The 144,179-nt window shown below is 43.0% G+C and overlaps 3 protein-coding genes across 9 annotated transcripts; 1 reads left to right on the forward strand and 2 right to left on the reverse strand.

The window, feature by feature from the left end:
- Positions 1–11,907: 11,907 nt before the first annotated feature.
- Positions 11,908–15,301, reverse strand: LOC147887949 (uncharacterized). The gene is made up of 5 exons (XM_087393757.1): positions 14,340–15,301; positions 13,476–13,946; positions 12,984–13,361; positions 12,824–12,891; positions 11,908–12,711 (listed from the first exon to the last, which is right to left on the reverse strand). The coding sequence occupies exons 1-5, from the start codon at positions 15,231–15,233 to the stop codon at positions 12,501–12,503; spliced, it is 2,022 nt and encodes a 673-aa protein (XP_087249883.1). The 5' UTR covers positions 15,234–15,301; the 3' UTR covers positions 11,908–12,500.
- Positions 15,302–33,438: 18,137 nt separating this feature from the next.
- On the reverse strand, positions 33,439–95,971 carry LOC147887950 (phosphoenolpyruvate carboxylase 2-like). Of its 2 annotated transcripts, XM_087393110.1 has the most exons (11): positions 95,749–95,971; positions 95,400–95,647; positions 87,143–87,543; positions 51,298–51,382; positions 36,913–37,135; positions 36,665–36,768; positions 36,428–36,515; positions 35,967–36,121; positions 34,685–35,683; positions 34,162–34,548; positions 33,439–34,051 (listed from the first exon to the last, which is right to left on the reverse strand). In XM_087393110.1, exons 2-11 carry the CDS (start codon positions 95,598–95,600, stop codon positions 33,767–33,769), a joined length of 2,928 nt encoding a protein of 975 aa, XP_087249236.1. In that variant the 5' UTR covers positions 95,601–95,647; positions 95,749–95,971; the 3' UTR covers positions 33,439–33,766. The 2 variants fall into 2 exon arrangements, with proteins under 2 accessions (XP_087249236.1, XP_087249235.1); XM_087393109.1 differs by having other exon boundaries at positions 95,400–95,971.
- A 29,061-nt stretch (positions 95,972–125,032) lies between these two features.
- On the forward strand, positions 125,033–127,376 carry LOC147887951 (uncharacterized). Of its 6 annotated transcripts, none has more exons than XR_015543161.1 (3): positions 125,033–125,148; positions 125,244–126,211; positions 126,424–127,376. XR_015543161.1 is itself a non-coding variant. In XM_087393915.1 (3 exons), the coding sequence occupies exons 1-3, from the start codon at positions 125,121–125,123 to the stop codon at positions 125,760–125,762; spliced, it is 390 nt and encodes a 129-aa protein (XP_087250041.1). In that variant the 5' UTR covers positions 125,033–125,120; the 3' UTR covers positions 125,763–125,871. The 6 variants fall into 6 exon arrangements, 5 of the variants coding, with proteins under 5 accessions (XP_087250041.1, XP_087250042.1, XP_087250038.1 ...); XM_087393915.1 differs by lacking the exon at positions 126,424–127,376 and having other exon boundaries at positions 125,244–125,584; positions 125,742–125,871; XM_087393916.1 differs by lacking the exon at positions 126,424–127,376 and having other exon boundaries at positions 125,244–125,506; positions 125,625–125,720.
- Positions 127,377–144,179: the final 16,803 nt, after the last annotated feature.

A 144,179-nucleotide genomic window follows, 5' to 3' on the forward strand; every position in this document is an offset into this window, starting at 1 on the left:
CCTTAATTTTCTTTTTCATTCATTTATATATGTGTTTGAGTATTGTACATAACCGGGGTAAAATACATAACCGGGGTAAAGGCACAGTGACCTTTAACCCCCACAACCTCCCACTTAAAGGACAATATGCCTTTAAGGGAGAACAACCAGTGGGCATACTATCCAATGCCCATCAATACACGACAATACTCAAACCGCTGACTAGGTAGACTCTTCGTCAGCATATCTGCAGGGTTATCATTTATATGAACCTTGACAAGCTCTATGCACTTGTCCTCAAGTACCTCCCTGATGAAATGGTACCTGACCTCAATGTGTTTGGTCTTTGCATGAAAGATCGGATTCCGTGCTAGCTGAATAGCACTCATGGAATCACTATGCAATGTCGGTACACCTGTATGAATCCCCAAATCTCCCACTAGCCGATCAAGCCATATAGCCTCCTTGCAACCCTTTGTGGCTGCAACATACTCAGCCGCTATGGTAGACAAAGCAATGCACTTCTGTGCGCGAGACATCCACGACACTGCACCACCTGCAAAGGTGAACACATAATCAGAAGTGGATCTCCTACTATCCACATGCCCTGCATAGTCTGAATCTGTGTACCCAAGTACACACGTCTCCTCTACCAAAGCAGATGCACATCTCCTTGGTATGATGATACTACACATCCTATTGTGCAGATTGGTAAAATTCCTTTGTCTATGCAGGATGGGAAAAAGAAATACATGTATGATGTATTTCATGTCCCAAACATCACCAAGAACCTAGTTTCTGTTGGTCAAATGGTTGAGCAGGGCTTGCATGTTAGATTTAATCCTCATGGATGCTTGTTGAGGATATGAAAAATAAAGGTCGCTTGATAGCAAAATGGAAGAAGAAGGGCAGGATGTTTACGTTAGATGCAGACATGCCTCAATTGAGTGCAGCAATGTTTGCACATGGGACTGGTGTAGTTGCAGATATTGATATTTGGCCTAAACGCATTGGTCATGTTAATGTACAGCGATTTAAATTAATGCAGGCCCAAAATATTATTGCAGGATTGCCTAAGTTCAAGGTTGCAGAAATGCATAAGGTATGTGAAGCCTATCAATTTGGAAAATAGGCAAGGAAACCATTTCCTAGACATGTTCAAGAGAGTAAGAGGCCATTGGAATTAATCCACTCTGATGTGTGGACTACTAAAGTTGCATCTATTGGAGGCTGTCATTATTTTGTCACTTTTATTGATGACTACATTAGAAAAGTTTGGGTGTATTTTATGAAAAAGAAAAGTGAAGTGCTTGGGCATTTCAAAGCTTTCAAAGCTATGGTTCAAAAGAAACACGCTTGCAAATAAAATGCCTAAGATCAGATGGAGGGGGAGAGTACCTCTCAAATGAGTTTGCAAGGTTCCTGTAGGAGCATGGCATAAAGCAGCAATATTCATGCAATTATACCCCACAGCAAAATGGACTTGCAAAAACAAAAAACAGGCATATTGGAGAGGTAGCTCATGCCATGCTCAACGAAAAAGACCTGCCAGATTTTTATTGGGCTGAAGCAGTTGCTACAGCAGTCTACATAATGAATAGGACTCCCACTGCAGCAATACATGGCATAACGCTAGAGGAGAGGTATACTGGTAGGAAACCAAATATTTCTCATTTGAAAGTTTTTGGTTGCATTGCCTATGTACATGTGCCAGATGAGTTGAGATCCAAGTTGGATCCAAAAGTTGAGAAGTGCATCTTTATTGGATATTCTCTGCAACAGAAAGGGTATAGATGCTATAATCCTTCTACTCGTAAGTTTATAGTGAGCAGAGATGTTGTTTTTTATGAGATGAGTAGCTGGTATAAACCAGTAAATGTGATTGATGATGTAGATGCACAAAATGGTAATGCTGCATAGAATTCATAGCAGCAATCACAAAATATTAGTGGACCTATAGTGTCCTCTAGCAGTGGTTCACATACTTTGCCATGGACAGGCAGATTGAGATTAGGAGAATCTCCTCAAAGTAATGCAGATAGTGGTATGCAAGTATCACGAAAAGGAAAAGAGAAAGTAGATCAGCCCATGGTTGATGTGAATGCAGGTCATTCTTATGTGGATGGTGAATCGAGTGGCTTAGAACAGAGCCTTGATGATGAGTTGGGTATTCCATCTATTGTTACACCTAGAGTAAGGAAGACAAGGGATGTTTTGAGAGCACTTGGTAGTGATCCTATTTTGCGCAGGTCTACCAGAGTCAAGTATCCTGTGGATAGGTTGAAATATGATGGATTTATAGCCATTCACTATGCCTATATGGTCAAAGTGATACGAGAACCAGAACCCACTTCTTTTGAGCAAGCCATGGGAAAAGAAAAAATGGGAGAAAGCAATGGATGAAGAAATGGATGCCTTAGAAGCAAATGCTACATGGGAATTGGTGCCTTTGCCTAAAGACAAGAATGCAATTGGCTGTAAGTGGGTTTATAAGGTGAAGCACAATGCAGATGGTTCTGTGAGCAGATACAAGGCAAGATTAGTTGTCAAGGGGTATGCACAAACATATGGCATTGATTATGAAGAAAAAATTGGTCCGATTGCAAGGATCGCAACTGTAAGAGCAGTCATTGCTATGGCTGCATCAAAGGGATGGTCTTTACATCAAATGGATGTAAAGAATGCCTTCTTGCATGGTGATTTGCAAGAAGAGGTCTATATGGAGCAGCCACTAGGTTATGTGCATGCTGTTCATCCTGAGTTTGTTTGCAAGTTGAAGAAAGCCTTGTATGGCTTGAAGCAAGAACCCAAAGCATGGTCTGACAAGATAGGACAGTATCTTATCACTATTGGCTTTCAGATTTCCCAGGCATATTGGCCAATAGATGGGCAATGTAGCTTTTGCCATTATGTGTAGTGGATACATAATTGGTTAGCAGCAAGGATATGTGTTGAGCCCAGTCTTGTAGTTTTCCCCTACCAAGGAGTGTTAGAGTTTTTATTGACATGTAGTTTTTTCTCACTCCTGTATGATTGAAAATGTCAAGAAAATTAGCTGCCTCTTTGCATATGGGATCCATAATCATATCATGACACATCCCCCTCCCCTTTGTGACTTTGTGTTAGGTGGGTATAAATCTTGAATCTCAGAGAATCTTACATCCAATTGTTTCTTTGGATATTCTTCTTGTGCCTCTATGAATGAGAAATCTTCCTACATAGTGGATCTACTGAGGTAGATTTGTAAGGGCTTTCATTATACATTACTATGCCATACTTATCCTTCTCCAACTCTCTACTTTTATATAATGTTATGAATTGACAAATGTATTCAGTCATAGCAAGTGTTGGTAAGAAGGATTATAGCTTCTCAAAAAGATTTCCTAGACCCTTTGACTGCAAGAAGTTGTATGCATCGCCTCTGTTGACATGGCATATGTTGAGACTCATGGCCATAGAAGTTGTATTGTTTCATCTATTGCTAGCCCTTTGTTGGTTTGGGCATCAAGCTATTCTACACTTGCATCCCGCATAGTCAATTGCTCTGCCTCAATTTCTCTTTACTCTAGGGTCCTTAGGTTCTATGGCATATCTCCTTGGCATGTTGCATTTATTTGCTCATCACTATCATTGTCCAGAACTACTACTCGTGGTCATTTTGGTGCTGACCTCTGGGTTGGAGATTCTAGACCTTGTCCTTCTTCAGGTTGGTGATTGAGAAGGGCTATTGAGGTTGAGGTTTGGGCTGTTTGGCATGGTATCTCTTTGCTGATGGCATTGTAGGCCTTTTTCCCATCTTATTGGACTGTCTTTACCTTGGCATTTCACACATGAATCAGGTTCCAATTCGACATTGCCAATACAGTGCCATGTGCTAAGAGTGCCTATTTCTTTTATGAGTGGCTGATTCATTTTACTCTTTTTGTGATGAGGGTGCCATGTGTGTGGTATCTCTTGGGGGTTTTATTCGTGTAATTTATTCATAGTGCTCAAACCATGTGGGTGTGCTATGCATGACTAGTGAGGTGGGCATTCCTCTTATATGCTTAATTTTCTAAGGAAATCATAGGGCAGCTAGGACTCAGTCATCACCTCTGAGCCCTAGGTTGAAATCGATTGAAACTACCTATATGTGTGAAGATGTACATATGCTAGTGAGTGCTCGTGATACAATCTAGGCCTAATTATGGAAGACTTGGGGCCTCCAAATCTTCATTATTGTTGGGGATGGCTTGCATGTTGATATAGTAGCGCTTCAATCGGCTCCCGTTTATTATTATTGTGAACTTGACTCCATCCAGTGTTTCTAGCAGCACAGCTATGATGGGATTCATTTTTTTGACTCTATAAGGTCCTTGACCCATATATTTGAGTTTGCCCTTTTGGACTTTGGCATTGTATAGCAAAACTAGGTCACCTTCCTTAATGTCTTTCTCTTTAAGGTTTCTACCAAACTGTGCCTTCCTTCTTTGTTTTTATGTTGTCATGGCATGGTAGGCAACTAATCCGGTCTCTGTATGCTTCTCTAATTGGTATATTCTTTCTCTCATGATGCATGATCTCCCATACGTTCTTGTGTTGCTATGCGTAGGTTGGGTATTACAAATTCTAGTGGGACCACAAATTTAAGGCCGTACACCAATTGAAAATGTGTATTCCCTATACTAACCTTGTGGTTTGGTATGCCCATAAGGCTGCATTTAGTTTCTCTGCCCAATCGGAAGGCTTTGGTTCTATTACCTTGGTGAGGACAATGCATAATATTTTGTTGGTGGATTCACGGCTTGTCCATTCCCTTGGGGGAAGTACGGTGTGCTCTTTCTATGGATCACCATAAAGCTAGACAAGAGTTCATAGATAACCTCATTGACAAAAAGTGTGCCTTTATCTGACACAATTTAACGGGATATCCGAATTGGGTGATCACATTCTCATACAAGAACCTTGCTAAGCTTATGGCATCTACCTTTCTGACTACTTTAGCTTCAACCCATTTGGTAAAGTAATCAATGGTCACGATGATGTATCATGCCTGTGTTCCCTTTGTTGCTGGATGTATGGGACCCACAAAATCAATCACCCATTTTTCAAATGGTTTTTGTGCAACAACTATTGTGAGGGGATTGAAGTCCTTGTGTTGTGGTTTAATAGTTCGTTGGCATACATCATAGCTTTTGACATATTCATAGGCATCTACCCAAAGTGTTGGCCACCAATATCCTGCAAGGATGACTTCTCTTGTTGTTGCTTCCCTTTGGAAATGTCCACCTACAATGCCTTCATGGGCTTCGTTGAGGATTGACATTACACATCTCATTAAAACCTGGTCCTTGCCCATCTTGTATAGTTTCCCTGCAATGAGTTGATAAGGTGCAACTTTTAGAGGTAGTTTTCTGGCATCCACTGCTTTTATTTTAGGAGGTGGTCTTCTTGCCATTAAGTACCCAATGATGTATGTACACCAGTCAGGCACAACATCAATTTAAAATAATGCAGCATCTGGTAGGTCATCTTCTATTCCTTCTGGCTCTTCTCCTTTCCTCAATCGTGACATGCGATCAGCAATAAAAATGTTGAGCTCCTTTTCTCACTATATTAATGGTTTGATTACCAATTATTACTCATGGGTGTGACCATTGGACCAGTCATGGAGGCTCGAGTTGCAATATCATGATTCACTACCTACTAAAAGTTCTACCTGCCTACTTGCCGCACCCTTTGCCACTTTCTTGTCATTCAAAAATGACCATGGGTGCCCTTTCGATTTAAGATTCTATATTTTCACCTCTACAACTTTCCCTTCCCTCCAACAGCAACACCAATGGGTTGCTTCCTCACCTTGGCCTTTGATTATGACAAGTGGTACCTCAATGATGGCTCTATGCAACATCTTATCCCCCCACATCTATGTGAGCATTTATAAGTTGCTCCTCACTAGATCAATCTATTATAGAGCTAGCACCCTCGTCACTCAAGATAGAATCATGTTTCTTAGGTTCATTCTCTTCCATCTCAACATCTTTATTCAAGTCTCCCACTACTCTTTTCTATTAGTATATCTTCATCTTTGATATTGTTCATGCAACTGAGATATCTGTTGGCATAGTCAATCTGATAGTTAGTATCAATCTTTGTTTGCAGTGCCAAAGAATCGTGTATGAAAAATTATAAAAGGTCAACAATCCTTGACACTTTTATGTCCTATAATTCATCAAAGAAAAACACACATGGATTCTCCCAACCATCATTGCTCATTATCATGAAGTGCTCTATATCAACGCCGCTGACAAACACCAATTTTGTAACATCCTTTAACAACTTAATATCATAGGAGAAGCTAGAATTATTATTATCCTTCATAGTTCTCTCCATGGTATTCTTTTTTATCTTTGCATACATCATTGCTATATCTTTTTGGCAGTGATGTGGCTATGCTTGTCCTCTTCCCAAAAAGCATTCATAGCTTATGATTTTGTATCATATCATCTTCATAATGTTATCCACAATAAATTTTCTTGATTCATTTGCTATGCATAAATCCAATATACATTGAAAGATAGAATCCTCATGAGACACAATGCAGGTATAATCTTTGTATTTCACAATGGCTTCTTCATATCCTATGGGCTTGGTAGGTCACGATTTACTAGACCATGAAATCTCTCATGCTTTGGCAAAAATCCATTGTAGGTCTCTTGCCCTTTGTTGCTTGTGCTTCTCCCACCTTAACCACTACTACCTTGCCTTGATGAGAACTTTTGAAAGAGTTGTCTTTTTCTTCATATTGTATGGTAGAATTGTTTAATCTTTTATATTCTAGAAAATACGAGTCATCTTGACATATGAAGATAATGGTGATGACCCTTGCAACCTTCACTAAGTATTCCTCAAAATAGAAATTTCCCCTTTTATAATTCCTTAGCCGTGTTTCATAGAAATGTTGGCCATCAATGGGCTCAAACCTTATATCTATTGTCATATATTGTTGATACATGAACCATGTCACTCTGCTTGAATTCTTCAAAAGCCTTGAAGAACCCTGCCTGCTTTTGAAAGGGGATATAAGTTACTAGAGGATCATTACTTTGAGATCTCCTAAATAGCATAGTAAATAAAATGATGTTGGTTGTTGTAGATGGAATTTTCATTTTCCTTTGATCCTTGTAAGGTCTCCACAAAAACAAATCTAGCTTCCTTTGAATGGTGGAAAACCATTCAAACAACCTCAATCCATTTGCATTGTTGGCATAGAAAATTGTTAGGGTCTAAATCTAGCACCTTCGTCATCTATATCCTCTTCATTCTTCAAATTCTTGCCTTCTCTTAATTGACTTGCACTTTATTCTACTCATAGATGTGGAGGTATTTTGGCTCATTTTTAGGGTATAGTTGTGGTTATCACACCACTAACTATCTCAAAATGTTTCCTCCATTCCATATATTATAAAGAAGATATGCCACAAGATACTTAATGGTGTATGCTACTGTAGAAAGAAGAGCAAGCATATCCACATCAAAAAAGGTCACCCAACTGGTCAAAGATGAAGTTGCTTATTCCACAATACTATTTTTACTGACTTCAAATGAGGAGCTAGCAAATAGAGTAGTTGATGTGGATAAGACAAAGCACTTTCCCTTGGTCAAATGGTTGACAACTGTTGGGCTATAAGGTCAGTGCAATCATGGAGTGTTGATGCTACACCAATGGGGGATGTGAGAGCAAAAGTGCCAAAGGTTTTGGAGATGCAGTACGTGGAGAACAAGAAGAAAAACTTGGAGAGCACCATGCAAGGTACAACCGAACATACTTTTAGCTTCTCCTTTGATAGCTTGTTGTCAAACGATGCGACAAAATTGGTACTCAACAATAGCATTGATGCAAAGCACTTCATGAAGATGAGCATTGATGGCCATGTCTACTTTTCTTTGATGAATTATAGGACCTTGGAGTCTTAGGGATTGTTGAGATTGTATAATTTCTCATATAAGGTCCTTTAGCACTCCAACAAAGATCAATGTTGATCCTTTTTATCACAAAAGCACAAATAGATCCAGTGTATGCTAGTCTAACATCTGCACATGGGGATCTACTTATAAAAGTATATCATGGTATATTCGCATGTTATGACTTAATCTTCCAAGGAGGCATCAGCATTAGGTCTTACAACCTTTGACGGTTAGTTTACATAGGGGAAGTGTTCCTCCAATTAATATTCCTCAGAGGCTTTTGGAGCTCTCATTTGAAGAGCAAGAAGAGGCTAAATTGAATGCGGCATGTGTGGATTATTGAAAGCTAAGGCGTCCCTCCCTGATAGAAGATCTTTGATGAATGGTAGCATTATATCAAATGGGTTTCATTGCTAAAAGCATTGCTACATAATGGTATTAATGTAACATCATCATACTAAATATTAGGTGGACTTCTTCAACACATATTTTGATTTTGTTGCATTTTTTAAAGATGAAATTATAGAAGAGGAAGAAAAGAAGCAACATAGGCTGAATATATAGGATGTAAAAAATTGATCCATATAATGCTGGCTCTAGCTCAAGTGATGAGGATGGTAGCTATTCATCCAATGGATCTATTGAGGAGCAACTGAAAGATAAAATGCACACAAAAATGTGGGGGAATCAAGTATCAGTAAGAGTCAAGGAGACTCCACTGATCATATAGGAATGCCAAAGGCAATGATATTTCCATCAAAGGAAAAGGGAAGGTTGCAGAAGTGGGAAGAAGAGAGAAATAAAACCCATAAGACCACCCAAAGTCTCTTTTGAAGGATAGGGAAGTGGAGAAGGTGGGGCAAGCAAGGAAGCATTACCTATTGGAGGCAATGATGAGCCCGCACCTCAATTTCTTGAAGTCTGGTCCAAAGGAGCCTAATAAGGAAGAGTTGCATGGGGGCAGCAATGCCACAATTCAAACCTCATAGACTAGTCCAACAGAGCCTATTAGTGGAGAATGTGGGACAAGCAAGGAAGAAAACCCTATAGCATGTAGTGATGAGATTACAACTCAAATCTCCCAAACTTGTCCAGAGCAACCTATTAGTCATGACCTTGATAGTCAAGAGCTTGTTTAATAGGATTTGGTGGGCAAGAGCCTGGTATTTAGGATCTTGGTAGTTGAGGACTCAATCCAGAATAGACTATTAGTCAAGATCCTTGTAGTCAAGAGCCTACTAGTCAAGAGCTTGGTAGTCAAGGAAATATACACTACAAATGAAGAATTACCATAGTAACTTTGTGTTCAAGTTCATCATATGAACAATATGATGATGCAAGGAAAGGCAACGTGATTTTTTAAAAATAGTTATAACCACTTGAGAAACATGTATTAACCAAGGTTTTTTTTCAATCTTGAGAAGTTAGATGCAATTTGCATTACAAAAGCTTAATATTTCTTTTAAATATATAGTAATGTATGTAGCTCTTTTTGTTCTTTGGAATAAGAAAGAGTCTTCCAAGTTTTTTCTCTATCATTTGAATTTATATACCATTGAGCATAATTTTTAATGTTCAAGTTTAAATGCTACATGGGTTATAGTAAACCCTCCATAAGGGGGGCTCCCATTATACACCAATATTTTTATTTTCAATTAAAAAAACTGCATGGCCACAAAAAACACAGAACGAATTAATAGGAGGATTCTTTAAAGCAAGCCTACTACAACGTGTAAAATATAGAGAGATTCTTTAAAGCAAGCCAAAATCATAGTGTCTCAAAATTAACTTTTCATTTGGAAGGATTTTGTGGCTCTATCCATAAACAAAGAAAAAGTCCAAATTTAGTGAAATAGGGAAAATCAAACATATTGCTTTGATGGTATGGGTTATCATTGGCTCGATTCATAACTTTGCAATCTCCTTTGTTGATATCCACTAAAATGTCCTCAAGATAATAAAAAAATGCAATTATGTAAATGGAAGAAAATGATTACTCAAGATCATGATTTTGAGTTGCATAATTCTCTTCCACTCCCATTTTTCACCCATCCTTTCAGTGATCCGCTTTATTTCACCCACTTTCCCCCTGTTCAGAATACAATTTTACAAAAAGACACACGTCAAACGCATCCACCTCCCTTCAAGTGTGTGTACTTGGTAAATGACACACTTATATATATCACCTCCACGTCCCTCCATTCTCTCTCGTTTATGTTAACTCTTGTACTTAGTAAATGAGACACGTATATATATTACCTCCACCTTACTCCATTCTCTCTCGTCCATGTGAACTCTCCTTCAACTTCAATCTCTTCTCCATGAACCTCTCTGTAAAACCAATTGGCTATCTTTCCATTCACAACATCGACAATATATAAAATGATTTTATTTATTTGCTTTTCAATTTTGGCCAAAAAGTGAGAAATCTTGGCAAACTTTAAAATTTAGTTGGAGACTTTTATGGTTTAGACTTTCAATACCTAAAAGAAACACAAAAGTCTCATCCATGCTTCCATTTTTTCAAGGCCAATGTCATGCCTAGGCCTTACCTATCCTCTAATTTGATAATTCCAATCCCCTTTTCAGAATTCCTTCAAGAAGATCCATCTAGATTGTCTCAACCAATAGACAAAGCCAATAGAGAACCCCTAGGAATCATTAGACCCCTCTTGGAAGCATGCACACCTTCAAAATCCTTCCATGTTCCTCCTTTACTAATAAGCCTCCTCACCCCTTGTTAAGGATTGAAGCAAAACCAAGTAATAGGGATCAATCAACAAAGTCAGGCCCGTTGCATAGCAAAATTTGAGCACATGCCTTTTACTTTGGGTGTTATTAGCCCCCCAAGTTTCTGAGAAAACACCAGATACGCTGGGAGTCCACCAAAGATAGAGCTGCATCAATTAGTTTCAAATGGGTACTTTCATGCCCTTCTGACACACTTAGGCATGCTTGCTCAAGAGTGCAATGGGGTTAAAACAAAGTGGTGCCAAGCTGACTTAAATTACTCTTGAGATACAAATGTTGTTTGTTGTTGACCAGTGACAACGTCCCTATTCAAGCAAGAAATGTATGCGTGTTTAAAGTATGATTACCCATGAGAGCAAGGCCAATAAATCAAAAAGGGCACTTAACTAGGAGAATAGCATTGCCATTTTCTCAATCACATTTTGACAGCACCCAAAAATGCTCTACTTGGGTTAAAACAGAAACCAAATTTATGAGCTCTCTCGTCACAATTTTATAAACAATCCATAAATATTACTCTCCTCTGACCATACCACAAGCATCAGCTAAATGGGCATAAGTGATAAGCATCACTAGGTGATGTTTATCTATTTTCCAACAATCAACCTCTTGTTACCCATATAGCAACAGTTTTCATTTAATCAGCCTAACAATGCATTGGAATCTAGCTGAATAAGTGAACCGATTTACAGTTAGCTTCCCTGCATGCTCGCTCACATATCTTTCAACTCCTCAGCAAGTGGTAAAACGCAATATATAAATACTCAAAATTAGCAGAGGGACATACCCCCCTTAAACATCAGTCTATGTAACAATCCATGAACACCTATAGAAGGAAAGACAAAGGTGAGCTCTTACTGCATACTGAGGTACAATACAAACATAGGATGCTGAACAAATATTACTGGAGTTGCAATATCATCAAAAGAAGCAGTGAATGTTTCTTAGATTTTTTGATACTGCACACTTATTTTGAGCAGTATTATATGGAACAATCAATTGAGCAGACTTATTAATGTTAAGAGAAACAACGAAATAAAAAATATGCACATTTCACCAATACAGTATCTCGAACTACAATCAAATTGAGCAGACATATTAGTGTTCAGAGAAAACAACAAAATAAAAAACATGCACATTTCACCAATATAATATCTCGAACTACAAAGCACCTACCATAGTTTCTCAACCTATCCAATCTCTAGCCACAGATATAACTCCTAAAATACGTACTACAGTCATGCTGTTGGTAACAGCCTTGAACCACCTGCATGTAGTCCTAACAGCCTAAGTGCATGATTTGAGTAGGGTAGCATGATAGTATTCCCGTTACATCATTTTAAATCATTCGAAAATGCAACCCTTAGGACAATTGCAAGTGTAAATCAAGACTTCTCAGCAAACTGTACATGTTACTTGCAATAGGAGAGGGCCAGCTTGAACACCTTCCCATTGCATCAAGTTCAATAATCCAAGCACTCTTCTGAAAAAACTGCAGATGCAACCATCTACCTTCATGGTTTCATGGAGTCCTTAAGTTCATCTTTCAAGTAGACATGAAGCGGAAGCATGCTAGCAAACAAAATAGAAGTTACATTTTCAGATGGAAAGTTAAAAATCTCTTGGCCATTATCTTCCAACCATTAAAAACAAAACGCTTGACTTATACATATTGTACATTGCCGAATTAGAGCTCCAACGCTTCAGAAATCCCTTCACAGCTGCCTCAAAATTGGGATTCTATTAAGTCTTTTTAACAAAAAATGCAGCCGGAGTGCACCCAGTCTTAGTTCCGATGATGTTCCTGCTGACACTAGACAGATTCATCTCATTAATGCTGAAGAATGCCTTGTAAAATCGAACGCATTTAACGCCTGACCATGCAATATTGAGCTACCATCTGGTCCTAATAGACCTGTATGACTATGGGGAAGTATAAGTGGATTGAGAGTGCCACTGTGGTCTTTGCTTTTCATTCCAAAGTCTTTGTTACTCTGGATATACTCATAAAACTCAGCAACCTGCTGGGCATACCTGCAGAAAAAGAAAATACATACCATTGTCAATCTTCCAATGTAGTGCTGCAATTATGTGTACACCAAAATAAAATGTACACGTGGCCTTATTTCAAAGCCAAGATCCTTACTCTGCCCTTGCTTCACAATCCCTGTTAAAATCGATTGTTGCTTCACAGTCCAACACAAGAGCAGGTACCTGTGGGTCAAACTATGTTTAAAAGAGCCCCAACAACATCTTCACAACTAATTTTCCAGTAAAAACATAGGTCCACAAGGTTGCTGAATTACTCTTCGAATAGAGGAGTGCAGATGGTCTCCCTCGAGGTAAAACATGCGATCCCTAATGCGAGGAGGGGGAGGTACATTACAGGGTCCAGCAGGCCACTGGCTGACAGACAAAACACCTCCACTGCTCTCAGCTGGAAAGAAGCATTGCTCATGTTTCTCATGCAGCCCTCTCAAATATTCGAGTGTAACACCATGCTCCTCTGGCCTGTTTCTCATGTGAAGCCTCTGAAGGCATGTATCAGGACTGGCCCTTAGATAAATGAATCCATCAGGAACAAGCCCTGGTAAGGCAGAGATGAATGGGTCGAACCAAGATTCATATATGCGCAACTCCAATTCGCTCATCCACTTAGCTTCATGAATAGCTCGCACGAACACCTGCAAATACAATTAAGAAGACTTAAATCCCTACAAACTAAGCAAAGCCATAACAGAAGTGCATCGAAGTCAAGTGTCTGAAATCTTCTAGACCCTTATCTTCTCAAAGCTTACCAAGCGATCGCTAAAAATACTCCTTTCCATCAGTCTCAAAGGTTTCAAGCCCTTTCCTGTCTCCTGCTCTTGCATGAGCCGTGTGGCAAATACATAATTCTGGAAAGTGTAGGCATATCGTTCAGGTTCATTGTAGAACGCATTTAGCAAGTTGAAATGATCAGGCCCAACATCTTTCCACTTATCTACAGGTTCCGGGACAATCTCCACGAGATCCCTTAATTCAATTATTTCATTTGCTATTTTCTGTAAGAAAGTTGTCTTGCCAACGCTGATATTTCCTTCGACGCAGATTGTGACTTTCTTATTTTGTCTCGTAATGCTTTCCTTGTCAGAATCCATTTGCGCTTTCACCTCCTCATCTACGCTGTGCTTTACGTATGAGGTGATACTCTCAGCGTGGTTTTTGTGGACGATGCCCACAGAGCTTTGCAAGTACTCCACCATCTTTGCACTTTCATCATTGAGAAACTGAACATCACGTCCCAAGATTTAGTGCGCTCTCTCTCTCTCTCTCTCTCTCTCTCTCTCTCAATAGTCAAAAGCGGTGAGGCCTTTTATCAGAACAAAAAAATGGATGTTACAGGAATCATCCCACAAAAAGAGCAAGCTGCAACGCAGGGTTCATTTCCAGTCACTTACTTTCCAGGCGATGGAAACAATACTGGTCACCAGATTCAGCGAAAGAAATACAGGAAAGAGTTGCAAGAATGCGCAGCCCGCTTCAAATGAGAACACGATTGATTTGTACATCCATACAGCCGTCATGTTACTAGTTCTCTTTCTACATCGTTAAACGATAAAACCCCTAGCACAAGCTTAAACCCTAAACCCTGTGAACAGGCTCCCGCGAATTAGTGTTACCTTGTTACGATACAACTGCTTCAGTTCTTCGACTTTCCCTATCCCCTTGGCCACCAGTTTCTCCATATTTCGAGGGCCAATCCCTGGCACCGTAAGAAGGTCGGGAAGGTCACCTTGCACGTTACGCGCAAACAAACCCCCCTTTCGCCTCCTTTCAGAACGATTCCTTGCTCTACCGGCAAGGCCCTCCGAGTTACTCTTACTAACGGAGCAGTCTTCCAGAGACTCCACATCGTTGTCGCTGTTTAACGGTTCAACAACGAGAGACGCTACATTTGTAGTATCATCACTACCTGTGGAAGAGCGGACGGTCTCAGAAACGTTCTCCTCTAGCAGCAAAGGAGCTTGCTCCTGCCTCGGCAAGACTTTCGAGGATTGCACCTCGGTTCCGGTGACGGACGCGGAGCTGCTGCTGGTGCATTCTAGAACACCACCTCTTTCTTCCAAATTCTGCTCACAATGAACAAGGGAGGACGACTCCTTCTGCTCTTCCGCGGAACTTGATGATTGGATTCCGGATGAGAACCCACATTCTCGAGGTGCAAAAGCCTGGACGCACGCCCTTTTTCCCGCGCTCCTGCGCGACAGTAAAGCCTCGGTTCTACAACGGTTCACGGACCGGAGGGGCTCCCTGGAAGTGCCAGCACAAGCAACGGATTGTCTTTTCGAAGGAGCGTGCCAGCATCCAGAGCTAGGGAGGTTGTGGAGAGCTCGAAGGGGCTCGGGCTGAGGGATGGAAGAGTGATGCATGGTGAAGAAGAGGGAGGGAGGGGAAGGGGAAGCGATGAGGGAGGGAGGGGAAGGGGAAGCGATGAGGCTACGGAAAAGGGAAGCATGCAAGGAAGGGGGGAGGGAGGAGAGAAGCAAAGCTCGGAGGAGGGAGAAACTGAGCATAACGGGGGAGGAAGGAGCATCAAGAGAAAGGCGGGGGCATGGCTATGGAGCTTGAGCTTGAGCTTGAGCTTGGCTATGCTCTTGCTCATGAAGAAGATGACATGGTTTTTTTTTTTTTTTTGGAGTTAGAGAGGTTTTTTTTTTTTTTGGGGGTTTTGAATTTAGAGGGTCTCGAAACCTGCATTCGAAGAGCACCACTCGAGGAGTGTCCCCCATGTTTTTTGGCCTGCCGCCACCATCCGGGAAGCCTATCGTCGAGACTTTGACGCTTCAAAGCGAAAAATTATGGTTTTTCTCGACGGTTTCATGAATTTTGATTTTCCCTTTGCGTGACTGGTGCTTGCACACAGGTGCACCTGTCGCCGTCATCGGTGCGTGCTAACATGCACCCGTCTCGTCGTCGTCGTCGTCATCGTCTGGTGGTCGCAGCGCGTGCCACTTGCCGCCAACCTTTGCCAATCACCTGCCGCCGCATATGTTGGCCGCCCTTCTCCATCTCTTCTGCTTGCCAACGCCTGCGTGGGCATTGCGTTTGCATGGCGCTCGCCCATGCTTACACGGTGTTCCTTTCTTTTCATGTGGTTCGTTCTCTTTCAGTGTGGATTGCTTGAAGGACAATCAAGTCATTCATGAACGCAGGGCAGTGCGGATTGTGGAAACAGATATGGCCAACTCTCAAGCATGGTTGCAGCACGTTCATTGCCATGCTTTCTCTAAAATGGGTGGTTTACCTCCTCTCTCCATAACCCTTTGTACTTTTGTGCCTTCTTCTGGCAATTCCTCTTCGTTGTGACATTTGCCTACTGTATACCGTGCAAACACTTGCTCCCATATGGCAAACGTATCTGCTTCAAATCGTGAAGATGAGCCGCAAGCTTCCGAAGACTCCATGGATACCACTAGCGAGAACTTCTAGAGAGGTCAAGACGTTCGTGTTTAGCCTGCTGAGGGTTATTTTTCTATTTTTAGTTTTTGATATCCTTCTCTATTTCAAATGACTGTTGTTTGCTTCTGATTGCAAGCCTTATGAGCATGGCCAAGCCTAAGGCAACGTACGTAAAATTGCGTTTGACCACTTCCCAATTTGTTTTGGTAGGTGATTGATGAATCAAAAAATGAGGAGCACCATGCCCTACGTATGTGAGAGCAAGGGCTGAAGATGGTGGACCCGACTCCTATTTCATGTTTGCGAAAGCTAAAGCTACCTTTAGTCTCTGCATTCTTCGTCTTTGCTATTTGTGTTTCTGCTCGGCCCTTCTACCTCATGTTTTTGTGTTACCAAGATACGCAAGAGGAGATGGCCGCTTATGTCCTTGTCAGTATATGACCACATAGTTTTCATTGTGGTATTACATACCGGTCGGCGAGCTCTGTCTGCTGGCGAATCGATGTAATCTTCTGTTTCACATGTACTTCTGCATAGCGCCTCTCCTCACGGATTATCGTCGATCAGGATCTGGACCAAATCGTGTGTGATTAAAAACACTCACAATTGTTATATATCGATATGTGAAGTTCTTTTCTGTGCTTGTCAGTATAGGTGGCTTCCCCTCCGATAGAAGCCCCCAACCAATATTATCAGTCTTTTTCTTGGCTTCCCTCAGTCTCTGCTCAGTCAGACGATTCTCCTTTTTCGTGTCTTCTATTCATCACTTCTCTAAAAGAACTCTTCTTGCCTATCATGATGGTGCCGCACTATCCAGCCAAAATCAATGTAGCCGAGGGAGATCCAAACATTATGCTTTGCAAAGAAAGGTCTAAGCATATCGAAGGTATGGCAGTGCCCCTATTAAGCCACTCCATGATCATGTATTGGTGTTTATCCTGCCAGTAAATTTAGTTAATGAGTTGTTGTAGACCTAGGCACACCAATGACCAACGTAGTACGAGCACTTGCACATCAAGATGTTGTGTCTGCCTCTGGTATGTGCTTGATAAAAAACATGTTCGCCTGCTCCAACATCAACTTTGAGTTTGCCCTTGGTATTGGCACCGACAAAGGGACCTAGTAAGGAGACGAGCATTCTAAAGAATTTTGGCATAAAGAAGAACACAAAGAAAACTTTGAAAACTGCTTTCTATGCAAGCTGCAAAACAGGCTTGTGACGAAGGTAAAACCCTAAATTTTTTAAAATGTTGCGCTGATTACATTGTGCTTTCGGAACTCATTTTGATTTACATTGTTTCATTAGTTCGAAATGTGCTACTTCAAAAGGGCTGCAACATTAAACTAAAGTGTAGGATAAATATAGATATAAAACTGCCCATTGTAGAAGAAGAGAGCAGATCTGAAATTATAGGTGCTTAGAAGAACTTGCCAAATATGTCTAGTCGAGATTGAGGATGAAAAACTTATTTTATTTGGTTTTTGTAAGATTTGGTTGGTTGCTACATATAGTTGACAATGTCACGGTCGCACTTTAATAACCAGACAACTTTTGAGAAATTAGATCTAGCCATTTTTGAAACTGTTTGGATATTTATTGTTTCACAAACCATACAGTGTTAATAAATTGTGTTTTGTTTTAAATGCAAACTGAAATACACACATAGCAAAAACAAAACAATGAAAGCAACTCAAGCAATACTCTCTCATCCATCATAGCTCCTCAAAAACATGATGCCATCCTAGCCAATTGCCAATGAAAGTCCAAACAGAACAGATACGGAGGCAACTCCAAAAAAGGTGAAAGTGAGATTCCATAGAAACACATCATAGTGGACACAAGGACATGCCATTTTTGCCATTTGGATAGTCTATCACACACGGGTAACTTGCAGACAAGTAGTCGCCACAGAGAGACATTAAGAATGTTTGAAGTAGTAGAGCCCCATACTAACAAAGGTGCATGTCCCAAATAGCAACTAAATCCCTTGGAGCAAATGCCAACCACGAGAGTTAAACCTCTCGAGCAATATTGGGAAGGTCTGAAGAAGATTGAAAACCCTGAAGCTAAAAATGACTAACAGCTTTCCCATGTTCATCCAGCCATAGAGACAAGTAAAACTAGTGGGCTAATCCTCACGCATAGAAGAAAGGAAAGCACACGTGAAATCAGACTCCCTAGTTGAGAGGTTGTAATGTCAAATGAGAGTGTTGAGTGCAACCCATGAATGTCAACCAGCATCCCAAATGTCAGACCAAGTATCCAAGCCACACAAATAAAGTCTTTTAGAGATCCTCGGGCTCACTGTGATATGCGGGATATAGGTGTAATGGAAAGCGATGGAACCATAGGCTGAGGGAAAGAGAAGTGTCACCCGTAACCTTAGTGGCACCCTACCAAGAGCATCGCCTGAGAGCACATGTCCAAATCACAATCAAACTTGATAGAAGACTGGAAGCTGAAATTTTAACTAGAAAGGGGCAGAAGAGCAACTCTTGCCAATGTCCATGAAAGCCCAACATACCACTTGTTTGAATGAGGTGTTGAGCGATGACAGCCCATGGCTATTCAGAGTGTAGCCGAAGCTCCCACTTAGCACACAAACAATGACATTGCGATGTCATGGTAGGAAGGCCAAGACCACTTTGATCCTTAGGCGCAGTAGTGAACGACCAGGAGAAGGAGTGCCATTTGTTGTACCAGAGAAGGTCTCGAGAGAGCCAATCAAATCGTGCCAAGGAAGCCTGACTAAAGGGTAGCATCGCTGAGCAGACAAAAACTAGTGCTTAAGCATTATTCCAAAACCAATTGGATACCCAAATACCTGACTACAGGGATGGTATCCACAATGTAAAAATGATGCTAAGATGAAGCCTCAACACCTTTCCTTGAGGTCAACATCATGAAGTAGGCCTTCCCTCAAAGTGATGATTCTAGAGAAACAAAGGACTGAATAATACATTCCATACCACCCCCTTAATGGGAGTGTCCTCCTTTGAGCCAAAATCTTGTCAGTGTTTCTCAAGAAGTGCTATCCCAAGTGTTTTGGTAAAGACGTATGTAACCTTACAATGTTGCAATCTGATGTCACCAAGTAATTCTCATTCTCTAATGAAGTGCTCTCTAACATCAATGTGCTTTGTCCTCCTTGAATGATACAATGGATTCTTGGTCAAGGCTTTAGTAGATTGATTATCACAGTATATGATTGTTGTCTCTGTGACATTAAAATAATATGTTACAATAATCTTCTCAGGCTCACATGCATAATACTTGTGAGTGGGTGGGACTATATATGAACCGACTAATAGTGAAGGCATTACCTAATGCAACCTAAATGTTAAGGTATTACTCGAGATTATGAGCATTGTCTAATCACCAATTAGTACAAAAAACACCTATATCTTAATCAATAGTGGGCATGAGTCATCATATGTGGATTGGTTGGATAGTCCCACTATGCTGCCATTGCATTGTTGCCAGTATGAATCTCCTTCACATGTAAGCATATCAACAAAGGCATTGTAAGTGCCTTTCTTCCATTCAAAAGTGAAGTCATAGCAAGTAAAAAATTAATGTTGCCAGTAGGCAAGAGGGCCTCCGTAAATTCTGTAGGTGTAAAAGCTTTTGAGATTTTGGCTATCTGTAAGGATGATGAAGGCACTATTAAGGATGAATAATTGCAGCTTTTGGATAGCTCATTAACCACAAAATTTTACTTTTTGATTGAGTGGAAATTCTTTTCAGCACCCTAAAAAATGCCAGAACAATAGGCACGGACTGCTTCATTAGAGGGGGAGATGTGTTCAAGGAGAATAGCACCTTAAAACTAGTTAGAGACATAAGTCTCAATGATAAGGGTAGCATTTTTGGAGGGGATTTGGAGAGTAGGCAGTTGCTGGTCTTTTTTGATATGTTGGACCTCTTGAGTTTGGGAAGGGCCCCATGGTTCACCATTCTGTTACTTGACCATAATCACAAGAGTCTATGGCTTGGTTATGGCAAAGCAGGAAACTAGAGGGCTCGAGCTTGTATGATAGGGGCCTCGAGGGCTTGGGTCTAGGGGTCACCCTAGGCCTAGAAATTTTCAAAGAGGTGAAAAGGATAGCCCACAAGAGGGGCTAAATGAAAGGAGTCCATTAGAGGACACATGGCACCAAGAGGGGAGGCCAATTGGCAGGCACAGGGCTAGGGGAGACTTATAGAGAGAACTCTAGGGTGCAAGAGTGGGAGATCTCTCCCACAACACAAAGTTATAAAGAGAACTCTAGGGTGCAAGAGAGAGATCTCTCCCATGGAAACATGAACTCACAGGAGGTTTGGAGATTCCCTTGGGAGCTTGTGGCAGCGAGGATAGTTGATTCTATAGCCCTCTATGTTGGCAAGTCTTACATTGATATCAGAGCCAGTACGAAGCAAAGCTCCTTGATTGAGATTCTGACAACATAAGCAATAGCGTCTTTGCCCTATTTGTCCTTGGGATCTTGTGGTAGCGAGGATAGATGATTCTATAGCCCTCTATGTTGGCAAGTCTTACATTGATATCAGAGCCAGTACGAGCAAAGCTCCTTGATTGAGATTCTGGCAACATAAGCAATAGCATCTTTGCCCTTTTGTTTATGAAAGCTTTGAAATCTTCAAGATTGTCACAGATTATTCTCTGTGCCTCTCAAAGTTTGCATTGGAGATATTAGCGAACCTCTTGCAGCTCGACCTCACAGGCCAAGAAGACAAAGGATTTCAAAGGAAAGCAAAGAAGAGACTACGGACAATGGCTTTGTCAACCTATTCACAGCATACAAGAGACCACCGACAATCGCTTTGCAATTGTGCTCATAGCACACATCTGAGAGGGCTTATGAGTTGGCTACCTAGAAAAGATAATTTTCCCAGCACACCCAGACCAAAGCAAAGGGCAATGAGATGAACCAAGATGCCAACAAGAAAAACCATTATTCGAGGCTAGAATTTTGGTGATCCTACTAGGGAGAGAGGTGGTTTGCATTATGAAAGCTAGTTGTGGAGATAGTGTAAACTGACCTGTAGAACCAATAAAAGCAAATAGTGGATCACTAGAATTGAATCTAAAGAAAGAGGACACTGTATGGGAACCAACAAAGAGACCTTGATTGAATCAAGTGATAGGCAAGAAGAAGGGGATGAGCAAGGTAGTCAAGAATACCAACCTCGAGCAAAATCAAGTGACTTTTGGGAAGAACCAAGAAGCGACTATCATAAGGAAAAGATTGAATCCAATAGTAGAAGCCGCAATGGACATCTTTGGAGGCACTCCACCACCTAGCCCACCAAGTTTTGCCGAGACACCATGAGAACCAAAAATATGATAAAATTTATAAAAATACATGGAATGAGGGGGAGAGAATTCTCAATCTTATTTATAGAATTTTTGCAAATGGCAACAGTTTTACAAACCAACATTGAGGAAGAGTGCCTAATATACTTCCCCACCACGTTCATAAACAAAGCATAAAGTGGTATGACTAGTATAGCCCAATGAGCACATTGCTACATGGGATGAGTTGAAAGCTGCATTCCTAAAAGGTTCCAACGTGGTGTTAGCAAAGAGGAGTGCTTTATTGAGGCTCAACTGACTTAATAGATAGGTGGGAAAATTTGTCTACAAGTCTATGGAATGAATGAGGGTTTTGCTCAATAACGATGTTGTAATCTTGGTTGATGAGTGGCCTCACTAATAGCTCAAAGTTTCACAACATGAAGAAAAGCTATCCAATGAAGATGAAATTGCTCCACATAGCTATTATAGGCGAGAAAGGAGACATGAAACCACAAAAAAGGAAAGTGCTATTCTAAGAGGTGATTGTGATGAAGAGGGAGAAGATGAGTTGGTGATCCAAAAAGGCACCAAATTTAAAAGAAAGGAACTAAAAAGACTCTAATAGAGATGGGAGTTAGAGGCACTCTAGGGAAGGGTGGAGTGTGGTGCCATAAGTCTAAGGTGGATGGACATATAGCAAATGAGTGTCAATTCAAGAGTTCTAGTTTAACAAGCACAAATGAATAGCTAATGTCTAGCAAAGGAGACCAAAAGAACCAACCAAGGGGATAGCCTAGGATGTGTAGATACCGATGGGCGAAAGCATGACCTAGAAGCAATGGAAGTCCAAATGTCTAGAGATGGAAGAGGTATACACGTAAGACATGAGGACCCTCAATATTGTGCCCATTGTAACAATGGACACAATATGCAGGTAGCAACCGAAAGGCTAGTGGAAAACAAAGAGTCCACATGGCCTTCCCAAAACATAACAACTGAGTAGAGTAGTCCAAGAGGAGCTAGCAAACTGATCCCACCAACTTACTGGAAGTGGTCAAATCATGAAAGGCCAAGCAAACCAACATGGATTCACAAGAAGCATTAAAGTTGATCCAAATTAATGAAGAAAGACTCAAAATTTTCCTTAAGAAAACTAAAGGACTCTTCATGGAGTAGAAGGACGTGTTTGCCTAGTAATTTGAAGGGAGTGCCACCAAGCTTGATTCGACTCAAAGTGCCTTGCATTTTGGATACAAAACCCATTTGGAAATAGAGGTACCAAATGAAGCCCAACTATGCCAAGTTGTTGAGGCCAAATGACCCTAGCAAGTTGAATGAAGAGATTTTTTGTTACCAATCATGATCATGCCTAATAAGAATGGCAAGCTACAAGTTTATGTTAACTACAAAAAGTTCAACAAGTGGACAATCAATGACCGATTGATGTTATTGATTGCAGACACCATCCTGGACAAAGTAGCGGGACATGAGATGTATTCATTCATGGATGGGTACAATGGGAATAAGCAAATAACATTGGTCGAGGAAAAACAAGAAAAGGAAACATTCATCACCAAATGGATTGAATATTCAAGAAAAGTGATGCATGGACCAACCATGTTTGAGTGTTTCTCCAATGGGAAATGCTCGTGAAACCTGCAAATCCTTGAAAAACATAGCAACACTCTTCAAAAATACACACAAACTCACAAACGAAAGAGACAGAATAAGCGTGCTGGGTACAATCTTCCCCCATAGGAGTGGTGCTCTCCTTCCACCTCCTATGTATTTATGTATATTTCCGAAAAAGCCTCCGAGCAAAAATTATACAAAAGCCCCTGTGCTTTCCTCCATGCACCCTTTTACAAAAAGTCCATCCACCTTCTAGAATAGCTGGCTTTTTCTAAAAATAAAGCTTTTTCTAACTTTAGTTTATACACTTAGCCAAGCCATTAATATTCCAAGATTCAAATATGTACATAAGCTTTTGTAATATCAAAAATTGGGCATAAGCCTTATTCATCCCCGCATCACTGGAGTTGCACCTATACGCGCAAAATATGGTGGAACATGCTTGCCAGATGCCATCGCCCGATCAATTACTCTTCCCCTGGATTCACATAATCAATCGTAATGAAATATTTCAAGCATAAGATAACCTTGGAATTAATCACCACAATCAATCAACCTTTCAGTATTATAGCAACGCGAAATCAATAAATCACAGATGAATGGTGCACACATGCGACACATACCATCTCATGGTGTACCTGATGCTATGCATGAATAAAATCGTATGGATGGTGCACACATGCTACACATACCGTCATCGCGTAAGTGGTGCACACAATGCTACACACTCATACAGCCGCATCTGTATATCTAGCCATGTAGGAGCACACATGCACACATACAGCCGCAGCCGTATATCCAGCCATGTAGGAGCATGCTCTGCTGATCCGTTTTGCGTTGTTCACTTTTGCTGCTTTGAACTTCGTTGCGCTCTTATACACGGTGTCTGTAATCTGATGCATGTTGCAGTTTCTTGTTCGAGGACGTGAGGTGCGTGTGCTTCCTATAGCATGGACGACGAAACCTTGGCTTTGATACCACTGCGATGGGAAACGCTTGCGAAACCTGTAAATCCTTGAAAAACACAACACTCTTCGAAAATACGCACAAACTCTCAAAACTCACAAACAGAACAGACAGAACAAGCATGCTAGGTACAATCTCCCCCCATAGGAGTAGTGCTCTCCTTCCACCTCCTATGTATTTATGTATATTTACCAAAAAGCTTCCGAGCAAAAATCATACAAAAGCCCCTGTGCTTTCCTCCATGCACCCTTTTACAAAAAGCCCATCTACCTTCTAGAATAGCTAGCTTTTTCTAACTTTAGTTTATACACTTAGCCAAGCCACTAATATTCCAAGATTCAAATATGTACATAACCTTTTGTAATATCAAAAATTAGGCATCAGCCTTATTCATCCCCGCATCACTGGAGTTGCGCCTACGCGCCCAAAATATGGCGATCATGCTTGCCAGATGCCATCGTCCGATCAATTACTCTTCCCTTTGATTCACACAATCAATAGTAATGAAATATTTCAAGCATAAGATAACCTTGGAATTAATCACCACAATCAATCAAACTTTCAGTATTATAGCAACGCGAAATCAATAAATCACATATGAATGGTGCACACATGTGACACATACCATCTCATGGTGCACCTGATGCTACACATGAATAAAATTGTACCGATGGTGCACACATGCTACACATACCGTCATTGCGTAAGTGGTGCACACAATGCTACACACTCGTACAGCCGCAGCCGTATATCTAGCCATGTAGGAGCACACATGCACACATACACTCGCAACCATATATCCAGCCATGTAGGAGCACACTCTGATTCATTCTACGTTGTTCGCTTCTGCTGCTTCAAACTTTGTTGCACTCTTGTACACGGTGTTTGCAATCTGATGCATGCTGCGGTTTCTTGTTCGAGGACGCGGGGGACGTGTGCTTCCCGTGTTATGGACGATGAAACCTTGGCTCTGATACCACTACGACAGGAAACGCTCGCAGAATCTGCAAATCCTTGAAAAACACAGCAACACTCTTCGAAAATACACACAAACTCTGAAAACTCACAAACGGAAGAGACAGAACAAGCAAGCTAGGTATAATCTCCCCCCATAGGAGTGGTACTCTCCTTCCACCTCCTATGTATTTATGTATATTTCCCAAAAAGCCTCTGAGCAAAAATCATACAAAAGCCCCCGTGCTTTCCTCCATGCACCTTTTTACAAAAAGCCCTTCCACATTCTAAAATAGCTAGCTTTTTCTAAAAATAAAGCTTTTTCTAACTTTAGTTGATACACTTAGCCAAGCCATTAATATTCCAAGATTCAAATATGTACATAAGCTTTTGTAATATCAAAAATTAGGCATAAGCCTTATTCATCCCCGCATCATTGGAGTGCGCCTACGTGCCCAAAATATGGCGGATCATGCTTGCCAAATGCCATCGCCTAATCAATTACTCTTCCCTTGGATTCACATAATCAATAGTAATGAAATATTCCAAGCATAAGATAACCTTGGAATTAATCACCACAATCAATCAACCTTTCAGGATTATAGCAACGCGAAATCAATAAATCACAGATGAATGGTGCACACATGCAACACATTCCATCTCATGGTGCACCTGATGCTACACATGAATAAAATCGTACGGATGGTGCACACATGCTACACATATCGTCATCGCGTAAGTGGTGCACACAATGCTACACACTCATACAGCCACAGCCGTATATCTAGCCATGTAGGAGCACACATGCACACATACAACCGCAGCCGTGTATCCAACCATGTACGAGCACACTCTAATCCGTTCTACATTGTTCACTTCTACTACTTCAAACTTCGTTGGACTCGTGTACGTGGTGTCCGCAATCTGATGGGTGATGTGGTTTCTTGTTAAAGGAGATAGGGTCTGTGTGCTTCCTGTGCTTTGGACGACAAAACCTTGGCTCTGATACCACTACGACGGGAAACGCTCGCGAAACCTGCAAATCCTTGAAAAACACATCAACACTCTTAGAACATACGCACAAACTCTCAAAACTCGCAAACGGAAGAGATAGAACAAGCGTGCTAGGCACAATCTCCCCCCATAGAAGTGGTGCTCTCCTTCTACCTCCTATGTATTTATGTATATTTCCCAAAAAGCTTCCGAGCAAAAATCATACAAAAGCCCTTGTGCTTTCCTCCATGCACCCTTTTACAAAAAGCCCATCCACCTTCTAGAATAGTTGGCTTTTTCTAAAAATAAAGCTTTTTCTAACTTTAGCTTATACACTTAGCAAAGCCACTAATATTCCAAGATTCAAATATGTACATAAGCTTTTGTAATATCAAAAATTAGGCATAAGCCTTATTCATCCCCGCATCACTACAGTTGCACCTATGCGCCCAAAATATGGCGAATCATGCTTGCCAGATGCCATCGCCCCATCAATTACTCTTCCCCTGGATTCACACAATCAATAGTAATGAAATATTTCAAGCATAAGATAACCTTGGAATTAATCACCACAATCAATAAACCTTTCAGTATTATAGCAACGCGAAATCAATAAATCACAAATGAATGGTGCACACATGCAACACATACCATCTCATGGTGCACCTGATGCTATACATGAATAAAATCGTATGGATGGTACACACATGCTACACATACCATCATCGCGTAGGTGGTGCACACAATGCTACACACTCATACAACCACAGCCGTATATCTAGCCATGTAGGAGCACACATGCACACATACAGCCATAGCTGTATATCTAGCCATGTAGGAGCACACTCTAATCCATTCTGCGTTGTTCACTTCTGCTGCTTCGAACTTTGTTGTGCTCTTATACACGGTGTCTGCAATTTGATGCGTGCTGCAGTTTCTTGTTCAAGGAAGTGGGGTGTGTGTGCTTCCCGTGCTATGGACGACAAAACCTTGGCTCTGATACCACTACGACGAGAAACGCTTGCAGAACCTGTAAATCCTTGAAAAACACAGCAACACTCTTCGAAAATACACACAAACTCTCAAAACTCACAAATGGAAGAGACAGAACAAGCGTGCTGGGTACAATCTCTCGCCATAGGAGTGGTGGCCTCCTTCCACCTCCTATGTATTTATGTATATTTTCCAAAAAGCTTCCGAGCAAAAATCATACAAAAGCCCTTGTGCTTTCCTCCATGCACCCTTTTACAAAAAGCCCATCTACCTTCTAGAATAGCTAGCTTTTTCTAAAAATAAAGCTTTTTCTAACTTTAGTTTATACACTTAGCCAAGCCACTAATATTTCAAAATTCAAATATGTACATAAGCTTTTGTAATATCAAAAGTTAGGCATCAGCCTTATTCATCCCCGCATCACTGGAGTTGCAGCTACGCACCGAAAATATGGCGGATCATGCTTGCCAGATGCCATTGCCCAATCAATTACTCTTCCCCTGGCTTCACACAATCATTAGTACTGAAATATTTCATGCATAAGATAACCTTGGAATTAATCACCACAATCAATCAACTTTTCAGTATTATAGCAACATGAAATCAATACATCACAAATGAATGGTGCACACATGCAACACATACCATCTCATGATGCACCTAATGCTACACATGAATAAAATCGTACCGATGGTGCACACATGCTACACATACCATCATCGCGTCAGTGGTGCAGACAATGCTACACACTCATATAGCTGCAGCCATATATCCAGCCATGTAGGAGCACACATACAGCCGCAGCAAAATCTCTAGCCATGTAGGAGCACACTCTGATCCATTCTGCGTTGTTTGCTTCTGTTGCTTCGAACTTCGTTGCGCTCTTATACGTGGTGTCTGCAATCTTATGCACGCTGTGGTTTCTTGTTTGAGGATGCAGGGTGTGTGTGCTTCCTGTGCTATGGACGATGAAACCTTGGCTCTAATACCACTGCGATGGGAAACGCTCGCGAAACCTGCAAATCCTTGAAAAACATAGCAACACTCTTCGAAAATATGCACAAGCTCTCAAAACTCACAAACGGAAGAGACAGAACAAGCGTGCTGAGTACAATCTCCCCACATAGGAGTGGTGCTCTCCTTCCACTTCCTATGTATTTATGTATATTTCCCAAAAAGCTTCCGAGCAAAAATCATACAAAAGCCCTTGTGCTTTCCTCCATGCACCCTTTTACAAAAAGCCCATCCACCTTCTAGAATGGCTGGCTTTTTCTAAAACTAAAGCTTTTTCTAACTTTAGTTTACACACAGCCAAGCCATTAATATTCCAAGATTCAAATATGTACATAAGCTTTTATAATATCAAAAATTAGGCATAAGCCTTATTCATCCCCGCATCACTAGAGTTGCGCCTACGCGTCCAAAATATGGCCAATCATGCTTGCTAGATGCCATCGCCCCATGAATTACTCTTCCCTTGGATTCACACAATTAATAGTAATGAAATATTTCAAGCATAAGACAACCTTGGAATCAATCACCACAATCAATCAACCTTTCAGTATTATAGCAACGCGAAATCAATAAATCACAGATGAATGGTGCACACATGCGACACATACCATCTCATGGTGCACCTGATGCTACACATGAATAAAATCGTATGGATGGTGCACACATGCTACACATACCGTCATCACATAAGTGGTGCACACAATGCTACACACTCATATAGCTGTAGTCGTATATCCAGCCATGTAGGAGCACACATGCATCACTACGGAACAACGAGCACACATGCATCAGCTGCGCGACAAAAATGCTGGATCTCACTAAACTAAATACTAAAGGATTAAATTAATGGGATAATTCTGATTCTCATAACAGTTTCAATGTGGAAGCATTTCCAAGAATACATTGACGAATCCTCACAATATTCTTGGATGATTTCTTTATGTCAAATTTGGGTGATAGCTTCACGATCAAAAAATATAAAATTGATGCCATTCAAAAGACGAAGGACCCAACAATGTCAGGCGAGTACACTCATTCATAGGTTTCCCCCTCATAAAAAATCTCACAATAGTTTGACTTCTCTCTGTGCCCTCTCTTAACACTACTCTATTAGCTAACAATATAAGACATGAAGTTTGAGTGGAATGAAGCTTGACGCAAAGCATTCTAGATGTTGTAGGAGATAACCATAAAATCAAAAGGCCAAACTAGAATTTGATCTTCCATGTGCATTTCGATGCATCGAAGATGGTGATTGGGTCCATCTTGGCTCAACCAAATAGAAACTTGGATTTTTGCATCTGCTCCATGAGCTGAATGTTCTCAATAGTGGAGATGAACTACTTAAAAACGAAAAGGGAAGCCCTACACATTGTGTACCATGTCCAAAAATTTTGGCACTACCTTTTTGGCAACTCATTCTCCTCTATGTGGATCATCAGACATTGCTCTAGTTGATCAACAAATACATCATGAAGCCACAATTGATCATGGGGATTCTACTGCTATAAGAGTTTACCTTGAAGACATCCACAAAATTGATTCATCTCATTGTGAACTCGATTACTTGTCTTGTTCAAAGGACAAGAAATCTAGCAAAGGGATAGATGATAGTATAGCTAGTGCTAGTCTATTCACGGTGTTTATATACTAAGGCAAGCATAAAGAGATCATCAATGCAAAGATGCAAGCACAAAAAAATAGCAAAGTATAGCCCTCAAATCCTTGGATACTTGTACTAAGAAGGAGGAACATGGTCCTCTAGTGATGCATCTTTTTGCACAAGAGAGAAATCATTATGAATGAAGCCCATGAAGGTGTTGTTGGTGGTCATTTCTCCACACTAGTCATAGTAAGAAAGACCATAAGTGTAGGACTATGGTCACTGGTGGAGCACCATATAGATTGCAAAGTAACTTGAATAATCATGATGCATTCCAATGAGTTGGAAGAAGATCAAATGCCATTAGGCCGATCTCCCCATGCCATAACCATCCCAAAAGTGGGGATTTGATTTCATTAGTCCATGCATGCATCTTGGGAAAAATGAAACCATGGTGGTTGCATGATTGAGTATGGCACCAAGTGGACCAAAGAAAAAGGTGCACACAATGCTACACACTCATACAGTCGCAGCCGTATATCCAGCCATGTAGGAGCACACATGCATCACTAGGAAACAGTGAGCACACATGCATTAGCTGCACGACAAAAATGCTGGATCTCACTAAACTAAATACTGAAGGATCGAATTAATGGGATAATTCCGATTCTCGTAACAGTTTCAATGTGGAAGCATTTCCAAGAATATATTGACAACTCCTCACAATATTCTTGGATGATTTCTCTATGTCAATTTTGGGTGATAGCTTCACGATCGAAAAATATAAAATTGATGCCATTCAAAAGACGAAGGACCCAAAAATGTCAAGCGAGTACACTCATTCATAGGTTTCCCCCTCATAAAAAATCTCACAATAGTTTGCCTTCTCTCTGTGCCCTCTCTTAACACTACTCCATTAGCTAACAGTATAAGACATGAAGTTTGAGTGGAATGAAGCTCGACGCAAAGCATTCTAGATGTTGTAGGAGATAACCATAAAATCAAAAGGCCAAACTAGAATTTGATCTTCCATGTGCATTTGGATGCATCGAAGATGGTGATTGGGTCCATCTTGGCTCAACCAAATGGAAACTTGGATTTTTGCATCTATTACATGAGCTGAATGTTCTCAATAGTGGAGATGAACTACTTAAAATCCAAAAGGGAAGCCCTACACATTTTGTACCATGTCCAAAAATTTTGGCACTACCTTTTCGGCAACTCATTCTCCTCTATGTGGATCATCAGACATGCTCTAGTTGATCAACAAATACATCATGAAGCCACAATTGATCATGGGGATTCTATTGCTATAAGAGTTTACCTTGCAGATCATCCACAAAATTGATTCATCTCATTGTGAAGTTGATTACTTGTCTTGTTCAAAGGACAAGAAATCCAACAAAGGGATAGATGATAGTATAGCTAGTGCTAGTCTATTCACGGTGTTTATCTACTAAGGCAAGCATAAAGAGATCATCAATGCAAAGATGCAAGCATAGAAAGATAGCAAAGTATGGCCCTCAAATCCTTGGATACTTGTACTAAAAAGGAGGAACATGGTCCTCTAGTGATGCATCTTTTTGCACAAGAGAAATCATTATGAATGAAGCCCATTAAGGTGTTGTTGGTGGTCATTTCTCCACACTAGTCATAGTAAGAAAGACCATAAGTGTAGGACTATGGTCATTGGTGGAGCACAATATAGATTGCAAAGTAACTTGAAGAATCATGATGCATTCCAATGAGTTGGTAGAAGATCAAATGCCATTAGGCCGATCTCCCCATGCCATAGCCATTCCAAAAGTGGGGATTTGATTTCAGTAGTCCATGCATGCATCTTGGGAAAAATGATTACATGGTGGTTGCATGATTGAGTATGGCACCAAGTGGACCAAAGAAAAAGCCTTGAGAGACAAGACGGCCTAAAGGACCACATGAGATTATCATCTGCAAATTTAGGTGTCCCATTGAAATCATGTCTTACCAAGGAATTCAATTTATCCATTTAATCACATTGACATCATGACAAATTAAATTCTTGATTCAACACAAGAAATTCACAACATATTATCTGCTTGCAAATGTCAAACCAAAGCAAACAAACAAATTGGTCAAAATGATTCTTCACAAGACAGTGAATGAGAACCTAAATGATTTGGATCACAAGGCCTATCGAACAACATTCAAGGCCACAACAAAGCACACTCAACTCCACTTCGCATTTGGTCTTGAGGCAATTGTAACAGTGGAATTCCTTGTTCCAAACCCAAGGGTGGTCGTCCAAAGTACGAATGGCCAAGAAGAAGACCTCAAGAAGTGACTAGACAGGTTGTCCAAAATCAATGAATTGAGACTGAGAGTAGCCTTGATGCAAACTATAATCTAGTGGAGGAGAAATGCATGGTGTGGCCGCCATATAAATAAATGAATATTCAAAGATGAGATGCTGGTGTTGTTATATAGTATCCCAATTGCAGCATACCTGATTTTTCTTCATAAATAAGGTTATCAACATTTTTCATAACAATGTTATATTATTGAAGGAAGCGACTCTGTTTTGAAGGCCACTAGTTTGCTGGAAGTTGCCATTGCAAACAATAATTCTTTAGTATGCTATTTTCAGTGATTATGTTTTGAAGGCTACTGATTTTGTAAAAGCTATTAAGAAAGGCTTTTTTTGGCTATGGGTTTCCAAGTGCTTCAATATCTCCTTAGAAGAATTCCTTCTGTACAGGCCCCCACGATGTTGTTTATTCCACTTGTAATTAGTACGCACGAGCAGTGGATCACATTAACATAACGCCTATGTTTAATTAAAAGCCGAATTCAAATTAAGCTAAGCATTGTGGTTGATTTAACGAAGCGGCACGTGTCGCAAAACAAAAAACTGGCAGGACAAAAATATGCGCCTTGCATTCCAAAATTTTCTCCGCCCCCTCGCGCACAATATAATGCATGAGAGAGGGAAAGCAGGGGTGTGGGGTGAGGGAAAGGAGGGCAGAGGGGAGGGAGAGGCGAGGAAGGGGGGAGGCTAGAGGGGAGGCAGGCAGAGGAAAGGGAGAGACAAGGAAGAGGGAGGCGAAGAAGAGTCTCGTAAGGAAGAGGGGAGTCGAGGAAGGGAGGAGAACGGGGGGAGGAGGTGTGGAAGGGAGGTGGAGGGCAGAGGTGAGAGATACAGAGCGGTGAGGCAGGCCGCGACGTGGGAGGGAGATGAGAGGCGTTAATTGAGAGATAGACTTAGGTTAATTAGAGGGCCAGCCCGCAGAGCAAGCCAGCGATTAGGGAGCGAGAGAGACGGAGCGAGGGAGAGGCACAAGAAGGCAAGCAGCACTTTAGGAATTTTCTTTGCAAAATTAGAGATGTTTTGCAATTCACTCGAGCTCAAAAGCGTTAGTGTTCTGTGAGCTACAGATCTTTGAAGACGAGCAAGCCATTAGACGAGCGAAAATAGGGAAGAGGTTTGTTATCATCACGTTTTTCAAAAGCAACAATCTAGTTGTTCCTTTCTTTAAGTTGTTGTAGCTTCTTTTTTGCTATAGCTACTCATTCCCTCTAACTACTATGCAACATGGCTGACTACTCTCAGACATGCTCTCTACAATGTTCTTGAACCTTACTTTTTGGCTGATGTTTTTCAAAATGCCTTCAGATGGTTGCTACGTCCTTATCTACATATTTATATGCGCGCGCACGCGCACACACACACGTGTGTGTATATGTATGTATGAATGTACACACAAACACACACTTTTTTTTTTGGGTGTTTGATAATCTGATGTGTCTTCCATCAATGATGGTCTGAAAAACAGTATATTTCATCTATTTGCATGCACACAACTTTGAGAATATGCCATACTTCCATTTAAGATGAATCGAAATTGCAATGTCAAGGCCCTTTTTATGCCATACAACTCCCATGGTTAAGAGCTGTTTAAAAAGGAACTCGGGCCGTGGTGGCCATGCAATTTATTCAAAAGCATATAATCGTTGTCCTGCACCTTTTTACGATTATGGAGACTAGAATAGCAATCAGTTTGATGACATGGATGGCCAGGCTAATAACCTGCCAGACTTCAAAAAATGAAGACACCTAGAGATCTTCAAATTGCTTTACTAAATTTAATCTGCACTAGGAAAATGCCAATGCCTGTAATCTATTTCAAAATCGCAGTGTGCAAACCCAGGCGACATTTTAGCCAGTGTTTTGCATACCTGCTGCAATTCCCTTCATGGTAAGAATCAAAGTATCCTCCAGACCAGGTGCATACTCTGTAGTGGTATTCAAGGTAACAAGCTCAGCTGCAGGCTTGCTATGACTTGATGGCATTTCGGTGCCACTAGATTGGAATTTTTCATCTCTCATTTTTCTTAAAGTGTAGACTTGCTGGACATTCAGTATTGTGATATAGGGTTCCCGAAGTTTCAGGCGTTGCCTCAATGTAGGGTTTCCTTCAAGCAGTTCTCTATGCCCTGCTACCTGCATTTTCAAAAAGAAGAAGATATCAGACCTTTCTTAAAGAACAAACAAACATCACAAATCCAAACTCATGCCTCCTGAGATCATTTTCTGAAATCCAAAGGACTGACCAGTAACAGAAGGTTTCTTGTCTCTTCATATTTTCTCCTCAGACTATCACCAAAATTCTTCAAGTCATCAGATAGTAGAAATTTTTCATACAATGCAGCAATCCTTGGGTCCCCCTTAGCAAAAACCATCTCTATCAGGTCAATAGTTACTCGAAAGAAAGGCCATTCATTGTACATTTCCTGTAATACATGCAAGTTCTTGTTGTCTTTGTTTACTGCATGTTTTAGTGCCGAACCAATTCCAAGCCAAACTGGAAGATGAAATCTTGTTTGTGTCCAGGCAAAAATCCATGGAATTGCACGGAGTGATTCAATTCCCTCACTACGTTTTCTTTTTGATGGGCGGCTGCCAATGTTCATTCGCCCATATTCCAGCTCAGGAGTCACCTGATATACAGGAGCATCATTGAAACAGTTAGATCACAGTGACAATGCCTGTCAAATAGACCAACTGGATTATGCATTGTTCAACATGATTGATGACTGAAATCTCTAGAGTTGAAAGAGATATACACCAACATACCGCTCGAAAATATTCTACAAAGCGAGGCTCTTTAAACACCACTGAGCGGTACTCCTCAGTTGCAATGGGTGTAATTTCATCCATCAAAGACCTCCATTCAGGCTTGGGTGCTCTCGGAGGATGCATTCCGTGCTCTAGTGTGGCAGCAGTAAAGCGTTGCAAGGTGCGAAAGCACAAATGCTCCATTCCGAAGGATTGTTCAATGACTTCTCCTTGGACAGTAACTCGCAAGGAGCCATGGATTGTATCAGGAGGCTGAGATAATATAGCAAGATGCGTTGGGCCTCCGCCTCTTCCAACAGAGCCCCCACGCCCATGGAAAATGGTGAGTTTTACTCCAAACTGTCGAGCTACCTTTACACAATCTTCCTGTGTCTTGAACATCTGCCATGCAGCTGAGAGCCTCCCAGCATCTTTCCCAGAATCCGAGTATCCAATCATGACTTCTTGCTTCCCATTTATTCTATTGCGATACCAGTCAATTGAAAATAAGCGAGTCAAAGAAGCAGGAGCAGATTGCAGATCTGCAAGTTTCTCAAAGAGAGGAACAACCCTCAAGGGCTGAGCTATGTGGCATTCTCGCTGCAAAAGTTCCACAACTAAAACGTCCGAAGGCGCAGTAGCCATAGATATAATGTAAGCCCCAAAAGAGTCGTTTGGTAACTCTGAGATTACCCGAAAAGCATTTAGAACATCTCGAATCTCCTGGGTTTCCGGTAGATCCCGTCCAAACAGTGGCCGCTTTCCTTGTAGTTCTGACAATAGCCATGCTTGTCTTTGCTCCTCTGGCCACTCTTTGTATGATCCTAGCTCAAGGTATTGGGTAATCGCATCAATAACATCATTATGGCGATCAGATTCCTGCCGAATGTCCAGCCTAACCAAACTGAGGCCAAAACACGAAACCTGACGCAAGAAGTCAAGAAGGCTGCCATCTGCAATGGGCTTGTCGCCAGTTTCACAAAGTGAACGATAGCATAACTCTAGAGGCTCCAGTATCTGCATAAAAAGGATAAAGATAATGTGATAGACTGTTTGAAACAGCACATATCACCACAACAAGACAGATACTCCTTGAATCTCAGTTGTAAGAAAATGACCCTTAATGCCTATTACATTGTAGGCCAATGGAATTTCAAGCCTGCTTGTTATAGCTTCATGCTATGGCTTTTCTGCCCATCAGAAAAGCTTATAAGAGAATACACATACGACTATTGACGAGATACAATACAGCATTGCTCTTGGTTAGGATGTATATGTTTTGCACTGTCTAGAAATATACCTGTTCTTTAGACGAGAAAGTGTCCTCTTGTGGTATGTCAGACTTCCCGCTAGCCAATAGTTGCCGGTAACGCTCACGTGTTTGGTACAATTTATCACGAATCTCTCCAAGAATTACACGAAATGGTTCATTGGGAGGAATTGGCTTCCAGAATTCTGCAAGACAATACATTAATGAGATGGTCTTCCGTGTACCACTTTTATAATTGTTGGTAAGTACTTGTACATTACAGAGAGACCAACACTGGAACTTTTATCAATTTTGTAGGTAACTTTTCATAAAATCTAGTACACCAAAGAAAAAGGGCGGGCCCGCCCAAAGGAGGAGTATCAACTGAGCTGACTACACAAATCTGAACTTTCATATAATTTTTCTCCCGATGTGAATAGAATCAGTGGAGATGTCAGAAATGATCCTAGTAATCAAGATAGTTCATAATACATTGTTTAGATCAGCTTTACCCATGTAATACTTGGCCCCTTTTTTCTCCACAGCAACAATCTCATCAACTCGTGCTCTCAGTTCTGCACTACCCCGCCACATAGACAACTGCGAAACAAAAAAAATTTTGGTGTCCTTGATCCACATTTGATATAAAGCAAAGTTAAGAATTGAGAAGCATTCAATATTTAGAAATTGTTGACATAAGACAGCAGTTTTAAAAGTGCAACAAAATCTCACAAATCGCACTTACAGACCTCAAACATTAGATCCTCAATTTTTGAAAGATACAAGTTTGCAGCCATCAATCTTGCCAGCAAGCAAACATCACGTGTCACCTCTGGAGAGACCCTTGGATTACCTGAAAATGATAGCAATGAAGCCAGCATTCTGTGTTTGCTTTTGAAAACAATTTTTTATACGAAAGATTAGCACCAGCCCATCTTATGACCTTAAGGCAGTAAAATGATATTGAAACTTAACAATGAGATTAACAAGCTGTTACCATCTCGATCACCTCCCATCCATGACGAGAACTGAATAAGAGGAACACTGTATGGCAAAGTTTCATTTACACCAATTGATTTGAGTGCTGTGTCCACACGGCGCAAAAACTTTGGAAGACCATTCCATATAATTTCGTGAAAATAGCTCATTCCAGCACGCATTTCATCTTGTGGAGCAGGAGGAGTTCGCTTTATCTCATCAGTCCGGAATGCAGCTTGAATCTGAAAAGAAAAGAAGCCTGCTTTATACATCTGGTTTGTATTACTAGGTAATCATAATGCTGTAGTGAACAATCTAAATGTGACAGCTGAAATGCATATCCATTTTACACGAATGGTGTATCATATATATACACTTGTCCATATTGTCAACACAATAACAATACTCCAGCTCCTTAAACCCTTGGTCTCTTGCTCCCAATCACTATCCTCCCTCACCATACTTGACCCTGACGCCCTACTATTCCAACCCCTCCCAGAACCCCAACCCTTCGTCCTTAGTGTCCCAATCCGTGATGATGGTTGGATGAAATATACACTTGTGGAAGGGTATACTTTTTTGTCAGGTCACTTCCCATGAGGCACAATCCTTCAGAAGAGCTACAATCAAGAGCCAAATTTCCCAAAGAGGCATATGCTTATGAAGAGGATACGTCCCTATACCTTCTCATCAAGAATTGGAGTTTCTCTGCTTCGATCTCTACAAGATGCTCATTACTTTGGAGACCTTCCTCAGGTCCAGTTGGAAGTTTTTTATTACTGTTTTCAGTAGCTGTTCCACTTTGGGACAGCTATGAATGTAAATGCTTTCTTAATGCAAAATTTCTTTTACCAAAAAATGAAAAATGTGTGTGTGTGTGTGTGTGTGTGAGAGAGAGAGAGAGAGAGAGAGAGAGAGAGAATGGACTGCTGTACTGCCGACCAGTACAGCCTATATATAGCCTAAAGGCCCTCCATAGGCACCTATAACTGCCCTACACGTGGACTTGCTTCTCAGAGGGTGTGCTTCAGTCCTACGCCTGCCCTAGTTCTGGGCATATACTCAATCCTATGTGCTGACCAAAGTGACCCCATGGGCTGCCCTTAAAGTAACTAAAGGAGGCTATACTTTTGCTGCCCACATGACAGCACGTCTTCTGCCCACATGGCAGCCTCTGTCAATTCCCCGACAGGTGCCAATGTGACATAATCTAGACCTTTACATAGAAGGGTGTCAAGCCCCGCAGCACTCCCCCTAAGGGGGATCATAGGTGGGGCATTGAATCTGAATCTGAAAGGGGAAAATGGAACTTTAGACCTCTCAAATGACACACCATGGTGCGATACCATGCTGTCAAACAATCCTCCATCAGCTCCTATGGAGAAGCTTTCAGGGCAAGTCAACAACGTCTTCATCATCTCGTCTATGAACCTGCAATATCTTTAAGTACCTTTCCTCATCATACAAGTGAGACCATCTTGGAACACTGGTACAACAGGGGTCTAAGTCGCAAACACTCTCCTTCAAGGTACGTAGGCACCAACACGTCCATCTAGTCATCCCTCTAAGAAGCTAGGAACACACCAAACCCTGCATAGTGGGTCTATTTCAGCCTAGTTCCTATAAACCTGTGAAGTGAGATCCTAGTGGCTGCTCCACATAGACCATACTAGTGCCCCTCCAGAGGCTTTGGAACTGCTCCCAGCTGCCGCCAAAACCAAGCCCTTTTTTTTTTTGGCAAGAAAAGTACTTCATTAAGTATGAATAAAAACCGCAGAGCAAGCTCAAGTGCAGGAGTACATCATGTCAAGCATGAGAAAAAACAGCTCAGAATGAGCAAACAAAAATACTAGGTGGTGGCTGAAAATGCCACCTCATCCTTGAAGGAGAGTCAGAGAAGAAAGAAGAACCCTTCCAGACTCTGAGAAATGCAACCCTCCTAGCAGTAGCAGTCCTAGAGGTTCCCTGTATGTTTGCCCAAATGGCCATCAAAGTGTGCATAGTATCTGCCCACATATTGGCCATAGTCTGAGAAGGATGAACCTGGGAGTCCTCCAAAGCCTCTGTACATCTGGCTCTCCAAATATGCCATGCTGTAATACTAGCCAGAATCTCCCAAGATGTGTCTACAGAAGCGTGGGGAGCTCTAAATGGAGTAAAAGGAACATCCCGGAGGGAGCATGACTCCACAAGGTGTCGTCGAACAAAGAAAGCTATGTCCGTGTCATGTCCCTCGAAGAAAGCTTGTGGACCAGTGAGTGATAACCAAGCAACTGATCCCCAAGTCATGAAGAAGGGTGCTTAATAAAAAATGCAAAGTATCCTAGCAACACCCTTCCAAATTGTCCTCGCCCGAATGCACTCCCAAAGGCAGTGCTGCACTGACTCAACCACTGAGTGGCATCGAGGACATGTAGGGTCAGCCCCGAACCTGGATCTCCATAGGTTCACTACAATCCCTCCATGAATAGTAAGCCAGATGAATAATGTGATTTTCTTATTCTTGAGGGATTTCCAAAGTCTCCTCTAAAAGTTTTTTTGCATCTCTCTGAAAAGTATCCCAATGAGGAGCTCTAGAGGGCCTTCAACCTCTACAACTAAGCAAGAATCTCCTGGCATTTCTGATGGTGTAATGAAAGAAGGGGATGCTCTTTTCTCGGTGCCCTGCATCGATCCACTCCCATTCCCGTGGATCCATTGCAAGGATCTAATAGGGGAACCTCCATACAACCAAAGCCTCCAAGATCCAAGAGCCAAGAGAACGGGGTCTGAATCAAGATACCACTGTGAGTCTCTACCCATCTCCATGTATCCTGCAATCCTGACAGACTAAAAAGGAGTCTCCAAGAGAATGTCCTCTGAAGATCTGTGGAGTCTGCCTCCTGCACGAACCTGAAAGACAAGGGTATCTTCATGTGCATCCCGCAAGGCTATAACCTGCAAAGGGATACCTGTCCTCATAAAAGCCCCCAACCAGGTGGACTCCGAAATAGGCAAGTGGTGTGTATCCATCCACTCCACTAGTATGGCTGCATCTATCTGCTGCATCCTAGCTGCACTTCCTCTGAGGTAACTAATTGAATGAACTCTCTGATCCTTTGGAAGCATCCTGAAAGATTTCCAAGCACCCACCGTGGATGCAGGGCCCAACTCCCATCTAGACCACTGCATGTAGTGTGACATGCCCAGTGATCTGCCATGCTCATCTAGTATGCAATCATTCCACATGACAGGCTGCATGTCAATTTCTTCACGAGAGGAGGGTGGAACTCTCCGAACAGTACTTCTGAAGCTGTCCCAAGCTTTCAAAATGGCAGCCATGAGAGGGGAGGTAGGACATATGAGATGGGCTGACGTAAAGATCCATCTAGGACTGTCCATCCAATCTCCTCCCTGAGAAGGTATGCATGTTTGTATACTCCGTAAGGAAAAATCCTTCCATGGCACTTGACCAGGCATCAAACCTCTAACCACCATCTTGCAGAGCAAGGCTCTACACTGCAAGTTTGGATCAATAATATTGAGACCCCCTTCCTCAGTGGGTAGAAAAAGAGTCTCCCAAGCCACCCTAGCTATCACATCCGAAGTGCCGTCTAATCCACTCCACAAAGAATTCCTGATAGGTCTCTTGAGCTGAGTGATACTTCTTGTGGATCGGCACCAACAAGAGTAAACAAACCAGGCTGTAGCCAACAGTACCTGGTTTACAACCACCACTCTGGATACAAGGTCAAGTTTGGGCAAACTCCAAAATAGGAGTTTCCTTTTGATGCTCTCCAACACGGGAGCGAATTGTTGTGCTGGAGAACTGCCCACCCCAACCTGGCATCCAAGATACCTAATGGAGACACCCCTCTGAATCCAAGTAAAGCCAATATCAGCACCCCAATCTGGAGTGTCCTCATCACTAGTCCAGAAACCATTGGACTTGTTCCAGTTAATATGAGCCCTTGCTGCAATGCAAAGCAAATCCAAGGCTGTCCTGAAAGAGGTGAGTGTCTGTGGAGTGGCATCCAAAAAAATAGCCGTGTCATTTGCCAGTTCACTGTCCAGCAACTCCTCTTCCTATCTCAGTGGAAGTCTCGGCCCAAAAATATCAGCTTGATCTGTAATATAGAGGCTTATAGCTTCAGCCACAAATAAGAATAGAAAGGGGGCTAGAGGGCATCCCTGTCGGACTGATCTGGAAATCTGAAACCTATCTCCCCTGACTCACCAATGAGTACCTGGCTATGGGCTGATCTATAAAGAGCAGAAACCCCTCTAATCCACAAATCTGAAAATCCAAAGTGAAGAAGGGTTCCCTCTAGAAAACCCCAATCTACCCTGTCATATGCTTTTTTGAAGTCCAGGAGTAGGATTGCCAGTCTATGGCCCTCATGCATAGCCCACTCAGAAGTCTCCCAAAATGAGAATATGTTATAAAAAATGTTTCTGCCATGGACAAAGCATGTTTGTGTGTCATGTATAAGATTTGGCAAGATGAGCTGCAATCACAGGCTAATCGCTTTCGCCAAGATCTTATACAAAGTGCCCAGTAAGGTGATCGGTCTCCACTGAGACAATAAATTTTTGCAACCTCCTTTTGGGATAAGATGAATAGAGTGAGTCCGGCATCTCACCCGAGTCTCAAACGCCCTGCAAGGCTGAGGTGATGTAATCCCCAATCTGATCCCAAAAAATAATAAAAAAAGGTGGTGTAAGTCCATCTGACCCTGGACAACTACCCTTATGAAGGGTAGTAAGAGCAGTCCTGAACTCTATGTTGGTGAAGCGTGCATCAAGTGAGGCTCTCATACCTCGATCCACCATTATAGGAATATGCTGCCAAACAACCTGTCTAGCATCATCTCTAGCCCGTGAATCAGGATCTGCAGTCAGAAAGGAGGCATAGTAATCTGAAGCAATCTGCATGACGGCATCTAGATGTGTCTAAAGTACCCCGTCTGAGTCAACAAGCTGCAAAACACTCTCTCTACTATGTCTAGGGCCAAGAGTAGAGAAGAACTGCTTCTTGACTCTACCTCCGATCTGCGTCCATAAAGACTCTCTGGCATGAAAGGCATACTCTGCTCTCTGATCTAGAAGTGCCTGCTCATGAGCCCTTGCTGCAGCAAGGCGCTCCTGAATCGAAGCATCTGTAGGCTGTTTTTGCTCTTCTCTCTGGAGAGTTGCTAGCTACTAGCGAATGGCACTCTCTCGCCTGCGAAACTCATCTCTCCTGATACCAGCAACAGAATGATAAAAGCTGCTAATGTCAGTGAGGGTTGCCTCTATGAGGCTCTCCTCTGCATAGAAGGCATCTGGAATCTTGATACTGGCGGAGCGGCCTCTCGCCTGAGGCTCTGAAACCACCAAAACAACCGGTAAATGCTCTGAAGTGGACACCCCAATGCTGATGCATACTGTCCCACCTCTATCTACTGTCCAATCATCCACATAAAATCTGTCAATCCGTGCGTGAATAGGCATCCTTACTCTCATGTTCGACCAAGAAAATAGAAGAGACCATGGTTGAGTGTGAAAAGCATCATCATACCAAACATCTCTGCCAGTGAACTGAAAAAGGAAGGCATCCCATGCTGCTCTCTCAAGGGAGTGAATGCCACCTTCCCTACCCCCTCTTTTGTCTGAAGGCATCTCAACCATGTTGAAACCGCCCCCAATAATCCAAGAATTTGCAATATGGGACCAACAGGGCAACTCCTTCCAAAGGAGGACACGATCTCCTCTCAAGTTGGGTGCATAAAGGTTAAGAAAGCCAACCTTACACCCACCAATCAGCAAAATAACCCACTGTGCTCTGGAGGGGACTATGACTCCGTGTCCAATGCGAAGGGAAGCATCGAAGAAGAGATAGAAATGCAAATGCCTCCCGTGGTGCCCAAGGCAGGTGACTAAAAAGTATGGCCAGAAAGAAGCTTACCTGACTTGGCACAATCTCTACCATCCAGCTTATGCTCTTGGAGCATAAGGATATCAATGGGGCCACCTGAAACACCTAGATGGAGTTGGTTACGAATCAGCTACCTACGGCGGCGATGAAGTATACCACCTAGGCCCTAAACGTTCCAACTAACGATCCTCATTAACGGGAGGAGGAGGCCGGGTGAAAGGCCCTACCTGACCTGGTGGTGGAGAAAATCCTCTTCTGTGAAAGAGTCCTCCTGTCAAGTGGAGGAAAATCAGCTGGTGAAAGAAACCCCACTCCAGCAAAGGGGGAAGCCTTGTCCAACGGAATCCCAATAACAGGCTCCCCCAGGGTAGAGGGTACAAACTCCTCCTCTATCTCAAACTCTGCCAAATCTGCCAGTATTGCAAAGGAATTCCTGTAAGAGGAAACTGGCATAGGAGTGCGAAGAATCCCTGCACTCGAAGGAGTAGGAGAAATAACCCCCTTACCTCTATCAAGAGGTGAAGTGTGACTCATAGAGGGAGGGGGCTGATCAGGAACATCAGTGATAGGACTTGAAGACATGGGTTGCCTCTCCAAATGAGCAAGTGGGGGGGCTGGGGCAACCACATCTACGCCTGAAACAATTACAGGAATATCACTTGCCTATAACTAAGAATGGTCCAAGGTGCCTCGTAGAGGTGGCGAAGTGTCAGCAACCCTCACACGCATCCCATGGGGGACAACATGAGCAAGACGTGCTGATCGTTCTGTGCGCACTGAAGAAGAGGGTCCAAGTCTAGGGGTTGGTCCCGAAGGTCCTGAGGGGGCTCTGGTAGCACGTGTAGAAGTAGGATGAGAAGCCGGAGTAAACCGTTTGGGCCTTTTCTTCTTCCTTGGGCAATCTTTGGCGAAGTGCCCAAGGGTCCTGCAAATCCCACACTGATCCTTTATTTCCCAGTAACCTCGACTCTCTATTGAAAAAAGGAACCATCTGGTCGATGAAGCATAATGTGATCATTTGTAATATCAAGGTCAAAGACGATGACCCTGACTCGTGGCACCCCATCCGATCTAACAGCCTCTGCCGCTGAAGAGGGCATGCTAGGGAGGGGGGGGATCTTTGTGACCAACCCAAAAGTGGCTCCTATGGATGGTAAGAGTCGATGGTAGACCTGAGGAAGGTTGGGGAATCTGATGAAAAGTGAGGTAACCCTGCTATCTTCCTCTATCGGATCGAAACCCAAAGTGAAGGGTGTCAAAAAGATCCTCCTGGAGCTCAATGCCAAAGGACTAGCCCTGAGTACTGAACCTGCTAACTCTGGAGAATCAAAGACCACTTGGAAGAACCCTCGTCCAAGCAGACGAACATCGGTGAGGTGCCTTGTGAGGTCTCCAGGAACCTGCTGACTATGGAGAATCAAAGACCACATGGAAGAACCCTCGTCCAAGCAGACGAACATCGGTGAGGTGCCCTGCGAGGTCTCCAGGGAAAGCTGAAAGCATCCAATCCCTAGCCTATAACCCGGAAGGGTGGGAACCGTGGATGCGAGCAAAAAGTGAGGTAGTGTACTCATGCTCTGAATCTGTCTTGAGCTGCTGAAGCTCGTCTTTTGAAAAGGTAACCGTTCTTGCGGCCAGTGGAAGCGGTCGAGGATTGGCTGAATGGGAACCCATTCGTCAATCAAGGTGGAAAGGCCGACGCAAACCCGAAGATGCTCAGTCCGTCCAAAAACCTACTGCCAGGAAGAGAGATTCTCTCTCTTTTTCTAGAGGGGGCTGGAGAGGGTGGGGGGGGGAGGGGCAGGGTAGGGAAGGAGGGGAGGGGGAGCGAAGGAGGGAGGAGTTGAGGCAGGGGGGGAGCGGGAGGAGGAGCGGGGGGTAAGGAGGGAGGGGCAGCAGAGGGGCAGCGGGGGGTAGGGAGAGGCGGGGAAGGGGAATCGGGGGTAGGGAGGGAGGGGCTGGTAGGGGGAGCGGAGAGTAGGGAGGGAGGGGCAGCGAGGGGTAGGCAGGGAGTGGAGAGTAGGGAGGGAGGGGCAGCAGGGGGTAGGCAGGGAGGGGCAGGTAGGGGGAGCAGAGAGTAGGGAGGGAGGGGCAGGTAGGGGGAGCAGAAAGTAGGGAGGGAGGGGAAGCGGGGGATAGGGAGGGAGGGGAGCGGTTGAGCTCCACTTAGGTGTAAAATCTTGGTCCACACCAAGGTAGCTTGTAATCCCTCATGTTCCCTGTTCAACAACACGCAATGATCCCTCCTGGAGAATCCTCCTTGTTACCTGCTTTTGTCAATATCTCAATGTCTACAGAGTCTGAGACACTAACGTCTTTAGAAGACATGCAAACGGCTCCAAATGCCTCTACCTTGAGAATTCCCCCTCTGTATGTTTGGAAGGCACTAATCCTCCACTTGGACAAAACATTGTGACATAGCATGCATTGGAAATCCACATTAATGCACAAAGAGAAAACATACCCTGGTCTATTGTTTTCCTTGCGTTTGGAGTAGCTTGGGTACTCCTTGCAGTGCCTATCAGAACAGCCTCCTTTTGAATCTTTGAGCATTTGCCAGTGTGTTCCACTACTCCACATTCTAGTGGAATCTGGTCCACTACAGCCTCATCATGATCAGAGCAACATGTGAAGTCCATCACCTTCAAAAAAGGTTGTGGATTCTCTAACAGTTGTTCTATGTTGGATATGCGTACAGTCATATCTGGATAAATGGCACCGATCTCGGGGCTTCTATAGGCTCTAATCCACCTCATTCATTACTTCCTACTTACAGGTCCTTCAAGCACCTGGATTCTAGTTATTACATCCACCAGTTGCATCTTCAACTCCCTCACCTGATCTTGTAGGAACACAATGTTTCATGATACCCAATGATGGGTCGGTCAAAAAGACCTCCTCGTTCATAGACCTGTGCATACGGGCAATTGTGGCATATCTAGCTCTACTGGTCGGTGCTGCTAGAGTTGAGGGGGGTTTTGAGGAAGAGGAAGAGAGGCTGGGCCACTCTTTGCTGGCGATTCTCTTGCTAACCCCTGGCTGTACTAACCCCCTAGTTGGGCCCAGCTTGGGGTGCTCTCTTCAAATAAGAGCCGTATGTAGCTTGGCGGTGCTGCTGTCTACCCCCCCCCCCCCCCCTCCCCAACCTAAAGAGCTGAGCGGGAAAGGTAAGCTGAGCGGAGGGGTAAGCGCTGAGTGGACAGCTAACGGGATAGGTGGGCGCACTGAGCGGGGAGGTGAGCGAGAGAGTTGAGCAGGGAGGTGAGTGGAGAGCTGTAGTGGAGAGCTCAATGGAGAGTTGGGAAGAGAGGTGAGCGTAGTGCTGAGCGGTGGAGAGGTGTGAGGGGCACTGACCAGAGCACTGAGCGGAGCGCTGAAAGAGAGAAAGAAAGAAAGAAATGTCCATGGGAAACCAACAGGTCTATGGGACATCAAAACCATCTAGTACATCTGTTTAGGAAGGGCACATGGCAGCTCCTAGGAGTGCAAAAGAAACTCCAGTTATTTTAGAGTACCTACACAATAATCATCCGAGAAACATAATCGGCCATACATCAGTTTAAGACTGAGAGTTTTTTTAGTAATTGCTATGCCTTCACAGTATACTGTCCATTTTCCATCCTTTACTAGCAGCCTTAATCTTAGCTAACTCGGTTATTCTTCAATGGAGCTCATGTGAGCTACTCGGCTGTCCATACCGTAGTCCCCTTCAGCTTGTATGATTGGCGAAAAAGTTTGATCCATAAATCTCGTGTTTTAAGCATAATGATAGCATGTCCTCTGGAGTGTCAGATACTAGTTGCTCCATCATCATCCTCATCATCAACCTTCCATTCAATGCTAGGCATAGATGCTTTGACATGTGCTAAAGTTCACTACAGGAGTCCTCCTCTTTGCACCAACCTTCAGGAAGTCCTACACTAATCTTCAGTGCACTGTTACGTTTGGCTTCATGTTCCTTGATGTCTTCTTAAATATTGGTTTTGTTTGCCTTTGTATCCACCTCTACAGTGAGTTCTTTCTTAATTGTTTGTACCTCCGTGTGAATGAGATCTTTAACTGTAGAGACTAGCTGAGGAGCAAGGGGAGAAGCTTTGCAATCTTTCATTACCTCATCTATTATTTCCTGCTTGCCAGGTCCTTTAAGAGACTGGAGTTTAGCTGTCAGTTGCCGATTGCATCTTCAGCTCTCTCACCTCTTGCTGTATGAACAAAATCTGTTCATGTTGACCAAGTATGGGTGTCTTCAGACCTCCTCGATAGAATATATGCACATATGGAGATGGTGTTCTAGCTGCAACTGTAGCGTATTGAGTCCAGTTGGGTGGAGTCACTGGGGTATAGGGAGATTTCCAGGGGGAATTCAATTGTTGCCATATCTGAAGAGCCTCCAGCTGCCATGTGGACACCATGAAAGGCTCTCACATGAGCGGTACCCATGCCCTGGAACAAGGGCTGTCTATGTGGCTGTGTACAGCCAGCCATGGGGCCATACCAACGGCCACATAGGTTGGGACAGGACTGCGTCAGATGCAGTGACAGCATAGAACCAAGAAGAGCAGACAACATGGCCTACAGTGCCATGATATAGGCCCTACAGACAGCAAAAAGCAAAGAGCAGCATCTGGTCGGCAGAAATGTACAGCAGCATGCCAGGGCAGCACTGGGACAGGTCGGGCCAATGGTTCAGTCAGCAGATCAGGTCAGGCCAGTCTGCAGATCTGGTCGGCTGATTCTGGGGGCATTCCAGAATTGTTGTACGGTAGTACATCAAGAAATAACTTCCCATTATTCTCTAAGCTACCCTTTAGTGCAAAGGATTTGTAAATTGTCAGCGGTCACCGCTCACTCATGATTGTTGCAAGGGTGTATCCCATCTGACACATGTTTAGGTAGGGCATAGTGAGGGGCGGCACGCTTTCTCCATAGAGATTGTATCCCCCGCCTACCTTGTGATTGGGGAGACACTTACAAGCCTAGAGACTCATGAGGCCAGTTCACGCTCTAGACGGCACCCCAAGTTCTTTCTCAATTGCAGATGTAACTATCATTGTTGCACGGTAGGACATCAAGAAATAACTTCCCATTATTTTCTAAGCTACCCTTTAGTGCAAAGGATTTGTAAATTGTCAGCGGTCACTGCTCACTCATGATTGTTGCAAGGGTGTATCCCATCTGACACATGTTTAGGTAGGGCATAGTGAGGGGCGGCACGCTTTCTCCATAGAGATTGTATCCCCCGCCTACCTTGTGATTGGGGAGACACTTACAAGCCTAGAGACTCATGAGGCCAGTTCACGCTCTAGACAGCACCCCAAGTTCTCTCTGAAGAACCCTGCTTGGGAGACTGTTGCCAACGTCATGGCCTGAAACATCTGGGTAGCACTATGTAGCCTTCTGATAATAGGAAACAGCAGCTTCATCTTTCTGCCACATAGGACTGGAAATTGATTGTTGACATCTTGCGAGAGATTCAGGAGAAAGTGACAGAGCTACTTGGAAGTCATGAGCATTTCTCTAGGTTTGGCCAGCAGGGAGAAGCAGACTGCAAGACTCTCAGGTCTCTCCTTCAAAGCCTCATACATAGCTGATCTTTTGAATTGTTTTCAAAGCATGTCATAGAAGGTACCTTTTCTTGGGGAAAAAACAATGATAACTATCATTTCACTTAAGTACAAGAAGGGGATCTTGAGTCTTTCTTATTTTTGACTATAGTTTGGAAAGAATTCCCAACAATTGATGGGATATCTCAAGGTGTATGCCCTAGGCACACCTTGGTTTCTATGTGTGTGTGCTAGAGGCACAGTTAGGTGCCCATAAGCACTGTTAGGTGGTGGTAGAAGCCACATAGGATGATTGAGAGAATCTAGGAGCTGATTGAGGAGATGATTGTGGAGCTCAGAGGTCATCAGTGATGTCAGTGATCATGTAAGAGGTGCCTACTTAAGGACCTCACCTTTCTTCATTCCATAAGCAAGAATTCTCAGTTTGTGTTCACTCCATGCTTTCCTTTCAGTTTACCAACATGGTATCAGAGCACTTTGATCCTCCTTGATCCCACTTGTGCCACATCATCTTCTTCTTCTCCATCTTCTTCTTCTTCATCTTCACCATTTCTTCCCTTTCTTCCCAAATCTTGCTAAAGCTTGTTCTCCCTCAGTTCTCCGCCATTCTCCAAGCCCTTCCTGCTGGATATACCCCTCGTTTGGGCGAACTTCCACCTGCAAGCAATTGAAAAAAAAACGTCTCTGCTGGCTGCCATTCTCCAAACAGCGCATTTTTTCGTCATTCTTCTATTGCAAAATACTCCCTGCCTACTGCACCATTGCCCGAGCCCTCTTAGGAGTAGATGGGCGACCTCAAGACGAACATTTTGAGTCACTTTTCAGCTCATTTGGTTCAATAACGAAGGAGAAATCGTCAAAACTCAGGTTCAGCCTGCAGCAACTCCCCCGAGCAAAACAGCGCGCCATTTCGCCCAACCTCTGTGCTGGATCTTCTCTAGTATATGAGCTTTCTTTTGCTTCAGAAAGCCCTCTTTTCTTTGCTTTGAAGAGTGAGATACAAGCCCTCCAAGTTCAGGCCTCTGTTTTGGACAGTTTTGACAAGGTTGTGAGTGTGATGCTACATTGGATGCTACTTTAGCATTTCTGAGGTTTTATAGTTTTGAAAAGCATCAGTACAACTGTGGCTACAACTTTCTTTTAAGTTGCTATACCTGGATTTGCTTGGAAAGCTTTCATTTAGCCACCTCTATGAAGCATGCAAGTGAAAGCATCATTGATTTGTAGTATGAAATTTGGTCACAAGTCTTTGCTACATTAAATGCTTATACTTTGAAGCTTTTCAATTGTTTATCTAGCCTTGTAAGAGAGAGGACACTGCCCATTCTGGGTTAGATCCTCTCATGGCTACCATCTTGAATATGGATAAGTTCAATGGTAAGGGCTTTCACATATGGCAGATGCAGGTTAAGTTTGCATTGATGAGGGAAAACCTCTGGGGGCTTGTCAAACCGGCTTCAACTTCTTCTTCAACAGCCTCCAACGCTGAAGAATCCTCAGCTCCAACACACCCGGCAAGAGATCCTGCTAGAGAGGAGAAAGCCTATGGCATCATTGCTCTTGCCTTAGGAGATGACTATATTCATCACATCTTTGTCTCCTTCAGAAGCTTGGCAGAAGCTTGACATTATTTTTGGTGCTAGCTCTCACATCTCAAAATTGTCACTTAAGATTGCTTTCTTTAAATTAAAGATGGTTAGTGGCACTCCTTTGGCTACCCATGTCAATTATATGTAGAGTCTCATGACTCAACTTGCTTCTATCAACTCTCCAATCACTACAGATGATGCAATGGCAGTGTTGCTCAAGAGTATGCCTAAAGATTATGATCATGTTGTTACCACTTTGAAAAATCTTCCTAATCCTAATCTTGAAGGTCTTATTTCTCCTCTTCAAGAAGAAGAAAGGCACATGGAACTCCGGAGAGGCAATGACACAGTCTATGCCATAAAAATCCAGAAGGGCAAGTTTTCACCTTGCAATCATTGTGGGAAGACTAATCACCTCTCAAAAGACTACTTCAAGATCAATCCATGCAAACACTGTGGCAAAAACAATCATCATGAAAAGTTTTGTAGAGCCAAAAAGGAAGCAACTTCAAAGCCAGAAAATGCCAATCTACTTTCAGTTGATGTGCCTCCACAAGATGAGGCATCCTATGAAGATTATGCTTTTTGAATCATCTCCATGTATGCTCCAGATGTCTCTTTTTGTTGAGTCAAGGTACTCAGCCTGGACAGTCCTCCAAAATGAATGAAATAGACTATTGTGTGTTTTGTAAACACCTCTGGTCACCATGTGATGTAGGCCATGTGTATGTGTTTTTGCTCCATGGTACCTCCTGCAGACATTGTGTGCATGTACATGCAGTAGAGATAACCATTGGAAGGTCTTTTGTATCCCTTTTGTTTACTTCACACCCTTGGGAACCCCTTGCTAGCATGAGAGCCTAGCCATAGATTTATCCTTGACCACCATGAGATGGCATGAGAAACTATGAGACTAGATATATCCTTGACATAGCCTGAGGCATTCCCTTGAGGGAGGGTATGATGGGATATCTCAAGGTGTATGCCCCAGGCACACCTTGGTTTCTATGTGTGTGTGTGCTAGAGACACAGTTAGGTGCCCATAAGCACTGTTAGGTGATGGTAGAAGCCACATAGGATGATTGAGAGAATCTAGGAGCAGATTGAGGAGATGATTGTAAAGCTCAGAGGTCATCAGTGATGTCAGTGATCATGTAAGAGGTGCCTACTTAAGGACCTCACCTTTCTTCATTCCATAAGCAAGAATTCTCAGTTTGTGTTCACTCCATGCTTTCCTTTTAGTTTACCAACAACAAATGTATTCAAGAAGAGATTTTATCTCCGCACGATTTTGATATTTTAGTTGAAATGAAGGATTGCATGCATCCGGGGAAATAAATACTAAATTGCCTTACCTCCCTTTGAAGGGCCTCATCAAACTCCAACTTTTCATCTGCTATGATATCCGGTTGATAAAGCTCAGAAAGGCAATTCCGAATACTGAAGACATCCAAAAACAAAGTATTATGAACTGCTGCGAGATTATGCAAGACCTAAGACCCTGTAAGATTCATACTTTTTATGGAGATATCTCAGACCAGACTTAGTTTACAATACTTAAGAAAACCTAAGAAGAAAATAAATGGTTGCAAGAGAGTAGGGAATCTCTTAAAGGCTGTTTAATTTCCTCAAGAAAATAGTGCAATGTTTTCATGTAGGTCCTGTACCATGGTTTTAGAAAGATGATTGATACTAGAATAAGCCTTCGGCAGTTTGTATTGACAATCTCTTCTGAATGGCAATTAGTAAAGCCCACTTCATACTAGAAAATATGCTTTATGTATAGCGCGCCCCCCCCCCCCCAGCAAAAGAAAAGTCCTTTCAGTTATTGAAACAGATCATGCTTTCATCTGTCCATCATTCTTTATGTCAATGCAACAATGAAACGATGCTGCTGCTTGAATAGACAGTAATTTGAAGTGCATATCCAATCTTCTACTTAAATCATCTTGAAATCATTTAGAGACTGAAAATTTGAATCATAAGTCGATGGCATTGAAAAACAGCCATGGCAAATGTAGCTCCTATGCTTGCTTTCCATTTCAAACCTTCATCTCTTTCTTTGATGTTCTAAGCACGATTCTATTCAATTTCCTTGGTATACTACATAATCATGTAGACTTTTTCTTAAACAATCTAGCCTAACATTAGATGACTTTTACCATGATAGCAAGTTTAGTTACTCCTCCTTTTCCCTTCCTGATGGACTTAGATTTTCAACACTGAAATATGAAAACAATGATTTTCAACACTGAAATATGAAAACAATGTTGTTGTCTAGGCGTGCATACCTCGTCTCAAAGGATTTTGGTGGAAAGCCAAAGCCTATGCTAGAGCTTATTACACTTCAATAAGTTTACTTCCTCATGAATTAAAGTATGTTGTTATTTAACCTCTTTATAAGTTTTCTTGTAATAGATGTTCAACATGCTAATTTTCAAGTATTTGTTATGAATCAAACTATTAAAGGCTGTCGCTTGGAGTTTTTGTATTTTTTGTGTGCGAACTTCACTTAAATTCCTATTATTTGGCAATGCGATTTAATAATTTACTTTAGAGTATTTGTTGGTGAACTGAAAGGAAAGCATGGAGTGAACACAAACTGAGAATTCTTGCTTATGGAATGAAGAAAGGTGAGGTCCTTAAGTAGGCACCTCTTACATGATCACTGACATCATTGATGACCTCTGAGCTCCACAATCATCTCCTCAATCAGCTCCTAGATTCTCTCAATCATCCTATGTGGCTTCTACCACCACCTAACAGTGCTTATGGGCACCTAACTGTGCCTCTAGCACACACACATAGGAACCAAAGTGTGCCTGGGGCATACACCTTGAGATATCCCATCATACCCCCCCTCAAGAGAATGCCTCAGGCTATGTCAAGGATACATCTAGACTGATAGTTTCTCATGCCATCTCATGGTGGTCAAGGATAAATCTATGGCTAGGTTCTCATGCTAGCAAGGGGTTCCCAAGGGTGTGAAGTAAACAAAAGGGATACAAAAGACCTTCCAATGGTTATCTCCCCTGCATGTACATGCACACAATGTCTGCAAGAGGTACCATGGAGCAAAACACATACACATGGCCTACATCATATGGTGACCAGAGGTGTTTACAAAGAACACAATAGTTTATTTCATTCATTTTGAAGGACTATCCAGGCTGAGTACCTTGACTCAACATAAAAAAGAGAGATCTGGAGCATATATGGAGATGATTCAAAAAGCATAATCTTCATAGGATGCCTCATCTTGTGGAGGCACATCAACTGAAAGTAGATTGGCAATTTCTGGCTTTGAAGTTGCTTCCTTTTTGGCTCTACAAAACTTTTCATGGTGATTGTTTTTGCCACAGTGTTTGCATGGATTGATCTTGAAGCAATCTTTTGAGAGGTGATTAGTCTTCCCATAATGTTTGCAAGGTGAAAACTTACCCTTCTGGATTTTTATGGCATAGGCTGTGTCATTGCCTCTCCAGAGTTCCATGTACCTTTCTTCTTCTTGAAGAGGAGAAATAAGACCTTCAAGATTAGGATTAGGAAGATTTTTCAAAGTGGTAACAACATGATCATAATCTTCAGGCATACTCTTGAGCAACACTGCCATTGCATCATCTGTAGTGATTGGAGAGTTGATAGAAGCAAGTTGAGTCATGAGACTCTACATATAATTGACATGGGTAGCCAAAGGAGTGCCACTAACCATCTTTAATTTAAAGAAAGCAATCTTAAGTGACAATTTTGAGATGTGAGAGCTAGCACCAAAAATAATCTCAAGCTTCTCCCAAGCTTCTGAAGGAGATAGAGATGTGATGAATATAGTCATCTCCTAAGGCAAGAGCAATGATGCCATAGGCTTTCTCCTCTCTAGCAGGATCTCTTGCCGGGTGTGTTGGAGCTGAGGATTCTTCAGCGTTGGAGGCTGTTGAAGAAGAAGTTGAAGCCGGTTTGACAAGCCCCCAGAGGTTTTCCCTCATCAATGCAAACTTAACCTTCATCTGCCGTGTGTGAAAGCCCTTACCATTGAACTTATCCATATTCAAGATGGTAGCCATGAGAGGGTCTAACCCAAAATGGGCAGTGTCTACTCTCTTACAAGGCTAGAAAGAGTTAAAGAGCTTCAAAATACAAGCATTTAGAGTAGCAAAGGCTTGCAACCAAAATCCATACTACAAATCAATGATGCTTTCACTTGCATGCTTCATAGAGGTGACTAAATGAAAGTATTCCAAGCAAATCTAGGTATAGCAACTTCAAATAAAGTTATAGCCACAGTTGTACAGATGCTTTTCAATACTTTAAAACCTCAGAAATGCTAAAGTAGCATCTAATGTAGCATCAAACTCACAACCTTGCTGAAGCAAAAGAAAGCTCATATATCAGAGAAGATCCACCACAGAGGTTGGGCGAAATGGCGCGCGATATTGCTGGCTGGAGCGTCGTCAAAATCGACTGGTTTTTGGCTCTGTTCTCCTTGAATATGCAACCATTGCTGCTCAGATTTCAACACAAGATAGCCCAAGGTATGGAGAAGCTTCCCCTGAAAGGAATTAGAGAAAGGTGGAGCAGACACAGAGAAAACGCAGAAGACAGTTTCGACGATTTTCGTGGAATGGCAATCAGCAGCGATGACCTTTCTTCAATTGCTTGTAGGTGGAAGTTCGCCCATTCGAGGGGTATCTCCAGCAGGAAGGGCTTGGAGAATGGCAGAGAAACGAGGGAGAACAAGCTTTAGCAAGATTTGGGAAGAAAGGGAAGAAATGGTGAAGATGAAGAAGAAGAAGATGGAGAAGAAGAAGATGATGTGGCACAAATGGGCTCAAGGAGGATCAAAGGGCTCTGATACCATGTTGGTGAACTGAAAGGAAAGCATGGAGTGAATACAAATTGAGAATTCTTGCTTATGGAATGAAGAAAGGTGAGGTCCTTAAGTAGGCACCTCTTACATGATCACTGACATCACTGATGACCTCTGAGCTCCACAATCATCTCCTCAATCAGGTCCTAGATTCTCTCAATCATCCTATGTGGCTTCTACCACCACCTAACAATGCTTATGGGCACCTAACTGTGCCTCTAGCACACACACATAGAAACCAAGGTGTGCCTGGGGCATACACCTTGAGATATCCCATCAGTATTGACTTGATGTTTTGACAACCAATCATTAATTTACATAGAGGATGGTTTACTTCGAAATGGTTTATATTTTCTAAGTATGTAAGTTTCAACATGGTTCAACATTGAAAAAGTTTTCGTTTTCCTTATCTTTCGCTCATTTATTTTCTCATTGTGAATGCAACCAAGTTGTTCTAAGCATGCTATTAGAAAAGTGAATAGAAGCTTAGCTTTATTAAAATCAAGTGACTATGTAATCCTTAAGTTTCCTTTCACATTTTTCTTCAAATTTATGACACTCTTTCATGATTTCATGTCAAGTGAAGTGTAAAATATTCCTCTAATATAAAAGTAGCTAAGTGGCTTTCCTAAAAGGGAAATGAGCAAAGAAGCCAATGATACAGGAGTGGAGGGGCAGGAGCGGACCTAGCATGCCTTCCCATTGGATAGGAGGGATGAAAGTAGGGGGGAGGCAACAAGGGGGAATGATTAGGAGGACCAGGAAGGGGAAGGCAAAGAAAAGAGGAAGAAATGAGAGGAGAATGTTGGGGGTTAGTGCTAGGGGGTGCACTCGAATATCATGGCCAATAAGGAGCATATAGGCTCCTTAAAATCTCCTTCTCTTGCTTCTACTCTTGTAACCTCGACTCCAGCCAGCAAATCATAGTTGACCCTCTCCCTATGCAAGGACATACCAATGAGGGGGCCTTTAACCAGCCCATATTGGCCCCCAAGAGCAGATTTTTTATCTAAAACAAGACGTACGAGAGCTAAGGTTGTAGCTAGCAGCTCTAGTCGTGCAAATCTAGGTGCTCGAAGGATCCCGGAAGCAACCACTGATTGTTGGGGTTAAGGCCCTGTGCCACCTCATGTACACTTTATGTTACAGTTACAGTGTGAACACGGTTCACTCCAAACCGGTTCCACCCAAATGTCTATCCTAATATATTCTTGAGGGTTGTGGTGTGCCCTTGCTTCTCGATTCACACCCACCACTCTTGTGGTCTTGTTCTTGCTCTCTTCCACTCGCTTCTTGATCCTTCAACTAGTATCAGAGCTTTGGCTCATCATCTCCATCCCGCGTCCTCACCCTCAACCCAGAAGTTTCCCGTTTGCTTCCCGTATCAGAACTTCCTCGATCGTCGTGCACGCTATATGGACCTTGACGGACGAACTTCCTCGATCGTCGTGCACGCTGTACGGACCTTGACAGACGAACTTCCTCGACCGTCGTGCACGTTGTGCCGACCTTGACGGGCAAACTTCCTCAATCATCGTGCACGCTGTACGGACGCGTTTTTTTTGGATTGCCCTGCACGCCCTTTTTTCGTGGGGTCGCGTGCCGCTGCTCTATGCCCTTCGTGGGTCGTGACCTTGCTAATCTCGCGTGTGGGAACATCCTTCTTCGAGGTATTTCAGTCGTGGTTCGCAGGTACACTTGACATTTGGTCAAGTGGGCAGTTGGATTGTGTGACATTTGGTCACATTGGGCAGAAATTTGAGGATTTGGTGCACATCGTGGTGCATTCTCGGAAATTGCAGAAATTGCATGCAAGAAATTTGGGGCTTTTGACGCTATAGTGCTTGTACGCACTTGTGGATGCCTATTCGACAAAATTTCTCTTCAATCGACGCCAAAACAAGGGGCTTTTGCTCAAATTGGTGTCATTGGCTGTTGTAGACAGTTTTGGAAGGGGATTCACATGTCTATGTGTCAAATGCATTGACAAAAGAGGAGATTTTGCAATCAGGTCAGTTTTGGGTAAATGCTCCTTGTTGTGGACAGCGCATTTGTACACTCTTGGAGAGTGTGAAAACTCAGTTCAGTTCTGAGTTTAGCCTTGTGACAGTGTTCATATGCCTATTTGAGGTGGGAGAGTTTGCCCAAACACCTGCTAAACAATCTGGGATAGTTGTGTCACTTGATCATTCATTCTAGAGTGACATTTGGTCACTTGTCAAGGCTCGGGGAACTTTGTGACAGTTTTGTACAAGTGCAGGCACAATTTTGGAAGAGATTTGGGCACTTTTAGAGTTTTTTTTAACTTTTTTTTTACAGTTTTGGAAAGTGGACAACATTGCATTTAGTCACAGCACGTGACTTTGAGGCTCTCTGTGCCTTAGGTGTATTTATTTGCTTCTATTTGGGCTTATCATCATGTCTTCAAGCAACGAAGGCAACTATTGGAACATCAAGAAGTTGGGGAATGCAAATTTCTCCTATTGGAAGAAGCAAATATACAATGTGTTGGTCCAGAAAGATCAAAATACGCCTATCAAGTATAAAGGGATCAAGCCCGATGAAGTTAGTGACTTTCAGTGGGAAACCATGAATGAGAAGGCCAAGAGTACCATTCTTTTGACCATCTCTAAGAAGATCTACTTCAATGTAGAGAATGAAGCCACCGCTTACAACATATGGCAAAAACTTGAGTCCCTTTTCGAGAGTCAGAGTGCAGCTAGTAAAGTGTTTTGGTTGAGAGAAGCCATGAAGAGGGAGGACGCAAAGAATTGGTAGAAAGCCATGGTTTCCGAGATGCAATCTCTTGAGAAGAATCAGACATGGAATCTAGTGCAGTTGCCTGCAGGCCAGAAAGTCCTACCATGCAAGTGGGTTTATAGGTTGAAGATCACTCCAGGGGATGCTAAGCCCAAGTACAAAGCAAGATTAGTTGCTAAGGGGTTCAAGCAGGAAAAGGGAGTTGATTTTGATAAAATCTTTTCTCTTGTAGTCAAGATGACTACATTGAGGACTGTTTTAGCTTTGGTTGCTTGTCAGGACATGGATCTTGTCCAAATGGACGTGAAGATGGCTTTCCTTCATGGAGACCTTCACGAGGATATTTATATGCAGCAACCAGAGGGATATCAAGTCAAGGGGAAAAAAGGGCTTGTATGCAAATTGCAGAAGAGTCTTTATGGACTCAAGCAGGCACCCAGAGAGTGGTATCACAAGTTTGATGCTTTCATGAAAGCACAAGGATTTAGACGGTCTAATCATGATCGTTGTCTCTACACTAAGAAGGCAAGAGATGGTAGTCTTCTTATACTCATTCTTTATGTGGATGATATGCTTATTGCTGGGAAGTCATCTATTGAAATGAATGCTTTGAAGGCAGGACTGCACAAAACCTTCGACATGAAGGATCTTGGTGATGCAAATCACATTCTTGGTATGCGGATTGTGAGGAACAGGTCAAAGGGTTTACTCTATCTTTCACAAAAAGAGTACATTGGCAAAGTCCTGGAGAGGTTCAATATGGAGAAGGGGAAGGCTTTGAGCACACCCTTGCCACCATATTTGAAACTCAGCCAAAAGGACAGCCCTCAGTCAGATAATGAAAGGGCTCAGATGGCCAAGGTTCCTTATGCTTTTGCATGTGGCAGTCTGATGTATGCCATGGTTGCTACTAGACCAAATATTGCTTTTGCAGTGGGAGTGATCAGTAGGTATATGGCTAACCCCAGTAAGAGGCATTGGGAGGCAATTAAGGGTATATTGAGATACCTTAAGGGGTCTCAAGATGTGTGCATATGCTTTGGCAAGCAAGATGCAGAAGTGCATGGATACACAGATTCAGATTATGTAGGGCATGCACACAACCATAAGTCCACCACGGGCTACGTGTTTACTTTCACAGGTGGTGCTATTTCATGGATATCCAGGTTACAGAGATGCACAGCATTGTCTACCACGGAGGCAGAGTACATTGCAACCACTGAGGCTTGCAAGGAGGCCATATGGCAGTAGGCTCGCCCGAAGCGTTCCTGCGAATGCTCCCTCCCTCCCCGCTCCCGTCTACCCCCCCCCGCATTGCGCGGCCCCCTCTCCCCTCCTCAGCCTCTCTTGCCATTGCCTCCCAGCGCGCAGCAGCCGCACCCCTCCGCTCCTCTCCTTCTCCGCCGCCATCCGTCCCTCCCCGTCTCCTTCCTCTCTGCCCCTCCGCTCTCTCCTCACCCCCCCCCCTCGCGTTGCGCACCCACCCCCTCCGTTCTCTCCTCCCTCCCCGCCGTTGCACAACGTTGACAAACCCCCCCCCTTATCCCTCCCTCCGCTCCTCCTCCCCCGCCCCCCCCTCGCGCTGCGCTGCCCCACCCCCCTCACCTCTCCTCCCTTCCCTTCCCCGCCCTGCGCTGCGCTGCCCCCCCCCCTCCCTCCTCCTTTCCTTCCCCCCTCACCGTTCGCTCCCCACTCCACCTCCTCTCCTCCCCCCCACTTCCCCATTTTTTTTTTTTCCCCACTCCTCCACCTTCCTCCCCCACCTCCGCCCCACTTCCCCCCCCCTCCCTCGCCTCTGCCTTTTCCTTTCCCCTGCCTTCGGAGCTTTCGCAGTTTGTCGGTGCGGTATGGCGGCCTTGTGTCTAGAATCGGTGGCCCAGACGAACCCCCCCCTCCATCAGCCTACCGCATTACACTAACAGAGCATCAGGTCTCCTTGGTGAAGCAGGCCGCCATTGACTTCTCAGACATCCGTTTATGGGAGAGTCATTGGATACGCCCCTTCACGAGCAGACATCAGGGACTGGTTGCAGTCCACCCTCTACCTTGAGGACAGCCACATTGAGGAGGTCGCACTCATGGGACGTGGTATCTTCTGGCTCAAGCTCTCCTCAGCACAGGCTGCGAGCGATATGGTCAGACAGTCCCCTACTTCCGTGGGTGGGAAGATCATCCTTATGGTCCCATGGTATAGGGGTTTCAGTGTAGCGGACTTCAATGCCCGCTTCCGCATTCCCCGCCATCCAGTTACCCTCATCTTCCCAGGCCTCGCAATAGAGCTTCGCCCAATCATCAAAGACCTGGGGGCGCACTTTGGCTGCCCATGCAGGACACCTTTGTTGATGCGGCCGCAGCCCAAGGGGTGCCACGTGTCAAAGTGGCAGTCCTAGATCCGCAGAGTATCCCCTCGGAGTTCGAGATTGAGACGGACACAGTTGTGGTGACGCAGCGCATTATGGTCACTGGTCGCCCAGATTAGTGTCTAAGATGCCACGGCTTCGGGCACCAAGCACGCTCCTGCCCTCGCTTCACGAGGACAAAACCTCAGGTGGCCCCCAACCACGCTCCTCAGGATCCCCCCCGCCAGGCATCGACACCCCCTCCCGAAGGGGAAGGCTAGACTGAGGTCAAAAGAAAACGGAAAGGAAACAAAACAGCAGCAACAAAAAAGCCTTCCCCTCTACAGCAAGAGACCCCTGTGGTCACCAGTCAGCAGCAGCCCGGTAAGGGGAAGGAGAAAGGGAAGGAGAAGATCAGCCAGCCCCCCCCTCATCCTTCACCCCGCCCCCCCCCTTCCCCCCTCCTCCTCGGCTCCCCTACCTCCCCCCCCTTCGGGTTCCCCCCTAGCACCTCTGGTTTCAGCCCCCCCCTCCCTCCCCCGAGCATGATCCGGAGGGGAACCCCCCCATCCGCCTGCGCCGCCTGCGGCCCCGAAGCCAGCACAGACCTCCGTGCCTACCCCCTGGCCCGGTGGAGGGGAGAGGCCCTTCCCCGCAGATGACTAGCACCACTCCAGCTCTTTTGACAGCCAGCACTCCTCTCTCTGGTTCTGACTCCTCATCCTCGTCCCCCCGCCCAAGGGCAGTTCCTCGAGCTCTACTCTTGGAGTTTTACCGAGCAGGACCTTGGGATTACCTGGATGCAGTTGGTATCGGCTCTTTTCTTGCATGCCTAGACATCAGCATCTTCTTCCTCCGAAAGGGGGCGGAGGGTAAGGTGTTTGTCCTTGCCCCCCATGATGGTCCTAGCTATTCCTTCACTATCACCAATGACAGGAATGAGCAATGGACGAATGAAAATGTTTGGGAGACGATTCGAGATCACAGTCCCAGGAGCAGGTGCAGGACTGGATCGGTAGCAGAGCAGCGGAGCTTCTTCAGCAGCAGTGGAAGGAGGGTGACGTTCGTCTGAGATGGCGCTGTGTGGCGCCAAACGTTTCCGCCTTTTGGTCATCATTCGACCGCCTCTGGTGTGGATCTACGCGGAAGGGCTCCGCCCTTGGAGGACCTCAGAGGTAGCGGGCTTCTACAGTATTTCCTTGGCGGAGGCTTCGAGTTGGTTAGAGAGAGCTTACCACCATGGGACGAAGGGCCTCTCCCCTCTGTTGAAGGTTTTAGAGGATGGGTCCGATGATCCAGCCTCTCCTTCGAAACCCTCACAGAAGCGCCTTCGTCTGCACACTAGACATCCTCCGACCACCTCGACATCGACCGCAAGCAGACAGCTGTTTGCGGCCCATCTTCCCTCTTCATGAGTATACACATTATCTCTTGGAACGTCAACAGGTTCCACTCATCAGGAACTCGTGGCCCCAGGAAGATGGTGCTCAAACAGGAGCTCCAGCCAGCCTTGGTGGGAAGGGTAGATGTGCTCATATTGCAGGAACACAAGCTTTCGGCTTCTCAGACCAGTAAGTGTGGGAAGGTCCTCATAGTACGCTCCCACACCTACTGGGAACCTTTGATTGGCGAGCAGGGGAGGAGCGGGGGTGTCTATACCTCCATCGACGCTTCTCTAGTTCAGCATGTGTGGTTTTGGCACCTTGATCCCAGGACGAGCGCTTTGGGTGGGCTTGAATATTGAGGGATCCCGCATCGGCATCCTCAATATCTATGCCCCGACCAACCTCAGACGGAGAGGGCTTTCTGGAGCTCCTTGATAGACTTATTGCCAGAGATGGATTCTTGGATTGTAGGAGGGGACTTCAACAATCTTGAGACTTTAGAGGATTAGCAGGGACGGGGCCCAGAGTTCCTCGGTATAGCTCAGGCAAAGTAGGCGGATTGGGACTCCTTGTTCGCTGTGGGAGGTCGAGACAGCTGGAGGGAGCCTTCCTTTTGCAGATGGACAGGGAGTCTGGACTTCTCTCAGACTTCTGGAGCGGTTGGACCGTTTCTATGTCAGTGATTGGGCGTTAGGCAGAGGTGGAGAGTCAGGGGTGGTTCCAGGGACGACCCTCTCTGACCATGCCTCAGTCATCCTAGTCTTGGACTCAGCCTCTCACTCCTTACCTCCACGCTTGTGCCGGATCCCAGACTCCATCTACTCCAGAACAGAGGTTCGCAGCAGGATAGTGGACCTGTGGGAGCAGGACTCGGACCCCACGGGGGATATGGCAAGCAAAGGAGAGGGGTCTCAGACGAGATCTTGCCTCGATACAGCGGATGCAGCAGTCTTCTCCAGGCTCTGAGGAGCTCAGACGACAGGAGATTAGAGCCCGAGCCATGCTAGTGGAGATCACCCAGCGTCGCTTAGAGTTCTCATTTCATGCTTCCAAGTCCTTTGGGCTAGGAAGGGCGACAGGATGTGCAGAGAGTTCTTCAGGACTCATGGCTAGAGGTCAGCAGGGGAACAGCTCCGATCTCTTAGAGCGCAGGATGGTAGTGTCAGGACAGATCCAAACGAGGTCCGGGACTTGGCGACAGATTTCTACAGATCCTTGTTCCAGCAGGAGCCCCTAGACCCTTGTGCCCGCCAATGCAGGGAGGAGGTGTGGAGGTATACACCGTCGCTCGTGCAGCCTTGCATGAGCGAAGCCCTTCTCGCCCCTTTCACCGTGGCAGAGATGCAGGATGCTGTGAGCGCTATTGACGGGCAGAAATGCCCAGGTGAGGATGGGCTCTCTAGAGCTTTCTTCACCACCTTCCGGGAGCAGGTCCACCAGCCCTTGCTCGCAGCCTTCCAGCATATCTTCTCCAGCGGACAGATGCTAGAGAGCCTTGCGACAAGCTTGATTTGCCTCATCCCCAAAGGGGGGGACTGTCAGGAGATCAGACAGTGGCGCCCTATTACCCTCCTTCCGACTGCCTATAAAATCCTCGCCAAGATGATCAGTAGCCGCTTCCACCCATTGTTACATGACTTGATCCATGATACCCAGACTGGTTTTGTCCAAGATCACAATATTTTGGACAACATCTTCACATTCTCAGAGGCGACGGAGTGGGCCCAGCACAGTGGCCAGCACCTTGCCATACTCCTTCTTGACTTTGAGAAGGCGTACGACACAGTAGACTGGTCCTTCTTGGAGGGTACACTCTCTCGGTTCGGTTTCCCAGACGAGTGGATCAGAGGTATTGCTAGTCTCTACAGATCGGCCTCCAGTCGGGTTATCATCAGCGGCAAGATGGGGGAGAGATTCACCCTCGAGCGCTCGGTGCGTCGGGGCTGCCCGCTTGCGCCTTACCTTTTTCTATTTTTTGCGGAGGCCATGACTCACTTCCTACGTGCCCGTACCACTGGTCTTCGAGGGATGCGCCTCCCTATTCGGGACGATGCAGTACTTCTAGAGTTCGAGTATGCAGACGACACGGCCTTGTATGTGCAGGATGATATCGAGTCACTGGAGCGAGTGAGACTGTCTCTAGAGGTTTTCTGCCGTGCCGCTGGGGCGAAAATCAACTGGCATAAGTTAGTTGGTTTTCTTACGGATCTGGGAGTCAGCTCGCAGTGGGGTATTTTCCTGGGGTTTCGCTCGATCCCTAGAGGACAAACAACACGTTACCTGGGATTCCAGGTAGGGCTGGATATCACGCCGGCTCAGCAGTTCCTACCGGTCCTAGCCTCCATACGACGGAAGTTAGCCTTCTGGAGCACGGCTCGGCTATCTTTGGCAGGCAGGGCACTTGTGGTCAATCAGGTCCTTCTTACCACCGCTTGGTACGTGGCATCTTGCTAGTGTTTCTCAAGGTCGTGCGTAGCCCAGTTGAGGAGACTGGTGTGGAACTTTCTTTGGTCTGGCTCAGATGGTTCCGGCACCACCAGAGCCCGGGTCGCCTGGCAGACGGTCATCCTCCCCCAGACAGAGGGCGGTCTTGGCATCATAGATCCAGAATTGCAGAGTCAGGCATTACTTGGCAAGTTAGTCATCCGCGGTCTGACCCCAGGAGGACAGACGTGGAAGCTCTTGCTTCAACATGGTCTCAGCGCGTGCATCCCCCAGAGAGGGGGTGATTGGCAGCCGTCTATCCGATGGATTTTCACTTCAGCCCCACTGACTCAGCCCCGTTCCCCCCTCCTCCGCGGCCTCATCTTGGTCTGGAGGAAGTGGTTCCCCCCAGCTGCCGAGACGAGATAGACAGACAGCCCCTGATTTGGAGCAGCCAGGTGACAGATGATACAGGTCGCCAGCTTGGAGAGAGATCCCACATCCCATGGGCGCTCTGGGCACGTGGGCCTGCGCGCTCGCTCCGGGTTTGGAGGAACGTCTATAGCCAGTTGAGTCTAGGCGAGTTGGCAGCAGCAGTAGGTACGGCACGTGGGATCCAAGCTCGAAGAGCGGAGGTCGAGGCTGCCATTCCTGGAGGTTGGAGGATTCCCATGATCACCAGACAGCTCCTCCCGGGTGATGAGAGGTGGCTAGGGCAGTTCACACCCCGTGGCATCCCTTTGATGGTTGCAAGCCTTTTCTCGGACTCCTCGATTCACTTCTTCTCCATCGCCGATGGTAGCCATCTCCAGAGTAGAGAGGCCATGATCGACCCCTAGCTTCCCTGGCAGCGCCTTCGCATCATAGGGCTGCAAGGGAAAACGTGGCATTTAGACCCCTTGATTATGCAGGACTAGGACTGGAGACTCTGGATTTGGAAGGGCCGCTCCTTGATAGAGGTGGAGTGGGACCTAGGGGAGTGGTGATGGCCACTACTGGAGACCTCAGAGTCCCCCACCCCCTTCTTCTCATACAATGCGCGTACTGGTAGGCACGCTCTTGGGGCCCTCCAGCACATGCTACCCACCCAGGCACATAGTTGGTATGCCCAAGGGATTTCTCAAGTTTTCCTTCGCACGTTCTAGAAGACTCTTTGGGCAAGCTGGCGGCCGAGGAAGATATCTTACTTTCTTTGGATGGTGGCCCACAAGGGGCTACCAGTTGGCAGCTGGCTGAGGCAGATGGGGCAAGAGGGGCACTGCCAGATGTGTTTGCAGGAGGAGTCGTCCCTGAAGCACTGCTTTGGAGCTGCTCGCATGCTCAGACAGTGTGGAAGGGAGTCATGGGGATCTTAGCGAGGGCTGCACCCGACTAGGACCGGTCACTTGGGGAGCCGTTTGCTGGTGCAGCACCGGGCTAGGACATCACTTGGCTTATGAGTTCTCTAGGCAAGATCCAGTTTTCTTCATCACACAGGCCACTTGGGCATGCATGGACAGCTTCCCTTGGCATCTGACAGAGACAGATGCAGGAGCGATGACTCGGCACCCAGTTTGGGAGACCATAGGGAGTATTGTAGGCTGGCATATCTGGACCTCCAGATGCGCGCAGACCTTAGGAGATTAGGCTTCTTCTGCTACCCAAACCCTGGTGGATATTTGGAGCACGATCATTCATACACTCAAAGGTCAGTGGGATCAGATTCAGGGGGAGTCCCGATCGGGGAAGGAGAAGAGACGACGCTTCCTGCGCGACTAGGACCATCTAGACCTGTTCTTCCAGCACTCTACTCAGAGTCTTCAATGGCATTACTCCCCCCCACTGTGGCTGTTTGTCCACACTCCGATGATTATGCCCTGAGAGGCTTGTAATTACTTTTTTGTTACCACGGGCTGTATCCATTTTATGATTACAGCCCGCTGGCCTTAGGTCGTCTTGTACTCTCGCTTTCAAGCAATATAACTAGCACTAATTTTTGCGCAAAAAAAAGGAGGCCATATGGCTTTCACGTCTGGTGGGAGACTTGGGTTTTTCAAGGGATATTCCTTCTTTGCATTGTGATAGCCAAAGTGCTATTATGTTGGCAAAGAATCCGGTCTTTCATCAGAAGACCAAGCACATTGATGTTAAGTACCACTTTATTCGTGAGGTATTGGATGACAAGTTGTTAGAACTTGTCAAAATCCATACTGATGATAACCCTGCGGATCTTTTCACCAAGATCTTGCCAGCAGAGCGGTTTGCACATTGCAGGGCACTGATGGGTGTTGGATTGGCCATGTCTCATGTTTTGGCCTTGTACATTTTATATGGACTTGCTGTAATTTCTATTTTTTTTAAAAGGCACATTGCCTTCAGGTGGGAGGTTGTGGGGTTAAGGCCCTGTGCCACCTCATGTACACTTTATGTTACAGTTACAGTGTGAACATGGTTCACTCCAAACCGGTTCCACCCAAATGTCTATACTAATATATTCTTGAGGGTTGTCGGGGTTAAGGCCCTGTGCCACCTCATGTACACTTTATGTTACAGTTACAGTGTGAACACGGTTCACTCCAAACTGGTTCCACCCAAATGTCTATCCTAATATATTCTTGAGGGTTGTGGTGTGCCCTTGCTTCTCGATTCACACCCACCACTCTTGTGGTCTTGTTCTTGCTCTCTTCCACTCGCTTCTTCATCCTTCACTGATTGAGGAGGTGATGTAGACTTCCAAGGCCTCTTCTTCTATCCCCCAATTAGTCTCTACAGTCAAGGATCTTGTTCCCATAGAAGTGCAAAACAATCAAGAAGGAAACGATTGTAGACATTGATACAAAGGTGAATAAAACTGACATTCACACTGAGATCAAGGAGCACGAAGCAAATGCAGCAATGAAGGAGGCCTTCCTGAAGGCTACAAGGAGACTCTAGCATACATAAAAAAAGCCACCCCTAGCATTGAATGCCTAGAAGAAAATGAAGCTGGGACAGCTCCCACAACCAATATTAAGACTCAAGAGGACATACAATACATTTGGCACACGAGATATACGAATCAAGCTTCTTCGCCAAGCTTCAAGGTAACAAGATATGGATAGCTGACAAACTCGCATGAGCTCAACTAAACCGGAATTAGCGAAGGTCTAGGCTGCTAAGAAGGATAGTAAATAGGCAGTATATCGTGAAGGTGTGCCCTCATCAAGGAATTCAAATCCGAACCAAAAGAACTTCAGTCTTAAATTGATGTATGGCCATTTTTTGTCTTCATTTTCAGACTAAAATGTAAGTATCTTATAATAATTCAGAGTTGCTTTATGCACTCCTTGGGAGCTGCCGTGTGCCTTCATGTATTACCTGGGTTTTCTGCTGTCCCATAAACCTATTGGTGTCCTGTGGAAATTAAGACTCTCTCTCTCCCTCTCTCTCTCTCTCTCTCTCTCTCTCACACACACACACACACACACACATTGTTTGGCCTCTATATAGACAAGCTTGAGACTTTTGTTGGGACCCTAGTAGGGACTGGCTGCTCTAGAGCCAGATCCTTGCTCCAAAGTCTCCTATATACATGCACAGATGATGAGGTCTTACTCTCCTCCTCAGCAGATGGGCTCCGATGACACTTGGATGTGATTCATACTTTCTGTGAGGCACATGACTTGAAGGTCAACCTTGGTAAAATTAAGATCATGATCTTCAATACATCATGGGCAGCCATGCATAGAGAGCACTTCACATTAGATGGGTTACCGGTGGAGGTGGTTGCATCCTATAGATACTTGGGGGATCTTCTCTCTAGCCTGATCTTCACAATGCGACCAACGCTGCAGCCAATATACCGCACTTGCTAAGACTCAAGCGGCAATTCTTTCACTTTCACTTCTAGGACCCCTAGACCAAGATTCTTCTCTTTGACTCTTTTCTCTGCCCAGGGGGAACATATGGCAACCCTTGTTCAGGGCCAGAACTATCAGAGACATATTGGACTTGAGTTGAAAAGCTTCAGGTTCTCATGCTTCACGGATGATCCGCCGTAAGTCCTCAGTCCCACATCAGATAGTCCTGGCTGAATTCAGAGCATCCCCAACACAACTTGATGAGGAGTTCCAACTTATCGCATATCTCTACCGTATCAGGGACTATGACTCTTGCACTACAAGCACCGTAGGCTACCATGGTTGGCCTTGTCCCCATCCATGGCATTGGCAGCTGAAGGTAACCAGAGGTGCTTGTATGATGTACATGCAGATGGTTTGAGAGCCTGGGGCTCCACGTAGAGAGAATACCCTCCTTCCAGTGTAGCATTGAGGCTCCCTTTGTCCCGCTCACATATCACGAGGTGAACTAGGTCATCCGAGAGGAGCTCTTATAGTTACACACATTTAGGACCCGGTTGGCACCTCGCGAGCTTCCTATGAAGCTCAGCTTTTACAGAGACCACTGCTTGCGGATTTTAGCAGAGGGCTTCATTGATCCACCAGGATACACACAGATCCACCTCCCCCACTCCTTGGCAGACTCTAGGAAAAGAGGGAAACAAGGGGTAGGGGTAAAGGAGGAATGGGGAATTGGGTCAAAAACTAAAGGTTTGGGGGAAAACCAACAACACAAAACGGAGCAACATGCCAGGCCTTTCTATCAGGAGGATGGATATCTATCCGCCAGCTCCGCGTTTCATCACACCGACTTCACATTGAGAGTGGATGGGCAGAGCATATACCTAGAGACGCATTTGCACTCTCTGCAACGAGATGGAATCGAGGGGCATTTCGCTTCCAGATGCCCTATGTACTATGACATCAGATGTCGCTATCACTACCACTTCATACCCCTATCTCATTTCTTGTCCAACCCAGATCAAAGATGCCTGGCAACTTTCATCCATGAGGCTGTCCAACACAAAGAACATCTACTCAGGACACATAGGCAAGATCGGGATGTACATGCAGACTCCACTCAAAGCACGATCACTGAGTTTTTCCAACCAGGTAGCATTGAAGGGCTAAGGGAGACAATAGGTACGAGGACTAGAGCGAGAGACATTGTTGTCTTGCTAGCGGGTTGAGGCACAGATTAGACTAGAGGACCTTCCTTCCGTGCTTATTAGATCGGGACAGAATCGACGAGAGCAACAGTGGCACTTGTTCACCACAAGGCCATAGCAAGGAGACCACAGGGGCAATAGATACCGTCAGCCATCAACGCTCCGTCATAGGTTTTATGCCGCCATCGTAGCCTCACACATCATCAAGCCCCTCTAAGGCTTGACATCTCCCCTAGCTTCCAGATGATCACCACAACTCCACCAGCTCCCATCTTGTCCATGAGCTCAAAGCTTTCCCTCTATGTATCGGTATTGTTATGATTATGGCTTTTTGTATTCATCATGGGTGTTGATGCCCACTTCGAGGCTCCACCCATTCAGCTCGTTGTATCATGTTCTTTCATCTTGGTTGTGATGAAGGTGGGAAATAGCAGGGAATTAGGTGGGAAAAAGAAGGGAAATTGGTGGTAAGATAGGAGAAAGAAGGAGGGACTATATAAGTCAGCCCCTAATGATTTGTATGGTACCTTTTGCTACCTGCGGCCTACGCTCACACCCTCTCTCTCCTCCCTCTCTCTATCTCTCTATCCCCTCATCCTTTTCTCTCTTTCCCCTTCTCCTCTCTTCTCCTCCCTTCCTTTTGCTATTCTCTCCCCATCTCCAAATCTGCCCCTTCCCCCTTCTCTACATTGGTATCAAAGCCCCGTGCTCTGGCACCTTTGCTTCCACCCTTTACACCCTTCACTCTGAATTCTAGCAATTGCTACGCCAACGCCTATCCCGAACTTGCAAGCTGCAAACAAGCTACGCCAACATCCGAATGACAGGGTGACTGCATAAATATTTCTAGAAGAGATTGCGTCAGCGATGATCCTTGGTGGTGCTCTAAGGGCTTGATTGGGAAACACTCTACAAGCTATAGCCAAAAATCTTGAGCATTGCTCCAACGCCTAAGCGTAGGGCATCCATCGCCAACAAGCGCACCACTACCTCAATTCACGCTCGTGTCCATTGAATCGGGAAATTATGTCGCCTCAAAATCTGTGACGAAATTCTGCAGGCACTTGCTCATTTTGAGCAGCCTCATCAGTGTCATGCAATATATCATGAAGGTCATGCTTCGGTGGCATGGTGACTGGCCCAGGAGAGAGGAGCTCGAATGTAGGCAAGGAGAAATGGATAGCAAAACCCTACGCAATGAGCACTTGAGATAGTGCGTGGAAACACGAAAATGTCGATGGAGAGGCTCGGAAGAAAGATCATTGAAGAAGCTTCAAAACGGAGCCAAAATGGCTCCAAACGGGCTGTCAAAGGCCCCTAAAAAGAGGCTGAAAATTAAACTGTTTACCTTCTCTTTTTTTTTTTTTGGGGGGGGGGGGTTTTGGTTCCTAAGTCACCTAGGACAGCTAGTGCAGCACTAACCTAAGACCTCTAGGACAATCAGGACACTCAGTTAGTCTTAACCTAAACTAACTATACTACTTAACCTAACCCTAGTTGACCTAGCCCAACCAAGTCTAGCGAACTAAGCCTAACCAGATTAACTAACTACACCTAACCTACAAACCTAACTAGGCTCAACTAACTCAAGCAAACCTAACCTATTAGCGTTGGTTAAACTAACCAGCCAGTGGATTGGAAGCCTAGGTAAGGCTTGGAACCGGCGGCGTAAGGGGCGAGAAGCCGTCATGAGCCAGTGGCATCGGGCGAGGAGGCATCAGGGGCGTCATGCGAAGTGTTGTTGGGGCGTCACGGAAGAGCTGCCTGGGCAGACTTGTAGGCGAGCAAGGTGTACCGATGGTAGTCGCCCTTCATCTTGAGGCAGAAGACCTTGGACTCACTGGCAATGGTGGTTGGGGGTGAGCCACTAGTGGTGTAGAGGTTCCTTCAACTCAGCCTCTCTCCTGCATCCTGGGAAGCATAGACGCAATTTCTGGATGCCCTTTCCTCTATGCTCCAAGGTGCTTTCCGCTAGATAGGACAGGAGTTCAGCCAGCAGCTTACCACAGCCATGGCTATGCAGGATACGGCTCTTGTCCACATGGGACAGCAGATTGGTAAGCAGATCACATCTACCATTGCTATGCAGGATAAGGGTAAGCAGAGCCCACACCCCATCAAGGGGACCATTCAGACAGTCAGGATGTTTTGTCTGCTCCACGCACGGGTTTTATGGCAAATGGCCGTCGTGCCTATGAGCTTCAGTCTTCTGGACCATTGCATGTACCCCAGCTTGGGGATTATCTAGACATAGATGATGCATTTTCTGTGCCACAGAGCACCTTCTTGCAGGATGTCGGGCCATCTTTTGGCTCTCAGCTTTCCGCATCTATGCAGGCTGAGCCGTCGCTTTTGGGCCGACCCGTTGGTGTGCATCCGGCTAGTGCTCCTTTCACCGCACCAACCAGTATGCCTGGAGCTGGTCACTACATTTTATCTCCACTTGTATTGGATCAATACTTCGCTGGATTTTATGCCTAGTACGGTCCAAGAGTACTTGTAGTGCTTTTGGAGGCTTTCCTTGTTTGTGCAGGACGTATCTGAAAAGGGAAAGCTGTTGTGTTTCATCCATTGGTTAAGTTCTTCTCTCGCTGCACATGTGAAGGCACATAACCAATTGAGAGGGCAGCTCAGCTTGTAGAAGTATTCGAGCCTAAATATGCTGGCAAGCACAGAAATGCCATGGGCAGCTCGCATGCTACGGGGTATGACACTAAGTCGAAGCCTAAGTTTGCTAAGTGGACTGACAAGAAATCTACAGCAGCACCATTTCCTCGCTTTCCTACCGTCTCAGGTAGTAAGATGCCGTATGCCAGGCCTTACAAGTAGCCTGATGCCAAGCCTGGAGGCAAGCCTACTACTGGAAATGAGCAGGTTGAGATAAAACACAGGAATGTGTGCAAGATGCGCAACAGTGGTACTGCCAAGCTCAACATGATCATTGACCTCTCAAATGACGAGGAATTGTTTGATGCCCCAAGTTCTTTGTATACGTCTCAGATGAGATGGCAAATACACATGATGCAGATGAGGCTCCTAACACTGGAGCCACAAGGGCTCTGACTTTCCTTTTGATCCTGGTGGTGCTACTGCACATGACACTCATGCTTCGCATTCGTATGAGATTCTGCCCACTAGTGGCATGAGAGGCCGTAGGCCCACACTCTTTTTTGTGGAGCATCACGATGCGATGCCTTTTTATGCACGTGAAGATGCAGGTGGTAATTCTCCTATGAACGAGGAAGAGGTTTATTGGGATGCCCAGCCAACACTTTATACTATTTCCATGCATGCCCCAATGGGTGCCAAAAGTGCTGATACTATTAGATTAACAGGGATGATTAATGGTAGGATTGTGCATGTGGTTGGTGGACAGCGGTAGCACCCACAGTTTTGTTAACTACAAGACCTTCCAGAGGGTGGGACTGATTGCTACTGAGATAGACCATGGGCTGAGAGTAGAAGTGGCCAATGGACAGCATATGATCAGTAGATCTTGTTGCCAAGATGCAAGGATTAGGTTCTCTGATGGCTATACATTTGCAGGTGATATGTTGGTACTTGACATGGGCCCAATAGATGTTGTCCTAGGCTGTGATTGGTTGCAATCACTGGGGGATTTCAATGCCTTAACACTCAGCTTTGTCCACAGGGATTATGGATCAGTTACATTGCATGGTATTGCAGCTCCTAAATTGCAGGTCATTTCAGCAAGGCAGTTGGCCAGAGAGCTCAAGATGGGCAGCGCCATATATGCATTAAATGTGTCAGTAACTAAGGAGGGTGGCACTCCCCGTGTTGATGATTGTGATATGCAGAGATTGCTCTCAGAGTTTGCAGATGCGTTTGCTGATTTGCCATCACAGTTGCCTCCAAGAAGAGATGTAGATCATGCCATAGTCCTCGAACCTGGTAGTAAGCCAATCAATAAGGCCCCATACCGACTCTCTAAGGTAGAATAGGAGGAAGTGGCAACTCAAGTGAGGGACTTACTTCAGAAGAGTTTCATCACTCATAGCACTTCTCCTTTTGCATCCCCTGTGCTCCTAGTGAAGAAGAAGGACCGTTCTTACCGTATGTGCATTGACTACAGAGACTGAATAAGGTCACCATCAAGAACACGTTTCCAATCCCCAGGATAGATGACCTGTTGGATGAACTCAAGGGTGCTCAATTTTTCACTAAGATTGATTTGAGGTCCGGCTATCATCAGATTAGAATGAAAGCTGGGGATAAGCACAAGACAACCTTTCGCACAGAGAGGGGACTATGAGTTCAAGGTGATGCCTTTAGGATTGACCAATGCACCAGCTACCTTCCAGGTACTCATGAACAAGATTTTGCAGCCTCTCCTTTTCAAATATGTGTTGGTATTTTTTGATGACATCCTCATTTACAGCAAGGATAAGCAGGAGCACATCAGACATGTCAAGCAAGTGCTGGAAATTTTGAGGTTGCATCAGCTTTATGCTAAAGCCAGCAAATGCACTTTCATGGCACAAGAGGTTGAGTATCTTGGTCACGTTGTGAGCAAGGATGGCATTCGAGTGGATCCTGCAAAGGTGAAATGCATTGAGGATTGGCCGCAGCCACGCAACCCTACTCAGATGTCAGTTGAGGGGATTTCTAGGTCTTGCTTGCTTCTACAGGCGATTTATTCACAAGTTTGTCAAGAGGGCAGCCCCTCTGACAGACCTTTTGAAGACGGATGCTTTTATGTGGTCTACAGATGCATGCGCAGCTTTGAAGACCTGAAATTCGCTCACTCATGCTCTTGTCTTGGTATGCCCTGATTTTTCACGTCTTTCATTGTGGAGGCAGATGCCAGTGGCAAAGGATTAGGGGCTGTGATAAGGCACGAACACGGGGTAATTGCTTTTGAAAGCAAGAAATTGGATGCCAAGGAACCGGATTATCATGTGTATGATCAGGAAATGTTGGCTATCCTCCATGCTTTCGAAAAATGGCACCACTACTTGTACGGTAGCAAAATCAAGGTTAAGACAGATCATAGGACACTAAAGGTATTTCCTTATGCAGCCCAACTTGTCAATGAAGCAGAAGAGGTGGCTGGCTAAGGTTCAGTCTTATGATTTCGACATCGAGTACAGGAAAGAGAAAGAAAACGTGGTTGCAGATGCCTTATCCCGTATCTGGGCTTGCAGTTTGTCTGCCATTTCTACCATCTACCAGAGGTGGATTCATGGTATTCAGGAAGAATACATGCAGGATTCTAAGGCAGCTCCCATATTTGTGGAGTTATAGAGGCCATCGAGCCAGGGGCATGCTGAATTTAAGCTGCATAATGGGCTGTTGTGGTGCAAGGACAGAATTTAAATGGTGCCAGATTCAAATTACTGACTGCTGGTCTTACAGGAAATGCACTCATCTCCTATGGCAGGACATGCGGGTATTACTAAGACATATGAAAAGGTCAAATAGAGCTTTATCTAGGATGGCTTGTGGCGGGATGTAGTTAAATTTGTCAGTGAATGTTTGCCCTGCTAGCAGAATAAAGTGGACAGCCGGTTACCCGCGGGTCTCTTGCAGCCATTACCTATTCCAAAAGGAAAATGGACTCACATTGCTATGGATTTCATCACAGGGTTTCCTTCCACATGGCGGGGATGGGATAGCATTTTTGTGGTGGCTGACAGAATGACAAAGCAGGCCCATTTCATACCCACTAAGACCCCTTATTCAGCATCACACGTTGCTTGGTAGTTCATCGAGCATGTTTTTAAGCATCATGGCTTCCCTCAAGAGATTGTCAGCGACAAAGATGCAAAATTTATGGGTCACTTTTGGCAAGAGTTATTTACAGCAATGGGTACTCCTTGCACTGCTTACCACCCTGAGACGGATGAACAGTCAGAAAGGGTGAACACATGGCTGGAGGAGTATTTGAGGCACCTCTGTCATGACACACAGAAGTCTTGGGATAAGTGGTTGGCACTTGCTGAATTTTGTTACAACAGTACCAAGCACATCTCTATTGGCATGAGCCCGTTCACGGCTATGTATGGATGCACAGTGGTGAGAGTGCTCTCAATGGAAGCAAGAACGGAAGAGGGAGAGAGAGAAACAGAGAGCCACACAAGTTTTGGTGGGTGCAGAACCACCCTAATCTTCTTTTTCATTCATTTATATATGTGTTTGAGTATTGTACATAACCGGGGTAAAGGCACAGTGACCTTTAACCCCCACAACCTCCCACTTAAAGGACAATGTGCCTTTAAGGGAGAACAACCAGTGAGCATACTATCCAATGCCCATCAATACACGACAATACTCAAACCACTGACTAGGTAGACTCTTCGTCAGCATATCTACACGGTTATCATCTGTATGAACCTTGACAAGCTCTATGCGCCTGTCCTTAAGTACCTCCCTAATGAAATGGTACCTGACCTCAATGTGTTTGGTCTTTGCATGAAAGACCGGATTCCGTGCTAGCTGAATAGCACTCATGGAATCACTATGCAATGTCGGTACATCTGTATGAATCCCCAAATCTCCCACTAGCCGATCAAGCCATAAGCCTCCTTGCAACCCTCTGTGGCTGCAACATACTCAGCCTCTATGGTAGACAAAGCAACGCACTTCTGTGCACGAGACATCCACGACACTGCACCACCTGCAAAGGTGAACACATAACCAGAAGTGGATCTCCTACTATTCACATGCGCTGCATAGTCTGAATCTATGTACCCAAGTACACGCATGTCTCCTTTACCAAAGCAGATGCACATCTCCTTGGTACCCTTCATGTACCTCATGATGCACTTAACTGCCTCCCAATGCCTCTTTCCTGGATTAGCCATATACTGGCTAACAACTCCCACTGCAAATGCAATGTCAGGTCTAGTAGCTATCATAGCATACGTAAGACTCCCAACCGCTGATGCATAAGGAACCTTGGCCATCATGGCCCTCTCCTCATCTGATTTTGGGACTATTTGTATGACTCAGTTTCACATATGGAGGCAATGGAGTACTCATTGCCTTCTCTTGCTTGAACCCTTTAGCGACCAAACGGGCCTTGTACCTAGGCACATCATCACCTGTGACCTTCATTTTGTAGACCCATTTACATGGCAATGCTTTCTTTCCATATGGCAAAGAAACCAAGTCCCAAGTCTTATTCTTCATAAGTGAACTCATCTCTGATTGCATAGCATACTCCCACTTGCGTTGATCCTCGCGCATCATAGCCTCTCTGTAGCAAGAAGGCTCCCCGCAATCAGTAAGCATCACATAGTCTACCCCTGGAACAAACCTATCAGGCGGCCTAGACACTCTAGATGATCTTCTCAAGGGCATTTCAGCTTGCTGTCCCACTTGCATATCAGCCACATTTGGCTCATCATTTCCACCAATAGATGATCCATCATCTACTTTTGATTGTATACCTGTGGGAGTATTTGGTGGTACCATTTCTTGCACATTTGGTACATGGACAGCTTACTGTCTATCAACATATGCAGGTGGATTCACATCCTGGAAAGTGATTCTCCTCATTTCCACATCCCTCATGGGTGCCTTATGCATCTTCTTCTCATTGAAGACTACATTATGGCTGCGTATGATCTTCTTTGCTTCTGGATCCCAGAGACGATAGCCCATCTCTCCACTTTCACCATAACCCAGAAAGATGCATTTCCTAGACTTAGGATCTAGCTTCTTTCGAAGCTCTTTTGGAACATGTGCATATGTCTCACACCCAAATATACGCAAATGAGAGTAAGAGGGCTTCTTGCCACTCCATGCCTCTTCAGGAATACCACCATCCAAACTCTTACTAGGTGATCTATTGATCACATGCACTGCAGTCTTCATTGCCTCAGCCCAAAAACCACAAGAAAGACTTGCATTGGAAAGCATCCATTGCAACCTTTCCTGAATGGTACGATTCATCTTTTCTGCAACTGGATTTTGCTATGGAGTACGAGGGGATGTGAGCTCCCTCTTAATCCCACAAGTATCACAAAAATGCTGAAAGTCATGAGAGAGATACTCTCCACCATTGTCAGTCCGTAGGCATTTAAGCGTTCTACCTGACTTATTCTCAACCAAGGCCAGCCATTTCTGAAATACCTGGAACACGTCACTCTTCCGAGCTATAGCATAAGCCCACACTTTCCTAGTTGCATCATCAATGAATGTCACATAGTATTCAGCCCCGCCTAATGACCGTGTAGGCATGGGACCACATATGTCTGAATGCACAAAATCAAGCTTTTCAAACTCTTTCTTTCCCCTTCTTTTATGGGCTGATTTAGTCTGCTTCCCATAGAGACAGTGCTCACAAAATTCAAAATCAGAGAAACTCAAATGCGGTACATAACCCAAACGGCATAAGAGTTTCATTCCATTCTAGCTCATGCGCCGCAACCTGCAATGCCACAAAGAAGTGCTTGGCTGCTCGGTTATTATAACAACATGATCAAATATCCCTGATACATGTAAGGGATACAAAGTCCCACACTTGGCACCCCTGACCAAAAGCATAGAGCCCTTCTGAATTTTCCAACTCTGAAAGCCAAAAGTGGTGTGAAAACCAGCATCATCTAGCTGACCCACTGAAATAAGACTCTTGGTCAACTTAGGCACATGTCTCATATGTTTCAAAATAAATGCAGATCCATTTGCAAAAGAAAATTTTATGTCACCTACTCCCACTATGTCACATGCATAGTCATTTCCAAGATGCACACAACCTGTCTTTCCACTGTCATAAGTGGAGAACCATTCCCATGGGAAGCAACATGGAATGAAGCACCAGAATCCAAAATCCAATCCTCGGAATATGCATCATCTAAAGTGGTAAGCAACTCTGCAGATAAACTAGACATGAAGAGAACGTCATTGTCACTATCATGTGTGACTGCATTGATCTCCTCGATCTTCACTTTTTCTTTGTCCTTCCTTGGACTCTCTTCCTTTTGATTTGCACCCCAATTTGCATTCTTTTTCTTATCCTTTTGCTCTCTTTTCAGCTTGTAGCAATCCTTTTTCATATGGCCCTTCTTGCCACAATGGTAACACTCAATGTTTCATGCCCTGGATTTGCTACAAGACTTCCCCCTGAACTGTGATCTGCCCCTTTGCACATTTAAGGCTGCATCTTGCTTATTGCCGTCCATAGACTTCCGTCTAATCTCCTCGGCCAACAAGCTACCCACAACAGCATCAAATTTCAGTACTCCACCAGTTGCAGAGTTACTGACAGCTGTACGGAAGGTATCCCATGAGGATGGCAATGAACATAAGAGAAATATTGCCTTAGTCTCCGCATCAAAATTCATCTTCTGAGCCTGAAGCTGGCTGAAAATAATATTGATTTCATTCAAGTGAAGCAATGGAGACCCCTTCCTTCATCTGCAGCTCAAACAACCTCTTCATGAGGTAAACTTTAGTAGAGGCAGTTTCCTTCTCATAAGTGGCACACAGTTTCTTCCACAAACAGTTTCTTCCACAAATCTTCCGTAGTCTGCTCATTTACTACTGTGAAATAAACTGACTCTACAAGTTGAAGTCTAATAGTAGACTTTGCTAATGCATCCAACTCATTCCAATCATGCTCAGACATATCCGCAGGCTTAGCTTCAATACCTTCCAAGAGTTTAATCTGCTTCTTTTGAATAAGCACATCCCTTATTTGTTCTTTCCACAAAGAAAAGTTTGTCCCATCAAACTTTTTAATGTTGAAAAACTCATTTTCAGACATGGAAGAGGATGCCATGATGCAAATAAAGCAAAATCCCAAATGCTAGTGCCTATAAGAGATAATCACACCAAATACCAGGTGCATCCAAATGTGTATGCCACAATAGACTGAAATATCACCAAAACTCAAAGCTCAAAGCATCAAAAGATGCAGCTGACTCATGTGCATATACTATGCATCCATATGAGCAAATCCGACCCAAAAGAAAATGCCAACTGCAACAGCAATCCAAAATGCCAATAGGTGCCAAATGGCTCAAGCATAAACACCGTCCATGGGCATATGCATCAATTATATCTCATCCAAGAGAGCATAGCACTATCAGTGCATCACCTGCAATGTGTCAAAGCTGTCCCTCAGCATAAAATAGCATCCATGTGCAAAGCGTCCATAAAAAATACCCACAAGGCAATCTGAGCCTATCAGCGCATCCAATAGGGATCGCAATGCATCCAAATGGCCTATAAATCATCCACTGCAACCCAATGCACACCACGAATGAGCGCACATGGCTCAAACTGCAACCAGAGTGATCTGCATAAGGTATGCTCAAGAAATCATGGTCCCACGGTAATGACCGCTATTGAAAATAGAACTTGAGATGCCTCAAAACATGGGCGCCATTACATAATCGGACTCAGCAAGAAAATTTCCAAATATCTCTCTTCTATCGGAACTCCAAAATCCCAACCGATGAGTGAGAAATGGGAGTCAACACTTATCCACTGCCATGTGGCATAAATCTAAGGTTTCAAAACCTTAGAATGAAAAATGCATAACAGAGAGACGAAATCAAATACACAGAGATCTATAACTCTGAAAATCCTCCACCGAATCGCGCAAGAACTGACAAGTAGGGATTTTTGGGCGTCCGGAACGCAATGGGACAGACGGTTTTGGAAACCGTGGTCTCAATCACTGGGTCCAACACACGGACTGAAAAACGTTTTTGGAAACAGAGCTATTTGTAAACTCCACCGGAGTGCGAATGATGAGCAACATACAAGTTTTAGGACCTCCTAAGTCCACCGGAACTGACAGATCTGCAAATGGTTGCTCCAAACTTGAGTTCCAACACCCGGGCAGAAAAATGTAGAAACTGACACAGTGAGTCAAAAATCCAATGAAATGATCCCAGATTCAAGAATGAAGGTGTTTCCAAGCTCCTGAAGTGAAGTGGACACCAAAAGCAAGCAATAGGAGTCAGAAATCCAATGAAATGATCCCAGATTCAAGAATGAAGGTGTTTCCAAGCTCCTGAAGTGAAGTGGACACCAAAAGCAAGCAATAGTTGCCTCTACAAGTCAATACGGAGTCTCTATCATCGAACGGAACAGGGAACAGCTCAAAAAACGACTTTTTTCTTTGAAAACACTTAACAGGCTCTCAAAACCACTTCACAAAGCCAAAGTGACTTTTCCAAAGGTTCCTCCAAGGTCTCTGCACACTCAGATGCAAGTATCACCCACAAAGCTGCTAAGCTTCCAAGCATTCACGCACGCTCAGCTAGATCACCCGGGCTCTAATACCAGTTGAGAGTGCTTTCAACAGAAGCAAGAACGGAAGAGGGGGAGAGAGAAACAGAGAGCCACACAAGTTTTGGTGGGTGCAGAACCACCCTAATCTTCTTTTTCATTCATTTATATATGTGTTTGAGTATTGTACATAATCGGGGTAAAGGCACAGTGACCTTTAACCCCCACAAGTGGGTATGCCATCTTTAGTTGCAGACATGGCTGTGAAAAATCAGCAAGCAAGAAATGACTTGGAGAGTATCGACGCCCTTCTACAATTGGCTAAAAAGAATATGCAAGATGCCCAAGTCAAGCAGAAGAAGTATGCGGATGAACACAAGAGGTATCTGTCTTTTGAAGAAGGGGATTATGTGCACTTACACTTCCATAAGAACCGTTATGCCTCATTGAAGGGTAACACCAACACGAAGCTTGAGGTGGCGTATTAGTTGGAGCTACCCAAGACCTCAAGGATTCATAATGTTTTTCATGTGTCCTTGCTGAAGCCACATGTCGGACAGCATGTCCAAGTCCTTCCTGAGCTACCACCTATGGATGAGGAGGGCCACATACTCTATGTTCCGGAGCGCATCATGGGTTTCAAGCATCACGTACTCTGAAACAAAGTCTACACCGAGTATCTTATCAAGTGGCAGGGACTTCCTGAGGATGAGAACTCATGGCAACTAGAGAGCATTGTCCAGGACAACCCCTATCTCCTACCGGGCTGATTATTATTTGCTGTTTGCTGCACCTATTTAACAGCCCACATATAAAATTTTGAGGGAAAAATTCCTTGGGGAGGGATGGCTGTAATGAAGGTGGGAAATAGCAGGGAATTAGGTGGAAAATAGGTGGGAAAAAGAAGGGAAATTGGTGGTAAGATAGAAGAAAGAAGGGGGGACTATATAAGTCAGCCCCTAATGATTTGTATGGTACCTTTTGATGTGACATCTAATCCTATCTACTCTCCCTCCTCCTTCCTACTACCTGTTGCCTACGCTCACACTCTCTCTCCTCCCTCTCTCTATCTCTATCTCTCTATCCCCTCATCCTTTTCCTCTCTCTTTCCCCTTCTCCTCTCTTCTCCTCCCTTCCTTCTGCTATTCTCTCCCCATCTCCAAATCTTCCCCTTCCCCCTTCTCTACATTGGTAGACCCTTTGGTCTTTCAAAGACCTTTTAATAAGCTCTCTCTCTCTCGCTCTTTCTCTCTCTCTCATACAATGGATGACGTGATTGATCTTTTCGAGAAGGTGACCTCCCCTTTGCATGGGGACTACAATCTAAGGGGAAACCACTTATTTCCATCACAAACTCAAATGTGTGGCACACTTATGCAACATCCTTATGTGGCGCCGATTCACATCCACCTGATATGTACACCCTTCCCAAACCCACCACATGCATTTTGTTCACCGCATAGAATGTGTGAGCTGCGTTACACCAGCTCCACAACCGGGGAGCCCGGGACAGTGAGGGGCTACGAACTGAGCACTTCACACATGGATAGGAGGCCTTGGTCCCAATCCTAGCACAAATGTACAATCATGCTGTAACGGCTTTCCCCCTACTTGGAGTACCACCACCATTGTGCCGATACACAAAGCAGGAGATCCCATGGATACTAGGAACTACTGCACTCTCATGATTGGTCACACACTGGCCAAGATTCACAGGAGGTGAGGGATCGCCACTGGCCGTTGTATATAGATGACATAGTCCTCTTCGGCAACAGGGTTATAGAGACACCGGTATCTTATAGAGAGGGAGAGACCTGACAATCAACCTAAAACCAAGGCTATGATTTTCAACACCTCACGGGAAGTACTTCATCGACATAGCTTCACTTATTGAGGAAGCCAGTACAGATTGTGCATCATACACCTCCCTAGGGGCAATCTTTGCAGGCCCAATTTTCGAGATGACCCATGCAACCAGGCAATGACTTACACAAGGATAGGAGCTCTAGCTCAACTAGAGCGGTAACAGCCATGTACTTGTCAAACCGGTAATAAAATCCATGGAAATACTTTCCCATTTATTACTCAGGATTTGCAATGGCTGTAATAAACCCACGCTTATAAAGCGTTCTGCCTTAGTAACCTGACAAACCCGGCAACCTACCACATAGTGTTCAATAAATGCACACATCTTAGGCCAATAAAGGGTATGTTTCACAAGAGACAAAGTCCGATGTATACTTGGATGTCCAGCACTAGGAGCATCATGACACTCCCAAAGAATCTTGGATCGAAAATCCAAAACATCTGGTGCACATATCTTTCCATTCCGGAACAGCAAGCCGTTCCTAATCATCCACTGACCTCCCGCAACCTGTACCGTAGGTGGCACAATCCCTGAGTCCTGATCAACCATGGAGCTCCCATCCTGGACTTTCTGCCAATAAGAACTGAAATGACTATCAGTTGTGCAAAGCCCTCTCAAGGATTCAAATAGATATTTCTGTAAATGACATAGCATTTACAAACTTGACTTGACTTAAGGCATCCGCCACACTATTCAACAAACCCTTGCGATAACGTATTTCAAAATCAAAATCTTGCATTAACTTTGCCCATCTAGCCTTCCGTCCCCTTAATTCGGACCCATCACACACATACTTAATTGATTGATGATCAGTCAACACAAGAAACTTCGAACCATACAAGTAGTGTCTCCAAACCTTCAGAGCATACACAACTGCATAGAATTCTTTTTCTAGTGTGGGCCAACGATATTGGGTGTCGTCTAGCTTCTTACTCTCAAAAGCTACAGGTCTGTCCTCTTGGAATAAAGCTGTCCCAATCTCAAAATCACTCACATCGGCCTCTAAAACATAAAGCCGGGTAGGATCGGGTAAAGCAAGAACGGGTGCTTCCTTGTTCAATGCATCACTCCAAGAGATCGGCTAGGTAGACTTGCATCCACGACCTTTCAATATGTTTGTCAGGGGTGCCGTGATGTGTGAATAATCACGCACAAACTTCCGTAGAAATACCATAAATCCTAGGAAAGAACGAAGTTGTTTCATAGTTTGAGGGATAGGCCATTCTAAAACAATATGGATACGATCCAGATCAATGCTAATACCTTCAAAATAAATTTTGTGTCCTAAAAGTAAATGATCTCCTTCATAAAGAAGTCACATTTACTCATCTTGGCATAGAGCTTATGCTGTCTTAGGATAACTAAGACAATCCGGAGGTGTCCAATGTGATCCTCTAGCGTTCGACTATATACCAAGATGTCATCTAAGAACACGACAACAAATTTGCCCAAAAAATCTCGGAACAAATCATTCATCATTTGTTGGAAGGTAGCAGGAGTAAGACTTCGACTCCCTAGTACCAATGGTAGACTGGAAGAACTTCCTCTTGTTCTTCCCACCCGTGTCGGCAACTATGGTTCCCTTTGCGCTAGCCATGGTATCATCATAGATACGCGCGTAATTCATGGCCTCTTGCAAAGTGGTACACTTGTTGTTCTTGATCTATAACTTGTACGAGTCAGGCAAACCATCCACAAAGAAACCTAACAAGGACACTGGATCCATCTTTGTAGCTCTGGTCTGCAAATCCCCAAACCTCTGAAGATAAACCTCAAAAGTCAGATTCATCTTGGACATATCGAGAGCTTTGAGCTTGCCTACGATATCGTAATCTTCCTCCTCCTTTAGAAACTCTTTCCTGAAGACCCCTTGGAATTCTATCCATGTTGCAGGCTTGGGTCGGAGTTCCTTCAACCACAATAAAGCCTTTCTTGACATAAACCCTGCTACAAGCTGTATTTTCTTGTCATCCGGGTAAGGGTGAAACTGGAAGTGTACTTGCCACTTATGCAACCAAGTGTCAACAACCTCCTTAGTACGAGACTTCTGATCTCTGGGAAAAAGATCGGGAGTGATGTTCGGACCTAACACTAAAGCCATGGCATCCACATGCATGAGGGCTTGAACAGGTGTGAGTGTAGTCTGAATCCCTTGGAGTTGCTGTGTCAACCCCGTCTGATTCGTGTTGACTTGCTCAAACTTCTCATCAAGAGCAGTGGTGAATTCACTGAAGGCTGTCTTTGTAATCAGATCATCGTAGAGACCCTGGTCATCCTCCGCATGGTAGTTCATATCCTGGTCTCCCATCGCAAGCTTGGGGTCTACAGAATCAGCCATAACTTAATCAACTCTGATGAAGAAAATAGGCTGAGAGAAGAGAAGGAACAGGTGGGCTCGAAACTGGGAGGCTAGAGCAGAGAGAAAAGCTGACGAAACAGAAGGGGATGAGAGAAAGAGGCTGGCTGGACGAAAGGAGGAGGAGCTGGCTGAGGCTGTCAATCCAAGAGCCGAGCTCCTTGCTGACCCGTATGGAGGTCTATAGTAGGCGGAACCAGAGCGTCAAATCGGGAAGGGGATTTGGAGGTGTAGAGGCTTGCGCACAAATCTGCCTGTAGGGGAGGAGCGGCTGCTGCGATAAGGTCTAGAGTGGGGAGCGATGCTTTTAGAGGGCTCAGCCTCTAAGAAAGCGCCCCCCTCCTAACTTGGAGGGGTAGTACTTTTTTTAGCATCCAAGCCCCCCCGAATTGACGCAGCCTTGCCAGCGACCTGCTCCAACCCATGGCGCACCCCACGACTCACCCCTTGGCTGCGAACTACTCCCGTGAACTGTTCCAGCCTATGGCACTCTCCTGGTCTCTGCTCAGCCCTACCGTACCTGAGTTCAACTGAAGCTCCGCCTCAACCCATTGCTTACCAACGATTAGCACAAACGCTTCTCTCCTGCAATCTCTCTCTCCTGCAATCATTCTCTGCCCCTCCAAGCTACACCTCACTCTCTCTCTCACCTAGCGTCTCAGTAAACGTTGAATTCACTCACTCTCTACCTTCTCCTACCTTCTTTCCCTAATCTAAACCACTTCCCTTAATCGATGAACCAATCAAGCACTGGCAGAGTAATGAACATGAATTTCAAAATTAGGGCATACCTGGAGAAAAAAAATTGTCCAAAATTCTCGCAACAGAAGTTCCTACCTCAGGAGTTGGCTCTGATACCAACTGACACGACCCCAGCACTCCTGAAACCTTTGACCTGCAAGCAAACACAAGAACACACCAAACGTGAAGAAACTGAGCAGGTTGCTCACCACCCAACCATGACATCTATGGGATGTGATCCCGAATCAGGAGATGCCCCCTCCAAGCCACGAGCTGAGCTACTGGCACGAACTCCCAACCAGATCCTAACCAGCTTGGTGTCCCGTACCACCAAGTGGCGCTGTGAAGCTTGGGATCTACTGCTGGGCCTTGGGCTACACTATGATGCAAGCATGCGTCCGCGACTCAATCTAGGATTAGACCTAGCACTTGGGAACGAGACTTGCTCCCATCGGCTCTCTGAGAATTGAACCCCTTGGCCCCTTATATAGACTCGCACCACAAGCGCCAAAAATAGCGAAGACCTCTAACTGGTTCATACCCTTGCCACTCAACCCAAGAATCAAGCCTGCCTAGCTCTAAGCCTCCCCAAGCTACCTGAGCTAGTCTTGTGTACCCAGTACACGTCGGATACCAATCCGTGCACATGACACCTATTGCGTCAGATCATACAGTTTTTTTTTTCAAGAAAAGTACTTCATTAAGTATGAATAAAAACCACAAAGCAAGCTCAAGTACATCATGTCAAGCATGAGAAAAAATAGCTCAGAATGAGCAAACAAAAATCCCGAGTGGTGGCTGGAAAGGCCACCTCATCCCTGAAGGAGAGTCGGAGAAGAAAGGACAATCCTTCCAGACTCTGAGAAAAGCAACCCTCCTAGCAGTAGCAATCCTGGAGGTTCCCTGTATGTTCGCCCAAATGGCCATCAAAGTGTGTATAGTATCTGCCTAGATATTGGCCATAGTCTGAGAAGGGTGAACCTGGGAGTCCTCCAAAGCCTCTGTACATCTGGCTCTCCAAATATGCCATGCTGTGATACTAGCCAGAATCTCCCAAGATATGTCTACAGAAGCGTGGGGAGCTCTGAATGGAGTAAACGGAGCATCCCTGAGGGATCATGACTCCACAAGATATCGTCGAACAAAGAAAGCTGTGTCCGTGTCATATCCCTCAAAGAAAGCTTGTGGACCAATGAGTGACAACCAAGCAATTGATGCCCAAGTCATGAAGAAGGGTGCTCTATGAAAAGTGCAAAGTATCCTAGCAACACCCTTCCAAACCGTCCTCGCCTGAGTGCACTCCCAAAGGTAGTGCTGCACTGACTCAACTGTTAAGTGGCATCGAGGACATGTAGGGTCGGCCCCAAGATCAGACAGTTGGAGGGGACACTACCACCAAAGACAGAGTGATCAAGCTCAATGACACGTCACCGATTTCTACACTTTCGAGTCTACGCCTGGACACAGAAGAGTAGAGGAGGAGGGGAGAGATGATATGAGGGCAGCATAGGTCATTGGGATGAGACGACGAGGAAGGTGCAACTAGAGATGTAAGGACCACACATGATGCAGAGACAGACCAGAGCATGCACGATGAAGGTTCAGCCCATCACTGCGCTACTCGGAGGTGGTCGCCAGAGCAATAGAGTCACTCTCGATATGGCCCTTCGGATACAAAGATCATGGAGACCGCGTCCCCACCCATGGCAAGAGATGACACGACAAACACAGATACAAGATATCTTTGCAGGTCACCAAAGAGTCACCATGGCACCTGATTATGTGTTTTGACTCTGAGATACAATACTGGTCTTGAGTTTAGTTTAGCATAGTACACAGCAAAGGGCATTAGTAAGCCCTCTACTTCAGCCCACAGTGGCTTGTAAAAGTTACTCTCTAAGTCCCATGAATAAAGAAACATATCACCCTCTTTTAACATAAAAATATCCACAAGGTGGTGGGACAACTAGTATTTGAAAAAATGCACTCCAAGCTTCAAGTGATAATGGTACGAAAACATCAACATTGTCCATATGCCCTCAACCAAAATAACCACTAAAGCCATGGCACACTTGAAAATTTGTGCCAAAATAGAAAGCATATCCTATTCCCATATATGATTTTTTCTAAAAGATGGCATGCAGAACATTTAAAAGGACAATAACCAAAACAAAACAAAGCTGAACTGCCTTTTTTATCAGCACTGAAGCCAAACGGAGTACTTTAACCTTACCGCCCATGTTTTTGAAGCAACGATCGTCGTACTGATTGCGTGGGGTGGGCAGTAAAGACAAGATCAACAGTCTGAGATTTCAGGGCCTCAAATATCTCCATTGGAGTTTTCTTCAAGTCATTGACTAACCTCCTGAAAGTCTCCTCAAGGTCTGATTCTGTGATGGCACTATTCTCATCTCCAAAGTCTCGTGTTTTAAGTTTAATCCTTCGACGAAATGCAATTTGCACCTCTTCTGCCAAATTCGAAAAATTGAGCATGTGCGAGAAAGAGCTTGCTATTACAATAGAATCTCCAGGATCCAGCCCCTTCAGCAACTCTCCCAGTTCTTCAAGCTTGTCTTCTTTAGCAAGAGGAGACGCATTTTCAGACTGGGTGGCCAGTTCATAACACGCATGGATCTAGCAAAAAAATTACTCATTTAGAAACCCAACACAGGACTCAATTCCATATTCAGTTATGTCCAATCATAGAAAGAGATCCTAGTAAAAAATGCAAGAACTTTTGAGATGAGAGCTTATACCAAATGCTTAACTTGGAGAGAGAGAGAGAGAGAGAGAGAGAGAGAGAGAGAGAGAGAGATGTTTACCTTCTCAGTCAATATCTTTCCCTACTTTCGAGCTTCCTTGCTTCAGTCTCTACAGGATGCTCATTCCCTTGGAGACCTTCCTCAGGCCCAGTTGGAAGTTTTTTATTACTGCTTTTAATTGTGAGTGATAGCTGTCTTACCCTGGGACAGCTATGAAGGTACATTCTTCTTAATGGAAAAAAAAGAAAAGTGTGTGTGTGTGATATATACACACACCTTTGTAAGATTATATTATATCCAATCGTATAATTTCAAATTTTTTTGTTCTAGGAGTACCCCGATCTTCTATGACATTACTTCCAGCAGCACAAACATACATTTTCTCCCAGCTCTTCTTTTGAGTGGGACAATTTGTTCTTTGAAGTCTTTCTTAATCTTAGACTTACAGATGGAATGGTGGATACTTGTGCCCTTTTGACAAGACAATCCCATAGGGCATAACCCTTCACACAAAAGACACATGTCTCCATGGCAAGAGTCACAATCTTTCATAGGAAGCACTTCTAATTATAGCTCTATGTACACTCGCTCATGAAAGATCACACCCCTTGACATGGAGTACACCCCTTTATGCACACACTTGTTGGTGCACGTGAAACTTTTATTGTACCTTTTGATTCCTTTTAAATTATCAAACCTTTAGTACGTTCTGTAAAATCTCAGTTACTATGTTGTTTCTAGTCTGAAATACCATGCAGTACGAGGGGCAGGACAGCACATTTCAGATGGATCTTGTCAGTTGCAATGGGTATAGCGAGTACAACCAAATCACTCTGGCCAAAGAGGACCAAGAGAAGACGACTTTCATCACCAAATAGGGGGCATACTTGAGCAACAAAATGCCATTAGGGTTGAAGAATGCATGGGCCATGTCATGGTGGAGATGTTCCAGGTACATCGACGAGTTTCTTGCAATATTCCTAGACGACTTCTCAGCCTATAGCACAAAGCAAGCACACTTGGAGTGCCTTTGAAAGGTATTTCAGAAACATAGGAAGACAAGGATTTCCCTTAACCCATACAATTGTGTGTTTTGTGTGTTCTCAAGTGTGTTGCTAGGTCACACGATTTCCAATGAGGCCATCATGAGCAAAAAGTCAAAGATAGTCACCATACAAAAATGAAGGAGCCGAGCAATGTCAAACAAGTGCAGCCATTCGTGGGATACCTTGGCTTCTAGGAAAATTCATTAAGAAGTTCGCAGGTGTCACCAAACCACTTTACCAGACAAGGGCCGACACGAGTGGAGCAACGCACATGACAAAGCATTCAAAACCCTATAGGCATTGGCGGTCAAGATGCCGATCCTACCGAAGCCACAATGAAACATAATTTTTCATGTCCATGTTGATGCCTTAGAGATGGCAATCGGATACATTCTCGCTCAGCCCGAAGAGAGCTTGAATTTCCCCATCTACTATGCGAGCCAAATGATCTCTTCTGCCGAAATGAACTACTCAATGACCAAATGGTAAGCTATATAGCGTACAAAAGTTCTAGCATTATCTCCTCGGAAACCCCTTCGTATTCTATGTGGATCATCAAGCACTCTTGTATCTCATCAACAAGACAACCATGAAGCCACGGCTCATTCTGTGCATGCTCGTCTGGGAGTTCGAATTCCAAATCGTCCACAAGCCAGTATGCCACATTGTGGGCCGATTTCTTGTCTCAACTGACAGTCTTCCCAATGCAAATTTGTGCGCCGTGTCCATATAGGAAGATAAGCAGGAAGATATCATTTGATATCTCTCAATCGATGAATTGTCCGAATCAATCAGTAAGGACGAACGGCAATGAATAGCACTAAAATCGTGGAAGTATTCGCTCATCGGCTGAAGTCCACACACGACACGCAGAGTGACCAAACGATCGAGGTTCGACCTATCTCCGCCCTCCTAAAAAGGCAATTGCCTGAGACGAGGAGTCACTCTTGACATAGCCCATCGCATACAAAGGTCAAGGATACCACGACCTCCGTCACAGCGCGAGATAGCTCAATAGACACAGATCTGGGAGATCTTTGCAGCCCACCGGAGAGCTACTACAGTGCCGGTTTCGGTTTCTGATTCAGCTTTGGAGTCTCAGCTCCAATTTTCTGTTTGAGCTTTTGAGTTTTTGAGATCTATAGCTATAACTTAGATTAGCACAGCACTCAACAAAGGCCCTAGCATGCCCTTTGCTTCAGCCCTTTGAGGCCTGTATGAGTTTCCATTTCCGTGATTAGTCTCCAAGACGAGAATGTAAAATTGAAGACAAAAACACACGGAGATGAAGAGGAGCTTCAGCCATCCCTACACGAGGAGCTGAACATCATTAGGGTACAAATGAAGCAGCTCAAGGGGGCAAAGGGAACTTCAGAAGAAGGATGCGCGATCATAGATGAACTGAAATCTGAGAATGAATAACTCAGAAAAGACTTGGCACTTTTGCAAGACAGAAGGGTAAACATGCTGAATTCACCCAGAAAATCAAGAAAGGAGAGGCTGCAATCTTGGAATGGAGAGATGTGGTCAAGAAAAGGTATTGCTGTCCCCAAGAAAGAGTTCATTTCAGATGCTCTAGAGGAGGATAAAAGGAGAAGCAGTAAAGCCCTAAATGTTTTAGTCCAAGGTCTCACAGTAGGAGATACTCCTATGGCAGATGCAAATGCTTTGTTCACCAAAATGGGTGTGAACCTGACACGTGAGACAGCTTGGAGAGTTGGCAAGCCTGATGCACCCACAAGGCCACTTGTGATGAAGCTCCAAACAGCCATGGATAGGAAGACCCTCATGAGCACGAGGGTGACCTTGAAAGGAACCATGATCTACCTGGATGATGACCGCACCTTCTTACAACAGGAACACCGGAGGGAAGGTATGGTACATGTCGTGGCAGCGAGAGAAGCAGGGAAATGGGCTGCATACAGGGATGGTAGGGTGATCATCCGAGAGAGAGGAGATCAGGACCAGGGGGAGAAGGAAGAAAAGGAAGAAAAAGAAGAGGGTGAATTATGACGGTGTTGGGCCAATGGGACACAAAGTGGACTGAGAATTGTAGTGTGGAATTGCAATGGCACACTTTGGTCTGATCGGGGTGGTTTCTCAGAGACATACACTGACAGACACATGGTCTTCTATATTGAGATACATGAGCCCGAGAGAGGACTGCCCACTGTGACAGGATATACATGGGAGTCATCTCATAGGAAGGAGACGAGGAGAGACAATGGTGTGCGGGGCTCGAGGGGAGTGGCTATCCTCTTTAGATCACACATGAGACCTCTCATATCAGTGGCAGGGAGAGAGGAGCATGCGCGACACATGTGGATACGAGTCCAGCTACCAGACGCACGACCGATTCTCATAATGGTGTGTTATTTCCCGCTAGATACTTCATCCTATGCACGTGAGGTCAGCACAAAAGGGCACAGCCCGTATGAGTCGATTCAGGATAATATCACTAAATTCTCCAGGCAAGGGGACATCCTCCTTCTTGGTGACTTCAATGCACACACAGGGAACAGGCAAGTGGGCCTACTGGACTTTGCATCGGATTTCCTCATAGTACCAGAACTGGATGCAGCTGAGCTCGGGATAGTGAGACACTATGCAGATGCACCACAGGTGAAAGAGTATGGATGATATCTACTTGAGCTAGGGGCTGTTCATGATTTGATCATTTACAATGGTCTACAAAGATGGCCATCATCCGGTGGTCTCACTTGTTTCCCGCATGGCAGAGGGACAAGCACAGTGGACTATCTATTGGGTCCCTTGGCCTTTACCTCATGGATATACGACTTTATTGTGCCCCCTCCCCCACTCGGTGCTGATCACTCATACTTAGCCTTTTGTATCTCTACTGCTATGCCAGTCACAGGGAGGGTCCCCCCCACGCCCACTCGTGTACAAGTTCACTTTGATCATGCCTTGGACCCCATCTATGTGAGCAACCAGGCAAAGGGACTTCCAGCCCTACTACTTGGAGATGATGTAGACCTCGCCCGCACCCCAAACACCCTTGCCACAGTAGTCATGGACGCAGCCATCAAGTCTTTCCCCACGACCCGATCTGCACATGCCTCGCTACGGAAGATGCCACATAATCCTTGGTATGATGATGAGTGCAAAGAGATGAGAGCTCACCTCACACGTGAGCGAGCCCTTGGCCACTTGACATCACCCGAGGCACAACGGATCTCACGGCGATTGACACGCCATAAGCAGCGGGCCTTCCTCACCCACAGAATGGACGAGGTAATTAGTTCATTTCGAGGGCGGGATCCCACCATTGGCTAGGGGCTTCTATCGGAGGGGAAGCCACCTATACCCATCACAGACCCAAGTGTTTGGCACACTTATGCATGCTCTCTTTATGATGTTCCGATGTAGGCACCACCTGATATGTCCACTATGCCTAGGCCCACCACTTGCCACTTGTTCACTGCACAAAATGTGCGGGCTGCACTCAGTCGGCTTCATAACCAGAGAGCACGGGACCATGAGCAGCTACGGACTGAGCATTTCAATCATGGACAGGAGGTTTTGGCTCCGGTACTAGCACACACGTTCAACCTCGCCATATGTCACGGCTTCCCACCCTCATGGAGTACCACCACCATAGTACCGATACACAAGGCAGGTGACCCCATGGATACTGGGAACTATCGCACTCTCATGATTGGCCACACGTTGGCCAAGATCTATGGATCGATACTGGAGAGGGTAGGTTTTCGGAGACATCACTCCACACTAGACCACATATTCACCCTGAGGACTATCATTGAGGAGGCGAGATCGAGACGCCAGAAAGTCTACGCTTGTTTTGTAGACTTTCGGAAGGCCTTCAACACTGTCCCACGATCCTGCATGATCAGGAGACTACAGCATATGCAGAGTCCAGAGGTTCTGATCTGGGGAGTGGTGAGCCCATACGAGTCCGTCAGAGGGAGAGTTCGTGTCCCAAGAGACCTATCAAACTGGGTTGAGAGCACGATCGGAGTAAAGCAGGGATGCCCTCTCTCACCGACTCTCTTCGGGCTCTACATTGATGAGATTACATCTTTCATAGACCATCTAGGAGGTGAGGGAGCACCACTAGACTTGATGATACAGATTCTACTATACGCGAATGGCATAGTCCTTCTGTCATCTTCGGCAAAGGGACTACAGAGACATCTAGATGCCCTAGAGGTGTTCTGTGGAGAGAGAGACCTGATGGTTAACCTTGGGAAGACCAAGGTCATGATCTTCAACATTTGTTACACAATGCTTCACCAACATAGCTTTACATACTAGAGTCAGCCAGTGGAGATTGTGCAGTCCTACACATACTTGGGTGCAGTTTTCACAGGGCCAATTTTCACGATGACCCACGCAGCTAGAGCATGACTCACACGAGGGCACCGTGCATTGGCCCGACTAGAGCGACAATGCTTCCAAGCGCACTTCCAGATCCACCAACGAAGTGCTGGCTTTTCGACACTCTAGTGAGGCCGACTAGCGGCCGCAGAATGGAGGAGATTTGAGCAGCTACATGTGATTATGGGCTCTAGGATGATTCAAAGTAAGCCCTCGGTATCAGATAGTACAAGCAGAGTTTGCCATGACCCCTCTCCAGGTTGATGCCATTTTTCAAACAGTAACTTTCCTCCACAAAGTTTGGGACCTACCTCGCGAGAGACTTCCGAGGCTGGCACTAGAGTCCTCCATACGACTAGCAGAGAGTGGGATAGGTACAGCATAGTTTGCACGCATCACCTCATCATTTGCCAGTCACGGCATTCAAATGGATCGGCTTCCCCCGTTTCATTATAGCATGGATGCACCACCTGAGTTGATCCCATGAGATGAGATTAAGCGCATCATACGGTTAGATCTCCTCCAGCTCCACACATCTCGCACTTGGGGGAGGGACTAGGAGTTCTCCACCAAGACCCAGCTCTACTATGACCATTTTCTGAAAGTATTGGAGGATGGGCTCATCATCAGACCTCAGTATCTCGACAACAGAGGAGTCTGACACGCACTGAGGATTGCCATCGAACAGATGCGGATCTTGTCCCATCAGTTGAGGATCGAGGCGGGGAGAGTTGCACGCATACCCAGAGAGTAGCGGACTTGCAGGTTGTGCACGATGGGGGCGGTCAAGACAGAGAAGCACTTTCTATGTGTCTGCCCAGCCTACTATGAGATTCGAGGGCACTACCATTGCCTTTTTCAGGAGGGGCACGGCTCTGACCCACTCTCACGACTGATCCACTTCCAGGACCAGGTCTGTATTGGGCTCTACCTGATGGAGATGCGACGACACAAGGAGACACTACTACGACATATCAAAGAGCTGCAAGATGGGACCACTGCACCATAGGATACTGAGGTAGACCGAGCGCAGCATTTGACTCAGCTCCAAGGCACTCTGGGGTAGAGGAGGAGGAGCTAGCCGACATGAGAGATATATCGATCGGTGAAGAGAGCCGACACAGCACTGCTAGGCAAGGGACACAGAGACCGTACACGGCGCGATAGGCGACTAGAGCACACACGATCGAGGTTCGACCTATTTCAGCTCTCCTTAGGGGAGATCGACCGAGGCGAGGCATCACCCTTGACATAGCCCATCAAAGATAAAGGAGACCACGCCCTCCACCACCACGGGAGACAGCCCAACAAATGCAGATACGTGAGCTCTTTGCATCTCATCAGAGAGCCACTATGGAGCCTGGATACGTGGAGCCAATTCATGCACTTGGGACTCTAGCTCTGAGCACTTGATATTTTCATGCCACCCTCGTGCTATTTTGCTACTTTTTTGCTATTTTGTACTAGTATAGCATTTTAGTATGCAGCAAGGGCCTTAGTGAGCCCTTTGCCCCGGCCCACAGTGGTCTGTATGAGTTACTTGATTCTGTACTTTGTCGTTGTGGGTGTGCTGGCCCCATGCAAGGCTAGAGTAGGAGGGGGGTTGGCAGTGTATCCAAGCATGTGCCCTTGTCAGGTCCTGGAGGTTCCAGCCTGTTCCAAGGTATTCAAAGGCTGCGCCAGGGTGCTGCGATTGTCCCAGGAGGAGTGCAGATCAGATCGGTTCAATTCAGGGCCTGATTCGAGGTCCTGCCAGGCACTGTGGGTAGGGGTGCACCTCGGCCCCTTGTGACAGCCAGGTCAGCCTGTCTTATAGATGGACTGGAGGGAGCTGAGGCTATTTATAGGCCCCCCTTCCACCCATTGTATCATCCTAGTAGTAGAGGGCCTTTTCCTGAGATCCCTTGTAGTCTCTCTTTTTCTCCATTTCACCGTGTTTGTGATTGTGGTGTTTGCTCTCTTCTGGTGTTCATTTTCCGCTGCATTCTCACAGACTTGGCCTCCAGGCAGGTAATGAGCTGGAACCATGGCAAGGAACTTGCAAGTAGCTCGCTGAACTGATGACTTTTTCCAACGCTTAATCGAAAGTTCCTAGTTTCGCAAAGTAGGAAACTATTCCTCTTGGTTTATGGAGCAATATCCTCTTCAATCCAACCTAGCGCCAAATTTACACTTCGATTTCTACAAAGTGAAAACTCCAGCGAACCCCCAAGCGAACAGTCATTTCCTTGCAAACTTTGCTGAACCTTCGCATCTGGATATGAAACATGAGATCAGGCGACGCTAAGATCGCTATGACAAGAAAGGACAAAAGAAAGAATACCCTTTCCCTCGTTTCTGCGCCGTGCAAGTCCTCGACGATATCCAAAAACCGGTCCAGAAGCAGAGCGTCGTACTCTACCAGCTTATCATCCTCGGAGACTTTAACTGGCACAAGTTTCCTCATATGTTCATCCATTGAGCTCGTTTTTGCAAGTGATTGTTTCCGACTGGTTTGCCGGACTAACTTGGAAGGTTCCTCCATAGTGGCGCAATGGCATGCGACAAATATTCAAAATCGCTGGTTCCTTTCTGCTGGCAATTCAATAGAAAAAAGTCGGTGCGAACCTCTAGTCCATCGAAATCAACTGAAAATTAAAATGTCTGCATAACCCTTTAGGCGCACAAGAGACCGTGGCTAATTCGTCTCGACACCGTCTTGCAATTTGTTGCTCTGTCTGCGCGAAGGATCCTGCCCAGATTGCACGTCGACGGGTTCGTTTGTCTTTCGATTCTTGCAGCGCCGATGCTTGGTATCAAGAAGCCGCTATCGAGCTATTCTACCTGTTCAAGAACGACCCACGTGAAATGTGTCAATTCCAAAATCCATCAATTGTTTGGGCGACGAGTCGTGATCGAAACAACTGCTGCGCTTGCGGATTTCTCGCATGGCAGCGAAAGCAATGATGCATGACGCCAAAGCAGTCATGAAGTGACCGTGACAAGCTCACCGAGTCCGGACTGACACTCATGCCACATGACGTGCAAACGTGTCATTTGCACACGTTGGAACCTGGCACTCTAACTCTCCGCCAGAGTTGGGCTCGAATCAATTCGCAGCTTGTAATCGCTCAAAAGTTGCCAGTGCCAGCCTGCGCTTCTGGCTACCGATCCAACATTTTGAAAAGCGGTGGATTCATTCGAGCACCCAATAGCTTGAGCTTGTTAGATGTACACCCAGCAGCTTGAGCTCGTTAGAGGTCGTGCCACAGGGTTCAAGAGCTTTATCAACGTCCAGCCAAAGCAACCTCTATTCACTTTGCCAACTACCTCTATTCACTTTGCCAATTGCTAAATCGGTTGCTCATTTCCTAAGCGTGGCGTGTGGCCCAATGTCGGTGCCAGTCCAACAACCCATCGCCACCTGCTAGCCGGAGTGCCCAAACAAGCATCACATTTGGCTAGCATGAGAAAGGCCCTTAGTTGTGCAGTTGCACATCCGCACTTAACGTGCAATAAGAATGTGGCTCAGCATTAACTCAACTCGATCTTGATTACAGATTACGCACCACATGCATCTAATGGGGGAGAAAGTCGAAAATTCCATGAACTTTCAAAGCACAGGGTTCATTACAATATTAGTCTAGGGACCATGGAGTCTAGGTGTTTGTCACTAAGAGGCAATTGCGACACTAAATTTGTGTAATGCTTTGATGATGCCTAGATCAATAGCAACCTTGATACCACAGAACCAAAAGCATTTGTTGATGGCATGTAGATTGACAAATATGAATCCAAGACACTCAAATGTGGCAAAGATCGTGATCAAGCCAAAACCAACCTTTTTTTTTAGTGATTGTAGGGCTAAGCCCCCTTTTGCCTTGTTTTTAATCTAATCTTATTTTTGTTATTCTATTTTTAAAGCCTTAAGGCCAAGGGAGAAAGTGCAAATTTTGGAATAAACTTCACCTCAAGGCTACTACTTATATTGTAATGCTTGTGGCACTATCTCGAGAGCCATCTATCTTATTCAAGTAACCAAGTGTTTATGATGGGCCATTGTGGTACAAGCCTCCTCAATTTCTATTAATAAATATATAAGACCATCTAAATTTTGAATTTGGATACATGAAACCAACATGTGTGTATTGTGGTATGGAGACAAACTTAATCGTGGTGGGGGAGGCACGTTTAAGTCATGTCTAGTATTCATAGAAATTTCATGGTGAGAGCACTTACAAAATACAATTCATGGTGAGGGAACGATGGCGATGCTTTGGCCCTCTTTTCTTTGCTTTGTGCTTTCCAAGTTCATTATTGTTGATGGGTGACCACCTTCTACTAATGGCAATGCTTTGAGCTTAATTTTTGTGCTTTCCAAGTTCATTATTGTTGATGGGTGACCACCTTCTATTGGTGACGGTCTTCCATTAATTGATGACGAAGAAAGTCAATCTAATGTTGATGTAGGTTATCTAGTAATTAAATTTATAAAGACTCCCTAGTTGTCTGAGAAGTGGATGGAAGGCATTTCATGATGTTGTGGTCGAACTCCTAGGAAACTATTGAGAAAATTGTACTTTGCGTTAGTAAACTTGGATCATGGTTGGTTGAGTGACTTGTCTCATGCCAAGACTTGTAATGACATAATTGATGACATGTCCACATTGAGGTGGTAGCCAAGTGGCCAATATCCATCCAAAAGTTATGAGGATGCAAGTCTACGTAAACATGAAGCTTACACATAAAAGTCAACTTTTCGAGTTCGAATTTGCCTTGCATCCTATCTTCTCACATGAGACTCAATTTCTTGCCTTCTACCACTATGTAGATGTAGTTGTAATTGCCTTTGTTAAGACTACTCACGTGTGTTACTACTTGAGCATAGCTCGACTTCTTATGTCACTTCATAACCTCTTAGATTAGGCCCCTTCTTGTACAGTGAGTAGTAATATAATTGAGAGACACCTCCCGATTGTCTATGGATGAAGTAAGAATACAAATAGCTAGCTCGAGAAGAGTATATCTAGCTTTGTAATAATTAACTCATCACTCAATTAATTAATTTGCATTCAAGTGCATTTTATGGCTTATTAATGGCACCTAATGCTCCAAAATCTATACTCACCAACCAAGTGCTTACTAGTATGCATTCCATGGTACTTACATGCAATTGCGCTCCATCCTCATTAACACTTCCATGAGGTAGTTTGTCATGCATGACCATACACCTGACAGTCGCCACACCTTGGATGTAAACATAGCACTCCATCCATGGTAGGCAAGGACTTTCTATTCCATGGCAGGCAAGGACCTTCCATTTTGAGTAAATAAAACCAATATGTCATTTAATCATGCACATGCATCACATTAGTATTGTCCTTAATCATGAAAGTTCATTAACAACTTTTAATCATGAAGTAGACTTAAATATTATAACGCAATTATGGTACCTATAATAGGACGAATGAGAGCCATAAAAGTCCATTAACAACATTCAATCATGAAGTATAGTTTGCAATTGCAATAGTCAGCATCGGCCTGGTCTAATTTTCTAAGGATCGTCGTTGGAAGTAGAATCATGTTACCTACTACAAAAGTACAAGAGACCTACATGTGAAAAATATGACTACCTTGAAATCTCTACTCATCTTTTACTTCTAGCTACTCTTTGGCATTCGTAGAAGTAGCCCCCGCTGACAAGGGCAACTGGACGTAGAGCTGCCATCTTACAATAGGTTCTCATACAAGAAGATAGCTACATTCCTTGATTTATCTTCTCAAAATGCATGAGCCTTTGCCCACTTAGTGACATAGTCCATAGCTACATATATATTGATTGTGGGCCCCTCTAGTTGGGTTGATTGGGCCTGCCAATACATGATACCTCATTTCTTTCAGCAAAATGATGGGGGTTAGAGCCATGCTATCATGGGGCATGGGCTTATCCATACATTTATATAGATCTCATTTTCTCACATACTCTCTCTCTCTCTCTCTCTCTCTCTCTCTCTCTCCTATAGCTACAAGCCACCATCTAGTCTCATACCCTACTTGCCATCAACTCATTACAAACCAAAGCTTTGTGTCTCGATTATTTGGACAAGCATTAGTGTGATAACTCACTTCACATCAAACCTAAATACTTATTTGAATGCCTATGATTACAAAAAGGGACGAAAATAAAGCTTTTCATTCACAGTACCTTGATGGATATGTGTGTTGGGTTCTCTTATTGTTTTTTACTTTTATTAAGCTATGTGTTAAGCCATTCCTTGTTCTTCAAATGACTTGCATGTGGATTTGTATAGTAGTTATGTAAACTATTCACTGAGTTGTAAATGTGATTCTCCATGTTGACATTTGTGAACGAGTTGGCACAAAGCCATTCATGCACTTAGGAAAAAAAAAAACTATTTGAAAAGCTTCAAATTGACACATCCAATGGCTCGTGGACTCATTACATGATGTTGGACGCCCACAAGACATTGGCACAAGTTTCTACATTGTATATTCATTGAGGAATTGAGTTTTATTGCTTGTGTTTTGAATTTGTAATGTGTCCTAGGAGGTTTGGCTTTGCAGATTGATTGTAGAACCACACCTCTCATGAGAGCTAGTTAAGCCTCAAGACAACCATGCATCTCATTTGATAGGATGATTATGTGGTGAATGTACATTGTGCAACCACTTACGGAAGCATCTACTTTACTAGCAAGAGAGCTCAATTGGAGCAAGGAGATGTAGATATTGGGGGTGGTAATTATGCAACCACATACACCAATAATCCTTTTAATTCATAGTGAGGTAGTAGCTTGTCACAAAGATAATACCTTTGGAGTATCATATATTTAGATTCCATTTCATGTTAGGTTTCTTTATTCATGAGGTTTTTGCATCTTTTGGTCTTTTGGTCTTTTGTGGTCATGGGCTTTGAGTTTTAATATGATGCTTTCATACTTTGACCATTTTGACTTATTGTGTGATTTGGAATGTATGTTATGTAGCACCTTGTCATGTTGTTATGTGGAACACATGGCAAGATTAATGTCAATCGATAAGAGATATGGTGGGGGAAAGGTTGAGAGGAGGCCATATCCTCGCAACTTATTTCTTGAGGTCAATGTTGAGAAGTAGCATATGGTGGACAACATCATTGGTTCTTTGGCAACAGACATGTATTATTATGAGTTGCTATCTATTGGAAATGTGTGCAGGCATAATTTTGGTGGAATATCTTCTTATGATCCACTAAATTGTGTACATAAATCTTCTTCTAAGCCCAAGGAGTTCACTAAGCAATATACAGAAGAGGTTTTATTTTGTTGTCAATATGTAGAAAATATACATACATGAGGTGTTGGTGCATAGATGGTATGCACATGTTGTGTGGATGAATATAGATGGATGTAGAGTGTGGGTTGTGCTTAGATGAGGTGAATCTGGTGTAAATGAACTTTGGGATGATCTTATTTAGAGGGTGTAAGGAGGTGTAAGAAATGTCATGTGATCTTCTCGCCCGTAATGAGATAGCATGTTTCATGAGCTGTGTATCTCCCTCTCCTATTGAATGTTTAGTTTAGTATAAGAGCATGGTGAAGGCACTGTGGACTCTGGCTACTAGATTCTGACAGCATAGTTGTGCATTTCTACCCTTGGATAGAATACATTGTGCAGTGAAATGTAACGTGTATTGGGCCTGACGCAGAACAGAGACTAGTGCACAAGCAATAAACAGACAAGGAGCCATTGGAGACTGCAATGTAGAAGATCTTGGAAGACTAAAGCAAAAGTATGGTTTGGAAATACCTCTAAACAGAAAGCAGGGAGCAAGAATCTCGCAAGAATGAAGAGCAAGCTTGCTGGTTCTTCGAGATATTGAGGGACAAGGAGATAGAGCGCTTGGCAACTTGAAAAGGCACAAAGAAATAGCAGTGCAGCAGTGCAAACTGGAGCGTGTGAAGGAGAGTATCGTGAAGAACCACAGAGGAGGCGCCTTGTTTTTGTGAATACCCAAGTTCCTACCCATCAACAGAAATATTTGTCACTTGCTACTTCCTGGAACAGAGATGGGAGGAAGACAACGATTCCTACAGGACTGACATATCGCTATGAGCTTCCTGTCAACATTTGCACCATCTCTTCGTTTTGCAGTGAAATGTAACTAATGATTCTGCAGCCTGCTGCTACTACCATGATTTGTTGTAGTGGACGTGAGAGAGCTTTGTGGAGATCTGGTCGTTGCGCTCATTACTATAGACTCATAGTACCAGGGAGGATGCAACATTCTGTGCAAGTAAATAATTGCAAAAGGAGAGCTCCTTGAGACTAGATTTTGCTCGTGTATTCCTGAATTCACGGAGTGCCTCGCAACATTGAGGTAAAGAATCGCTACGTAATCAAAGCTTGGTAATTGGACGAACACTGAAGTATATCCATTTTTTCCCAAGATTTAATAGGTATCCAAAAGAGAAGAGAGAAAAGTTTGGCTCGGTGAAGTCTAGCAAGGCAAAGGATGGTGAGATTATCGCGTAGCAGCTCAGCTGCTTGAACTTCACGATCGTGGGTGTACAGAATTGGCCGAAGCAGAGAGAGAAGGGTTGTAGAATTCAGGTTCCTATAGGCTTGCAGAGTTTTTTCCTCTCTCTAAGGTTTGAGCATTTTCATTGTGTGGTGCCACAACGATGGTGTATTTCCTACCCTTTGTGACATGCTTAGTTGTTAAGCTATGTAAGTTGAAAGACTTCATGTGTCAAGGAAGATAAAGAGTGGTTGATGCCCATTTCCAACAAAAGGAAGGGCTGCATGTCATTCGAACGCAAAAGAGCCATGCTGCTTTTTAAGGGAGATTAAGTAAGTGTGTATTGCCCCTATGTGAGCATAGATTGTGATTTCTCTTATTGCAAAATTGGCATAGTACTGTGTGTATCACGGTGGAAGAATCTGTCATTCAGTTTTTTGCAAGGATTCACTTGCATAATCAAAAAATCATGTTTTGAGACAAGGAAGTGCATGATACCGGAAGCTTGAATGCCTAGTTGGTGAAGTATGATGCATAAGAGCATTTGAAACAAGTTTTCACTAGTAAATTTGAGTTGGAGGATGCGTATGAGGGTGTGAATGCCCAAAATTGGATGTGTTTGATGCCTAAAAGAGTGGAATAAATTTTAGTTTGGCACAATAGTGCAAGAGCAAGTTTGGAAAGCATTTGAGGGTAGTTTGATGCCCAATTACATGCATTTATAGAAAGTGGAAAATGCCATAAGTGCATTGAGACATACTTGGATTGATGTCCAAAAGTGAACTGGCTGATGCTCAAAATCGAAGCTCTTGGATGCCTAAAAATAGAGCAAGATTGAGCACTTAAGAAGAGGGTAAATTCTAAGATTTGGATGCCATTTATCTCACTTGAAGTGAGTGTGCTCAGAAAATACAGAAAAGCACTAGAAGCTTTGGTTTATTGACTTGCATTTAGAAGCAATATATGCATAAGGCTTGTGAATCAAGCATGGCTGAGACCTCATAAGTAACCCAAATAGTGGGTGAAAAATTAACCAAGGATAATTATAGCACATGGTCCGATCGAATGGAGAATTTTCTCATGGGCAAAGGTGTTTGGGGATTGATTATGATGAATGCTCGGAGTTGCCATGGGATGACCCAACGGATGAGCATAAATTGGATTACAAAACATGGGTAGAAAAATCAAGAAAGTTATTGCATTGGATATCTCTTTGCATTTCTGATACACTCATCTCTCACATTAAGAAGGCTAGTACACTTAAAGAAGCTTGGGACATCATTCAAAAATTATCTGGTACAAACATGGAGGCAAGAAAAACTTGGCTAAAGCAGAGGCTCCATGGAATGTGGAGAGAAAATAGAAGTATCACAGACTATTTGGCTGAGATAAGGCAAATTATGGAAGATTTGGCCTCTATACATTGCAATGTAGAAGACAATGATTTGGTGTCTATCAACTTGAATGGTTTGGGGCCTCAACACAAATGGACACTTCTATTCCCTACAAGGCACTATGCCCGATTTTGAGAAGCTGGTCACATTATGCATGATGGAGGAAGTAAAGCTTGGCTCAAAGGATCCACAAGTAGTGGAAGAGATAATTTGTTTTATCATCATGGTGGTAGAGGTGATTTTAGATGGTGAAGTGGACCCTTTAGAGGCCGTGGGAGAGCCTCATATGCCCCAAAGAGGACGTGGTTATAGGCCAAGAGGATGGGGGAGAGCCCCAACCCATGGAAGAGGAAGGGCCAATCATACTGCACAAGTTGGAAACCACTCATGCTTCACAAGCTGGAAATCACTCATACTTGACAAGCTAGAAATTGCCACTTTTGTGGTAAGTTTGGGCACTATGAGCATGATTGTTATGCAAAGCATATTTCCACACATAATGAGAGTGGTGGAAGACCACAATACAATCACTATGTTGGTGGAAGAGAGAGTGCACATGAACATGGATATGACACTCACCTCTTTAGTATGGAGTGTGTTATGAGCATCATGCAAGAGCCCTCATTTAGTGATGATTGGTTAATAGATACGGGAGCCACGAATCATATGACACGTCATGGTAAGTGGCTCATTTAGAAGGATGAGATGCACGGTGAGGAGTTTGCTGCTTGTAGGGGATGATGCCATGCACAAGGGTACTCATATTGGTGGTATTCCCTTGAGGGATAAGTATGGTGTGGAGAATACATTGGAAGATGTTTTATATGTGCACACAATCACAAAGAATCTTGCTTCTCTTGGTCAAATGACTTACCAGGCAAGATTGTTGCCAATGTCAAAAGAGAGGAAGGTTATTCACATTTGATGTAGAAAAGCCCTATTTACAGCAAGGCATGTGTGCCAATAGTTTCTCTAAACAAGATCAAGAGGCTGAACTTTGGCACATAGCAAATTAACTATAGATGCTTGAAGGACATGCAAACCAAAGAATTGGTGAGAGGGCTGCCTATATTTTGCCATTTAGATTTTAGCCACGTATTCCTTACATGTCAATTTGCAAAACAAAAAAGGTTTCCATTTTCAAAGAGGGGGAGAATGAGTAAGCACCCTTTGGAAATAGTTCATTCAGATGTTTGGGGGCCTTTGGACAATGTAACACCCAAGGGATCAAGATTATATCACTTCTATAAAAGATTTCAGCCAGATGACATGGGTTTATCTTTTAAAAGCTAAAAGTGATGCCTTTCAAGTGTTTTGCCAATTTAAGTGAATGATAGAGAATCTGCTTGGGTGTTACATAAAGTGCTTTCATACAGACAATGGTGGTATGAGTTTGATGAGTTTCTATATGGCCAAGGCATTAAGAGATGGATCACTTGCAGATATACTCCTTAACAAAATTCCGTAATAGAAAGGAATAATAGGGTGATTGGTAACATGGCTAGAGCCATGATGGATGAAATGAATATGCCATTGACTTTTTGGGCCAAAGGAGTGCATATGGCTGTGCATAATACCCACTGATGCCATACATGGGATGACACCCTTTGAGAAGCTTTATGGGTATAAGCCAACCTTGGCATCTTTGAAGGTGTTTGGTTGCATTTGTTATGTGCATGTGCCAAATGAGGTAAGGAAGAAGATGGAGTGAGGGGCTACAAAATGTGTGTTTTTGGGATACCCATCCGAGAGAAAGGGATATAAATACTATGATCCCATCACTAGAAAATTATATGAGAGTTGGTATGTGAAGTTTAGTGAGCATAAAGCATGGTACTAGCCCAAACCAATTGTTGTTGAGAATGAGTATATGCCAAGGGTGAAAATATAAAATTATAGCAAGCTGAACCCTCAAGTAAAGTGGTGTCAGAGCCATCACAACATGAGAAAAGTATTGATAGTGTGAGCCCATGGAGTGGTAGATTAAGGGGGAGCAAGCATGTGGATAAAGCGAAGCAAAAAGTTGAACTTGAAGAGAGTGTTGAGGATGCAAGTAGTGATGAAGGGAGTGATTTATAGCTTGTTAAAGCTCAAGAGACAAAGCATGCCTCAAAGTATGTGCCACCACATGCTAGAAAGCAAATGGCAAGTACACATCCCTTAAGAAGATCAGAAAGGGTGAAACACCCTGTGGATATATTGATTTACAATGGATATATGAGGATGCACTATGCATATGTTGAGCTTTCAAGTTTTCAGATTGGAGGGATGCCATGGATCAAGAAATGGATGCTTTGGATAAGAACAACACTCCTAAAAGGCAAGAAAGCTATAGGATGCAAATGGGTTAAGGTGAAGTGCAAATCAGATAGAAGTGTGGAGAGATACAAGGCAAGGTTAGTGGCAAAAGGGTATGCCCAAACATATGGTTTGGACTATGATGAAACATTCAGCTCGATGGCAAAGATGAGCACCATACGGACCGTGATTGCTTTGGCAAGCATGCATGCTATATCAAATGGATGTTAAGAATGTATTGTTGTCCATGAGTGCTACAATGGCTGCTCCACGATATTCAGCTTCTGTACTGAAACCTTAAAGGTATTTATCTTCAACACAAATTCACCACTTAATCAATTGGAGAAGAAGAGCACAATCACACCACGAAAACGACAACAGAGTGGGTACAATCTCCCCCCCTAGATGAGTGGCTCACGCTTCCTCATCTAGAGTATTTATGATATTTCATAAAAGCACTGAGCCAAAATTATCCCTCTCTTCCAAAATGAGGGATTTGCTTTACATAGCCATCTTAAGGCCCAAAATTGAATTATGTCCATTCCAAAATATATTGCTCAAACTTGCAATAATAAAGCAAATACAAAATTGTCCCATGGCCATATATAATGCGCTGTGCGATACCTTGATCAGTACCCTCATACTAACTCCAATCCTTGCTATGAGTTCCATCACCTGTACTCAAGCCGCCAATTACATTAGTTATTAACAATCGATTGAACAAATCAACTGATCCCAACATAACCGCTCTCAAAGCACAATAATCAAGCACAACACCAATAACACTAGTGACATTAGTATTAACATGGAATCACTCACAATACCGACCATCTAGCATGGCAAAACACAATCTAGTCAGGCGTCCCCAACTAACCACACAAAGTATCCACTAGGACCCACGCCGCGTCCGAGGCGCTCCTATGGAGTACTTTGCCATAGTCACACTTGACTAAAAATAATGATGTCCAAAGCAAGATATACCAGAAATATAATTTCTGTAACATCCCTCTTGCTTGGATTGCTACTGACCTCAGTTGCATGTTTGATTATAGGAACTAATGAGGTCTAGAAAAGTTTGAAAGGACTGCTCCATCGACTGAGCATCATCTCTCAGATGATTCTTAAATTTGAGCAAGTATTTAGTATAGACATTTCCTTTTCGGGTCATGGTCTGTTGATGGTAAAGGTCCTTTGAAGGCCTTTAAGAGGCTGATATGAAAAGCGTTATGTATTTTCCAATTATCAGGTAATTCAAGCCTATAAGCTAGATCATTGATTTTCTGAATCACCTTGAAAGGTCCATAAAAACGAGGGGACATCTTGATTACTGGCCATTTCTCAACACTCTTGAATCTTCTTTTCTCAATCCGAAGAAGTACATAATCACCTTCTTTAAAAAGCATGTGTTTCCGTTTCTTATTAGCTTGTTTTGTGTACTTCTCTTGAGCGATTGCAATGGTTTCTCGAACCTCTTTGAGAATATTTTGATAGTCATGGGTAAATGCATCTGCTGCCTCCACTCTATGGGTCAATTGTGTGATAGGAATAGGTAAAACCTTCCCATAGATCATTGATTTTCTAAATCACCTTGAAAGATCCATAAAAATGAGGGGACATCTTGATTATTGGCCATTTCTCAACACTCTTGAATCTTCTTTTCTCAATCCGAAGAAGTACATAATCACCTTCTTTAAAAAGCATGTGTTTTCGTTTCTTATTAGCTTGTTTTGTGTACTTCTCTTGAGCGATTTCAATGGCTTCTCGAACCTCTTTGAGAATATTTTGATAGTCATGGGTAAATGCATCTACTACCTCCAATCTATGGGTCAATCGTGTGATAGGAATAGGTAAAACCTTCCAATTGATAATCTCAAAGGGTACTCTAAAGCCACAGTAGGTTGCTTCTTACTGCTCCAACTTACCATGCCACTCCAATGTGAAAAAGCATATCCATTGTAGATCTCCTATCCATAACACTAGCAACCCAATTCGCATCCATATAGCCATGCAAGCATACATCTCCCCCTTTAGTGAAGACATCCCAAAACTGAGTGTGACCTTGACATATCTTAGTATCCTTCTCAATGCATCTATATGGATCTTGTAGGGGTTTTGCATAAATTGACTCACCACTCCTACGGCCATGTTTCAAGTTTGGTCTTGCGATATTTAGATATATCAAGCTACCAATCATCTTTCAAAACATAATCACATCCTTCACATAGTTGCCAGCATCCACAATTTTTAGATTGTGATCCAAGGGGGTGTCAATTGGCTTGCCTACTATCATCCCATTCTTCTCAGGCATGTCCAAGGAATATTGCATTTGCACCATCCATATACCATGAGGTGAATCATTTACCTCAATCCCAAGAAAGTACCTTAGCTGTCCAAGATCCTTCATGTCAAATTCACTTGACAATCTCTTCTTAGTTGCTGTGATTTTTGCATCAAAACTTCATGTGATGATCAAATCATACACGTATATGGTCACAACCACCATTTTGGATTCTTCACTCACTTTTATGGACTCACTCACTTTTTTCGCTTGCTTTTTTATTATGTCGATGATGATGGTAGCTCTATCTTCTAGTAGAGGGGCTAACATAGTAGAGAGTTTTGCGGCATAGGTGGGGGCTAGCTTATGGTCAAAGTTGATCCCTTAATAGGTGAAGTATGTGTTAACATGATGTGCTCAATGGTGGAAGTGGGGTGCACAAGATAAAGAACAAGTAGGTATGGTTTGCTCCTATGGTGGTGGTGGGATGGAGAAATATGTGAGGGGCAAAGGCAGGGGATCCCATGAGGTAGTCAACTACACTAGAGCCTCTTCCATACAAGAAACAAGTGACCTTGCCACATCTTTCTAGACCATTGCAGATAATGAGTTCATGTATCCCACCCATATCCTTGGATGAGTGCCCATATAAGGTGATAGGAGCTCACCTATATTTGAAAACTCTAGAAATACTTTCCTCATTAGATTGTTGTGTCCTGTAATATGCTCAAGTCATGCTAAAAGCCAATTATCAATGCATTGGTCTATAGTCCTAGAGTTGAAGTCTCCAAGAAGGTTAACTTCCCTATAGCTTGAGAAGTCCATGATATCCAGGTATAGGGTTATGTGTGGTGATGTCTCTCCCTCCTCTAAGATCTGCATAGCAAAGTAGGATAAAAGTATCTTGCTCAGATCTACCCTTGATCCAGAGCCATAGGAATCTAGCACATGGGTCATGCCATTCCATAGAGATGATGCATGAGAAATGATTTGTAATAAGAACTACAACTCTTCCCAATCCAAATACCCTACCTATCTCTCTAACTTCTTTTTGATAGGCTGACTCCCATGTATATCCATAGACCACTAGTAGTTAGCACTCACTGATCTAATGAGTCTCTATCATAGATCCTACTAGGTGTGCCGATTGGCATTTGTCAATGGGCCATCCCTCCATAGCACAACCCAATTCCCCTCCTTATTGTGCGCCATCCCATTTTTGTGAGAGGGTCTTTCTCTCCTTAACTTGCACATAAGTGATATCCTCATCCCAATGGATCTATGAATAATCCTAGAGATCTACATGCTTATGCAGTGCTACCAATCAGCTTTGGATATCTTTAAATCATACACTAGGATCCTGTCTCTAGTGGGGTCATGTCCTTCCTATGCACCAAGACCCCTAAATCCCATGCTCATGTACCTCCAGAATGGATGTCACAAAATTGGTGGCATAAAGGATAGTGAAGGAATCCTATGGACTCTATTGTTGAGAGCCCTATTATCTCCTTACAATTGCTACTCATGTAAAGTGTCTAAAACAATTTCCTTTGCATGCTGTGGTTTCACTACACCCACATAGTTCGAAGCCTCCTTGATGACAAGATTCATCATGGCAATGCGCTCCTCCATAGCAAGGCTGCTTTTTAGACTCATATCTACTTGTCATCAAAAGTCTACTACCTCCTTACAAAGATTGGTGGCCTTAAGTTGGATCATGAGAAAGTTACACCTAAAAGTGGCAATCTATCTCTATTGCTTAGTCTCTCGAGCTTATAGGTAGCATATCTCTATGAGAAGTTACATTATAAGGGATCTAGGGAGAACCAAGGGCTATTGTGGTGGGTGTACATAAAGCAAGGGATGAGTGAGGGGTGGAGGATGAGCTAGAGATAATCTAGTAGTCACGGAGAAGGGCATCAGTTAAGGCATGGGGTTATAAAGGAGATGTTGGAGCAAGGAGGGGGACCAAGGAGGGGAGAGAATACACTATGTGAGAGGTAGGGGGTAAAGACAGGGACTCGAGAGATCCAAGGGGGATCATCAGTGGGGCCCCAAGTCTCTAGATGGTCATGTAAGCATCTCAAACCATGAGGTAGTCATTGTAGGGGGTGGCAAAGAGTCTATAGAGGGGTAAGGGTGCTAGCACAGAAGTTGTGAGAGGGGTTGGCCTACTATAGGGGATCGCAAACTAGTATGGTAACAAAAAGACTATGAGGGGACAGAGGACCATGAGGGTGTAGGGGTGTTGGTGGAGAGGCTAGGATCTAAGAGGTGCATGAACCATTAGAGAGATACTAGAGCTACTATGAGGGGGTAGGAGGGCTATGAGGTGGAATAATGCTGGTGGAAAGGTTGTGTGTGAGGAGTGGAGCTATTGGAGAGGGTTGCTTGTGAACGGTGGAGCTAGTCACTAGCTAGAAAAGAGCTAGTGGAGTTTTTATGAGGGGAGAGGGTCACTACTAGAAAGGCTATGTGAGGGTAGAGCTACTAGAGAAGGTCACTAACTAGTAGAGAGTTGGTGGAGTTTCTATGAGGGAGCAGGATGGGACGACACCTTTGAAGGAGGGGACACAATTCAATAAAGTGACCAGTTTGATACCAAAAAGGAAGTCCTATGAAGGAATTTAGAGGTTAGCTTTTTTGCAAAAGAAATTTGTCAAGTTAGTTGTTCAATAAAGTGGGCACAAATTTAGTTTACATTGTACCAATTGTTGAGTATGGTCCCAGAGTTTTGAAAGAACTTATTCAAGTACCTCTTGATGGAAGTTGATCCAAAGGAGGAAGAAAAAACCATGCTTGAAAAACAACAAGAGTAGTAGCCATAAGATCGATCAGTTCTCTGAGCAGAATCAGAGGATATGGACTACAGGGTTGCAGAACTAAAAGTGCATTGCAACTGGTGGGAGTTACTAGGTACATTACTTGATGACAATAGATATTGAGTGACATCCTACCTCAACTGATGTATGAAAGAATAGGACTAAAAAGTTTGGATCCAATGCCCTTCCAAGTAAAAATGGTTACAGTGCAAAGTGGGAAAAAGAAGCTCAAACTCGAAATGATCCTAAAGGTTATCCTCTTAAAGGAGGATCATCCACTCATTGCCTATTGTGTCAACATGTTATCAGGGCTAGATGACAACAAAGAACATAAATTCCTTGATGCTAACCCGTCCATTGTGCTGCTCTTTGCGATGGGACATCAGTCAATTTGTGCAATAATATGTCAAAAGAGAACCACAAGTAATTCTAGTATGCGAGGTTGTCGCTGTAATCTCTGATTTGACTACATGAAAATTCAAAAAACAAGCAAAATATTGGGAGCTAAAATCTGACATGAAAGAGAGTTCCCATCAATAAAAGTGAGACAAGGACATGATTAAGAAAGCTAAAGAAGCTTATGAGGAGGATATGCAAATAAGTTTGAGGGTCAAAGAAGATGACCTTGAAGAATGGAATTTTGGTAGGTTGGAAAAGTGACAAATAGTTAAAATTAGCATACATGTAGAGGGACAATTCTAAGAAGATCCAATCAGACTATATATAGAGTTCAAAGACATCATTGCATGGGAGTTCACTTATATCCAAGGAGTCAATTTGCAATTACGTGTTCATCGGATCAATCTAGAGAAAGATGGGGTACTAGTTGTGTAGCAATGATACCAAATGAATTCAAAATTTGCCAAAGAAGTTAAACTGGAGATTGATAGATTTTTAAAGATTGGTTTTATCTATGCAATAGAGAAAGTTACATAGTTCTCACCTATTGTCATTGTTCAAAAGAAGAACAGTGAGTTGTGCATTTGCATTGACTAGAAGAAGCTAAATGCTACCACAATCACAAACCCATTCCCCCACTGCCATTCTACGATGCAATGCTTGACGCTGTCATCGGGCATGATGTGTATAGATTTTCCATTCCCACTTCCATTCTGCAACACAATGCTTGATGTTGTCATCAGGAATGAGGTATATAGCTTTTTGGATGGTTTTAGTGGATACAACCAAATTCAGATGGTAGAAGAACACAAAGATAAAATAGCATTTGTAATAGAACGGGGAGAGTTAACAAGTAATTTCATGAGTTCTGGATTGAAAAATGCACTTTCCACATTTTAGTCTTGGATCCAAAAAGTGTTTACGTCCTCTTTGCTAAGCTTTATTAGGGTGTTTCTAGATGCAGTCCATAGTGGATACTACTTTGTAATATCATCTATGTAGATTGCATGGCTATTAATTCCAGTAAAGTGGAATCCATTCAAGGCACCAAATATCCCCATGAAGGAATTTGGTGAGTTTCATTGAACAAATCAAGTGGCGTAAAAGGTTTATTAACCACTTACTAAACTTACAAAGAAAGATATTCAATTTGTTTGGGGGAAAGAGTAGAACTCGAGTAGAATAGGGTGTTTGATTGCTAAAAAAGATGTTGGTCATTACACCAATACTATTATTGCTAGACTAGAACTTGTATCGACACATATTACATAGCGATTGGAGTTGTCTTAGTGTAGACAAGAAAAAGGGATTGGTATTAGCCAATCTATTATGCTAGCTAGACTCTCTCACTGGTGAAATAGAATGCTTCCATTACAAAACACAAATGTTTGGCAACAATTTATTCTATTTAGAACTTTTTCTCTTATTTGTTGGGTAACCAAATTGTTTTTCATGTGTATCATCAAGTATTTCTATGTTTGGTAAATAAGTTGTAGCCCACGGAAGGCTAGCGTGTTGGATATTATTGTTATTATAATTTGACTATAAAGTAGTTGACACACCTGGAAGACAGCACTTGATTGTTGATGATCTCAGTAGGTTGGAATATGGAGAAGATTAGATGGAATGGATGCCCAATGATCCAGATGCCATGCTATTTGAGGGTGGACACTATCCGAGGAAGGATTTTGGTATGATCAGCTGCTTCTTCATTTTCTCACAAATGGTGTCTTTCTAGAGAAAATGATGAAAGATTAAAATCATAGATTAGCATTAAAAAGCAATCCATTCTTGGTAATAATAGGTGCACTTTAGCGCTTTACAAGTTTGAAATTAAGTAATTTAATGATGTGTTCTGGATCATAAACAACATGCTGTACTATAGGAAGCATATCGGGCATTTTTCTAGAAAGATAACATCTAAAAAGATCTTCCAAGTAGGATTATGGTGGCCTACTACAGGTTAAGATACTCATGAATTTTCTAAATCTAGCTGATTTTGCCAGCGAGATGGACAACCAATAATGTCGATTGGATGCCTCAGAGTTCAGTACATCCATTAGAACCATTCTAAAGTGAGAACTTGATCTTGTCAAAGCGTTCAAACTGGCAGCCAGATACATAGGCAACAAATATAGATTATTGCATGAAGTGGACTGAAGCCCAAGCACTTAAGGATACTCTACAAATAGCAAAGCTAAATTCATCAACCAAAATATTATGACTAGCTTTAGTTATCTGAGTGAGTTGGTTTTGGACCAGGTAAGGAGTATTATGGGGCCTACTACAATTAAAGATGATCACAAATTTGCCAAATATACCTGGTTTCGCTAGCGAGGTGCACACCCAATAAATGCTAATCGGATGCATTAGAGTCCGGTCCTTCCACTAGAACCATTCTAGAAGTGGGGACTTGATTTTGTTAGGCTCTTCAAATTAACAGCCATGTACACATGTACCAATAAAAATTATTGCATGAGTTGGGTTGAAGCCCAAGCACTAAAAGATAATTCCACAAATAGCAAAGCTAATTCATTTACCAAAATATTATGACTCGCTTTGGTTATCTGATTGAGTTGGTTTCTGATGAGGGAGGTCATTTCCTTAAAAATTTAATATCTCACTAAGTTGCACATGATTGCACACAAGAAATCCATGACATATCATTTGCAAGCAAATGTCAGGTGGAGAGTAGTACCAAATTAATCAAGTAGATTCTAAAGGTGGCATATCAAAAAATCAAAGAGATTGGGAGGTGAAGTTGGATTCAGCACTTTGGGCATTTAGGACTCCTTTCAAAGTAAGCACAAGAATAATGCCAATTAGGTTTGTATATGGCCTTGAGGATATAGTTCCAATGGAATTTATATTGTCCAGTCTTTGGATTGTAGTGGAAATGCTCAATCCAGAGGAAGTAGTCAAATTTTAATGGAACCAATTATTGCAATTGGAAGAAGATCACTTGATGGGCACATACATGACACAAATTGTCCAAGATAGAAGGAAGGCATGGGTAAATTAGGATATCAAATTCAAAATATGTAAAGAAGGTGAGTTGGTATTAATGTATAATTCAAAGTTGGGCTCCTTGAAAGATTCAAATTGAGATATTATGGACCATTCCAAATTGTCCAAAATCTCAGAAAAGGCACATTCTAGATCTCGGATTTGCATGGAATGTGTCAGAGAAGCTAGTTAATGGGTTCTAATTAAAACCATTCATAGGGATTTGTGGTGCAACCAAGCTGTCAGTTATGGTTGTTGGATTTGTGGAAAGTATAAAAGAGGGCAAGATTCAATGGAATTCTTTGAAAGACATTTCACATGTGTGGAAAACTTGGATATACAACTGTACTCTAACTACAACTCAATGTTTTTTGTGCAATCATTTCTTGCATGTCCTGGCCCCTTTTAGTTGCATGTGAAAGATCTTGTCTATCTCACTTCATTTCAAGATGAGAGGAGCTTTGAAAATAGTGCATGAAGATGATCTCGATGACGGAGTAGTCAGCGGTAGCACATCTTCTAGCTATAGCTCGTTTTTGGATCAAATCCTTGATAGTAGCGATGGGCAAGAAAAAGTGCCATTCATGGTGCATAGGAGGCTTGTCATTAGAAAGACACACAAAAATCAATGATGAAATTCTAGTGGAGTCATTGCAACATCCCCCAAAGAGGTTGGATTTGGAAAGTTTCACTCAATTTCAAGACGTTAAGCATGATTTGGATGATTCTTCTACTTAGAACATATTATAGCTGGAAAAGTTAGGATTATCTCAATATCATCATTTGCCTTAGTGGATGTTGGTAGTAAATCTAGATGTCACATCTCAATTTAAGTATCTTTTGGTAGACGATATGGACTAGTGAGTTTGTTGTACTTGTTGCTTCTCCGAATTCTTCAACTATGCACTTCTTTTTGGGAGCATCATTTGGCCAATGGGTCCTTTTCTTGGGCTCTCCCTTTGGCTTTCGGTTGAAGTCTCGCCTAGACCTTCAATTGGGGCACCTAAATTTGGCTGCATTGCTAGATGAATCATAGGATTTGACAAAGGTCATTGCCTTGTCCTTTTAGTGGCCTTTCATTCAAATGTCTTAAATAATCCTTTCTAATCATGGAAGGTTTTGTGTTTTGGAAGTTATGTGGAGGCTAAAGATACTGGATTGCATAGATATCAAATGGGAAAAGTGAGCTTGAATTTTTCGATAGGCATAGGGTTTGCCACCAAATCTACTTGTCAACTACCAAAGCATTGCCCTCTTCATGCCTCTCCATAATTGGGTTCTCCCCATTCTGGAATCATGGCCATTCAATGTTGTATTCCCCTTCATCATGATCTTAGCTAGTTGCATCGTTAACTCTAATTTGGCCCTTTTTAGGATTGATGCCCATGAAGTAACCACGATTTCCTCGATGAAATTTTCCCCAAAAAAGTGGACTTTTGGCAAAAAAGATTTGATCTTCAAAGTGATTATGTTTTGAAGAAGTGCCAATGATCAACATCACGTTTTGAAATTAGTGAAGGGAGTACTCTCTGATGGAGGATCTAGAGTAAACATCATCTCTAAAGAAGTCTAGAAGAGGATTAAGTTAAAAACTGTTAAGCCTTTGTCACTCAAAATTTGTTTGGTAGATAAGATATATGTGATTCTAGTGGGCATGATCAAGAATGTTTGCATCAAAATCATTGGAGTGTACTTCATGGTCACATTCATCACCATCAAAATGGAGAGCAGAAAAGCATACTCCATGCTATTAGGAAGATCGTGGCTATCAGGGTGCTAGAGTACTTAATGATTAGGGAGGGGAGATCCTCACCCTCACCACACATAATGGGCAAGGCATGTAGATACCGATGGGAAAAAGCACAATCCAGAAGCAATGCAAACCCGAATTTCTAGAGATGGAAGAGGCATACACCAAAGACATTGAGGAAAGAATACTTGCTCTCGCTATTGTGCCCATTGCAATGATTGATGCAATGCAGGTAGCAACCAAAAGGCTAGTGGAAGATAAAGAGCTCCACATGGAATTCCTAGAAGGCTTCACAATAGATCAAGAGAGAAGTCCAAGTGGGAGCCAACCTTCCTAAAAGACTTCACAAATAGGTGGAGAGAAGTCCAAGAGGAGTCGACAAAACAAATCCACCAAATAGTAGTGGGTGAATCATTGAAGGCCGAGCCATTAGCGACATCACATGGATTCATGGAAAGCACCAAAGATCCAAACCGATGCATGAAAAATTCCTCAAGGAAGCTAAAACACTCTTCATGGAGTGAAAGGATGTATTTGCCTAGGAATTTAAAGGGGGTACTATCAAACTGGATTCAGGTCCAAATCCCCTACGTTTTAGATGTAAGACCCATTTGGTAGAGGTATCGTAACTATGCCAAGTTGGTGAAGGTTGAGAGTAAACGACTACTCAAGGTAGGATTTGTCTCCTATTTGTCTACCAAGTTAACTGAAGAATTGGTTACCACCAATCATGATCATGCCAAAGAAGAATGTTGCAAGTTTTGCATTGACTACAAAAGCTCAATAAGTAGACTACCAAAAACCATTCTTGTTACCATCTATGGCCACCATCCTAGACACAGTAGCAAGCCATGAGATTCATTTAATCATGGCTACAATGGGGAAAACCAATAACATTGGCTGAGTAAGATCAAGAAAGAACAACATTTATCACCAAATGGGTTCAAAATTCAATTAAAGTGATGCCATTTGGGTTGAGGGACACCATTCATTCATGGGTAGAATGGGAAAAACCAAATAACATTGGCTGAGGAAGATAAAAAAAGGACAACATTCATCTCCAAATGAGTTCGATATTCAAGTAAAATGATGCCATTCGGGTTGAAGAATGCATTGGCCATGTTTCAATGTTTCAATGTGGAAGCATTCCAAGAGTACATTGACGATTTCGAATGACATTCTTGCATGATTTCTCTATTTATAGCATGAAGCACACACAATTGGAATGCTTGAAAAGGTGCTCCAAAAATGCTAGGAGACACATATCTCCGTTCATCCATACTAGTGCGTGTTCTATGTGATCTCAAGAGTGTTGCTAGGACACACATATTTGACGACAACATCATGACCAAAAATTCAAAATTGATGCCATTCTCAAAAGATGAAGGATCCAAAGAATGTCAAGCAAGTATGCTTGTTCATGGATTTTCTTACCTTCTATAGAGGCTTCATCAAAGAGTTTGTAGGTGTAATTGAACCACTTCATCAGCTAAGAAGATAGGACAAGAATTGCAAATGGAGTGGAGCTCAAAGTAAAGAATTCTAGGTATCGTAGGAGATCGTCATAGAATCCCCTATCTTGAGAAATTTAGACTAGAATTTGATCACCCCATGTGCATGTGGATGAATTTGGGATGGTGATTGGGTCCATCTTGGCTCACTTGAATGGAAAGTTGGATTTCTACATCTATTACATGAGCTATTTGTTCTCAACTATGAAGATGGACTACTCAAAAACCCAAGAGGAAGCCTTGGGAAGGGTGTCCAATGTCTAAATTTTTTGGTAATACCTTTTGGGCAGCCAATATTCTTCTATATATCATTGGGCATTGATTTACTTGATTAACAAATTTATTGCAAAGTCATGTTGATCAAGTGGATGCTATTACTATAAGAATTTACCTTCAAGATCATCCACAAATCCAATTTATCTCATTGTGAAGTTGATTGCTTGTTTTGCTCCAAGGACAAGGAATTTAGTGAAGGGATAGATGATAGTCTACCTCACACTATTCTATTCACAATGTTAATAGATGAAGGCAAGCACAAAGATATCATGCAATATTAGTCTTTGAAATCATTTTCCAAAGATGCAAGCAAAGACAAATGGCAAAGGATAGCACTCAAATCCTAGAAGTACACGTTGATAAGTGGATACTTGTGCAAAAAAGGGAGGGACATGGTCTTTAACCCATGCATCTTTTTGCATGAGAGTAATAATCATGGATGAAGGCCATCAAGCTGTGGCCAGTGATGGTCATTTATCCATCAAATTTATAATAAGAAAGACCCTAAGCGTAGGACTATGGTGGAGCACCATATGTGCAAGCTTGTAAAGCACATCAAGATTATGATGGATGCCAACAAGTTGAAAGTCCAGGCTTCCAAGATCAAATGCCATTAGGCCGACCTCTCATGAGAATCATTCCAAAAATGGGGTTAGATTTCATCGGTCCATGCACGCATCCTTGAAAATATAAATACATCATGCTGTCATGATTGATTATGTCACCAAGTGGACCAAAGCAAATGATTTGAGCAATGATACAGCCTGAAGCACTACAAGATTCTTGTATGAGAATGTCATAATTTGAGTCCCATATAAATCATGTTCAACCAAGGAATCCACTTCATCAATTCAATCAATGATATCATGACAAAGGAATTTTTTATTCAACATAAGAAATGGACAATGTATTATATGCATTTGAATGGTCAAACTAAATTACTCAAAATGATTCTTTTGAAGATGGTGAATGAGTAGCTAAATGATTGGGATCACAAGTGCAAAAGAGCACTATGGGCCTATACAATGACATTCAAGCACACAATGAAGCACACTCCATTATACTTAGCATTTAGCCTTGAGGCAATCATGCCAGTGGCATTATTTATTCCAAGCAAGGGTGAAGAAGACCTCAAGAAGCAACTAGAGGAATTGTCCAAAATCAATGAATTAAGGTGAAGGATAGCCTAGACACAAAGCATAATCCAATGGAGGAACCATTGGGAGTGGGTAGGGTGATAACAAATCAAGAAGTGCTTCCAAATGGGACCATCGGTCTAGAAGATCTAAAAGGAAATAAAATGCAAAAAAAGAGTACACAGTCATAAGAGGGCTAGAGACAACAAAGCCACAAATGAAGTCATCACATAATTGTTGAAATCTCTTGTGGAATGCAAGCAAGATGTGAGTGTGTGTGTGTGGCTTGGCTAAGCATGTGAGGGACAACCAATGAGATGTGGGCTATTGTTAGACATTTCATGTGACTAGCCCACATGAAATGGGCTATGAGATGGAGCTATTGTTAGACATTTCATGTGACTAGCCCACATGAAATGGGCTATGAGATGGAGCTATTGTTGGGCACCTTTGTTTTGCCATGGATTTAGCCTATTTTTGCCATTTTCTTAGTGGGCAATCGGTCACTCTCTCCTTGTTGCTTGATGTGTCTTATAAAAGAAGTTGCCACTCAATTGAAGGTTTGGTTATTGACAATGTCTGTAGCCAATTGAAGATTTGGTTGTTGACAATGTCTGTAGCTAATAGTATTTTTCTCTATGTAACTCTTTGGAAAATGCATCATACTTAGTTTTTCTTCATAAATAAGGTTATAAATTTTGTTTTAAAGTGTCACAAGGGCCTTTACATGAAGTATTTATTGGTAGGATCTAGTTATTCAGTCGACGTGTTTTATTATTGAAGGAAGCGACTATATTTTGAAGGATGCTAGTTTGCTAGAAGTCACTGTTGTTGCAAACAATGGTCATTTAGTCTAGTATTCCAAGCAATTTTTTTGGAAGGCTATTTATTTGCAAGAATTCCTTGATGGCTATTGCTAAAGGTTTTTTTAGTCTTGAGACTATGGATTGCCAAGTGCTTCAATATCTACTGCAACATCATTTGCTCGGAAGATTTTCTTCTACTTAGTTATTGTCTTTTTAATGTTATAGTCATGTTTTTCATAAGCATTTGTTTCATTTTAAGTTTCTTCTCTTTGCTATAGCTACTCATTCCCTCTAGTTCTTCGGCATCATGGTTGGCTACTCCCAGATAAGGTGATGTATTCGTGATGTCAATGCCCTTTACAAAGTTCTTGGATCTTTTTTTTGGCTAAGGTTTTTCAAAATGGCTTCTACTTTTATCACACGTGTGTAGATGGATGCACCTTGCCCGTTGATTTAATTGGTTGAGCTTTAATAGAGCATCCTCTTTGCTAAATGCATGCTAGAACATCTTTAGAAATGTAGCTTTCAACTCATCCTATGAAGCAAACTACTCATTGAGGTACTAGTCATACCACACGATGCTTTGTTTTTGAACATGGTGGGGAAGTTTACTAGGTACTCTTCATCTATGCTGATTTGTAAAACTACTGAGATTTGCAAAACCTTTGCAAATGAGATCGAGGATTCTCTCACTCTAGTCCCATTTATTTTTGTAACTTAATTCATACTTTTGGTCCTCTTGCTGCCTCAGCAAACCTTAGTGAGCTTGGTGGTGTAGTGGCTCCAAATTGGTCCATTGCTTGTTGGATTTGGTCTTTTCCCTTGTGATAGTTGCTTCTTGGTTCTTCCCAAGAGTCGCTTAAGTTAGCTAAAGGTTTAAAGGTTGAGATCCTTGAATCCCATCATCATCCCCTTCTTAGTCTCCTCATTTGGCATCATGTCTAGTGAATTGCTTGGCTTGTTCACTTGATTCAATCGAGGTCTCTTTGTTGGTCATCATCCCAGATTCCTCTGCTTGAGATTGGATTGTTAGAATTTAATCTATATGACATTAATGGATCCTATATGTGCTGGCACCCTTTGACAATTGACAAATCCTCTAATTGCGTCGTCTTTATCTTCTAGTGCAACGGCTAACATTTTGTAGACTATGTTGACTTGTGGGGAGGATTTGCTTCCCACATTGCTGTGCCGTTTGTTCGTTTTGGTCCTTTTCTTTTTGGTTAGCCATTCATTCTCTAGTTCCTAGGCATTCATATTCCACCTTAGTTGATTCCCCAATCTGTCAATTTTAGGGTTTAGAGAAACATGGGAAAACCAAGAATTGGCAAAGGGGGAATGAAGGGGTGACAAAGAGAGGACTCAAAAAAGGGGGAAATGATGTTAAAAAAAGGTATAAGTGAGGATTGAAGAGGGGTAAATGCAAGGAGAAAATGTAGTGGCAAGCAGACATAAGAGGAGGATAATGTAGGGGGGAAATGGGGCTATGAAAAGGATAGGAGAGGGGGCTAATGTAATGGCAAGAGGTAGACAACTTAGAGGTGAAAAAATGGGAAGGAGAACATGTTGGTGATAATGGAGAAGAGGGTGGCAAGGAGGGTTACAAAGGGTGAATAGGTGGAGAATAGGGTAGCAAGGAAGCAAGGAGGATGACATAAGAGGACAAGGCAATAAATGGTGACAAGGCATGCTTGGTCCATTTGGTCTTCTTGGTTTGCTGAGCCCTTAGCTTGGGTCACTTTATCATGTCGGTTCATGGAAGAGAAGAATTACGAGCTCCCCACTATCCATGGAAGAGAAGGCTACTAGTTGAGTATTGCTAGTTGTTTGCTATGAACATGACTATAGATTTCTTAAAGGATTGTTGAACAGGAGGGTGGGATGCTCAAAAGGAGAAAAAAAATCATGTGGCTTGTGTAAACGTGAGTGGAGAGTGCCCAAGCCCTCCTCAAGCGCACTATATCTCTTTGAAAAAACTCATTAACCCATAACTTTTGATACAAGAACTCTTCATACACAAACCTAATCAAGGCCACTAGGGAAGAAAATATAAAATTTCATGCTTTTCCTAGTAGTATCCTATGTTCCAAAAAATTATACCTTCACCAATTTGAGAAATTAAGAGTTTGACTCTTGCCTCATCCATATGAGCCCAAACCCAAAAGAGACTATAGAAAAGATATAATAGCCTACCCTTGGCACTATTCTTTGTCTTCATTAATGCTGATATGAATCAAGTTCCTTTGTCTTCATTCATAGCCACATGATGTTTCTTTTGGGGGATACATATTTGTTTGGACACCAAAAAATAGCTAGACCTTACCATCCATGTACTACTATTCAAAAAGCACCACGAAAAACCCTAGGGAGTTACCCTCAAATATGTAACATAGCATGTTAAAATTTTTTGAACATATAGAGGGGATATTTAAATTCATCAAAATTGAAACATGTATGCTTATAGAAGGGGGATCAACATTGGAACATGTACAGTTATAGAGGGGGTTTCAACAAGTATGTAAAAACATGTCCAAAACATGTATGCTTATAGAAGGGGTGCAACACTATATGTAAAAATAAGTAGATTTTTGAATATAGGGGTATTTTATATAAACACTTGTTCATATGTGCTATGTGCACTTTTACAAAGTGACCATCCCAAGATGAAAACCACCCCCATTGCATCTCCATGCCATTAGGAGTTGTATCTATTTTTGTTTTTTTAAAATAAAAATTACGTGCCCAAATATCCATGTCTCATCAAAAGTCAAAAGGTGTGTTTGCACCTATCTCTTAAAATAGTAGAATCATCAAAACATCATTTGTATAATTTTTTCAAAAAGAATATTCAATTGGGATGCATGTGTGATTTTTCTCACAAAAATTCAAAAGTGAAAGGTGTGTATATTAACATGTCTCATAAAAAATGCTGTCTTATCCCGAACACATTGAAATGTATTAAAAGTGCAATGTGTATGCAACACACACATCAAAATCTGTTAAAAAAAATTGTGAAGACACTAGAGTGTATAAAAAAGAGCAATATCTTACACCTAACACATAAAAAATTTGCATGCTATTAAATGCATTGTTCATATGTGCATCTTCTTTCTCTTAGTACACATCCACAATTCCTTTATGATGTGTACATACATGCACGTTCTTAAATGCATGGTTCTCTCTCATATTTGCACGTTCTTTGCCTTAGTGCACATCCACAATTGCTTTATGGTGCATACCTATATGCAAGTTCTCTCTATCTCGCTTTTGATAAAGTACATACAACTTTTTTCTTTTAAATGGGACTTTCATAAGTGCACTTTCTCTACCCTAACTATGCCTTCACTCGTTAGTGCATTTGGACACTTCTCTTTGGTAGAGCCTTGGTGCAAACCTATAGAGTCTCCTTCAAGAAAATATGCACACCTTTTCTTAAGTTCATATCTGCACCTTCTTCTTTCTTTTGTTTTATCTCCTATGGGTGCATATATGACCTTGCTTTTGTGAGCTACACTTTCTCCTAGAGTGCACCACCTTGCCTGCATTGAGCACATAATTGTGATACTTCAACTCGACTTGGTGATATAAAATTTCACTCAAATTATCACGATTTATGGAAGCTATATTGCAATTTATTGAAGGATATATAAGTCTAACTTAAATCCAAACACGACCTAAAAAGGGCAAAAGGACTTTGAAACAATGAAAAGTAGAGAGTTCCCTATGACTTGGTTTGTGAGTCTCTACTTCAAAAAAAAAAAAGGTGCTATTTACTTATTCTCCATAGTCCCTCCATAGTTCTAGTTAGGGAGATGAGACCACCTTGCACTAGTTTGTGTTGTTGAGAATGTAAATTGGGCTCTGTCCACCAAGGGCAATGTGTATAGAAAGAGGAGTGAAAAAGAGTATGTCCCACTTGTAAAGGATGAGTGTAATTGCCTAATGAGTTTTGTATGTAGGGTTTCGTATATAGCCCTTATACTCTTGATTCTTCATTTGGGAAAGAAGAGAGTGCTCACATTGTTAGAGATGTTATCATAGTGGTTGGTTTATCTCTCCTCATCTTGCTTTCTCTCACATCTTCTGCACTCTCTCAACATGGTATTAGAGTTTATGGTTTAGACACTTCAAGACTCTCTCAATATGGGGTTTTGAAATAGCTTTGTGGCCAATACATGGACTATTGATCAATGTACCCTTGATGTGCCATATAGAAGTTAGTCATAGACAATATGGATTTCAGTCTTTAAGCTCACTATTATTATCTGTATGCTTTTAAGAATATTGATTGTTTGAGTGTGTATCGTTGAGGCTTTGGACATTCAAAATATCATGGGAAGAACATTAACCATAGTTGAAGTAGTGATGGCTACATTTGTAACATAAATAAGTGCACTAGAATGACTTAAGTTTTAAGCAAGTTTTTGCTCTATCCACTGCTAGTCTAACTGTGCTATTGTATGCACTATATGGATTTTTTGTATTCACATATTAGATGGCCATATTTGGAAGATGTTAGATTATTTTAGTTGAAAGAATTGATTTGTATGTATTCCAATGGACTTAGATGCTCATATGTGTATGGATTTTTAGATTTTAAGTTCACTATTGGTTTTTGTATCTATTTTGGACATCCAAAATATCATGGATAGGACATCAAACATAGAATGAAATAGTGATGGATTTATTTGGAACCTAAATAATTAGACTATAACGTGAAATTTTATGAAAGTCTTTGCTTGATCTAGCACCTCACTCAAACACACTCACTCATCCTCAAGAAGACGATAGGGACGGTTTTGCACAAATAGAAGGGTTGGACTATAGTGAGATGTTCACTTGCACAACGTCGCATCTAATTGTAGTGCAGGATGGGTAGTGCATGATGCAAAGGCATTGACCATCATCATTGAAACTACTACATATGCCAACTAACCATATTCATTGGAACTACTATAGATGCCATTCTTCCTCAAATCCAATTGGATGAGGCACAGAGGAGATATTTTGAGGTGAACATACTCAAGCTTGAACATATTTTGAGGTGAACGTACTCAAGCTTGAGATAGATCTATACAACATGAAGATAGATGAGGGAGATTTGGTGCAATACTCCTCAGTCAGGATCAACTAGTTGTAGTTGAAAATGGGGTTGTGGAGAGCGATGAAAGTCCCGTGTTGCTAGGCGAAGCACCTTAATGGAAAAATAAGATCTTACTGGCTTAATTAGGATGCTAGTGCTTGTTTCACTAGACGGTTAGAAGACAAATTAGTTGTCTCCAGGCCTACTTCCTTGGAGCTACAAAGGGTTTGTAATATGGTGGAGGAATGTGGAAGTTTAAATAAATTTAAGTAAGCTTTTTGTTTGAAATTGCCATTTATGAGCAAAAATTGCCTTTTAATAGCTCAACTCTCTTTGAAAAAATAGTTTGTTGTTTCAAAAGCGCCGTACTAGGAGGCAGTGCCCACGTGCACTTGTGCACTCTTGTGTTATATAAACTCATCCATTTGCCGGGTCGGTAGATGAACTGGGGATGTTCATGGGTACTGGTGCACTCTTGTTTACATAAATTTGTCCGTCTGCCCGGCTGTGAAATGAATTGGGGACGTCGTGCCTGCTGACACAGATTTCGTAGTGGACAAGGGGGCTTCACCCGGGTGTCCCAACCCCACCGGTTTCCCCTAAGAGATCACTCTTAATGGAGAATTAAGACGTGCTAATTACTCATCATGCCCGTTTCCTAATCATGCCTCTTAATGGAGAATTAAGACATGCTAATTACTCATCACGCCCAAAACCCTAAACCCACGGCCAAGAGCTCTCATTTTGGGCATGGCGATGATCTGATCTTGCTTGCAGCTGCTGCAATGCGGCTCTCGAATTTCCTCAGAGCAGGTGCTTTTCTTGCTCTTCATCGTCTGTTCCGTCGATTTGAGAATAGTTTGTGTTTCGAATTCTTATCCTGTTTTTTTTCCGCTTCAATTCGCCAGGTTCTCAGTATTCCTTCCAAGCTAGCCGTCTTGGCATCCTCAGCAGATGCACTTTGCCGCATATCAGTTCCTTTCCGGACAATTTCGGTTGTATTTGCGAAGCGCAACCGCGGATCTCCATTAGAACTTGGGACAGAGGAATTCATTCGGCTTTCAGGGTTCTTGATTCGCAGCATTCTTGTCTGCCTTCAAACTGGCCTTTACAGGAGTCATGGACATGGAAGGAGCAGAAGAGGCGGGTTACAGGAACAGCTACAAAACAGGTAGATGAGAAATCCAAATCAAAGGGGCAACCAGTAGTGTATCTGGGACCATTCTCAGATACTTTGAGAAAAGTGAAGGTACTCTCCCTCACCACATGCTGCCTGTCAGTGCTGACAGGTCCGGTAATCACGTTCCTCACCGCATCCCCGCTTTCTGTCATCATGAAAGGAGGAGTTGCAGCTACAGTGATAATGCTAAGTGCATCCACAACGGCCGCTCTTCATTGGTTTGCAGGGCCATATGTGCACAAGTTGACTTGGAAACCAGGAGATCAGCAATTCGAAGTCGAAGTTGTATCGTGGATGGCAACTATAGAACGCAGGACAATTCAGATCTCTGATATTCGGCCAGCGGAGACCAACCGTCCTTTTACCACTTTTGCTGCAAATAACAAATTTTACTTTGTGGATACGGAGAAATTACCAAACAAAGAGCTCCTTCGAATGCTTACGGTCTACCCGAAGAAAAATTAGGATGTGCACGCCAGTCCGATTCTACAAATAATGAAAAGCGCTCGCATCCAAAGCATTATTCAAGCTTGGGACTCTAGCCGGACTCTAGGGCTGCTAAAACTTGTTTGTGGCACTTGAGTTTGATCTTTCACAATTTTTTTGTTTCAGTGAAGGATTCAATACATTCGTGAAGGTCTTCTTCGTAAATACCTACAAGAGTGGAAATGGAGCAGTCCAATGGACTGAATGAAGGTGTATACGATTCGGTTCATATTTTTTTGCATTTATGTCTACCATAGCGTCACTTAATTTCACAGCTTAGCGAAGAGTTTCTCAATGCCACTTTTTTGGACCTATGTACTTGTGATAAGTGTGAATGTATGCCCGCTGTATCTGTTTTGCGAACAGAATGGTCGAAGCTTGTAAGGATGACTCTTGTTCTTTTGTTCTTTGAACTTGAGTAGGCCCATCCAAGATTTTGTCATGTAATACGTAATGTTTGGTGGCTGAGCTCCCAAAGCCGTTGTGAATTTAGAAGCGGCCTGAAGAGCAAACTAAATCGTCAGACTGGCTAAGGTACGCATTGAAGTACCTTAATTAAGGCTGTTACTTCGGTACTTTGCTTGATACTTTCAAGGCTGAGCTAAAACTTAAACTAAGGTGCACAAGTGCCTTTCTTTTTTGGAGATGGTGTACAATTTGGATCCCTTACTCATGAAAAGGTCTCCCTCAAGAGGGTCAACAAATATGTCAATCAGGCGCACTAGCTTTTAGAAAATAAATCATTGTGCTTGTATACACCATGAATCGTCTCTTGGATAGTATATCTTCACTTACTTGGCATGAATTATGCGTTCTGATGAGACGCTTGTACCCACCAAGGACTGTTTCGTCCATACCACCTATTGGCCAAGAAGTTCCAATCCATACCATTTCCTAGCTATAAATGGTTGGACCTACATAAGGGCTCTTCCCACAGAATAGATTGTGGCTATTCCCTCAATGAGATGTCATAGCCAAATTATCTTGCATACTATGACCTACAAAAGGGTTTTACCCACGGAATATATTGCGTCTTTTTACCAATGAGACATTATTTCCAGAACATATTGCATGGTACCTTGATCCTTGACATTCCTTTTTGTAAAATTTGGATGGAGAGAGCTGGAAGAGGTGACCCCTACCATAAATACTCTTGTACCCTCTTGTACCCTTTCCAACACACTTGTGTGATTGCTCGCACTTACATCATGCACGTACACACTGTCATGGGCATGCTCCATTCCTCAATACCAGGCATCCTTCAGCCTCAGCAAAACCCCAGCATCTACAACAGTCTCCACACCCACGCCTTTATAGCTCTTAAATATCAGTCATGGAGGGGCAGATCTGTTGCTCTCCAGTCCATCCCACAGGAACGCTTTGCTTTTCTGTTACATTTCTATCAGGGGGTAGAAATTCCTTCGTGAGTTTGTGAGATCCAGCCGTGGCGTTTTCTAGTGCAGGGTGTTGATGCGCTTTGGCAAATCTACCATTAGTCCTCTCAGCCAGCAGTTCTAGTGAGAATGTGGAGGTGGAGTCTACCCTCACAAGGAAACTCTTGGCATGGAAGCACCCCTCACACTATTGCAATGGTGATGATGATGCAACCCATGATGCAGATGCAGATGCAGGTGCAGTTGCATTGTTTGGGAAGCTAAGGAAGGATGGGATGAAAAGCTGTACTCCTATATCTGATGCAGACAAAGACAACAGAGAAAGAGGAAACATCTAAATAGCCAGCCGAATCCTCTTTCCCAATGTGAGGTCAATTTTTAAAGGTACAACAAAATGACCAATCCTTAAACGCACATTTATTAATTTCAAGTTACTTTTTAGTTGTTTGCATAAAGGATAACGAAAATTGTCTTCACCATTTATTTATTAGTAAGGTAGTTGGTTGCATAAGTGCCGTACATATCATTACGACAAGGGCTGCAGCTGGCAGCCGAATTCTCTTTCCCAACGTAAGATCAATTTCTAAAGGTGCGACAAGAGGACGGATCCGTCAACGCACATTAGTTTTGAGTTACTTTTTAGTTGTTTGCATAAAGGATCACGAGGAGTGTCTTCACCATTACATTTATTAGTAAAGCACTTGGTTGCGTAAGTGCCGTATGTATCATTTTTACAAGGGTTGCAGCTGGCCTCAAATTCAATTTTCTGCCATGAATGTGAATACATCCAGCTTCTTTGGTGAGGGGTTCACTACCTCGGACACAACATCAGCCCCACAAGTGTCTTGTTGGATCCAGGATTGTGGGCTGTTCCCACCAATACACGAGAACTACATGAGAACAAGGCAATGCACAAGCACCACTCGCAGTACCCAAAATCATTTCATATGTTGTTCGCATGTTGTTCGCAGGGAGTCAAAACCAAGTGCAGGCCATTAGTTTCACATCTAAAGCTCTAAAGCTCATTTGATGAGCTCAAGGAGAGGGTGTGATCATAGGCCATACCAAAATTTAGCCTAGTGGACTCTATGGCAAGGTTGATGCAAGTGAATATGCCGTGGGAACGGTACTGCAACATAATTGAGTCTTTACTTGATTTGAAGGATACAAATGGAAGACACAGTGCTTAATTTAGAGCAAGGAGATCCTTGTAGTTATTCGTGCCCTCAAAATGAGGAGGTGGGCAAGAGTTCTCATGTCTGCCTGACCATGAGGCATATACAAGTGGTTGCAAAGCATGCAAGCATATCGATGGTTCCTAATCGTCAGGTTAGATGAAGGCAAACCTTTTAGTAGCTTCGGGGATGACTATGTCCTATTAGCGCAGGGTGGTAATATACTCTTAGAAGGAAAGTCATAGTTGCAATTTTGTTTGTTCAGGAGTCCGCGCTCTTTGATATGAGGATTCTATAGGAAGAGTGATTTGCTATGAGTCATGGAGGACTAGCATACATCCTATTGGAACTCAAAGGAGAAACTTTTGAAGACATGATAACTGTACACTTGTGCAATTGTATTACAGGCAATGATCATAAGATGTATAACAAAAGAAGACAACTTGAAGAAAAGTTTCACCATGCCATGGATCGCCTTGAAAACTATGCCATTTGATCTCACCAATGCCCAACCAATATTCTAAGGGTTCATCCTATTGGTGTTTGTTCCAAATTTGGGAAATTTTCTTAATGTATTTCTTGCATTTACTCTAAAAGATCAGTCCATAGTTTTTGATTATGCACATCCCTCAATAAGCCCTCAGCATGAGGCACACTTCTTGGTAAGCCCTTAACATGAGGCAAATTTGGCAGTAAGACCTCAACACAAGGTAAATTTGATGGTAAGCCCTCAGCACGGTGTAGTTCCATCTACATCATCACAGTATGATTCTAGTGATGTACAACCATCACATTTATGCGCGGCTCTGACTCCATCCTTTGCCACAAATGCAGATACCTAGCAGGATTTCAGTGATCATGTACTTATTCAATAGGTAAGTCCTCAGTATGAGGCACTTGCATCTCCAGCCGCATGCGGAGATATATGCCACATCACGTTCAACTTCTCAAGTGATTTCATTCCGATGCTTTCACCTTTGACATAGAGCATACCTTGGACAGTTTCCACGAGTAGTATAGATTAGCACATCAGTCTTCAGGACATTCCAACATCGGCTCAGTCATGTCGCATTGCACCACCCTTGGATCCAGTGATCACCACCTCTTTTGATCAACAGATCATTCCTAGCGTGAGGATATTTATGCATCAGGGCGGTCCTAACCTAGTGCAGTGGACATCATCAGGTCCACCCATAGTGCAACCTAGAGACTTAGTGTTTCATCATGTACTTATGACTATCTTCATTAGGAAAAAAGGGAGCTCATTTTGGGGCCCTGTAAGAAATTCATTATTTTCTCTTTTATCTCTCTTCTAAAATATGGAAAAAGCAATAAAATACAGATATCTGTTAGTTTAGGACCATAAGTGTGTCAGTCAGGGAGGAATAAAAAAGTCCTTTCAAATAATTGAGAAGACGCTGCATTAAACTCTCCATATAGATTCTCTCTCCATATAGATTCCCCATCTCTTTCGACGGTGGCCTCTCATAAAGAACCCATCACGCCATTACTAATCCATTTTTTTAAACAAATATTTGAATGGTTACCGCGAAAGATTAGATGAGTTTTATAAAAAGCAGACAAGATGAAGAACCAACCCTTACGAAATGGTTTCGTGCAACCATGCTGTTGAAGAAGAACCTCAAAAGAAGCGACTACACCATTTGCACATTGATTTAGAAGAAAAATATGCACCGCTACAAAAGAGAAAAGGTTCCGCTTGTGAATGCTGAGCAAAAGGAAAACATGAGAAGAGCAAGCTCCCAACATATCGACTTATGGTGCAATGGATAGATTTACCCAAAATATCCATTGAGAAATTAGCCCTCGATTTTCTAATCTGACAACGCTATTGAGGTTTGTGGGTGACGGAAACAATAGAATATATGGATATATTTCGACTCAACATTTAACTGCAAAAATGTACAAGACATTGTATGTTCGAGAAAGAATGGAGAAGGACCAAGAAATGTCGATAAATTCAGACTTGAAAGAGCAGTTGCAAAGGAAAATCGAAGAGCATTTAAAGACAAAGAATGAGCTAAGGAGACCAAGAATGAAGAGAACCGTTCTTGGAGAGAGACAATGAAGCGAGAGAATTCGAAACATTGCGCAGTTGAAAGCTGGCACTGGAGAATGTAAGCACAGAGTATAGAAAGCCAGGTAAGAGTACATCTTGTTTGGCCATTGTATTTATATATGTGTGTCTGTCTTGCAAGAAAATCTATAATATTGCAAAGTGTACTTGCTGCAAGGAAATTTTAGGACATGAGAAAGAAAACATTGATCCTAATTTAATTCTCGTCAAACAAATGAAGGGTTTAGTCTCCATTGTTGTTGCAAAGAACATGATGGAGGAAAAGAAGTTTAAGAAGGTAAAACGTGAAGTGCTTGAAGACTTTGTATTGGAAAGTAAAGCTGATATTACGAAAATTCAAGAGGCTCTTGATGTGAGCGGAGTGAGCAAAAAGGGATATGCTTCAATATTTAGAGTTGTGTCATCAACATTAAAAGATCAACGGATAAAACGTGTGTTGTTACCAACACCAGCACAAGTGTGGAAGAAACGAGGTCATCTCAACCAAGAAATTGATAAGTTTATTAGACAGTACTTTCATATCGAAAGTGTATATGAAAGTGAAAAGGGAAGCACTACATATAATGCTTGGAATAATATTTTTGTAGATCTTGAACAATTGCAGAGACTTATGGTTGAGTTCTACAGTATCACCTTTGAAGAATGTAAAGGAGTTTTGAAGTTTGTTGTGAAGCTCGATGAGTGTGAAATTGTCAAGGAAAAAAAAATAGAAAGTTTCTATCACTTTGATGAATCGAGCACTTGATTGTAAACTATCACCTTTCAAATTAGTCTTTGCTCAAAATGTAATAAATTTTATATCATATATCTTGCAAACCTGTGGTTTTAAATTATAGGTGAAGATTGAGGACCATGCAGTACTTTATTGGGTATTTCATCAAATAAATATACCATCAATTATCAAGAGTCAAGTCCAAGGACGCCATCTTCATGTTCTAGGGAAGGGCGATTTTCAAATTGAATGGCATATGGCAGGTGACCTGAAGACACTGAAGTATATGTTCAATATAAGCAAAGGAGGTAACTCAAAATCTCATTGCTTGTACTGCAACGAACCAACGCATGTCCTAGATTCTAAATGGTGGAAAAGAGCACCCAACAGAGATAAAGTAGATAAAAATTTCAAAGCAGTCCTTGAGATCCCATTATGCAATGTTCACATTTGTACATTGCATGCATTATGTATGATCATTGAGAAACTTGTTTTTCTATATATTGGATTTGCATGGAAACTTCGCCTTGAGAGCAGAAGAAAAGAGGCACTACAATCATTAGAAGCAGTGCTATCAGAAATTGGTCTCCATGGAGGAGATGTATATATTACAAAGGATCTTAAAAAATCTACAAATGGAAAAGATGTTCCTATTAAGCCATCTATTGGTAGAGTAAAGGCTAGAAGATTTCTGTCTCATCTAGAGAGAAAAAAAAAAGGCAGTAAAACAAGATACGTATCAAGGATAAAGTATAACTTGTGGAGAAAAGTACACAATGCTGTCAAAGATCATCAGGTAGATGGATTGGCAAGAGATGTCAAGGCAGAAGTGTGGAAATGCTTAGATAAACTTTTTCTTTTTTGGGACCAAGCCACCTTTAGCAAAAATGATTAACAAGCATTTGAAGAAGCGGTAAAGAGTTTTGGAAAGGCAATGAAAGAGGCTTGGACAACATGTAACATCACTTATTACATGGTAAGAACAATATCCTATTTTTGTGCATGTTTTTTTTAAAAGCAATAAATCTTAGTTTTATATATTCTAATGCCCACTTGCCTATGTATCAAAACATCATATAATCTATAATCACCTTTCTTTCTTTGTAAAAAAATACGGATGCCCTGCAATTTGGTCCACACAGGGAATGGAGAAATCACACTATATGGCACGAAATGCATTCTTTAGACATGCACAACATTTTGGAGGAAAACAAAAAGCCAATAGTTTAAAAGAAGTGTTCTAGTGGTTCTATCGAGGAATACTACAAAGACTTCAAGCCAAGAAGAAAGTTAACACATCACAGGTTAAGCTAGCTTTCAGGTTGGCTCAAAAGGAAAGGAGGAGGCAGATTTTGGAGAACTCAAATGCAGCACAAAGACATGCTCAGTGGAGACACTCAAACATATTTGTAAACCACAAATGGGTAGATAGAAGCTAACTGCTAAACCTCGTTCATCAATTGGTGTCATCAAATATAACATTTTTTTTTTTGCAATGGATCTTTCATTCATAAGAAGTCATTATATGCAACCATTGAAATATTTAAAATGTACTACATATATTTCTATTTTAAAATGTACATTGTTCATAAACATAACTAAGATATTCTAAAATGATAGTGTTCTCAGAGTTCAACCTTACTTCTATCTTGTAAAATATACAATGCCATAGAGGCTATCCTTCAAATGGTTTGCCAACATTTCTTGGAATCTTTCTTGTGACTTTGATTGGAGACCTTTTTTTCTTCAGTTGAGGAGCAACTGAACTCTTCTCATCTTGTGCAAAAGTTGTTGTGGTCGTAGTTCGCTCTTCAACTAATTTGTCGAGAAGGCCGCTAAAAAGGCTCTCAATTCCTAATGAGCTTATGCTTTCCATAAGCTTCCAAGGAGAGGGGATCCTTTACACCACAAGCTAGTGCCCAGGCAGTATATGTCAAAAAGTAGCTAGCTCTTGAGCCTTGCTTTCTAGCATAACACCCAAAAATAACTAAAGCAGACCGCTTCTCTATCAGTATGATCTTATCTGTTTGCCACGATATAGGATGACCACCCAAAACTTTCGACAAACACTTGAAAAAATAAGTAAGAGCAACCCCATCCTTACTAAGCAATTTGCTAAAAATCAGTATCTTCACGGTAGATAGGTCTTTAATATAATGAGAAAGGCTTGATGGTTTACCAGGCCCATGAATTCTACTTCCAGCTATCCTCAACAGGAATGTGTCATCTTCAACGAACAACTACCATACACAAAACACACTTAGATTTAAAACAGACCATCAAATTGCATATCTAAACTCCAAATGAAAGAAAGGTAGGTTCCTTATCTCAATATTCTCATCTTTCTCTAGTATATCATCGTTAAACAAGGAGATACCCATCTCCTCCTTCCCCTTAGAGCTGTCATTGATATCCAAGCTTGCTGTAAGGTTTATTTGTGCTTGCGTTTCCTAGAAAGATTATCTCATCCACATCTTCATACATTTTGGCTTGCTCAAAACAGATGGACAATGCTTCCAAAGCATCGAATTTGTCCTCTAGCTCTAACAAAGGATCGTCCTCAATCCTTACTTTCTTGTCAACCCTACAAGATTATGCAATAAGGGCAATTGCATAATCTTCTCTCAAATTAAATAGGTGCTGTATGTCATACAACAAGACATACTCTTTTCCCTCAATATTGAATGAGGGAAGAATGGGCATAGTGAGGTCGGAGCTCTTAGTCTCAACGTCATCCACTATGACAGCATCTCTTAGGGTCTCATTTTTTAAGGACACTACATCCAATGCTGCAACTGTAAGCTCTTCCTCTGTCGGGTTGATCTTCTCTTCTACTTCTAGTAGGTCTTACTTTTCCTCTGTTTCTTCTTCCTCATCGCTATAGTTTGGGTCCTCAACTAATCCATTAGCATAGTGTACATACATGGCAAATGCAAGTGCCTCTTCAAGTATCCTGCAATTGCCCTTGTGTATAGTGCATATTCCCTTGTGGCAGTCTTCAAAATTGTCAAACACCTTGTGCATTTGATATCTCATCCTGTCATTTGCAGCAATGTCCTTGACATGTACAAAAATATTGCTGTTGACAACTTTTGATCCTTCAACTATAAGCTTGTGGAAGGATTCATACATCTCTCCAAGAAAATCCTTGTGCTGTGTCAAAAGAGATTGCAAATCCAACTCCTTATTGAACATATCATGGTATTTGTGATAGTACATTTGGCATTCTGACTTCTACAGAAATTCAACTTCTTTTCGTCCTTTCCCTTAGCAACTGATTGTCGACCTTTGTCTGAACCCTTGTCATTGTATTTCTTCTCTTGACTGCATCATATAAAATCAAAAAATGAGTCTTGCACATATAGCTAAAAAGAAACATAAGCACTCATATAGAAATTCTTACCAGGAGATTCCTCCTCCTTTACAACATAAGCTGAGAGGTCAATGGTCTTCCTGACAGGTCTTGGTGCATCACCTACATCACCTAGATGGTTAGGTCCTCCTCTTTGAAAGTTTGCAGAAAAACGCAATATGACTGTCTTTATAATTAAATAGAGTGAAATCACATTTTTTAGCAAAAAGTCCTATTGATGCAAAAACATCATGTCCAGAGAAAATTCAGGTGAATCTACAAGATAGTTGTCTTGATCATTCAAAAGATGAAGCAAATGCCTATTAGCTGATGCAGTAGAATTAGATAGATCAAGAAGACACTTGGAAAGTTAGATTAACTCTGTGGTGTATTTAAGTAACTGTATCCTCTCTCCATGGCTTTTGCACAAGTATATGTAGGTGGGGATGATGATGGGAAAAGCGCAAGGTCTAAAGTATTGTCCAAATGAAGATGAGGGAGAAGATGAAGATTCAAAACTGTTGAATGGATGGAGAAAAGTGAAGTTAAGAGGAGATGGCAGAGATATCTATTCAAGTCACAAATTTTAGCCACACATTCCAAAGTTGGTCTTCAAGGTACTATATTTAGAGTATCTAGTGATTGCATGCACCTCTTTTTAGACCAAGCTGCCAGACTTAATCATTTCCTTTGTCATCTCCATCTCTAGTTTCATCTTCCTCCCTACAAGCTTGTGATAGACAACCTCAATAGCTCTATTACACTGACCCAATATAGCTCCAGCTCCTTCCCCCAGACCCACTACAGCTCTATCTCAACTCATTAAGCTGACACCCATCAAGCTATTATCCATAACCTCACCAGCTCTATCATAGTGACCCACTACAACTCAAGATACATCAAGCTGACAACCATCAAGATGTCACCCATCAAGCTCTTCTCAAGCTAATACATACTAATAAGGTTAGTACCTTTTGCTAAAAAATGTGATATTCATGTTTCTTTAGGAAAACTGCTCCAAATCGCGTTTTTAATCAAATTCTTGCACACCTAGAATATTTTGCTAATAAATGCGATATAGGGTGTTTTTGATGGAAAAGAGTCTCAAATCGCGTTTTCTAGAAAAAAAAGTTATCCTCTATGTGCTGTGTCACTAGCACCTAAGAAAAGGTGAGGTCTACACAATCACAGATCACGAAAACACTATTGCCCACAAATATAGTAGATTCCTAAGTGGTATATATGAGTACCTGGATTTGTTCTGTCCATGGCTAGCCCTGGTGACTTGTCTGTGGCTCTTGCATAGGTGCAGTAAGGGGGGGGGGTGTTGGGGGGATGATGGGAGTGAGGGGGGGGGGGGTGTTGGGGGGATGATGGGAGTAAGGGGGCGGGATGTTGAAGGGATGATGGGAGTAAGGGGGGGGGGGGATGATGGCAGTGATGCAGATAAGGATGTGGTGTAGGGATGGAGGAAAGTGTAGATCAAAACTGCTAGAGGGATGGAGACAAGTGTAGATAAGAGAAAAGGGCACAGTTTTCAATGCATGACACATCAGTCTTGTCAGCCACACGTGTGGAAAATGGTCATCTAGGTATTTGTGCATTTATTTTCTCATGATTACTTGCACAGATTTTGAGACAAAACCACCTCTAAGCAGAGTTACCCATCATTTCATCCCTATCTCTAGTTTCAGTTGCCTCCAACCTCACTACCTCACCAGCTCTAGCTCCAACCTCACTACCTTACCACCTCCATCACAGAGTCCCAATGTAGCTCCAACTCCAACCTCACTAGCTCCACCACCCACTGCAGCTCCAAGCACAACCTCCCTAGCTCCATCTCACACCTCTCTAGCTCCAGCTTTAGCTCTACACCTAAGCCCATGTAAGCAATCTGTCACCTGCCATTGGTTTATCTCATTGTTAAGGTGAAATGGCCATTCCATAGTTTTCTCTCAAAGACACTCTCTGAAATGTTTTTTTGAGCACATCTCATCTGCATTCTAGGGTTTAGGAGGATGGTGGAGTATACTTGATTGATTAGATTAGGCTTAAGCAAAATTTACTCAAAAAGCCATTTGAGCTCTTTCTTTGTTTTTCTCTTCCATATCGCGTTTTCTAGCAAAAAGTCCTATTGATGCAAAAACATCATGTCCAGACAAGTTCAGGTAAATGCCTAATAGCTGATGATGTAATAGAATTAGATACATCAAGAAGACACTTGGAAAGGTAGATCAAGACTATGGTCTATAAGTACGTGTATCATTTCTCTCCATGGCTTTTGCACAAGTATAGTTAGGTGGGGATAATGATGGGAGAAAACACATGCCAAAACTAGTCTTCAAGGTACTATATTTAGAGTATTTAGTGATTACATGAACCTATTTTTAGACCAAGCAGCTAGACTTTATCATTCCCTTTGTCCTCCCTACAAGCTTGTGCACACCTAGCATATTTTGCTAATAAACGCAATATAGGGTGTTTTTATGGAAAAGAACCTCAAATCGCATTTTCTAGAAAAAAATGTTATCCTCTATGGACCAAGTACTGGCACCTAAGGAAAGATGAGGTCTACACAATCACAGATCAAGAAAACACTACTGCAAACAAATATAGTAGATTCCTAAGTGGTATATACTCACTTGGATTTTTTCTATCCATGACTGGCCCTGGTGACTTGTCTGTGGCTCTTGCACAGGTGCAGTAAGGGGGGTGGGGGGTGTTGTGGGGATGATGGGTGTAAGGGGGGGGGAGGGATGGGGGATGATGATTGGGGAGGTGGAGGGGGATGATGATGGCAATGATGCAAATCAGGATGTGGTGTAGGGATGGAGGAAAGTGTAGATCAAAACTACAAGAGGGATGGAGAAAGTGTAGATAAGAGGAAAGGGCACATTTTTCAATGCATGTCACATCTGTCTTGTTAGCCACACGTGTGAAAAATGGTCTTCTAGGTTCCTGTGCATTTATTTCCTTATCATTGTTTGCACAGATTTTGAAACAAAACCCCCTCTAAGTAGAGCTACCCTTCATTTCATCCCTATCTCTAGTTTCAGTTACCTCCAGCTCCAACCTCACTACCTCACTAGCTCCAGCTTCAACCTCACTACCTCACCACCTCCATCACAGAGTCCCACTGCAGCTCCAACTCCAACCTCACCAGCTCCACCATCACTGCAGCTCCAGCCACAACCTCCCCAACTCCATCTCACACCTCCCCAGCTCCAGCTCCAGCTCCAGCTGTACACACAAGCCTTGGTAAGCAATCTGTCACAAGTCATTGGTTTTTCCTATTGTTAAGGTGAAATGACCATTCCATAGCTTTCTCTAAAAGGCACTCTATGAGTTATTTTTATGAGCACATCTCATCTGCATCGTAGGGTTTAGGAGGATGGTAGAGTCCAAACTGATTGATTAGATTAGGCTTTAATAAATTTGCTCAAAAATGTGATTTGAGCTTGCTCTTTGTTTTTCTCCTCCATATCACGTTTTCTAGAAAATTTTTAGCATGCTGGGTGTTCTTGAGGTATGTCAAAAAACATTTGCTGAAAAACGCGATTTCAGCCTTTTCTCTATCTTTTTGCACCATATCGCATTTTCAAGAAAACTCTTGGGTTGGTGATTTCCTTGTTATGTTTGGGTTTCAATAAACTATGGCAAGAACCAAAGCAACAGCCAGAAGGAAAGGAAAAGTACCTGAGATTGTAGGGGATGCCACAGCTCCATCCAGGTCTAAATCTTCAAAGAAGGGGAAGCTGTGCACATGCTAGCAAGGAACATGTAGAAAAGAGTGAGCCAAGGTAGATCTATCCTGATGGAGATCAGGAAGGCTCAGAAAGCCATAGGATATGTAGCACCCATGGCACCATTCTAGAGGCTTGTTAGGGCAATATGCATGAACTGGCATGTGGACTTTAGATGGCAAAGGACTGCACTACTTGCTCTCCAAGAAGCTGCTGAAGAGTGGTTCATAGAGTTTTTCATGGACACCATGATGGTAGCAGTACATGCACACATGGTCACTATCATGAAGAAAGACATCCAAACACTTGTTAGGGCCAGGTATAGATATGACAAGATCCTTAATGCAAAGGATTGGGATGATTTCAAAATGAGAGATATCTTGTTGATACCTCCAGCTAGGAAACCTAAAGATGATGGAGTCAAGGTCGTAGAGGTGTTTCACCAACTTCATACCAGAGGCAAGGTTGCCTATGAAGAGTCCCTTAGGGAAAGAGTAAAAGAAATAGTGTCTGCTGTCTTGCAATCCCAGACATTAGTGAGGATGGTGCAAATTCATCAAAAGCTCCTACAACTTGGACCAAGGATCAGATTAGTCATCCAGACTATGAATGATGACCTGACCTGGGATTTGACAGAAGATTGCATCATGGCTTTAGCACAGAAAGAAAAACATGTGACTTGCACAATCATGCTTGCAGCTCTATAGTAAGTATATCTTTCTATGTCAATTGTGTTTATGTCTTAACTATATCTTTCAAGCTAAAAGATAACAAGACATCAACCAAAAGCATTTCCAAGTAGTTTCATTTTTGTAATTTGGATGTGGTTGATATGATTCTCCTCCCATATTGCTCAGAGTATGTTCCCTGACCTTTTGCACTATTATCCTCTATTAACAAAATTCTGATTGTTTAAATTAAATTTACACCCTCTTGGTCTAATCCCCTCATTGAAATTGTTTCTCTTGCAGCAATCATTAGAGTTTGGTAGATATAGATGTATAGCAAAAGCTATGCTATACATTCAACTTCTTAAAGGGTACCCACCAGGATTTAGAATTGTAAGTCAGTCATTGCATATACTTTTCCTCTAAAATGCGATTTTCAGGTTTTCTCTTGGAAAGTCAGCCATATTGCATTTACTTGCAGAAGTATGAATTTTATAATTTGCTGCCCTTCATTCCCATTGTAGTTGTCTCAAAAGACTAATGGATGCACTGGACCTCCATGGTCCAAAACTAAAGATGTTAGATTCAGCTCACCCAATGCCATTGTAGGTATAGTAATCATTGTCACTTATCTTTATCTCCCTCTTATTTTTGCACTCTTCATAGTCCAATATAAAGCAGCAGTAGGAGGTAGTACCGACGAAGGATGTGCAGCAACAGGATCCACAACATGGTGTACAGCAACAAGATCCACAACAACAGGATCCATAGTAGGATCCACAGCAGCAACAACCTGAGCAGCATGTGGAAGATTCTCAGGAGTCTCCAGTGCAAAAAAGTCAAGAGAAAGATTCTGAGCAATAATAGAAAAATAGATGATACTTGTAATTATTTTGTATTAATACATCAAATATCAACTATTTTTTTTTGGTTGCAAGTAATACCTGGAGTCAATAGCTTTGTATTATCTGAATTGTTCTATTTACAATGTTCTTGCATTGAATTTTGCTTTCGCTCCTTTGAAGTATCTGCAAAAATAAAATTTTAGCAATATGTAAATGTATTATGCAAATGTAAAGAGAATCAAATTAGGAGAAACACAGGGTGGAAACCAGCTTAATTTCCTGTTGTCCAAAATGAATGGAAATTCATTACGGATATTATTCTCAGTCTCCATAATAATGTCATTGTGTAATGATAGAGAGTGCAGCATTGTCCCAGTGAGATGGATGTTAAAAGGATGCCATTCTCAATAACATTGATTTCAATTATTAGACCTGATGACCTCTCGTCTTGGTCCATTGCCACAAGTTTTGTGCCTATCATCTTGTTGTGTTTATAGTAAAAAGAGAATAAAGTTTTGCGAGGCAATCATGTACTTAATGCTGATGGAGTTATGAGCAACCTCACAATACACATTGTTGGCCACCATTCTATCCCAACCATTATCCAAAAATTTTGGAATTGAAACTTCATCATACCCTTTTGCTCTGAAAGTCAACATTGACATACAAACTTTAATTGGATAATCCTGAAAAAGTTCTACAAAAACTGTAAGTGGCATGAAAACATTGATTTTAACTATCCTGGTAGCAATATTTGGTTTTAGGGAATGCTGTACTTTTGAAAATAGTTTGGCTCTGTAGGATTCTGTGATGCTGCCATCAGGGACTGGCCAATCAACTATATTCCACGTCGGAAGATCTTGCTTTTTAAATAAATCGTGTGAGTGAGCATTGTCCATTAATTGATAAAAGTGATCACAAAAAAATATACCTGATTTAGCCAGCATCGTTGATTTTCTACCTCTATACTATAGCTTCCTAATAGCACCATGTAAAGCATCAAAGAATCCCAGTATGCACTCCGGTGGTTGTCACTCTTTGTATGATGAGGGATATATATCTGAACTAAAACAAAGAGACTGTCTGTCATGGAAAGAAACAGATATTTCATTTCAAGTATTTCATTACACAATACACTTACAATTGGGTCTATGGTGTTGAAGATAAGCAGGATGATCTCGTAATACAAGTTCTTGGTGCATGTAGACATGTTGTATGTGAACCTCTCTGATGCATCTTGTGCCTTCCTTTTTTACTCTAAAATCTTTCACTCTGCCCTTCTAAGAAGCCAAAAAAGTGTTAGTTGATTGTTGCTTTCTCCGCTTGTTGGATTGCATTAGAACCCAATCTCCTTTCTCCACTGCTATCCTTTTCCAGCTACCATCCACATTCACAGTATTGGAAACTTCTACACATGAGATTAGTGAGGTAGGTCTTCATTGCAAAGAGATACTTTGTACATCTACATCTTCGCCAGGTAGAGCGACAAACTACTTCCTAGTCGCACGACCAAAGTTTTTGGTTGCCATCTGAAATCCTCACTCTAATACCTGCGAAGTCAAACAAAAAGACACTAAAATAGCAAGACATTAACAAAAATGAATGAAACTGAGAAAAAGCGAATAAACGGTGAAAGGAGCTTATTGTCTTGAAAGTTTAAGAGCATCACAACAATAGTAATGCAACGAGGAATGCTTGTTGAAGAGAGAATGGAATGGCTCGTCATGGTGAAAGTAGAGGAACGGCACCGAAGAACAAGAGAAAGTGGATGGTTGTTTTGGGTCAGCACGTGAGAAGGTGTCAAAATGGAGCTCTGTTTTGATTTTGGGTCCACATCTCTTGATACGACAGGTGAACCGTAAAAGAATAAAATACAAATCTTCTCATTAATGCCACACACTTGTAACAACATAAAGTACTATTTTCTTTTTCATATTTTTGCCTTTTTTTTGTGAAATTTCTACGTTACGTTGGCCTTCTCCTCATTGGTAGAGAGACATTTTTTTGAAACCCTAAAAAGCCCCAAAATGAGCTCCCTTTTTTCCTAATGATGCAATTCTTACATGATATAGATTAGTGGTTGGATCCATGACTTCAGATCAATCCCTTCATTAGCATTCGCCATCGAATATTCCTTGGGGACATCTTATGCATTTTTAGTTGTATTTCAGGTTTCTAGGCCTTTACATTGTCACCTCCACTTGGAGCCTATGGTAGATGCTACATCCCATGTCAATGGACGTTTTTCTATGCACACATCAGACGAGCTTTAGCTCATCACCGTTGAGCATAAACGTTTGACAAGTTGCTGTACCTTGTCAGTTTTACGGGCCTCTCCTTCAGTAGAGTAGTGTATTATAGCTGCACCTTCGGGCCTAGCTTTTATGCAGCCCCTGGATCACTCTGTTCACATCGACTATGCGGTCTTCTTTGACCCTGCATCATTTGACAGATATCATAGCTCTCCTGTAGCATACCTCGTACATTGCTGCAAGTTCTTTTGGGTTGGTGACAATCTCATATGTCACAACCTACCGGATGACATCTCCATCGCTACATCAACTAGCTTCATATCCAGATGCCTCTTCTTCAGGGCAACTGCACAATCCACAGTGACTCATGACATGTTCATCTTTGACATGTTTAGTACACAACCATACACACAATTCTCCACATAGTCATCTTTTGATCGACTAGTCTTTGATCCAGGTGGACTTTACTTCCTACATATTTCCTTCCTCTTCCCTTTGGCCTATCTTTTGGGTTTTGTTCCAAAAGGTGAAGGATGACCCACAACTTAAGAGGGGGAAATACACAATATGTACAGTTCGATCGTAAGTTGTACTCATTGTACAAGCTTCCACTATGTAGTCACAGTGCTCACACATGCACATAATACTATGATTTCTTTTCAGTTTTGGATGCTATCATATGCACCAAATGAAATCTACAAAAAGGCCCAAGCCTCTTCCATGAGCCTTCTCTCTCTCTTGTAGATATTCTCTTATGTAGACTCTTGAGTCCTTCTCTCTCTAGTTTATTCTCTCTCTATGAGTAGTCTTGGAGCTTCCGCTCCCTCTTGTATGTATGAAACCTCTTCTTCTCCCTTGTGTTTGTAGTGTTGAAGTGGATTCTCACTCTATTTGTAATGAAGGTCACTTCAGGTTCTCTCTCTCTTGAGTGTCTCTTCCCTTTTCTTTCTTTCAAAGCCTTAAAAGTTCTTTCTATTCGGCTGCTCACTGTGCACACATGGTCCCTCTGTTTCCCGAGCCACCAGGCAAACTTCTTCCCCTCTTCTAGGCGAAATCTATGAGGGGTGGATCGTTGATGAAGGTGGAGTCTTGAGGGAGCATCCTGCTCAGGCGAAATTAGCTTGGGTGGAGGGTAGTTTTCATGATAGTTTGACCCCCTGTTAGTGTTTCGCTCATAACTTTCTGCTCGATAGTCCGATTGTAATGAAATTTATATCAGCGCGAAGCTCTCTTCAAGGCGCATGTTTCTATATGATAAGATCTTGAATCAGATATTGCTGCGAAAAGTTATGAGTCTCTGTGTTTGACAGTCTGTTTTCATGACAGTTTTTACCCCCGTCTAGTAAACTGTCCATAACTTTTTGGCCGCTTCTCTGTTTCTTACGAAACATATATCAGCGCGAAGCTCTCTTTAAGGCGCATGTATTTAGGTGCTTAGATCTTGAATCAGATACTGCTGCAAAATGTTATGAGTCTCTGTGTTTGACAGTCTGTTTTCATGACAGTTTTTACCCCCTTCCAGTAAACTGTCCATATCTCTTCAACCGTCTGTCTGTTTTCAATGAAACTTATATTAGCGCGAAGCCCATCTCAAGGCGCATCTGTTTGTGTACTTGAGTCTCTGATATCATGTCTCTACTGAAAGTTATAGGCCTCTGTGTCTAATGACAGTTTGTAGAGTGTTTTGAGCTAAGTATGAAGGGTCTATGAAGGAGGTGCAATGTTTCCTCGGAATCTACCCATCCGACCCAATCAGCCCCTTTAAACTCCTCGATATATATCAGTTCATGTCATGATGAGCCGCAAGATCTTCTTTCAGCAACGTATCGCTCTTCTCTTTGGCGCAGACCGGCTCGCTGAGATTATGGCCTCTGCTGATCCTTTCCTTCTCCCTATGCTTGATTACAACATCACTTGGGATGTTACCATCTTCATTCCC

The sequence above is a fragment of the Dipteris shenzhenensis genome, chromosome 22 (assembly GCF_047967505.1).
Source record: "Dipteris shenzhenensis isolate YYH24624 ecotype China chromosome 22, Dip_SZ_1.0, whole genome shotgun sequence".
Lineage (NCBI taxonomy): Eukaryota > Viridiplantae > Streptophyta > Polypodiopsida > Gleicheniales > Dipteridaceae > Dipteris > Dipteris shenzhenensis.

Excerpts from the sequence above, each read along its gene's own strand:
- LOC147887949 (XM_087393757.1), bottom strand. The coding sequence starts at position 15,233 with ATGCTCAGTTTCTCCCTCCTCCGAGCTTTGCTTCTCTCCTCCCTCCCC. Across the intron at positions 12,892-12,983 it reads TGCACTCCTCTATTCGAAGA|GTACCTGCTCTTGTGTTGGA; the intron begins GTAATTCAGCAA and ends TTTGACCCACAG. Across the intron at positions 12,712-12,823 it reads GATTGTGAAGCAAGGGCAGA|GTATGCCCAGCAGGTTGCTG; the intron begins GTAAGGATCTTG and ends CTTTTTCTGCAG.
- LOC147887951 (XM_087393912.1), top strand. The coding sequence starts at position 125,121 with ATGCGGCTCTCGAATTTCCTCAGAGCAG. Across the intron at positions 125,149-125,243 it reads CTCGAATTTCCTCAGAGCAG|GTTCTCAGTATTCCTTCCAA; the intron begins GTGCTTTTCTTG and ends TCAATTCGCCAG.
- LOC147887950 (XM_087393110.1), bottom strand. The coding sequence starts at position 95,600 with ATGGAGGAACCTTCCAAGTTAGTCCGGCAAACCAGTCGGAAACAATCA. Across the intron at positions 37,136-51,297 it reads ATGAGGCCCTTCAAAGGGAG|ATTCAAGCTGCATTCCGGAC; the intron begins GTAAGGCAATTT and ends TTTTCTTTTCAG. Across the intron at positions 34,549-34,684 it reads TTGTAGAATATTTTCGAGCG|GTGACTCCTGAGCTGGAATA; the intron begins GTATGTTGGTGT and ends CCTGTATATCAG.